At 36.1% G+C, this 102,868-nt stretch overlaps 6 protein-coding genes, 2 long non-coding RNA genes and 1 other non-coding gene across 10 annotated transcripts; 6 read left to right on the top strand and 3 right to left on the bottom strand.

Moving 5' to 3' along the window:
* Positions 1-6,052: 6,052 nt before the first annotated feature.
* On the top strand, positions 6,053-16,365 carry LOC132552276 (forkhead box protein N4-like). Of its 2 annotated transcripts, none has more exons than XM_060216438.1 (7): positions 6,053-6,141; positions 7,103-7,918; positions 8,552-8,594; positions 9,377-9,569; positions 14,023-14,252; positions 14,440-14,563; positions 15,671-16,365. In XM_060216438.1, the coding sequence occupies exons 2-7, from the start codon at positions 7,125-7,127 to the stop codon at positions 15,796-15,798; spliced, it is 1,512 nt and encodes a 503-aa protein (XP_060072421.1). In that variant the 5' UTR covers positions 6,053-6,141; positions 7,103-7,124; the 3' UTR covers positions 15,799-16,365. The 2 variants fall into 2 exon arrangements, with proteins under 2 accessions (XP_060072421.1, XP_060072422.1); XM_060216439.1 differs by having other exon boundaries at positions 14,440-14,610; positions 15,671-15,734.
* Positions 16,366-24,448: 8,083 nt separating this feature from the next.
* LOC132552326 (uncharacterized) lies at positions 24,449-25,528 on the top strand. Its single transcript, XR_009554326.1, has 2 exons — positions 24,449-24,701; positions 25,223-25,528. It is a non-coding gene; the product is annotated as an uncharacterized LOC132552326 (long non-coding RNA).
* A 4,575-nt stretch (positions 25,529-30,103) lies between these two features.
* On the bottom strand, positions 30,104-30,176 carry Trnar-ucu (transfer RNA arginine (anticodon UCU)). Its single transcript has one exon. It is a non-coding gene; the product is annotated as a tRNA-Arg (tRNA).
* Positions 30,177-43,814: 13,638 nt separating this feature from the next.
* Positions 43,815-50,479, bottom strand: LOC132552328 (prenylcysteine oxidase-like). The gene is made up of 5 exons (XM_060216488.1): positions 50,380-50,479; positions 47,068-47,274; positions 46,508-46,688; positions 45,073-45,281; positions 43,815-44,635 (listed from the first exon to the last, which is right to left on the bottom strand). Exons 1-5 carry the CDS (start codon positions 50,477-50,479, stop codon positions 43,815-43,817), a joined length of 1,518 nt encoding a protein of 505 aa, XP_060072471.1.
* A 236-nt stretch (positions 50,480-50,715) lies between these two features.
* Positions 50,716-58,729, top strand: LOC132552261 (uncharacterized). Its single transcript, XM_060216416.1, has 5 exons — positions 50,716-50,901; positions 53,397-53,528; positions 53,907-54,038; positions 55,093-55,162; positions 56,193-58,729. Exons 1-5 carry the CDS (start codon positions 50,716-50,718, stop codon positions 56,744-56,746), a joined length of 1,074 nt encoding a protein of 357 aa, XP_060072399.1. The 3' UTR covers positions 56,747-58,729.
* A 1,629-nt stretch (positions 58,730-60,358) lies between these two features.
* Positions 60,359-63,916, top strand: LOC132552222 (uncharacterized). Its single transcript, XR_009554322.1, has 3 exons — positions 60,359-60,400; positions 63,012-63,138; positions 63,811-63,916. It is a non-coding gene; the product is annotated as an uncharacterized LOC132552222 (long non-coding RNA).
* A 3,743-nt stretch (positions 63,917-67,659) lies between these two features.
* On the bottom strand, positions 67,660-68,544 carry LOC132552281 (uncharacterized). Its single transcript, XM_060216444.1, has one exon. It carries the CDS (start codon positions 68,542-68,544, stop codon positions 67,660-67,662), a length of 885 nt encoding a protein of 294 aa, XP_060072427.1.
* A 7,771-nt stretch (positions 68,545-76,315) lies between these two features.
* On the top strand, positions 76,316-76,855 carry LOC132552280 (uncharacterized). The gene has a single exon (XM_060216443.1). It carries the CDS (start codon positions 76,316-76,318, stop codon positions 76,853-76,855), a length of 540 nt encoding a protein of 179 aa, XP_060072426.1.
* Positions 76,856-94,172: 17,317 nt separating this feature from the next.
* LOC132552321 (zinc finger protein 227-like) lies at positions 94,173-96,687 on the top strand. The gene has a single exon (XM_060216482.1). It carries the CDS (start codon positions 94,479-94,481, stop codon positions 95,709-95,711), a length of 1,233 nt encoding a protein of 410 aa, XP_060072465.1. The 5' UTR covers positions 94,173-94,478; the 3' UTR covers positions 95,712-96,687.
* The last annotated feature ends 6,181 nt before the right edge of the window (positions 96,688-102,868 follow it).

Raw genomic sequence — 102,868 nt, 5'->3', positions numbered from 1 at the left:
GGTGTTTCTCCTGTTTTGGACAATCTCTTCTTGACAACATATCTTCTGTGAGGACATTTGGTGTTTCTCCTGTTTTGGACAATCTCTTCTTGACAACATATCTTCTGTGAGGACATTTGGTGTTTCTCCTGTTTTGGACAATCTCTTCTTGACAACATATCTTCTGTGAGGACATTTGGTGTTTCTCCTGTTGTGGACCTCTTCTTGACAACATATCTTCTGTGAGGACATTTGGTGTTTCTCCTGTTTGGACCTCTTCTTGACAACATATCTTCTGTGAGGACATTTGGTGTTTCTCCTGTTGTGGACCTCTTCTTGACAACATATCTTCTGTGAGGACATTTGGTGTTTCTCCTGTTTTGGACCTCTTGAGGACATTTGGTGTTTCTCCTTTGTGGACCTCTTCTTGACAACATATCTTCTGTGAGGACATTTGGTTGTCTTCTTGACAACATATCTTCTGTGAGGACATTTGGACCTCTTCTTGACAACATATCTTCTGTGAGGACATTTGGTGTTTCTCCTGTTTGGACCTCTTCTTGACAACATATCTTCTGTGAGGACATTTGGTGTTTCTCCTGTTTTGGACCTCTTCTTGACAACATATCTTCTGTGAGGACATTTGGTGTTTCTCCTGTTTTGGACAACCTCTTCTTGACAACATATCTTCTGTGAGGACATTTGGTGTTTCTCCTGTTGTGGACCTCTTCTTGACAACATATCTTCTGTGAGGACATTTGGTGTTTCTCCTGTTGTGGACCTCTTCTTGACAACATATCTTCTGTGAGGACATTTGGTGTTTCTCCTGTTGTGGACCTCTTCTTGACAACATATCTTCTGTGAGGACATTTGGTGTTTCTCCTGTTGTGGAACTCTTCTTGACAACATATCTTCTGTGAGGACATTTGGTGTTTCTCCTGTTGTGGACCTCTTCTTGACAACATATCTTCTGTGAGGACATTTGGTGTGTCTCCTGTTGTGGACCTCTTCTTGACAACATATCTTCTGTGAGGACATTTGGTGTGTCTCCTGTTGTGGACCTCTTCTTGACAACATATCTTCTGTGAGGACATTTGGTGTTTCTCCTGTTTTGGACAACATATCTTCTGTGAGGACATTTGGTGTTTCTCCTGACAAACATATCTTCTGTGAGGACATTTGGTGTTTCTCCTGTTTTGGACCTCTTCTTGACAACATATCTTCTGTGAGGACATTTGGTGTTTCTCCTGTTGTGGACCTCTTCTTGACAACATATCTTCTGTGAGGACATTTGGTTTTCTCCTGTTGTGGACCTCTTCTTGACAACATATCTTCTGTGAGGACATTTGGTGTTTCTCCTGTTGTGGACAATCTCTTCTTGACAACATATCTTCTGTGAGGACATTTGGTGTTTCTCCTGTTGTGGACCTCTTCTTGACAACATAACATCTTCTGTGAGGACATTTGGTGTTTCTCCTGTTTTGGACCTCTTCTTGACAACATATCTTCTGTGAGGACATTTGGTGTTTCTCCTGTTTTGGACCTCTTCTTGACAACATATCTTCTGTGAGGACATTTGGTGTTTCTCCTGTTGTGGACCTCTTCTTGACAACATATCTTCTGTGAGGACATTTGGTGTTTCTCCTGTTGTGGACCTCTTCTCTTCTTGACAACATATCTTCTGTGAGGACATTTGGTGTTTCTCCTGTTGTGGACCTCTTCTTGACAACATATCTTCTGTGAGGACATTTGGTGTTTCTCCTGTTGTGGACCTCTTCTTGACAACATATCTTCTGTGAGGACATTTGGTGTTTCTCCTGTTGTGGACCTCTTCTTGACAACATATCTTCTGTGAGGACATTTGGTGTTTCTCTTCCTCTTCTTGACAACATATCTTCTGTGAGGACATTTGGTGTTTCTCCTGTTGTGGACCTCTTCTTGACAACATATCTTCTGTGAGGACATTTGGTGTTTCTCCTGTTGTGGACCTCTTCTTGACAACATATCTTCTGTGAGGACATTTGGTGTTTCTCCTGTTGTGGACCTCTTCTTGACAACATATCTTCTGTGAGGACATTTGGTGTTTCTCCTGTTTTGGACATATCTTCTGTGAGGACATTTGGTGTTTCTCCTGTTTTGGACCTCTTCTTGACAACATATCTTCTGTGAGGACATTTGGTGTTTCTCCTGTTTTGGAACATATCTTCTGTGAGGACATTTGACAACATATCTTCTGTGAGGACATTTGGTGTTTCTCCTGTTGTGGACCTCTTCTTGACAACATATCTTCTGTGAGGACATTTGGTGTTTCTCCTGTTGTGGACCTCTTCTTGACAACATATCTTCTGTGAGGACATTTGGTGTTTCTCCTGTTGTGGACCTCTTCTTGACAACATATCTTCTGTGAGGACATTTGGTGTTTCTCCTGTTCTCTTCTTGACAACATATCTTCTGTGAGGACATTTGGTGTTTCTCCTGTTGTGGACCTCTTCTTGACAACATATCTTCTGTGAGGACATTTGGTGTTTCTCCTGTTGTGGACCTCTTCTTGACAACATATCTTCTGTGAGGACATTTGGTGTTTCTCCTGTTGTGGACCTCTTCTTGACAACATATCTTCTGTGAGGACATTTGGTGTTTCTCCTGTTGTGGACCTCTTCTTGACAACATATCTTCTGTGAGGACATTTGGTGTTTCTCCTGTTGTGGATTGAGAGAATGCCTGATCTTATTCTTATTCATGTTTTCAGCAGTTTTCATTCTGTTCTTATTGTGTCAAAGTTTCATTGAATTTATGTTTGAATTGGGGTTCTTATGACATGGTGGTGTGCTATTCTAATGGTGACCTATCAAAAATTGCCCTGCATCCATTGTTCATCTGACAACATGTTTTGTTGTCGCTATTTCCTGACAAGTACTGCAAAAATGTTTCTTTAAACTTCATATTTAGGTTTCCCTTGGTCCCAAGTTGTGCCCTTTGAATTTTTATATTGATTTGGAAAAGCGTTTTACAGGAGGCTATATTGGATATTGACAGTTGATTGTTATTACTACTACTTGAAAAGAATTGGAAGGATATATTTCAGACTAAATATGTATATTACCAAAGGTCTCTAGTTGTGCCAGGTAGATTTTGAGTTTAATCAGGAAGACGCCAAGAGGCAGCCATCGTGGATATTAAGTGAAAGTTTGCTATCCCTATTCTCTTAAGAAGTACTGGATGGATTTGTCTCAAATTTTGTATATGGTTTCCCTTTGGTCCCAAGTTGTGCCTGTTTGATTTTGGTTTAGAGATTTCCGCCCACAGTTTTCAACTGATCTTTTTCAAATTTGTTTAATCACAATGACACGAAGCTATGTTTTCCTGAATGGCAGTTGAATTTGACTGTTTTTGGAAGAGTTACTGCCCCTTGTTTTCATAATCTTACTCTTGCCTGAAGATCATCCCCAGTTTTCAACCAAGTTCTTTCAAACTTGGTAGGTTTAAATCATCATGACATAAAGTGATGATTTCCTACACAGCAGTTTCATACAACATTTTTTAAGGTGTTATTGCCCTTTATTTCTTTGGCATATAAATTTTGTATGGAAATCTCCTTCCTCTGATTTTCACTAATATCTCTGAAATTAGATGACATAATGAAATTGTGTTCATATGAACAACATTTTCATTCAACAATATTTGAAAAAGTCATTGTCCTTTGTTCTTTTAAACATTATAATCTTGTCCAGATTTCTTTCATTTTCCAACCATCTCTTTAAAACTTGGTATGATCTGATTTATCATTAAAATATATAAACACTGAGTCATCTTTTAACATTTGAATTATTGGTGCCATTTCCATATTTGTATTCATTTTGATTCAACAAATCCTGAATGTTTATGTTTATGTTGATGGAGGTTCATGTTGATCTGCCCCGAAGTACTCTTATTCACAAAGTTTCATGGTAGGTTCCCTTTGATCCTATCTGTTCACTTCTGATATCGAGACTGGTCAGAATAAGAAAATAGATTATGGTTATTTCTTCAAGAGGAATTATATAGAGCATTAACAGTAGAAGAAAATAAGGGATAAAATCCATACACCAAGGGTGTATAATTAACTGGGTTGATTTGAAATAAAAGATCATCGCTTAAGCTTTAGATGTTGCCAAGATACAATCAACAATGTGCTTTCCAAAACGGATATGAAGATTTTCGCAGCTGAAAAATCAACCACTTCAAATTCTGAACTGTATCACAAGCTGTTTTCTGTCAAAATCTAATGACAGGGGTATTTTGTTGTTTGTAAGAAGTTAAAGGATTCCTTTCATTAGTAAAACTGATGATTATCATTATTATGTTTAATCATCATGTGACCAGTTTCTAAGGAAGTCAAGAATATGTTTTATACCCCTCTTACTACCCAGCCCATATATCCCCTGGATCCTGATCACCGTACACATGCATCATGTACTCAGTGCACTCAATTGTTTGGGGTCCCTCTTTTTTGGGGGAATAAGATAATTGAAATTTTGTAAGTGTACTACAGATGCTAGACACACTTATCAGGATGTCTGACCCCAGATTCACACCTACTTTTGATAAAGAAAATCACTAATATTGTGCGTTTGTGTACAATGCTAACATTCCGACATCACAACACTACAGTAAAACTTTACAATCTTTTATTGTTTCTCTTCACCATCTGTAAACTGAACCCGAAATAACCAACTTTTAACCTTGTTCACATATATGAAATGATACTGAACTTTGTCAGTCTAATGCTTATTTTGATCTTTAGATTAATTTTAATAGTTTTAAATGAATTAATTGCACAAAAAATTTTCATGGGTTATGACAAGCACAACCTTTATACCATAAACATCTCTGGTCCCATATATATTCACATTTTTCTTCTCCTTAGTTAGATGAGACATGGATTGAAACATCACACTGAGGATAAATATTTCATAATGTTTCTTCACATCTTTTTGGCCCCTGTAATATATATCAAAAACCAAAATTATAAAGTTACATTTTTTACTTGTATCTTATGGCGATTCATTATAGTAAATAAACAATCAAGCATTAAGTAATGAAATATTTTGTTATATAGAAAGTTCTTTGATAAAGTGAACATCATTTATTATGATCATTTACTGTTATTGTATTTATAAAAACTACATACAAGAGGTTTCCCCCAAATATTTTTATAACCGGTATGTCAACTGGAGGGAACAAAATTGATGGCAGAAGTCTGGCAAAAATGAATAGTTATTCATAAATTAAGCAGATTATATATAATATGCACGAAATAAGTATGAATTGTTTAAATTTCAGCTTTCCCCTTAAGTCAGGGACGTATATGAACGTATACATGTCCATGACAAAAATTAATATGAAACTGACAGCTGTCCATATCACACGATCTTAATTGCAAAATTGTAAACAAGAGTAAGCTAACTGGTTTGTGTGGATTATAGCTCGTCAAACAAGTTTTTATATACTCAAAGTAAACCCAATCATAAATTGGCAGGTTGGTGCCAAAGCCCTGCAGGTCGTCTGTCATCACTTATCAATTAATTGAACAGTCTTCTGTAATGAATGGCGAGGAGACTTAACAACACACGACAGTCCGTGGGAATTCATGTAATTACCCCCGCGGTGAGCCCCTGCCTGAATCACGTCGAGGCAACGATTTACATTTGTGGTTGTACTGCTCCAGACTATTTTGCAACATTCTAAGCACGGACTCCTGAAAATACGTTGCTATCTCCATCAAGAAGAGTTCAAGGTAATACACATTTAATATAACGGTTTCACAATAAACAGAAAATGACGAAATTGCCTTACATGTATCAACACATATTCACTTGCACGGGCACCTGCCAGTAGCTAGTTAATTGACCTTCCATATATGGCACATTGTATTTAGTGTTGTCATAGAAAAGCCAATCAGCGCCGACCGATTCAAAATCCAGGGGTCGCCGCCATCCAATCAGATTTAACTATTTTGAATGTATTACATTTCTTTGTTATTTGGGTTGAGCAACCGAAATTTTACTACGGTATAGTACTACAGGTAAAGGGGCTCGTGTATTCGGAACTTCCTGGATAATTTTGTCGTTGCAATACATTTCGAAAATTGTCGTTTGGATAATTGACAGTATTGGAATCTTGGTAAGTTGTATTTGTTTATTGATTTGTCGAGTATTAATTTGCAATCGATCGACGATAAATGGAGAAAATTCTGTTGATCTCCCTTTTCGGTCGTCCATTGATATCTCGTGTTCTACTTATGTCTGTGCACGATGTTCGTGCAACGATTTGCAAAGTGGGCAGGTCAAAGCTGTTTCGTACTAATGTTACACATAAGTTTTAGTGATTGCTAGGACACCTAAGATATATACATGTACATTGTTCAACATTGTTGTCTTTTTTTATGAAATCGAATTCGAAATCAGCTGAAAGATATGTGTTGGTTTCGATTATTCAAAGCGATTTGCTTCGTCGTACCCCGGAAGGTATCTATGTTTCGATAGTTTTGTATGTAAATATGCAGATATATTAATACGAAGGCGAATATGCGTGGATATTGTTTGTTTACATATGTGCTGTGTTTCGTTTGATTGCAGATCTTTTGAGAACATTTCAGAAATTCGTATAACATTTACAGATATCTAATCACAATATCTATTTAAGCCGTTCTATATGATAATCTAATACTTTCATGTTACTGATTCGAATATTGTCCATACAATACAACGCTGATTTTATTTATGAAATGTTCAGCCCTGTTTACATTAGGCATTTGCATTCTGAATTAAATTGCTTTACATTCTAAACCGGAAATGTACTTTTTTTTATATCTGGCTTGTACTTTGAAAATTGTCTTTGAGAAAACAGGATTTTTTTAATATAGAAATTGCTGGAGTTTGCGTTGTATATTTATCTGTAAGTTATTCACTTTTGTTCATTTCAAAACATTCAGTTAAGGTGAAGAATAAAGTAAAATGGTGATACAAGGAAATAATTCAAATGGAAGTCCTGTTCAGGTATGCTTCCATTTTTTGAAGGTCACATAGTAAAATAAATGTTCCTATAAATAGATGGTTGTTATATTAAATGTTTTATGTTTCAGCTCCAATGAGGAATTCTCCGTAATGTTAAGCATGGCATTTTGTAACACATCCGACATGGATTTTCTAGACACAATTCCCATGTCCATGGATTCCTCATCATATGACCTTCAAAATGAAGTGGACAAAATTTTGCAAGGCTCTGACAAATTCCAGGACTACAGTATACTAAACAACGACAGCAATCATGGAAATATTGATTTCGAAACCAACAACCAATCTGTTGATGATTGGATCCAGAATATACAATGCCAATGGAATGATGTTGATGTTGTCAAACTACAGAACAGTTTATTGGACTCATCATTTGAGGTAGAAAATAACAATCCAAACTTATTAGTTAACCCACAAACTGGACTACCAGTTAACCATTTCTCACCAAGAAAACAAATGTCCAGTTCAACAACAGTGAAATCAGAAAATGGACAGAATTCATTGCTATCTGACAGCAGCCAGTTTACACTACAAACTGATCATAACTTGAACTGTGCAACTCGTGAGTCTACGTCATTGTCTTCAGGTCAGACAAGATTTTCAAATGTAAATAACAATTCACATGTTCAGACAGTGAAAGCTGTGTTGAGTTCTCCGTCCCACAACTCGCCAGTCTTGGTCAACCATCTTCAACAGGGATTAAGTAGTCGACAAGTAACAGTGACACAAAATTCAGTCAAAAAGTCTGTGACCGTCTTAAAATCCGACAATTCGGATCGTGCATTTCCCAAACCTGTTTATTCTTACAGTTGTCTCATTGCAATGGCCCTCAAGAACAGTAAAAATGGAAGTCTTCCTGTTAGTGAAATCTACACCTTCATGACGTAAGTTGCTGCATTGTCTAGAAATTCCAAGTCCTATTTACTGTGGCTCTTTATATACCTATGTAAATCCATTTTAATAACATAATTCTTGTATCTAGATAGAGTGCACTGTTTCTTTATTTCCTTCTGAGATTTTGCAAAGTTTAGTGAAATATTATTACAAAAATTCTTGTGAAATACTTGGACGGAAAGTCTTGTAAAATATTGGGATGGAAAGTTTTGTAAATATTGTGACAGAAAATTTAATCATATATTCAGTTGAAATATATTTTTCAAGTTGATATTATAAAGATAACTACAAAATTCAAATGTATGAAGTTACAACAACAATGATTGGAATGAAATCCTTTATAAAATTAGGTTTATTTATGAAATAAAGTATAAAAGATAAAGTATTGATTTCTGATTTCCAATTACCTGCCAGAATGTCGATTTTCAGTCCCATTAGTTTTTACTGTAAAATGATTATATGGGGAAAAAAACAAATCATCATTACATTGACATAATTGGTCTCCTTGTTGAAATAATGAACCTTTCTTTGTCAGTGAAACAATTACGACTATCAGAATAATTTATGATCTAGAATCACTGAACATTGATGCTATCTTTACCTGTAATTTTGTTAATTTACAGAGAACATTTTCCCTACTTCAAGACAGCACCAGACGGTTGGAAGGTAAGATATATTTATTTACCAGTATTTTAGAGAGCAGTAAATCACCCTGATTAATTTATGATTAAGTATAAGATAAAGATATCTTAATGTGCATGAAGGCTGTTTGAAATATAGGTCCAGATTGACATTGGGTGACAGGTGGCAGAGACCTGTCATTTAGGCCTTCAAAGAATCTCATTGGTTAAGAGTGTGTCACATGATGATACCGGTATGCCAATTTGATTACAGGTGTTCACCTGACTTTTAAAGTCCATTCCAGAAAAGATGGTGCGATCTTTTCTAAGATAAATCTCTATATATTCTGTTTCCATGTAATGTTATTGTTGTGCACTGGAGCATTGAATGAACATATTGCTTTGACTTAATAGAATGTCGAGAAGTTATTGAATCTCCAGCAGGTAATAACAAGCTAAGGGAAGGTTATGTACTCCGGCTATGTACACAAGATCTTATGATTCATTTATCTGCAAAAAGACTAATAATAGAATTGGGAAATTTCACACGCTCTTATAGGGAAAAATACTGGTATACACAGTTAAAATTGAGATGTTTGATCATTGGTCAAAGGAAATAGATATATACAAATGAAATATATATTGAATTATTCTGATATTGTAGATGTTTCTCTTCCTGTCATTGTTCAATAAAACATTGTTGTTTTATGTTAAATTTATATTTGATTTCTTGATTAGTTGATTACAAATTTAAAATTCTATCCATTGTGATTAAATGGCGTTGGACAAAATAAGAAAAGACTACAAGTTTGTTTTTTATACTTCCAGAATTCTGTCAGACACAATTTGTCCCTTAATAAGTGCTTTGCTAAAGTGGAAACACCCAAAGTGACTGGAAACAACAGTAAAAAGGGCTGTTTATGGGCCCTTAACCCAGATAAGGTTGAAAAAATGGAAGATGAAATTGCAAAACACAGAAAGAAAGATTTGGATGCTATAAGAAGCAGTATGGCCATGCCAGGTAAATGGTTTCCTTTTCATAATATGATCACCAAATATAAAATTGATTTTAGAAAATATTTCAAGTTTGGTGTATGTGTTTTGATACCTAACACCAGGTTTATGTTGTTTGTATATACAAGACTTCTTGAAATAACATTGTCTTCTCTTCAAATACAAAGAAAATAATCTAAAATATATTCAAAGTTTTCTCATTTTTAACAGTAAATTCTACTGAAATTTTGACCAATCAGGAGCATCTGCAGATGTAATATTCTATAAGACCTAAGTGAGGTCACAGCTATATTTAGAATATGAGCTCATTTTTGTTCCTTTACAAGATCTGAACTCAAAAGCAGGAAGTCTTTAAAGAATATTGAATCAATATGCAAGTTTAAACAAATTGTGTTAAATTTGTGTATTTGAACTTTGCACTTACCATGGAATGCCCACTTAAAATTTTTCTTTAATCTTCTAAGTATGTCTTCACAGTTTGAGTGTATATCTTATGTCAAAAGGTTTTTGCTTTATTAGAACCAGTCTTGTACATATTATCTGAAGCAAGATCTGACTATACATGGTGTCCTTCAAATGACATTGAATAAGGCTTATAACGTCATTCTCATTCAACTTATGCACAGATATAAAGTTCAACAATTTGAAAGTAGATTTACATAGGGCATGCTCCTGCATATAAGTCCTCATTACTGCGACCCCTTCTCCCTAGTCAGAAGATGTCAGTGATATGTATGTTTCGTAGGGCTGGGTATTAATTCATTATTATAAGAATAACTTACAAGTGTCCTTGCATCGTAATAAGTATTCATCAAATCGCTCCATGTTCCAGTGAAAATTTTCTATGTTGCTAAAATTGCCAATTATATTTGGACAAATTACAGTGTAGCAGTATTAGCTGTATAGAAAAGTCAAGTGTGGAAAAAAATAAACATGACATACTTCAATGGACACAGATAAAATGTGTAGGGTAATTAAGGTAATATTAAGAAAACCAGCTCAGGAGAGCTCAGAGCATGAAATTTTCCCAACACATCATGTTAAATCATGTCTCTCCTTCAGATATCATTGTATTTCAAAGTGGTTATTTTCAAAGTTACTAGATATAAATTAAATTTAGTCCAAGCTCGAAAAATAAATATCTTACTATCCGTACAAGTATCTGTGTGCTCCTACCAATGGTTATTGACAGATCAGACTTAAAAAGAAAGTATTTCTTTATCATAGTGATTCTTATTCATGAAAATAACAAATACTGGAACAAAAACATCAATTTACTAAAAAAAATCATGAATGAAATACCCAAACTCCTTGTATAGCTGAGGGCTATTTTTTTTTTTAACAAAGGTAGGAATGTATTTCTACCCCTGTGGCACAGTGTAGTGGTCATCTGTTCCATATCAGTATAATCTACACATGTCCAGTAGGCTGATATTATATAATGGTCATTAGTAGCCAGATAAAGACATCAAAGGGCTGGGGCTCACTGGGAACTAACACTTCATGAATTATCTGCCCTTTGAAGAGTTCTTTTCTTGACAATATAATGCTAATCAAACTAGCAAGACCACAACAAAGGGAGAAAGGAATATATAGAGGTAAAAACCAATACCATTGTCTGACCAGGCATGGATAGTGTGCTACCTTAGTTCAGGTGGAGAGAACAAAGAGATACCTCATAAATTATTGATGGAAGTGAACCCATAGCAATATTCTGTACTACAGGTCTGGAAGTACACAATTATAATAGATTTACATATCTATCTGTATTAGGGGGAATAAGATATCTAATTTGACTTATAATTAAAAGTAATGAAATAATACCTGTCAGACTAACATGAGCATTTATTTTATTCCCAAGTAATGCTAATTTGTTTTTTTTTTGCTTGAAGTAATTAGAGTGGCACTGTAAGATGAGTGTTAATATGATTTTTCTTCTTCAGACATAATGTGCATTTTTGTTTGTACACTTAAAAACTTGCCTTGGTTCATACTGATAAGGACAGGGTTATTAGTCAGATTAGGGAGCCCTCTTTGTCTACATATATAATTATATCTCGAGAAATCATGCCGGGAAGTTCTTTGTTTGCAGTGGAGAAATTGGGGTAGTTCCCTCACTGGGATTCCTTTGTTTACACGAGAAGTGGGCGGAGCCTGTTGTAGATCAGTAGACTTGAGGGTGGAGCTTTGACTCTTTTGTTTATAATGATCACAATATTACAATGGGCCTCACTGAATGTATGGGAACACCTGACCCCCTTTGTTTACAATCAAAGACATGGGGTGTTACCTGTGTTAATTTAGGTTAGGATGTCTAGCTTGGGACTATATCAACACCTTTTGATTAGCTTAAAAAGTGTTTGTTTAACAAGCCAAGCCTAGATAAGCCTAAAGCCTATTATATAAAATTTTACTATAAAGACAGATCTGGACCAATGACTTTGACCGTTCATGTTGTCCTAGTTTCTTAAAGCTGCATTGCTTTCTTTCTCATTACTGTTAAACATAGGAAATTGCTAAATGCTATATTACTGAACTTTTATATTAAAATGTTTTTTAGATATCTTCATACATAAGATAAACAATGATAATGTTGATAATAGAAGTGAATCATATAACATTAATGTTTCAATAACATAGGGTTAACTTCTGTATCTTTACTTATTGAACTATAATAGGAAGTCCATTTCAAACTTTAAAAAAAAGATATTGCTTTCATTTAACTACATCTAATCTAATTATATATTTTCAGTAAAATCAGTGTTTCACTTATCAAAATAGATAGATAGATAATATTATATTTGTGTTAAACAAATGCAAAAAAAAAAAAAAAATATGCTGAAAACTTTCAGTCCACAAATAAATATTCTACCAGATTATTTGTGATAAACATTAATTTACAAGCTCATGGAAATAAAAAAAAATTTAAATACCCATAACATGTTGGTGCTCATCATAAAAAATTAAAATCTGAAAGAATACTTATTAATATTCATTATATTAATACATGTTAAAATTCAAAATGCTTAGTTTTCTTACTTTTTTATATTAAGATGTGTTATCTAAGGTAGTTATTATAAATATATATTTATATTTTGGAAAAAAACAATTAGATGTTTTATATATAGGTATTAATTTATGGGTACAGTAATTGTAATTTGAAGAGATGCAATTGCTATCCCCTAATGGGCCTCCTCCATGTTTTTCCTGGTATTACACCACCCGATTATAATTACCAGTATTTGTGTTGACCACACCCCCATGGCTGTGACAGGTGTGTCACAGGTAGATTTACATGTATTTACACCTGACAGGTGACCACTGTCACTCACCTGTATGTCCAGTCTGACATGATCCTACTGGTTAGCTTCAGGTGATGAAGTGTCACATTTACTGACATCCATCACACATAAATATTCAAAATATTTACAGGTATCATTGTATACATGTATACAAATTCAGGTGTATTGTCTCAACTGCTGAACAAATATTATTTGTACAATATATAGGATTATTCTATACAAAAACCATCAACATAATTTTGAATGTTAAAGATATTGAAATATCATTTCATGGTAATTATATAAACCTGTCACAGGAATTATGTCTATTTTGTAATTCTCTTTAAATACTTAATATCAGGACATTCATAAGTTCCTAACTGTTTGCTTTAGCTATTTCCAAAATGTTGAAGAATCATGTTTGGTTGTCATAAAAAGATCTAGTTGCACATCAGAAATAGAAGTAGAATCATATCAACAGACACATACAGTTGTCACATTTTGTTTAAGAATATTAAATTAGACAATAAGATAATTGAAAGGGACATAATGTATAGCATTATACATTGTCATTTGTCAGAGTAATCTCCCCTAGCCAAAAAAAATCAACAAGAAGGTGCTTCAATGCCATAATTTAGATATAAAATAAAGTTTACGCAGCAAAAATACAAAGAGCTGCCAATAATTATTAGAATGATTTGATGTTTAAAAGTTTTGTATTTAATTTTTCCTTATTTTTTTAATACAAATACCCAGCTAAGTAATATTTTCATTAATACGGTCACTTATTTAAGATTTTAGAAATACTTCCACTTTCCGTGACTTACCTGTGTAATTCTTAAAATTAAATTGTTTCCTTATTTAGCTCTTCTCTTTTCCTGTTCCTCAGGAATCAACAGGTATACACACGTTACCTTAATAGGAGATAAAATTGTATGAGAAGTTTGTAAACATGTACTGTACCCCTTATTCTATCCAAGGTGTTAAAATACTAATGCTATTGGGGAAGGGAGGGAGAGTGGGGGGGTGGGGGTGGGGGGGGTGGGGGTGGAGAGTTTTAACGTTTTTTTTCAATCAGGAAAACCAAAATAAACAAAATCCAAATAAATATTTACTTTTGTATTGTGTATTTTCCAGTTCTTTAAGTGTTATAAAGTTTGGTTTATTTTGTGATTGTAGAAAAATTGGAGCTAATTGAGGCCGGAAAAGCAGGACCAGTTGGAAGTCGCTCTGAGGGAGAGAGGGTCTTAACCCTACCTGTCACCACGTCGTCCCCCGCAACAACTGCCCGTGTGGTGAAGATATCTACCCCAGTAGACTCGTCCATTAAACAAGAGGACTACCTCCATAGTATAGTGCTGGATGGGAGTTTGTCATTGGACAACCCTCTCCCAGATCTAACATTACAGGTATATGATTAGTTCTACCCATTTTTACTTGACTATGACAAGAAATGATTTCGCATAATTTTCTCTCTCTCCAAGAGGGATAATTAGCTGTCGTTATTTTACTGGTGAGTTATTGACTATAGATCTAGACCTTGAAAACATTTCTTTACTGAAAATTTTATTTAATGTGTAAACTTTTCCTTTACAGAATGGTATATGGGACGATCTGTCAACAGATATGGAATTACCACTGACCACGTCCTCAACCCTCAATGCCTCGCCTCTCACCATACAGGCATCACCACTCACCATCCAGTCTGTGGTTTCTTTAGGTAAGACAGGCCACTGTCACACCTATTACAACTAGTGGTTTCCTTAGGTAAGACAGGCCACAGTCATGTCCATTACAACCCTAAGTTTCCTTAACCAGGCAGGCCACAGTCACACCATTACGACCTGTGGTTTCCATAGACAAGACAGGCCACAGTCACACCCATTACAACCCATAGTTTCCTTAACCAGGCAGGCCACAGTCACACCATTACGACCTGTGGTTTCCATAGACAAGACAGGTTACTGTCGCGCCCATTTCAACCCATAGTTTCCTTAGATAAGACCGGCCACTGTCGCGCCCATTACAACCCATAGTTTCCTTAACCAGGCAGGCCACAGTCACACCATTACGACCTGTGGTTTCCATAGACAAGACAGGCTACTGTCGCGCCCATTACAACCCATAGTTTCCTTAACCAGGCAGGCCACAGTCACACCATTACGACCTGTGGTTTCCATAGACAAGACAGGCCACAGTTACACCCATTACAACCCATAGTTTCCTTAGATAAGACAGGCCACAGTCACACCATTACGACCTGTGGTTTCCATAGACAAGACAGGCTACTGTCGCGCCCATTACAACCCATAGTTTCCTTAGATAAGACAGGCCACTGTGTTTTCCTTTGGTAAGATGAGCAACAATCATGTGACTCTATCATGACCTGTGTTTTCCCTTAGTAAGCCAGGTTGCTGGTTCGTTGAAAGGCCAAAAGGCCATAATAATTGATATGAAACCTGTTAAATGAAGGTAAGTTAGACAAAAGTCACCCCTATTAAAATCTGTGGTTTTCCTGAGATAAGACAGGCCACAGTCATGTGACTCCATGATGGCCTATGGTTTCCTGAATCTGGCCTTTACAGCATATGGTTTCTCATGAAATAAGACTTAAATGTGTATTCACAATTAAGAATTGTTTCTTTTTTAACTTAAGATTTCAATCTGTCAGTCTTGGTATTTGTAGTTTCCTATTAAAATAAGACTGGATGTGTTCTGGTGCAATCTTAAATTTGATAAGTTTTCTGATTAAATTGATCTGACTTTAAAGTCATGTCATCATAGTTTTGCAGATGAAGATTCTAATTGTTTATACTTTTTTTTTCAGCTGGAGTTTCTGGAGCCTTCCAAGGTCAATTTACATGCTCATCCAGTCCCATGTTAACCCTTACCCAGAATGCAACAGTATCTCCTGCATGTCGCACACCGTCCAAGATCGTCGAAGCTCAGATCTAGTCAGGGAAAGAAATGACCTTAGTTGTCTGAAACACTGCCAAGGTCATCTGATGTTGGTCAATTCCATGGAGAGAGGAGTAATTTTTCTTAAATCATGTGTGGGATTGACCAAGGTCACATGGGGAGGGATCATTGACCAAGGTCACATGGGGAGGGATCATTGTTGAAATAACATTCCATTTTATATCATTATGGGGTTCTATTTTGTCTGAGATCCACAAACTACGGATTATAAATAACATCCATTCATAAAGATTTTCCTTCAATTTTGTCGAGTACACTTTATTAAGCAATATTTATACCTATTTTATCAATGTAAGTTTATCTTCTAAGCAGAGAATCTATGTAAACCAAATATTTACCACTACAGTACAATAGAAACATATTCTTATTCATTTTTGGCTGGAAAAGGGGAGTGGTAATTTCATTGAGTAAAGAGGGAAAAAAATGAAAATTGAGATAATTTTTAGAGTTTGATAAACAATATTCCTGCTGGAGAATTTTTCTCAGATTTATTGAAAATATAAATGGCATATTTAATGATTTGTTGCTCATTCCAAATAGTAAGACAGAATTATTTTAATCAATCTTAAATGTGATTATTTTGGTGTATTTTAACCTTATTGTGCAAATTTGAACAAAAATTGTACAAAGGTTATTATTTCATTTTCCACTGAAAGAGCATGTTTCCTATTGATGCTATTAAACAGTAAATATGTTGATCTCATTGATATTCATTCAGACTTCTTCTGGACTGTCAGTCATACATGATTACTGACTGATTTTATAATTGATGTTAATGTTCCTGTTGACATATATAAAATTTATTTATGATACTAAGACTTGTAAATAGCTAGAAGTTTGATCTCGTAGTCACCATGGTTATTAGAATCAGGTGAAAATAACACAAAAAAAAGAATGGTTATGCAAAAATTGTTTTGAAATTTTTCCCACTATAGAAGATATTTTCCCCCTCTGTATGATTGTCTATATCCTTGATACAAAATGTACCTTGCTAAAGGTTCCCAAAAACTTGTACTGCTATTTTTTTTTAAACTTTAAATAAAATTGATACATCATTAGATAAACTGTCAAAGTATTTCCTGCATATGAAAGAAATTTAATTGTCTTTGCAAACTAATTTGACGTTATATACTTTTTATGACGACATAATTTTTAGTAATTTGTTTTCTGGTAAGCTGTTCTCGCTTTTTTCCTTCTATCTTACGTCATCCATATTGGTGCATTTTGTTCTGTGTTTGACATCGCTGTTGTTTGTTTATTGTATAATTGTATTTGGGTTGAAATGTGTAAAAAGACAAGAAAATTCTCCTGATCTTAGAAAACATAAAGTCCTGTCTGAGGATGTCCAGAATGTTTAGAATAATTCCTTGGCTAGGGGATCAGATTTTTCTATTTGATTATAAAGTTTCTGAAGATATTTTAGAAGTATTCTAAAGAAGAAATAGACTAGTACTGTAGAATGTTGTGTGGATTTTTTAAGAGGAGCTTTTACTACTATATTATGTACCAAAGTTTGATACAGTCAATTTATGCTAATACCATGCTGTGTTCACAACTCAGAATTTTTATACTTATTAGTGTGCATGTACTTTAAAATCATATGTGTGAATGTGCTCACAGGACAGATTTTGAAGACAAATGTTCTAAACACCCTTTTGCATAATATTAAGTATTGAAACATTTTTGGGGGGAATATCGAAAAATGCCTTTTAATGTTTAAAGTTTAAAAGTCAATCATCCGTGCTACCAATCCGGAATGATGTTTGCATTTGAGACAGAGCTTTGATAATTTATTGACTTAATTTCCAAATTTTGTACACAAGTACCATTCAGGATGACAGAATGAACGATGTCCTGGAATGACAAAGTTTCGTGCGGTTTTCATCAAGGAATTTCTAGAGAGTGGGGCCTGTTTCTATCATTGGTTGGACCTGATCATGAGTGGTTCTTGTGAAATAAGAATGGCTTGCTTCTTACTTCTTTTTTTTTTCTTTAAATAAAAACTTGTGCCATGTTTGATTATGCTACAAGGTCAGGCAGGTATCTGAATCATTTATTAGAATAAAAAATGTATAGTTTAAAACTTAATTAAACTGGTGGGGAAAACTTGGTCAGTGGATCTAAATGGATATTTATACAGAGTATTTTCAAAGAATCTTTAGCGACCATCATATAGACTACATATATAGTTGTTTAATGGTGAACGTAATACAGTAAATAATGGTGAACTGTTATATATTAACAAGTCATTTAAATGCAGAGATGATATAAAAGATTAATATAATACTGTAATTACTGATCAGTGTTCAAGACATGAAATGTGCATTGAAATCTGTACATTTAGAGTTCTGTTGATGGATGTTTTCTGTGCATGCTAAGTGACTGTGAACTATGATTTTAAGTGATCCCATATTGTGATGCCTTACATGAAATAATTCCAGATGAATTATTATCCCTTTAAATGTACAAATTAAGATGTTGGTATCTGTATATGTATATATGTCTGTGTTAATTTTTACATTTATATATATAAATGTATATATGTACAGTTGATTAAGGCAGCAATATACTGTAATTTATTAAATTTAAAAGAATTGTGCTATATATAGAATTACAAAGAGTTTATTCTCGCCATACATATAATTCCGTTATAAGGAGTTAACTCCCTTTTCATGGTTGTCATTCTAAATGGGGCACTCGGGTGTTTATGGCAGTCAAAGGTTATTCATGAACTTTAATAGCATAGATGAACGTCTGATGAGGTCAAAGCAAATCTGTTGTGTTTTAATATTTTGATTCATTTATTCAAATAAGGAAAATCCAAAGCATTGCTTTTGGATCAGAAATGGAGAAGTAAAAAGAAAAAAAAATGGGAAAAAAAGTTGTTTTACCACCAGAATTGTGTCAAAGATAGCACAGAGGTGAACTTATAACTAGGCAATACATGCAGGGAACCAACATATGTTCCAATGCATAAATTTGGGGAGTTGGCTTTAAATGGACCCAAAGATGTCAACATATTACCTGTGACTAAGTCAGCAGGCAGCTTCTCACAAGACAATAAGCCCAGGAGGGGGCATTGCATTATTTCCGACTCGTATGTCAGCAGGCAGGTTTATTACAGGGCAATAATATAGCATTTGCTTGTAATTTTAACAAACAGCAAGAGATATAGATGGACTTTTTACTAGACATGTGTTTTTTTCCAAATGAGATCTTGTCAGGGATTTCACTCGTACTAAAAATCTTCATTAATTTGTTAATTCATAGCACAGATTATTTTTACTGATTATGCATGATAGTGTTTAGAACAGACCTTGACTGGCTATGCAACTTGATGGTGATAAATCTCAGGAACTATTACTATTTATTTAGAAAGTGCCTGAAGGGAGTTACATTTTATCATACAGTATATTTATTATGTGGCAACTTCCTGTTTACTTCAAATCATTTCATCTTCAACATATGTTTAAGAAATTGTTACTACACATTGTATTTCATATACGATACTATTTTGGATTAAAAATAATTAATTTCTACTTTATCAAGAAATTTCTAGGCATAAATGCTAGCATTGGTATATCTCTGTATAACGTATAATGTTTAGTGCCAAATTGATATGCTCAATTTTTGCATAATGATGATTGTGACAAGAGCAGAAAATTGAGGATTTTTACTTTGTATATAAAAAAAAAGATGTATGGTAATGAATGGAAACGATGTAAATAATTTAAAGAGAGTGGTGATTTCTGAGTTTTAGCCTGTGTGTGGAAGGATGTTGTAATGGAGACAATTATACATACCACCAAGTGGTTCTATGTTGACTACAAGATAAAACGGATTGTTTTATTAGCTTTGCCAACCCCAAAACTCACTGTAGTGTTTATAAACTTATTTATCTTCACACAAATCCAATTTTTAATGTGTGCATACATAATAGTAGTAAGCTAAATCAAGTATTAAAATGACATCTCTGAGATATCGTTTTTAAGTAATTATACTGTGGGAGAGAGTACTATTAGATTCTTGATTTTGACCCTTTTCAAATCAAACATTGAGCTGTAGGGATTGTGGGATTTTTCTGCATATCTTTTGGATTACAGATAAAAAAAAAATTATGGTGCTGGAAAGTTGTATTGAATGAATTTGGGGTGTAATTTTTTTTTTAATTTAACTATCTAAGGACACTGGCTGATTATGTATGTTGTGACCTATCACAGAAGGTTAGACTGTCCCTCCAAATTTACACTGGAATAATCCATGCAATTGTAAAGACCAGTCCAATGTAATGTTGTGAGGGTTGACGGGTTGTGCTATGTATATTATTGTGCTTGTAGATCTATTTCATTACAAATCAGCAAATTACAGATACTTTCATGTTGTGCTAGACAAATACTACACACGGTTACAGATTCCAGTAGTCAGACTGTAATGGAAAGGTGGGTTTTTTAATGTTCTGGACAAACATTAGTTAATGCGAACTAGAGTCTTATCATGGACAAGTTATCACAAACAAATGTACAAGTGATACTATGTACAACACAAATATATACACTTCATAACATAGAATTTGTAAAATATTTTCACTCACCAAGGGGAGTAACTGGGAATAACTACATTAGAACTCTTTAACAGGAAATAATTATTTGTTTACATAAAGGTCCCATGATCATGTCAACTGCATTTCATATCTTAAAAGATTAATTTCACTTCACTTCGTATTATTTGTTTGTTTCCAATTTTTTTATTGATAGATATTGTTGACTTTTAACACTGCCCAGTGGAAAGCGCCTATGAGCGACCACAAGCTCATTTTTTTGTCCATAGAACCACTAAATCTATGTGTTCAGTTTTATTCAATATTTTTATTTGTTAAACTTGCTGATTTGTAAATCTGATCAATAGAATTTATATCTGGCAAAGTGAGTTTTGCCTCTAACAAAAATAATAAAAAAAATTTTGATATATGTTTGTATTTTGTGTTTTTCTTCAATTTCTGCCAATAAGAGGTTATTGGTATGGCGATCCATTATTGTCGTTCAACTATGGCAGTTCGTATTTCTCAGGAAGCTGAAAAACATACTGGTCTTTAATTAGGAACATTTTCTTCGGGTTGGTAATGTTTATAGCAAAGAGGTTCTTATAACACAACCAGTAGATGATTAGAGTGTAACGTTTCTATGACTACACGGTCATCTTCATCTTATAACACAACCAGTAGAAGATAAGAGGGTGACGTTTCTATGACTACATGGTCATCTTCATCTTATAACACAACCAGTAGATGATAAGAGTGTAACGTTTCTATGACTACACGGTCATCTTCATCTTATAACACAACCAGTAGAAGATAAGAGGGTGACGTTTCTATGACTACATGGTCATCTTCATCTTTTAACACAACCAGTAGATGATTAGAGTGTGGGGTTTCTATGACTACACGGTCACCTTATTCTTATAACAATCAGCAGAAGATTAGAGTGTGATTTTTCTATGACTACACGGTCACCTTCGTCTTTTAACACAACCAGTAGATGATTAGAGTGTGATGTTTCCATGACTACACGGTCACGTTCATCTTATAACACAACCAGAAGAAGATAAGATTTTGACGTTTCTATGACTACACGGTCATCTTCATCTTATAACACAACCAGTAGAAGATAAGAGGGTGACGTTTCTATGACTACATGGTCACCTTCATCTTTTAACACAACCAGTAGATGATTAGAGTGTGACGTTTCTATGACTACACGGTCACGTTCGTCTTATAACACAACCAGTAGAAGGTTACAATGTGACGTTTCTATGACTACACGGTCACCTTATTGTTCTTATAACAATCAGCAGAAGATTAGTGTGTGGTGTTTCTATGACTACACGGTCACCTTCATCTTTTAACACAACCAGTAGATGATAAGAGTGTGACGTTTCTATGACAACGCGGTCATCTTCATCTTATAACACAACCAGTAGAAGGTTACAGTATGACGTTTCTATGACTATACGGTCACCTTGATCTTTTAACACAACCAGTAGAAATTTTAAGTGTTACGTTTCGGTGACTACACGGTTACCTTCATCTTATAACACAACCAGTAGAAGGTTAGTGTTACGTTTTGATGAGAGCCGAAAAAGTTTACCGATTCTTTGCCATCTCGTACACTATGTAGTCTCTGCTAGTACACTAGATAGTCACTGGTGATCGTGTAGTCATCGAAAGTAAAAAAAACATTCAAGTTTGTCTAAACTTGTTGATAAAACAGTGAAAGGGGACATTGAGTGAGTTGTTCATTAGGTTGACGTTCTTCAAATACAGTATTGGTCTGGTCACAGCTGTCACCCACATGCGATGTGCAGTGGCATCACATAAGGTCACTTTGACCTTCATTTCAAAGTGAACAGTCAGATAAGTACAGCATCATCAAATTAGCAACAGAGACTTATGAACATATAAATACATCATAATCCTGTCTTTTTAACGGAGTTATTTTCTCGTAAGTACGATTTATCATTTAGTGAGACTGAGTAACTATAATGGGAGTACGAGCAATTATTTTGTGCGGACGAGTTATATAATTTTGCACGGGAAATTCATAGGGCGGACAGGTGTATATTGTTCTACCGTCAGGTTGTCTTGTTGGAGGAGTTATCGTCCTTTGGTGTGTTAAGCTTTCTCATCTTTTCCGGATATCTCTTCCGACAGTTTTAATTAATTTCTTTGAAACTTACTATGTTTCATTACGATGACATGTAACTCGTGTTTTTCCAGAATGGCGGTTTAAGTCTGTGCGTCCGCAGCAGAAACTTGTGTAAAGTATGTCATTAACTCCAAGGCAGATTTAGTTCATATTTACCAAGACGTACGTGTGTCCGTCCGTCCGCATCAGAAACATGTGTAAAATATGTCATTAAATCCACGGCAGATTTAAGATTTAGTTAGTATGCATACGCTTTAACATTTTCACAAAAGGATGACTTGAAAGGTCCTGCTGACATCGAGTGATTACACTTATAGAGCATTTTTGTGGTGTTGACTTTGTAATAGAACTTAAAACATTTACCACACACTAGCTGAACATTGGTTGGCCCAAGCTGACGCCCATAGCTACGGTAGATTTCGCGAACACTTACTGTAGCGAACTTATATCTTAAGACATATTCACGTATACATGATTTCGCGAACGCTGATATAGAAATTACATAAAACACGCGCATGGTGAGAGTGCGATATCAACATGGATGCCATGTCGTGGGGGGGGGGGGGGGGCTTGAATTCAAATTGTGCTCTCCTCGAAAAATTAACGCAAAAATAAATCCCACGCGTATATAACTGATACACAGTATTCAACAGCTGAGAGCATACATAAACTGAGAATCTCTAGGGGTTATAAATACAGAAACTAATCAAAGGACATGACGTTGTCATTTAAGAATGCATTCAACATAAGTAATATGTCTACAAGTGGATATATAGGCAAGCGTTTTCACAAACAAATACCAGTGTGTCAATCATTTCTGTTGTGAAAATTATGATAAAGGCAAATATGTTTGTAGCGACTTGCTGTAATCTTATTTATGTATAAGTTGAACTTATAACAAAATGCATAGTTAAATGCTGAAAGAAAATATGACATCTACCTCCACAGTGTACAAATGGTCGAACCATGTACGGTTAAGAATCCTACATGATATTCTGTCTGATGGGTCACACGAAAGAAATGGAATAAAGTTAGAGCTGTGCCAGCAGAATCCATGACAAAGAATTATTGTTAAGTGGAGAATTATTTCAAAAATGGAAAGGGACGTTCTCAAGTGGTAATAGAAATGCTCAAGTAGTCATGAAACTTTCCGCATATAAGTGGAACTATATCTATCTCGAAAAGGAAATTCTATCTAATTTTATCCACGAAGTGATAAGTAATACAAAAATAAGACTGGAACTGTATATTGAAAAGCTGCAAGAGATTAATTGATTTCACTAGCCATATTTCTATAGAATATTGATGAATTCTTTCACCGTTATCTTTTCATGTCATATAAGACCTATATAGCTTTCAATAAGGCCACGTGCACTCATCAAAACCCAAGGTCTCTTCCTCAATTTAAAGACTTAAAACACTCACATTATCATAATACTCTGTTAACAGACAGTTACGTCCACGTGAACAACTGAATAAAACCTATCATGAGAGTGTAATACCTTATTTGCTTTGTGTGTTTGTTCAGCTGGGTTCACCGGCCTCAAAACAGCCGGGTCATATTTAGTTGGAGTCACCTCAAATTAAGTAGCTACCTAATTGAGAAATATGTCTGGGGCTCATGCATTTAGACCAAAATTAAATAATGTATACGATAAACTAAAACTTTGATTGTCACAGAAAATTCATATCATTCTATAATACCACGGTGTCTCAGGACAACGTTGAACTAAAAGGAAGGAACATGCATCCTTAATGAAATTTTGACCTGTCGTGGCCCTTACCCTCGGCACGCTGTTTACAAGTTTTATGTGAGGCAGCACGTGTTTTGTGACCTCGGTTTAAACTCTCACCATATGTGTACATTTAGCCAATGACAGGTAGCGTTACATGCTTGTTACGGAGTGTAAACCTTGCCACGTATTATTTTGTGTATAACGACAGATTAACTCTCAGGATGAGCGAGGAAGACGAGAAATACTTTAAAGACGAATACGACAAATACGACGTTGACCAGGATAAGGTCGTGCATTCCAGTCACAGCGGTAAGGGTCGGACAAAGAAGGAGGTTGACCAGCATCATCACACCGACCCCAGTGGACACACGCGGAAAAATGTCCAGAAGCTCGTTAATAATGCACACAACCAACGAGATCCTCCGAAACAGTAATACTTAGGGTGAGTAGTCAGGGGTTAACATACCTGTAAAACAGGTTAAACAAACGTGATTCAGCGGTATGGAGACATTTCTACAGTAACAGGTGTAATGACATATTGATCTCATGTATGTAATGTACACATGTCATTGTTTTAATCATGTTTTATATGTATAGGTAAGTTATGTAAGGAAGAAGGTTATGATATAATGTAATAATATAAAGAATATGTTGTTTACAACCCCAGTTATGTTAGCTTTTCCATGTACCCAATCCTTTGGTTTGTTATTTAGTATTGTGTTTTAAGTCCAGGGCACAACATTTGGCAAATTCTCCCAGAATAAACTGTGCATAATACCGTAACGCATTTAGGGAAGGACATTTTTGACATCGACGCTTCAGCATTAAATAATTGTTGCATGTTACCATGTTGTTGTGAGTGCGCGGATGTGTACGGTTGAAAAAGCAAAAACACCACCTCCAATAGAAAACCCCGCAAAAAATAGGTAATAGATGTTAAGAACCAATCATTGTATGTTTCAGATGCGTCCAGGTGAACTGACATACCGGAACAAACAGAGGATTAATGGACAAGGATGTCGGATTTCGTGCAAAAGCTGATTGACAGTCTCTTTAAGGTGATTGGTATGTCACGTGAAACATTAATTTACCAATAAAAGTTTGCTGATATTCTTCATCAAGGTGGAAGACTGTTAATCACGTGAACTAAATTGTTAATGTGAGGCTGTCCATGCCGGACGAGAAGCTGGAGAGATCTCTGGGATCGTCACAAAATGAAAAAAAAATATTGTACTTACATTGTTGTTAAAAAGTTTTCTTTGTTGATAAGTGTGTTTTGTTTTTACTCGAGTCATCAGATAGAAATTTCATGAGAAGCCAAAATGCGAAATGGAATCATTTTTCCGTTGTCCATTTTAATGAATTGATCCAAGGAAAGATTTGCTGAGACTTGTCAGATAAAGGTGTAGGTCGAGTAACTTAATTTGCTCATAAGTGATCACATTTTACTATCGTCTGGAGAGTTCTTAATCCCTCTCCGCCATTTTGTCTTTGTCCGAGTCATGTAGATACTTGACTCTCCACGATTTCACGATTGTCTTGATCTCAGTGTTACTTGACTGTCCACGACTTAAAAATTTGTCGTGACCATGACCAAAAAATAATAACAAAGATAAAATGTAAGGTCTGATCCCTAGGGCTAATTTGACCCGTACACACGTGGTACAGAAGGAACAGTCGTGATGGTGCCGTTTAACCTTTTACTCCACGCAAGTGATATTACTAAAACGATATAGTGGCAGCAATGGAAAAGGTGATCCCACAAAATTATTTGGACATACCACTAATTCATTACAATGACATTTCTTTCTTTCTTTGGTTCGGCGATATCGCCATAATAGTCACCGAAACGCTTGTATAGATTACTTGATAAAGGCAGTTTTATTGTGGTAATATCTCCAATTCATCATTGAGTTGAAAGTTTCATGACTGTTTTTTTGGACGTACTGTGTAGGGCTTGAGATAGAAGTAACAGTTAAACATACTGCTGTGTTAGATGTTGTCACTGAAAATAACGTCATTTGACGTTTTAACTCGGACTACGCGATTCTGGTGTCGGATAACTGTATTGTGATGATAAAGATAAACTGGAAATCAAACACCTTTAACACTATCTTTTATAACCTTTCGAAGAAAAATGATTTATTCACAACTTCCAAGTATATTCCAAGATGGCCGATATCACCACTGTCACATTTCCGCGCCCCTTATTGTGAGCTAACTACAGCTCTGGGAAGATATCACACTGACTTCCAATTGGTCGAAAACTAAGTACATTTACTTTAGAAAAGTCGAAAATCCTCCTATACATTTTTGGAGCAGAAATGAGACTTGAGGTGGTATTCGGCATCAATGATAGTGTAAATACTGTAGCCATTTTTTAAAATTAGGACATAGTGTGATTGAGTAGGAACCTATCTGCTCGGATAATTTAACAATTTCTAGCACCCCCCAGTAATAAATGTTAATAACTATATGAAACCGAGTGAACCTATCTGCTCGGATAATTTAACAATTTCTAGCACCCCCAGTAATAAATGTTAATAACTATATGAAACCGAGTGAACCTATCTGCTCGGATAATTTAACAATTTCTAGCACCCCCAGTAATAAATGTTAATAACTGTATGAAACCGAGTGAACCTATCTGCTCGGATAATTTAACAATTTCTAGCACCCCCAGTAATAAATGTTAATAACTATATGAAACCGAGTGTTCAACGATTTGATTGGTTGATTTTCTCGTTCCTTTTTCTTGATTCAAAAGAGCTTCATTCAGTAAGTCAGTATAGGAATGACGGGACGTAATTCCTCAGACTTCTCATTATTATAAACTTTGATTTACATAATCGTTAGCGTAAAAGGAAACCCACTTTGACGGGTAGGTGTTTCCGTTACTTCCGTTGGATCCGGGAATCGCACCGCGATCGTCGAGGTGAAAGACCAGTAAGTAGTACTGCACATCTCCAACACTTCCGGATTCTAGATCATGTACAAAAAGTTCTGACAGCAATGAATACGTTCATCCTGCCAATCTCTCAAAATACTAGTCGCTTCCTACAAACTCCAGCCCTGATCAGTTCACTTCAAATGGAACACAGTTTTTATTACGTGTGAAGTCTAAAGAACCTCTATGGCGGTCCGAAAGCTTACTTCTAACTAACGTGTAGCCATTGGAATAAAATCGAGAATACACAGTATATATTTTGTATCATGCCAACTGTACAGCGTGTTCAGTGAAACCTTTAACAACAGCTATTGTTTTCTCCACGTTTCACTTCATATACCACATAGAATGTACGTTAACTATTTTTCAAAACTGCGTCTTTTCTTGTAACCCAACACACATCGGATAACGGTTTTCACATTGTACTTTCAGTTCACATTCACAATATGTAAATGTTCTGACCTATGACACGTTGGCGTCTGTGATATCATTTAACTTATATTTTTATTCAGTGTTTTTCAAAACGCAAACATGACAAAATTATAACATATTCCACAGCACACTCCTCCACAGATCTAAATAAAGACATCTGTAATTTATTTACCAGACATCTGTATAAAACCGCTCGTATTAAAAATTTTACACATATCATACATTCCTAATTCACGTGTTCAAATACCTTAGTATGATACCTAAGATTCCAATCGATCCAAGATGTCCGTTTAGAACACTGGAATAAAACTAGTCATAAAAGTCATTTGTTGTGCGTGTTTTTAAGAAAGGAAATGGAGATGGACAGACTATTACAAAGACAGACAAACACAAACAAAAACAAATAGCAGACACGTGCACAGGGGTAAGAAATGTCAGAGTAAGACGTACAGACAGAAAAACAATTGACACAGGAACAAGTGTCGACGGATTAAAGAGAGGTAGGCCTTCCAAAACTCCAAAAGTATCAAATTAGACAATTGCTTTATTAAAAAACATTTGCTCTGAATCAACTAACAGAGTTCCGAAGATATCAATAGATAAAAACGGCATGGCGTCTCGATATTAAGACAACGCTGTTGAGATCATTGTTATAGCATGGGCACGGTATCAGTGTCATCACAGTGTATCGTCACTGGACACGTGTAACAGTGTATCGTCACTGGACACGTGTGACAGTGTATCGTCACTGGACACATTTTTATATATTGTATCGTCACTGGACCCAGTGTATCATCGCTTGACGCATTGTTATCACAGCGTATTGACGCTGGGCGCAGTGTTACCACAGTGTATTGACGCTGGGCGCAGTGTTATCACAGTGTACCGTTTCTGGAGGCAGTGATATCACAATGTATCGACGCTGGGCGCAGTGTTATCACATTGTACTGTCGCTGGGCGCAGTGTTATCACATTGTACCATCGCCGGACGCAGTGTTATCACAATGTATCAACACTGGGCGCAGTATCACAATATTTCGTGCTGGCGACCATAAAAAAGCAACCCCACGATCTTTATCGAAACTCGCGACATTGAGAAAACATGTAAACACCTTAGGGTGCTGACACAAGGTGTATACTATCAAGAAGTGGAAAATTCACAACACAGACAGTAGCCAGAGATTACTGACATGTCAGCCTGTCATTATTGATAAGAAAAACATCGAGATATTCAAGTTAATCCGTGATATAGTTATCTAGCTAGATTTCTAGCTTTTGTAAATTGAATCAATCTCTCGCTTTGATGACACTTTGTTTTTCAACTGAATTGAATGAGCTACACTTCTTATGAATAGATGATATAAATTTGGCACTGTCCGAAAGGAATCGGTGATTTTCCGTTCCGCTCTCAACTTTGTCGCCCGGAATAGGTTTACAAAGAATGGAAATACATATGATTGATTCCATTTGGATACATTCCATTACTTCTAATTAGATTCAAAGTGTTGACAACTTCAGACGTATATTAAATCTTCGGAAGTTACAGTAACATGGAAACATCAAATGAATCGCGGAAAAACAGGTGTTCACGCTGGCATATCTTAGGCTTGGTTATCTCCCTTTATATTCCCGTATAGAATGGCACATTATGGTATTTTGAAACCAATCCCGATAAATCTAAAGTTCAAATCATGATTATTATTTCTTTATTTCCTCCAAAATGAAGATTCATAAAGGTCGTATGTACAATTTATTAACGCAAATTAAGTTGATTAAAATAACATCGTAAATTCATAAATACATGCATATGTAATCGTTACGTACAAGTATCAATTGACAAGGTTAGTATACTTGCACTTTGTATAGCATGACATTATAGACGTTCATTATAACATGCATTTTATCCAAGTAACGTATTGTCTGTAGTACAATCTGAGCATTTTATTGGTGAAAATTGAACAGTGTAAAACAAACATTTCGTAATCATTTTGGTCCATTCTGAAGACAGGAGTACCTCCAAGCACTATATGAATAAGATCAAAGTCAGATTAAATTCATTATCAAACAATGAGATAAAAAGGCACCAGAGGTCATCCCTAAGACTTTAAGGCTTGGTTATCTCATTTTATAGGCTGATACATAATGCTATTATGAATATAATCCCGATAAATCTAAAGTTCAAATCATGACGTATTCAACGTATGTTAGCGTCTATCAATTTAAAGGTAGTATGTGGACATATCACAACACGTGCTATTATTAATCACTCACACTCTCAGGACAGCTTTTTGATTTACCGTGAGATGCCTCATGTATAATGATGTACATTTTTAAAATGATTATTATTCTTTGCATAAACATAAATTGAAATTTTAATATTGTATCCGTTATGATTACACATAAATGATATTATTGATATTTGCTTCAGCATGTCAATATTTCAGCAGGATCTGTGACAAAATATACATCCCCGGTGGGATTCGAACCCACGACCTCCGGATTAGAAGTCCGGCGCGCTATCCACTGCGCTACGGGGACTATGCATTCCTCTTAGATGGGGTGAGCATCCTTAATGATCTGATTAAGTTTGAAAAATATTTTTTATTTGAATTGTTAATTATTTATATTTAATTCTAATAGAATCTGATTTCAGTATTGATATTATGTAACTGTGTCAAATTATGTCACTTTCGTATAGTTTGTGTTCCATTTGTATAAGTTTTCTTTCCATAAAAAAAATTATTGATAGATCATTAAACATCGGTGAAATTTTGTTCTAGTATCATTTGTTTTATTTAAGTTTTGGAAGTTTTTATGAATTCTCCCTCCATTTGTCTTGTAAGTTTTTATAACATTAACACAGTATTACGATAGTCTTTACATTTTCTTCAACTTTTCATTTTACATATTTACTTCTTTACTTATCGTTAGATTGCTGGAATTTAAATTTAAATGCAAACTTGCTTTGTTTGGAATTATACAACCTTGCTTCTTCCTTTGTTTGAATTGATACAACCTTGCTTTGCTTGGAATTATACAACCTTGCTTTGCTTGGAATTATACAACCTTGCTTTGTATGGAATGGTACAATCTTGCTTTGTTTGGAATGGTATAAGCTTGTTTTGTTTGGAATGGCATAAGCTTGTTTTGTTTTGAATTGTACAACCTTGTTTTGTTTGAATTGGTACAACCTTGCTTTGCTTTGAATTATACAACTTGCTTTGTTTGGAATGGTACAACCTTGGTTTTTTGGAATGGTACAACCTTGCTTTGTTTGGAATGGTACAATCTTACATTATTTGGAATGGTATAACATTGCATCATTTGGTGTGGTACAGCCGTGCATCATTTGGTGTGGTACAGCCGTGCATCATTTGGTGCGGTACAGCCGAGCATCATTTGGTGTGGTACAACCGTGCATCATTTGGTGAGGTACAGCCGTGCATCATTTGGTGTGGTACAACCGTGCATCATTTGGTGTGGTACAGCCGTGCATCATTTGGTGTGGTACAGCCGTGCATCATTTGGTGTGGTACAGCCGAGCATCATTTGGTGTGGTACAACCGTGCATCATTTGGTGAGGTACAGCCGTGCATCATTTGGTGTGGTACAACCGTGCATCATTTGGTGTGGTACAGCCGTGCATCATTTAGTGTGGCACAGCCGTGCATCATTTGGTGTGGTACAGCCGAGCATCATTTGGTGTGGCACAGCAGTGCATCATTTGGTGTGGTACAGCCGTGCATCATTTGGTGTGGCACAGACGAGCATCATTTGGTGTGGTACAACTGTGCATCATTTGGTGTGGTACAGCCGTGCATCATTTGGTGTTGTACAGCCGAGCATCATTTGGTGTTAAAGTTATTTGTGATGTTGGTGTGGTACAATCTGAGTTTGGTGTGGTACAATCTTAGTTTGGTGTGGTACAATCTTAGTTTGGTGAGGTACAATCTTAGTTTGGTGTTGTACAATCTGAGTTTAGTGTGGTACAATCTTAGTTTGGTGTTGTACACTCAGAGTTTGGTGTGGTACAATCTTAGTTTGGCGTTGTACACTCTGAGTTTGGTGTGGTACAATCTTAGTTTGGTGTGGTGCAATCTTAGTTTGGTGTTGTACACTCTGAGTTTGGTGTGGTACAATCTTAGTTTGGCGTTGTACACTCTGAGTTTGGTGTGGTACAATCTTAGTTTGGTGTGGTACAAGCTTAGTTTGGTGTGGTACAATCTTAGTTTGGTGTGGTACAATCTTAGGTTGGTGTGGTACAATCTTAGTTTGGTGTGGTACAATTTGAATTTGGTGTGGGACAATCTTAGTTTTGCGTAGTACAATCTGAGTTTGGTGTGGTACAATCTTAGTTTGGTGTGGTACAATTTGAATTTGGTGTGGGACAATCTTAGTTTTGCGTAGTACAATCTTAGTTTGGTGTGGTACAATCTTAGTTTTGTGTGGTACAATCTTAGGTTGGTGTGGTACAATCTTAGTTTTGCGTGGTACAATCTTAGTTTGGTGTGGTACAATCTTAGTTTGGTGTGGTACAATCTTAGTTTTGCGTGGTACAATCTTAGTTTTGCGTGGTACAATCTTAGTTTGGTGTGGAATACTCTTAGTTTTGCGTGGTACAATCTTAGTTTTGCGTGGTACAATCTTAGTTTGGTGTGGTACAATCTGAGTTTGGTGTGGTACAATCTTAGTTTGGTGTGGTACAATCTGAGTTTGGTGTGGTACAATCTGAGTTTGGTGTGGTACAATCTTAGTTTGATGTAGTACAGACACGGTTTGTTTTTGTAAGACAATTTTTGCTTGTTAGGTTAGCGTCGTACAAACTTGACTTGTTTGGTGTGGTACATTATCGGTTTGTTTGTTATCGTAAAGTCCCGATTTCCTTGTTTGGTAAAATGGTTACGTACATTCTTTTTTTTCGTTCGATACAACACTTAATGTCTTTGTTTGGTAAAATGGTTCGGTACATTCTTTTTTTTCCGTTCGATACAACATTTAGTGTCTTTGTTTGGTAAAAGCCGTATTTGTTTTGTGTTGTATATAGCCTTGGTTCATTGGTAAACTGTTCAAAGGGAACAATTTGGCTAAGTCAATTTATTGATATTTATTGTCATACTGCTACTGTATTGTGTGAGACAGCTATGCAACCTGTGGAGGTGCTCAGTTTCAATAGTTATACAACTCTCCTGTTTCAGCCGACAAATAGGTCTTAAGAACATTTCATCATCACCGAAATTCAATCAATGATAAATAAACACATGCTATCTAGGTCATCGTTTCAGCTGGTTGCGTCAGCTTGAAGTCTATGTAGATTGGATGTAGGGCCATATGGCACGAAAAATCAGTATGAACCATCGTGTTATTCTGTCACATTGCACTAAGTATGAAATAGAAGTGAAAAATATAATCAAATAGAATTATTTTGAAATGAATCTCGTCTACTTTATAATTAAATCATTTTGTTTGTGTCTCAGCAGTAGCCTTTCTGTTTCATGACGTCGTTTCAGGGGGCGGAGTTCCAGAAAGTTAACTACTTGTAATTCTAACTATTTGTTAGCTTTATTTAATTAAACAGAAAGTAAGTTTATGATATTTTGAAAAGAAATCGGAATCAGTTTTCACATTAAACAGAGAAGATATTCCCACAATGATAAAATATTTTTTTAAAACGAGCCATATCTGAAGGCGTTAGATATCGAACGGACAAGAACTTATCTCACATGAAAGCTGTCAGGTCACACGCCACATTTTCGATACCACGCTGGCGTGGCAATCTATTTTTAAAGTTTACATCATCAGAATACTGTTTACAAATCTATGATAGGTCACATGACTCACTAGGAAGCTTAAAACCTTATATATAAACAAGGATCGAGGGACCGACGCTATAGACCCACCTGAACACACCAGAGGTACACAACACGTGTTTAATTACGGGGATCTCCGACTAGGGTACTAGAACAGTACAGTTCACTGATATTTAATATAAAACTGTGGAAATGTCGGACTTTTTTGTAGCTAATTATCTTGACGACATCGACATGTACAGTATAGAGCAACACAAGTACATCCGCAGTGGTCATAGTGGTAAGGGCCGGAGTAAGAGAGAGGCCAGTCTCCACACAAACGTCCATGATCCCACCGGACACACTCGTAAGGCTGTCCAGAAACTGATCAACAACAAGCAAAAGCAGAGGTCAGAAAGCTGAGACGTCGGAGTAAAAACGTGAGTGCATCTTGATTAATATCAGTTCATTCAAGTTTTCAACGTAAAATACTTATTTGTTTCTGATATTATGTGTAATGTAATGTTTTCTCAGAAGTAAGGTAGTATGTGGTTTTAAATCTTTTGATTTTTAGACCGTGCATTGGCACGGCATCGTGGAAGAAACAAAATTTACATCTTTTATCTGAGCCGTCAGGTAGAATGTAAAACCTGACCTTGGCTATGTCACGTGACTTACCAAAACACTCCGATCAGTGAACTTAACATGTTTACTGACCATGTGTGTACTAAGACCATTGTTTAGTATCTATAGGGGGAGCCGTCATCGATTAGTTCTAACGTAACCTTAGTTAATGATCTGGAACGTGCTTTTGCTATTAAAGAGAATTTCTGATATTAAAGAGAACTGGCCCGTATTCCGTTTACAAAAATGTATATCTGACAAATTGTTAATACTTGAGGCCATTCAACTGTTAAGTGTTACATGTTTGCGGACTGTGTGCTCCCTTGTAAAATGGTTATATAAGATTTATGATAAGCTGTGCTAATCCCTTGTCACACCTTTCTTTAATGATATCGAACGCACTGCGAAACAACATCTTTAGAGTACTTTCTTGTAGGCGTGATAAAGACTATATCTAAATGTAAGGACACCATCAGTTTGGACTCGATTTATACTTTTTGATCGTTTCTATCATTCTTCTTGACTTAATAAACCCAAACTACATCGTCTTAACGGGAACCATCACCACCACGTGGTTCAAATTCCCCGATAAAATTGGGCTCTTACAGGGGTCAATGTCATGCCGTCGTTTCAAGGCGGTATCCATACGTGTTTACTTTAGACTGTTTATCAAGTAGTTCTAATGCAAAGTCTAAAAATGCACACAAACGTGGTCAATCGCTACCAGGATAATAATTGATTTTAACGAAATATTAATTTTATGGGAAATATTCTTAGTTTTGAATAACGCCAAATTTGTCACTGATGTATGAAGTAAAATCAGATGATCTTGACAACTCTCACCCTCCTTCTACGCGTGACTCCATAACAGCAAATGTTTTATCTCTACAGACGGATTAATTCTTTGGATGCTGACCGACAAAATGATGAAAGGATTAGGACTACTGACCAATGGAGTTACAGTGACTGAAGAACTGACCAATCGACAACGGCGATGTCTTTGTTCACCAATCAAATCGTTTGATGCAGAAGAGGACAAAATGGAAAGGGAATATTGAGAAAGCAAAATGGATAGTCATTTAGACAATTGGAAGCAAGCTTATGTTTGCGTGGTAGAATACGGCATACATACATGGTCGTAAGGGCTTTTGGAGCTAGATCATATGCTGTGTAAAAAGAGTTTTGTATTTTTTGTTACTTTACACAAAACAGTTTGTAATAAACATGTCATTTGGAGTCCGTGTCTTTTCTTTTTATTTGTCATTTCCAGGATCTAGACTAGTCATTGATGCAAGTTGATAAAATTATATCATTTTCTCTAAAAAATATGATTAAAGGAAAGGTTACGCCGCATGTTTGGTAGGTCAGCAAATTCTTGTTCTGAAACGGGCGGTACTGCAGTTTTGTGATATAAAGTGTCTGTCGTCTGCTACATACAACCGTAGGATGGTAACGGTGCTCTCTTTTTCCAAATACATGTAAAATATTTACAGTTTATTTCATTTGGAAATGACTCATGGTGCTTGAATGTCAACAATACCACTGACCTACCTATCAATCAATGGCCAGCTGCAGTGCTGTCTGGCTGACTCACCATCATCCACAAAAACACAATGATGCACTTAATCCAAAATAAATTTATTTCGCTTTGCCAAACATGCACCATATGGACGACCTACTACATAAATAACAAGCACCAAACAAAATCAATTAAAATAATGTGACAAACAGAATTTATACAACAGAAAAATGTCATGCTGATAAAGATAACAAATAACAAGTGGTCATCACTTAATAAAGTTCTAAATTCCACAAATAATCATTACACCAGTTTTTACATTACAGTATATCTTGTTTCATGTGTTTATCATCACATAAACAGCCAGGATTATTTTGAGGCTTGTCTCCTCACTGAACAACATAACAGAGGCCCATCCAATGTTATCCCGAGCTTTAATACACAATTTGGCTACAGAGAACTTCTTTTAAGCTGGATCGGTTGAGCGTCGGACTAGTAAGCCAGGGGTTCCAGGTTCAAATCTTAGCAGAGGCATTGATAAAAATAAGAACCTCTGTTACAATGCTGCCCATGTATGATCATAGGAATACTATTTGGCGTTACTTTCACAAATATTACTGTAATCCCTTGAAACTCTAGAGTGATTTCCTGGAGGGGGAGTGTGTAACCCTGGTAAATACTAGCTGCAATACACTGTTCCACTACAGAGAACTTCTCTTTGACTTGATTGGTTGAGTGTCCGACCAGTAAGTCAGGGATCCTGGGTTCAAATCTTAGTGGAGGACTGATATAAACCATGACCTCTGTTACATGATGGTGTTATGACTTTATAACTGATCATGTATTTAAATGTCTAATTTTTCTGTTTACAAAGAATAGAATCTCTTGTCATACAGTACACTGTTAAACAATTCTTGGTCTGTATTATGTAACAAAGAATCTTGTTAGTTTATCGGTTTTTAAATCACTGCAGCTGTACAACCAATGCTTCAAACAGAATTGAATGTGATGAAAAAAATATGAATAATAAAAATAAAGAAAACATTCTATTTACAATCTTTTTAGTCCTGGACACTGTAACCAACAACATTCTATTTACAATATATTTGTGTCCTGGAAAGTGTAACCAACAGAATAATTATAGCCCCTATACATCTAATCATTGCAGCTGAATAGTTAAACAAAAAGTTACGCAATCACACCAAAAATATAAAAGTGGTATTTAAAGATTTACCAAAATAATCACTCTAAAATAATATCTAGACAGGTAATTCTGGACCTAAAGGACAATAGAAAACACCAATCTGATAGATCATCATAGAAAACATCAGGATGATTGGACATTATAGAACACACCAATCTGATTGGTCATTATAGAACACACCAATCTGATTGGTCATTATAGAACACACCAATCTGATTGGTCATTATAGAACACACAAATCTGATTGGTCATTATAGAACACACCAATCTGATTGTCATTAAAGAACACACAAATCTGATTGGTCATTATAGAACACACCAATCTGATTGTCATTAAAGAACACACAAATCTGATTGGTCATTATAGAACACACCAATCTGATTGGTCATTATAGAACACACCAATCTGATTGGTCATTATAGAACACACAAATCTGATTGGTCATTATAGAACACACCAATCTGATTGTCATTAAAGAACACACAAATCTGATTGGTCATTATAGAACACACCAATCTGATTGTCATTATAGAACACACAGATATGATTGGTCATTATAGAACACACAGATCTCATTGGTCATTATAGAACACACCAATCTAATTGGTCATTATAGAACAGGCCAATCTGATTGGTCATTATAGAACACACCAATCTAATTGGTCATTATAGAACAGGCCAATCTGATTGGTCATTATAGAACACGCCGATCTGATTGGTCATTATAGAACACACAGATCTCATTGGCCATTATAGAACATACCAATCTAATTGGTCATTATAGAATATACCAACCTGTTTGGTCATTATTGAACACATCAATCTGATTGGTGATTATAGAACACACTAATTTTCATTGGTCATTATAGAACACACCAATCTCATTGGTCATTATAGAACACACCAATCTCATTGGTCATTATTGAACACACCAATTTGATTGGTCCTTATAGAACACATCAATCTCACTGGTCATTATAGAACAAACCAATCTCATTGGTCATTATAGAACAAACCAATCTGATTGGTCATTATAGAACACACCAATCTCATTAGGCATTATAGAACACACCAATCTGATTGGTAGTTATAGAAAACACTAATTTGATTGGTAGTTAAAGAATACACCACTCTAAATGGTTATTATATAAAAAAAACCTCACTCTGATTAATAATGACAGAAAACTAACTTGTCAGAATAGTTTACTCTGGTCAATACTAAATACTTATCTACCAAGAGGTAAAAGTATCCTTACCACAGTCATAACCCTGGTCAATACTAAATACTTATCTACCAAGAGGTAAAAGTATCCTTACCACAGTCATAACCCTGGTCAATACTAAATACTTATCTACCAAGAGGTAAAAGTATCCTTACCACAGTCATAACCCTGGTCAATACTAAATACTTATCTACCAAGAGGTAAAAGTATCCTCACCACAGTCATAACCCTGGTCAATACTAAATACTTATCTACCAAGAGGTAAAAGTATCCTCACCACAGTCATAACCCTGGTCAATACTAAATACTTATCTACCAAGAGGTAAAAGTATCCTTACCACAGTCATAACCCTGGTCAATACTAAATACTTATCTACCAAGAGGTAAAAGTATCCTTACCACAGTCATAACCCTGGTCAATACTAAATACTTATCTACCAAGAGGTAAAAGTATCCTTACCACAGTCATAACCCTGGTCAATACTAAATACTTATCTACCAAGAGGTAAAAGTATCCTTACCACAGTCATAACCCTGGTCAATACTAAATACTTATCTACCAAGAGGTAAAAGTATCCTTACCACAGTCATAACCCTGGTCAATACTAAATACTTATCTACCAAGAGGTAAAAGTATCCTCACCACAGTCATAACCCTGGTCAATACTAAATACTTATTTACCAAGAGGTAAAAGTATCCTTACCACAGTCATAACCCTGGTCAATACTAAATACTTATCTACCAAGAGGTAAAAGTATCCTTACCACAGTCATAACCCTGGTCAATACTAAATACTTATCTACCAAGAGGTAAAAGTATCCTTACCACAGTCATAACCCTGGTCAATACTAAATACTTATCTACCAAGAGGTAAAAGTATCCTTACCACAGTCATAACCCTGGTCAATACTAAATACTTATCCTTGAATGCAATACCACATGCCCTTGAAAGTGATGTCATACCCCCTTGAAAGTGATAACCAAGCCCCCTTGAAAGTGATACCAAACCCCCTTGAAAGTGATAACCAGGCCCCCCTTTAAAGTGATACCACACCCCCTGAAAGTGATACCAAACCCCCTTGAAAGTGATAACCAAGCCCCCTTGAAAGTGATAACCATGCCCCCTTGAAAGTGATAACCAGGCCCCCCTTTAAAGTGATACCACACCCCCTTTAAAGTGATACCACACCCCCTGAAAGTGATAACCATGCCCCCTTGAAAGTGATAACCAAGCCCCTTGAAAGTGATAACCATGCCCCCTTGAAAGTGATAACTAGGCACCCTTGAAAGTGATACTGCACTCCTTGAAAGTGATGTCACACCCCTTGAAAGTGATATCACATCCCCTTAGAATGGGATACCACACCCCCGAAAGTGATATCACACCCCCTTGAAAGTGATGTCACATCTCCTTGAATGAGATACCACACCCCCTGAAAGTGTTGTCACACCCCCTTGTAATGGGATACCACACCCCCTGAAAGTGATATCACATCCCCTTGGAATGGGATACCACACCCCCTGAAAGTGATATCACACCCCCTTGAAAGTGATGTCACATCCCCTTAGAATGGAATACCACACCCCCTGAAAGTGTTGCCACACCCCCTTGGAATGGGATACCACATCCCCTGAAAGTGTTGTCACACCCCCTTGGAATGGGATACCACACCCCCTGAAAGTGTTGTCACACCCCCTTGGATTGGGATACCACACCCCCTGAAAGTGTTGTCACACCCCCTTGGAATGGGATACCACACCCATTCTCAATTTTTTCCATTTTGCTGCTTCCACTTAATGCTGCCTGTTTTGAATATAAATTATGTTGGCATTCAAGAAATTTGTGTTTTTTTTAATTGAAAACTAAAATTTCCAGATGGTGCTGTTTCCTGATTGGTTTCCCTTATTAGTGATACACCTGCAGCTGTTGTTTCTGCGGCCATAAACAGCTAAACATGGATATCTATGAATGTTAGTAAATAGCGTATCGTTGTAGTTATAATGTTAATTAAATAATTTATTCAAACAATCAAGTATCAATGACAGCGATGAATGCCCCCGAAAACAACTTTATTGGACATAAACTTTAAACAAAGGGTCATAATTCTGAATTTGGTACACTACATATTCTCTTTAACATGTAACATGTATACACCAAGTTTCATGATCCCAATTTTAACACAGGCAAAGCCATGCTCATGACACAAAATTTCAACAAATAGCAATAATTGTACTGAAGGGTCATGGGGCCCGTACTTTGCTCCACAGCACTTTGCTTTTGTGTGTCTGATGTATACACCATGTTTAAACAATCAGGCAAAGTAATGGTGTGGACACAAAAGTTTAATAAAGGGCAATAACTCTGTAATGGGGGTTGGGGATGGGTTGCCCTGAATTTGTAACACAACACATTGTCTTAGTATGATCAACGATCATCGTTCATGATCCTTGATTAACTATTGGCAAAGTTATGCTTTGGACTAGAATTTTTCAACAAAGGTCATTAACTCTGTAATTAAAGGGCTGAGAGCCCTAACGTTGGTACACTTCACACTGTCTTTGTATGATAAATGTATACACCAAGTTTCATTATCCTACCTTAAATGCCAGCAAAGTTATGCTCTGAACAATATATCTTTTAACAAAGGGCAATAACTCTGTAATTGAGGGATCAAGGGTCCTGAACTCGATACACTGCACATTGTCTTAGCATGATTAATGTTTCGCGATCCTTGCTTTAACTGTGGACAAAGGTAGGCTCCAGAAATGAAAGGACACAAAGGAAGACAGATGGAGAGACGAACAGATGGATAGACATGGCAGCAACTATATGCTCCCTGAAATATTTTTGGGGAGTATAAAATCATTGTTTTTGTGTGTTTTGTTTATTTTAAATACAAATCATATGATAAAAAGACAATCATATGACCATTTTGATATAACAACTCTTATCATAACCAGACTCAAGATTAGGGGTGTGATATTGTCCTATTTAGGGGTGTAATATAATTCCAAGACTACAGATTAGGGGTATGATATCGTCCTGAGAGTCCTGATTAGGGGTATGATATCGTCCTGAGAGTCCTGATTAGGGGTATGATATCGTCCTGAGAGTCCTGATTAGGGGTGTGATATCATCCTGAGAGTCCTGAAATAAACCAGAGGGCTGAAGATCATAGGGCTGATGTCAGGAGTCAAGGGCTGATTAGGGGTGTGATATCAAAATAGTTCTATAATAATCTCTCAGCATTTTACTTCCAAACCCGTACTTTGATCCGCAGGTTTTGGACATTGTATTGTATTTCATGTTACACATAAGATGTAGAGATAGTGAGTATTTTGACTGATGACACATCACATTTGATCCCAAGATCCCAAGACAAAACCCAGAGTCCTTGGGTGGGATAGCGGTTTACTGGAATAGCCCGAGACAAACTTGTTAGACAAAACCCAGAGTCCTTGGGTGGGATAGTGGTTTACTGGAATAGCCAGAGACAAACTTATTAGACAAAACCCAGAGTCCTTGGGTGGGATAGCGGTTTACTGGAATAGCCAGAGACAAACTTGGTAGACAAAACCCAGAGTCCTTGGGTGGGATAGCGGTTTACTGGAATAGCCAGAGACAAACCTGTTAGACAAAACCCAGAGTCCTTGGGTGGGAGAGCGGTTTACTGGAATAGCCAGAGACAAACTTGTTAGACAAAACCCAGAGTCATTGGGTGGGATAGCGGTTTACTGGAATAGCCAGAGACAAACTTGGTAGACAAAACCCAGAGTCATTGGGTGGGATAGCGGTTTACTGGAATAGCCCGAGACAAACCTGTTAGACAAAACCCAGAGTCATTGGGTGGGATAGCGGTTTACTGGAATAGCCAGAGACAAACTTGGTAGACAAAACCTAGAGTCCTTGGGTGGGATAGCGGTTTACAGGAATAGCCAGAGACAAACTTGGTAGACAAAACCTAGAGTCCTTGGGTGGGATAGCGGTTTACTGGAATAGCCAGAGACAAACTTGGTAGACAAAACCCAGAGTCCTTGGGTGGGATAGTGGTTTACTGGAACAGCAAGAGACAAACTTGGTAGACAAAACCCAGAGTCCTTGGGTGGGATAGCGGTTTACTGGAATAGCCAGAGACAAACTTGTTAGACAAAACCCAGAGTCCTTGTGTGGGATAGGGGTTTTACTGGAATAGCCAAAGACAAACCTGATATGCAAAACCCAGAGTCCTTGAGTGGAAGAGAAGTTTTACTGAAATAGCTTGAAATAAAACTCAAAAACAACACCCCAGAGTCCTAGTGTGAGGGAGAGGTTTTACTGGAACAGCTCAAGACAAACCTGGTAGACAAAACCTGGAGTCCTCGTGTGGAAGAGAAGTATTACTGGAATAGACATTATTTGACTGAAAATCAATATTAAGATAAAATTTAGTGATTCCTGGATCTAAGTTTCAATTAGACACATGTGATGAATAAAAAGTTATCTAGAGTTTGGCAATAACTATAACACTAGCATGGTCTGTTAATGTCAAAACTCAATAAAATGGTAAAGTCAGCTTTTTATAACATATCAATCAAATGGTTAATTGTCAGTCTATGATTTTACCTCGACATATGTTAAGAGTCTCTTGACTTCATAGATGTACTGCAATTATTATGCCTTACATAATACTGACCATTGTACAAAATAATAAATCCTTTCTCATCAGTTACGTAGAACATTAACTTTCTTTATCAGTTGTATTTTACCTGGAAAATCAATCATTTACTTCTCATTAATTAGCACATATATCTAGTAAGGTTAATTAGTTACTAAACTTAACAAATTAACATTGTCATGTCACATGATGAATAAATCACCACATCTAACATCATAAATAAATTACTGTATACCAGGACATGTTCACCCTTTGTTAATTTCAGTTTTCATATATCACAAGTATATGTGCAGTGTTGCCATTGAATCACAAGTATATTTCCTCCATGTTGATTTCTCCAATCGGATCATGAGTGTATTTGCATGTAAGCTGTTGGATCATTGGTGTATTTGCATGTAAGCTGTCGGATTATTGGTGTATTTGCTTGTAAGCTGTTTGATCATTGGTGTATTTGCTTGTAAGCTGTTTGATCATTGGTGTATTTGCTTGTAAACTGTTGGATCATTGGTGTATTTGCTTGTAAGCTGTTTGATCATTGGTGTATTTGCTTGTAAGCTGTCGGATCACTGGTGTATTTGCTTGTAAGCTGTCTGATAATTGGTGTATTTGCTTGTAAGTTGGATCATTGGTGTATTTGATTGTAAGCTGTTGGATCATTGGTGTATTAGCTTGTAAGCTGTCGGATTATTGGTGTATTTGCTTGTAAGTTGGATCATTGGTGTATTTGCTTGTAAACTGTTGGATCATTGGTGTATTTGATTGTAAACTGTTGGATCATTGGTGTATTTGCTTGTAAGCTGTCGGATCACTGGTGTATTTGCTTGTAAACTGTCTGATAATTGGTGTATTTGCTTGTAAACTGTTGGATCATTGGTGTATTTGCTTGTAAGCTGTCGGATCACTGGTGTATTTGCTTGTAAACTGTCTGATAATTGGTGTATTTGCTTGTAAACTGTCAGATTGTGGGTGTATTTGTGTGTTGGATCAAGAGTGTATTTGCTCCATGTTAACTTTGTCTAATGGTTATAAGGAATGTAATGCTAGGGACGCTATATAAGAATCTTCCATCCAGAGATGAAAAGTGCAAAATTTAAATGGTGGGGAAAATATTCTGGTTTACAGTAACGTACAGAGTACATTAGTTACAATGCTTTCTTCCTAAATTATAAGTCACCAGATTCCGACCTTGATACATGAGATGGATCAAGATACTTTTCATCAATCTTATCCAATTTATCATACCAATGATTATACGCTAACAAGGCGACGTTTCGCCCAGATATAGCTTCCATTTCCATGGCTGAAGCTGCTAATTCTACAGCATTTACATAATACAATCGCTCATTCAGTAAAAACGGAGCTAGATCATCAGTCTTTTTAAAATTGTATTCTGGATAAGCCATCCAAGAAACTGTATGAACCTCTTCTATGGATTTGAAGTATAGATGAATCTCTTCCTGTGTGAGTTCCCTGTTAGAGAAAATTTTACCGACAATGTTTCCATCAATGGGTGGAACAGTGTCCGAGGCACTACTATAATCCACAGGAAGATGCTGACCAAATGAATTCATCAATAAATTCATATTGCATGTTAACACTGCATTTGGCATATCCATAGCATTGTCAAAGCCAAAATAGGAACTGTTCACTTGTCCATGCACAAATGTAGCTATTGTTTTGTGATATTGTTGTGGAAAGTTGTGAATATCTTGCTGAAATCCCTCAAATTTAATGTCTGTGATTCCATCAGAAAGTGGCGTGGCTATCACCACCATGTCATATCGTTTACTAGTAGCTTCCTTGTTATCGTTTTGTTTATAGTAAACTTCATACAGAAATGGTTCATCTTCCAGAAATTCTACCATTTTAACTTCTGCAGGAATTACATTAACTTTAGAATGTTTAACAATATTTTCTGGGACCTTCTTATTACCTCCCTTGACAGACCACAGACCAGACTGCACTCCCGCCATAGATATTGCTCCTGTCAAACAAATATGGACATGTGAACACTGTTAATAATTCTGTTTCCACAGAGAATTAATTAACTGAGATGGTCACAATTATATTACCTGAACTTCAGACATTAATCTCTCTGAAGATTTCTTATATTAGTTGGATATTTAGAATTAAGAACCTTGTGTCCTGACATTTCAAAAACGAGTATAAGATGGATCAGTGTTCGTCCAAGTTTTTAAGCACTGTTATATGAAACTGTGAGAAAGTGAAATCAAAGCAAAACTGTGTGTAGGATATTGCTAAGGGATTTCAGCATATTGTTGAACAGGATCTTAGACACAAGACTTTACTTTTCTCTGGTATCCTCTGAAAATTCTCAGTAACAAACTTTAACTTTTATGATCAAACATTATTTTGGCTTCTTAAGATACTTAAGATAGAAGCATCAACAACATAACATACCCACAAAACCAGGAATATCCAAGCCCTGGCCGTAATTGGTACGCATGGCTCCCATCACAAGTTCCTGGATCATGGCTTCATGAAATCCTTCCTCCCGCATGACCATTAAAACATTTTTTTTCATGTAATTAGCTAAGGATGGATCCATGGAAGTGAGTAGTTCAGGGACATTGGTATAAGCATAGCCAGCCTCCTGGGTATCATAGATCCTACAATATGAAAGGAGGTAATTATGCCATACATTAAAGACATTGCCAATTCAGTGATATCATGTGTTAATTAGGCAAGACATTATCCTACTGAATAGAGTTTTCCATGCTCTGCAATATTACCTTATAGGACTATCATATAACAAATTCATATGGTTTTCCTTAATTAAATCATAAAACAAGCACTGAAACAGGCAACAAGTACTACCCTAGATAACTAGTTATATGTGTACAGTTACTACCCTAGATAACTAGTTATATGTGTACAGTTACTACCCTAGATAACTAGTTATATATGTACAGTTACTACCCTAGATAACTAGCTCATGTGTACAGTTACTACCCTAGATAACTAGCTTGATGTGTACAGTTACTACCCTAGATAACTAGCTTGATGTGTACAGTTACTACCCTAGATAACTAGCTATATGTGTACAGTTACTACCCTAGATAACTAGCTTGATGTGTACAGTTACTAGCCTAGATAACTATCATGATGTGTACAGTTACTACCCTGGATAACTAGTTATATGTGTACAGTTACTACCCTAGATAACTAGTTATATGTGTACAGTTACTACCCTAGATAACTAGTTATATATCTACAGTTACTACCCTAGATAACTAACTTGACATGTACAGTTACTACCCTAGATAACTAGCTTCATGTGTACAGTTACTAACCTAGATAACTAGATTGATATGTACAGTTACTACCCTAGATAACTATCATGATGTGTACAGTTACTACCCTGGATAACTAGCTTGATGTGTACAGTTACTACCCCAGATAACTAGATTGATGTGTACAGTTATGGTCTTTACAACACCGGGTAAAATTTTGAACAGCACGTATAAAGTGTCAAAAACAGTAAACCTGTGTTGGAAAGATTCTGTATTGTATTCATCAAGTTTGTTAATATGTCATTATACCATAATTTAATGTGGAAATACAAACTTAATCTAGGGTACATATGGAGACAGCAACATATACACCGAATCCCTCACTGGTGTCTATTTCATGTAAGGAATTTTTTTCGTTTTCTAGCAGCATTGAATGGCAGAAGCCATCTTCAAATCCTGTGTAGTCCTGTAGCACCCCTTGAAAGATATGTCTGTATATCGCTGGTCTTGAGTATTTCCGACAGACACATTTCAAAACAAAAACCTTAAAAAATGACTTATCAACGTTTTGACTAAATCTTTGGAGTTCTAGTAATATATACCTTTTGAACTTAGCCATGAGGTCATTATTGACCCACTTCTGAAGGTTGTAGATGTCCATACCATAACGCCAGAACATTTTCCACAGGGTGACTAGAGTGTAAGGACTAGTGGTCAGTCTCATTTCCTCACCATCAAATATTCCCAAGGTTTCACCAGATGGTTCATCTCTCTTTTCCAAACCTTAAAAAAACCCAGCGGATTCATATAGGATTCACCTACAACCATTATTTCAGCTTCTATTAATATTTGTTATTGTGGAAATACAAAATTTCATAACCAACTTTTCCATTTCTTTTTTTTGCCATTTTAGATATTCATACCTTGTACCACCAAGATCACTTAACTGTATTTTTTCATCATCTTAATCATATTTAAAGTGCCAAAGTAATACAGCATCTTGTCTATTGTTATAGTACACAATGCATAAAAAAAATATGATACTGGTACAAGACAAACAAAAAAGTACCGTCACATATGACCGATCACAATGTCTATAAAGACAACAAAAAATTACTCCAATCAATCTTACACCACAAAATCATAAAAAGTCTTGTGTTACCTAGTATTTTTGTGAAATTGACCATGTACAGATTCTCTGGGTGAATGATGGATCCTCCGGCTTCATATTCTCTTCCATTGATGTTTACAGTTGCCAGGCGACCACCAATGGCATTTTTTTCATACAAGTCAATGACAGCCTCATTCCCAAAGAGTTCTCTCATGAAGTAAGCTGTGGATGTCCCTCCTATACCACCACCAACAATTGCTGTAAGTAGGATGGAATAATTACCTTGTTTGTAAGGTTTTACAGGTTATACAAGGTATAGAGGGCAAAATATCCCCACGTAAATGTGTATTACATAACTTAACACAATGCTGAATGAAGACCTGTTGTCACATATTTTGATCTCAATTTAACTATTACCAAGATATTCAAATAAAAAAATATTAAAAAATCCCAAAATCAAAGCCTCCCTCTTTATCAAAATCCATTAAAATCGCATTTTTTCACTCCAAATTTGCACTGAAGCATTTCTAGCCTTCATTTTTGTCTGTTCTGATTTATTCATACCATCATCAAAATACTTAGTGATCACTAAACTAGGTTTCTCTAGTATCTAAACATTCAGAATTAGGTGAAAACATGTTTGACAATCACATGTTTCCTGGTTAGTTCTGTTCTCTTGTGTTCCTGACGAAAATTGAACATTTGTGCGCTTTTTCTTGAGTAGGTGTGTTCAACTTTTCTATTTCCATTTTTTGCTTTGTGTGCTAGTAGTATTACAGGATTCTTATGAGGTTAACTTTCAGCTAAGCATTTCCAATTTAACTTTGTCTATTTAGGTTTGGAGAGTAAATATTTTTTATAAAATTTTTATTTCAGGTGATTATAAATACACAAGACAGGGTTGTAGTTTTAATATCTGTTAGTTGTCCATCAACATTTCTTCACTACCAGTATATTTTGGAGCTAGAACTAAATATTTTGATATCTAAACTTTTGTATCTAAAGTGGTAATTGTGTTAGTGTAGCCTAATCTTGGATGTTAATGTATGATCAAGCTTTGACATACTGTGCTAAAGTTCAGCCTAGGGCACAAGCTGATATCCACTATCTATCAGTCATAGGAAGCTCGTACATAATCACCTGCTGGAATTTTGATAACCAAAGGCCACTTAGCTGTAAACAAGCTGTGTTATCAAACACCACTTAGTGCAGTTACCTCTAAAACAAATCATTTCTAAATCTTGTGTTTTTTAACTTTAACTCTACTAACTTGTTTTTTAACTTGTCAAAAAACATATTATGATTCAAGAAATTTGTATTTCAATTAGAAAAAAAAACAAAACAGTTTTTTGTTTAATGCCTGAGGTAGGACAAGCTGTTGATCTGTCACTGACTACTTCACTTCCTTGAAAAACAAACTTCTGGATAACATATGTATACTGGCACCCATTAAAGTGATGAATGCAGCTGACAAACAATGATTTTCTAATCAATTCAAACCAATAGCTATTTCCCCAATAGCAATGTCCTAGCTTGTTGCGTGCTACATATGAGAAGTGAGTACCCAGGATCTTAAGATTCAAGTAAGCATCTCATTATCATATTGCTTCTACCGTTTGAGTGGTCAATAGCACGAAATATGTAATAGGAAGGAGCAAACATGTTCAGCCCTACTGGGATTCAAACTAGCAACTCTATAAACCCTTTAGTCTCTCACAAGACATTATACTATTTGAGTAAATCAAAATTCCCTCACACCAAGGCTAGTAAGATCACCTGAGTGCTTTCCATCTACATGAACCTATATAGGACTCACAACGATATCCACGATTTTGTGGTCATAAAATGGAAAAACTTCTGATGTATGATAATTGCACTTTGATTCTGATGAAACTATTTACCTTTATCACTACCAGGTATTTAAAGGTGCATTGTAAGCAAAAGTAATACAAACAAATACAAATACCGTAAATGACATCCTTTCATCTTTTTTCGCTACATTTAATATTTACATATATAACACTTCTGTTGACACAAACAAAATCTGTCAAATTGTTTAGGTTGTTATAAAAAAAATTAACAAAGAAGGTTTTTATGACTGTTGATAGATCTAAATTCTCATATACTAGGTATAGAGGAGGACAATCCCTGACTACATAAGATTTTGTCCTTCAAAATATACTATCAGTGTGGCAAGTGTAAAAAGTGGTAGATCTAGGTGATAAAGACGGATAATCTCAGTCAACACAGTGACAAATCTCTACTAAAACCCATAACTCCAATCAAAACATTTAACAAAATACATTCATGATACCCTAGACCAACTTTCATTTGAAATGGACACAGCTTACTAATGCATGTATATTGTAAATATAAGTATAATCTTTTTTACAGCAATGACTTTAACTAAACTCTAATGCAATCAGTCTTGTTCACTGGTATAAAGTGTACAAGGAAGGAAACAGGGTTACAGAAGGAAAACAAACAAAGTTAGGAAGTTGACACCAAGCTTTTCACATCCGGTCGCCAAATTGAAAGCGTATTACCACTGCATCACCCAATCGTTGTGTATGTTTAAGGTATGCAAAGTGAAAGTGGTCCTAGCCTTGGAGTATCGACAATGTGTATACATTTAGTATCTCAGCAGGAAGAAGATCTAAGTATACATTTGGTGAAGTTAATCTTTCCAACATACATTAAAAATTTCTGGACTTGACAAAACACTCTTCATGCTACATTAGATACCACTTCTTATGATAATCTGTATAACTTGGAAGCCAGTGGACGTTTAAACGGATTTATCAATCACAATAATAACAGAGAATGAGACCCAATAGGGATTTCGTTGTATACGTTTGTTTGATATTTTTATGTTCTTCAAAAAAATAAATAGTTTACCGTCTTTTCTTTCCACTGTTTTTGCTCTAAACCGAATAAAATCTTTGGAAAATCCAAGATGGTCACCTGTTGGCCATTTCGATTATATATTTTCAGTCCCTAAATCAAAAGGGTACAAGTAGGGATCAAAGGGAATCTTACATATGGAATCTAAAAATTATCCATCCAGTTCTTCTCAAGAAATAGTGACAACAATCTTTTTATCATTGTCAAAATCAAAGATGGTCACCTGTCAGTCATTTTATTTATAACCAATCCTAAAATCAAACGGGCACAACCACGGACGAAAGTAATAGTACAATTGGATCAAGTATTTACTGACGAATACGTGTACATAATGATTTACACTGTTGAGAGGAGGCGTAAACACCAGTCACCACTCGTGATTAGCCATATGTCGGAAGTTAAGAAATATATAAAATGCATCGGAAATATCTATCGGCATTTGAGAAGCAAAAGTATTACCGATATGTGGTGGCCTCGTTTCTTCTTCCGCTTCCACATTTGCTCCAATGACCAAGCACAAAAAGAAGCCGACTGCCGTTAACGTCGTGGGGGCCGCCATTTTGCCTATTTTAGTCTGCGTTAGTTTCGTTCCTAAAACCGTTCTGTTATGTCTCCGATTAATATTGGTACTCAATGCAAGAATCGATTCGTTTCCATTCAAATCAATTTTCTCTTTGTTTTTTTTTTGTTTTGTTTTGTTGTACAATGACGATGATTTCATTCACTCGTTGAATAAAAATTAAGATTAAAGCTATATTCTGATAGCTTTACTTCTATGCCGATGTAAACAAAAATATGGCGTCCACGTGCTTTCGTTTAGCCTGGTGTCAGGTGAGAGAATGGGTCCCAAGGAGGATTTTCACGGGTGCATACACAACAGGAAGAAGGCCAGCACCGAGAATAGTTTTCTTGTCGACATTTGTAGCATTCTGCGGGGATAAGGAAAACCAGAAAACGTCACATATAGAAAGAAAACTTAAGGTCCTGTCAAAAATCTGATGAAACATTTACATGTACCTAATCTACTGTATACGGACATATTACACTGTACACTCGTACGTGTCATTATGTATACCAGTCTAACACAATATCATTGTAGTACATTAAAAGTTAATGCTTTGTATTTTACTTTTGTATAAAAGGCTTATCTAGATGGGTTAATTACTATACATAACAGCTGATCGACTCAGATTTGGGTGTCAATTCACATGGATAATTGCTGTATTGACATTATAAAGGTCAAGTTAACCCATTGAAGCGTGGGCCCGTTTGCAATTTTTTTATATGGTCGCATAAGCTTGGTAAATAGTAGCTGCTTGCTACAGACATGGCTTTGGGGAATTTCCCTTCAACCTAATCAAGAGAGAGTGCAGTGAAAACGGAGGGAAATTATCTCCCCTGACTGAAATTATCTACAAGAGCACTGGTAGCCAGGGCAGATTTTATTCTGCAGCAATTTAAATGTAGATTGTAGGTTAAATCAGGAAAGGTCAAGATATCTTAATACTGGCCATGAAAGGCTTATTTCAGGCTCAATTTATTTGAAAGTCAGTAGGTCTGTCTTGTATATCATAAAGATGTACATGGTAAATCCACTGGCCAAATTGATTAACAAAATTGGCCCAGAGGTCCATGGCTCTGTCCTCGTCAGAAACACTGGAAAAATAATGACCTTTATTATACTCCAAATTGGCCTCATATTGGGCATCGATGTAACAGAGGTAATTTTTTATTTCAATGCTTTGGCTAGGATTCGAACCCGGGACCCCTTGATTACAAGTCTGATAGGTTAGTGCTATAGTAGTACACAGTTGTGTACTGTATATAGCCATTTTTAATCCCATGCACCTGGAGCCATTAATATATTTATATGATCCTGACCCTAGTACACTAACAACAGAATACCTACTGAGGAATGCTAGCCTGACATCACTTGATGTCCATTAATATATTTATAGGATCCTGACCCTAGTACACTAACAACAGAATACCTACTGAGGAATGCTAGCCTGACATCACTTGATGTCCATTAATATATTTATAGGATCCTGACCCTAGTACACAAACAACAAAATACCTACTGAGGAATGCTAGCCTGACATCACTTGATGTCCATTAATATATTTATATGATCCTGACCCTAGTACACTAACAACAGAATACCTACTGAGGAATGCTAGCCTGACATCACTTGATGTCCATTGATATATGTATATGATCCTGACCCTAGTACACTAACAACATGTAATTACCTTAAAACAATCGCTAGACTGCAGAATCCATCGACGTCATCAGCCAGGACCACCTCTCACTGGACGTTTCGACTCCTATCCTGGAACGTCCTCAAGGTGGTGAGTCGACAGTGATTGGCCAAATCACTGCCCGTCGATGGATGGCTTCCAGCTCAAATCTTCTCTTCTCCACCAAAGCCAGCTGGACGACTTCTCTGCTGTTGTTGATAGTCGTTGAACAGCTGCCCTTCGGTCTCTTCCCTGGATGCCTAGTGTAGAAAACATCCTCCACATGGACTGTGCAGGGAACCCTCTGCACCCCATCTCTACTGGCAAGACCCACACACTCCATCCTTTTGCTCTCACGTCGTCTGCAAGATCGGCGTACTTCCCTTTCTTCTGCTCATGAGCCTCTTGGCATCGATCCTCCCTGGGGACAGTTAGCTCAATCATTACCATTTTCTTCCCTTGCTGTGACCATAGCAGGATATCTGGACGAAGGTTGGTTTGGACGACATCTGGGAAAACTAGTCTTTGTCCTAAGTCAACCCGCATCTCCCAACTGTTTGCTCCATCTAGTATCCCTCCTTGGTTCACTGCTTTCTTATTGGTTGTCTCTCCAGATCTTACAAAGTTGATGTACGGTTGATGTTTGGTACATTTCCTCTTTTTCTGCCTTTCCTTCTCAAGGGTGTCTGCTAGCTCTCGCAGTACCTTGTTGTGTCTCCATGTATATCTCCCCTGGGTCAGAGCGGTGTTGCACGATGACAATACATGGGCCAGGTTACCCGGTTGGTCACACAGTGGGCAGTTGGGGTTTTCCGTCATCCCCCATCGGTGGAGATTGGTAGGTGTTGGTAGGACATCATACACTGATCACAGAATACCTACTGAGGAATGCTAGCCTGATATCACTTGATGTCCATTAATATATTTATAGGATCCTGACCCTAGTACACTAACAACAGAATACCTACTGAGGAATGCTAGCCTGATATCACTTGATGTCCATTGATATATGTATATGATCCTGACCCTAGTACACTAACAACAGAATACCTACTGAGGAATGCTAGCCTGATATCACTTGATGTCATCACTTGAATACCTACTTAGGAATGCTAGCCTGATATCACTTGATATATTAATATATTTATAGGATCCTGACCCTAGTACACTAACAACAGAATACCTACTGAGGAATGCTAGCCTGATATCACTTGATGTCCATTAATATATTTATAGGATCCTGACCCTAGTACACTAACAACAGAATACCTACTGAGGAATGCGAGCCTGACATCACTTGACTCAACAATCAAACTTCTGTCTGTAACTACAGTGGCTTTATCAGATGTTGAAAAAGAATATGCAAGGGTAAGTGGGAAACGTGTTCAGAATTTTCTCACCCAACCAGATTATAAAGTAGAGCAGTTCTTTTGGTCTTCTTAAACTCAACAACTGGTTTGATTTTGAAAAATGAGCACTGTGAAGTTGTGTAAAACAGGAAGATTTTGTAAAACATCTGATGTGTGTGGTTCAACATAGAACCTTATGATCTGATTGTATCACACTATTTCTCTTCAGCGCCTTGTTGGAGAGTGGTAATTACTAACCAGACCTTATTTATGTAGAGTAAAGCAAACATGACAAATGAAGGTTAGAATTGCAAGCATTTCAGGCCATATTTCCATCTGTAGGCATTTACACAAAGTCATGAGAAAATTGAATTATATATAAACATGTCTTTTTCAGTGGACATTTGTTTTGGTAAAATTTATGAAGTTCAGGTTGACTGTCCTTGGCAAACCTGAAGAGGAAGAACGAGTCTTTGACATGATATTGCAGACTAGAAGCAAACTTACCGAACTGAAAGAGAGGCGACGAGTAAGTGGAATATGTGATAGTAGTTCTATTTCATCCATCCACATGAAAAAAGAATATTTGTGACTTTTGTTTATGATATTTTACATTTTTGATAATGACTCTATAGGAATTCACTTTTCAGAAAATGTTGCTGTTTTGCTACAAGCATAAAAACAGATTTGTCAAGCAATGTTTTCTGAGAATTTTGGACAATCATCATTATTATGACATTCTTAACGGCCGGTCAACACGTAAAAGGTCATTAGGGCCATCAACCGATAAAACACACAGTGATCCAAAAAGGAAATAACATTAAACAAACTAAAAGGTAAAAGACAAATGCTAAAAATCTTCATTGGGTATATTATGATTAAAATGATATGTCATAGTCTATTATATAGACCAACATCTTTCAGGTAACCTAGAAATTTACAAATCTCAACAGTTTCAAAAGGGGTTTTTAGACTTGTAACATTATGATAAGAAAATTCTCAAGTAGACAGAAGGTCAATGCAGTCAGTAAAAATGTTTAACAGTGAATTACTCATCACATCCTATGCATCAAGGGTTATCTTTGCCTTTCAACGTATGTGAATGTGTAAGGTACGTATGGCCGATCTGAAGACGGACAAGGACACCTTAGTCTCAGTGGTTGTCTCTATAGCACGGAGACCATTCACCAGTGACAGGTTTTACAGAGTGCAATTTAATGTTGGTATATTGATTCCATTCCTCCTGCCACAAAAATAATAGAATTTTATTTTAATGTATTCATGCATAGCGAAGTTAATTGAAGATTTCAAGTAGTGAAGATGCATGGATATCTTAATAAAATTTTTGTTGATATTTCATTGTGTACTGAGGTTGGAAATACTGAAAATTCAGGAAACAAGAATGATCTTTAGAAGGTACTTTCCTGGAAAAAAAAACAACCAAAACAAAACCAAAAATAAGGGGGAGGTCGAGTAGGGGGGTTTATTTGTTTAAAAATGTGTCAAAAAATAGATTTAGTATCTAAATCTGTTAATTAGTCTGATCCTTAAAGGTTCACTCAATAATTGATATTTTTTTTCAGGATTTGACTCTTTTGTACCAGACAGTGACTACCATGGTCTCTGCTGCAGCTGAAGCGGCACTAATATCAGGTATACATGGAGTATTACTTTTCTGTAGATGTATGATTTTTATAACAAGTATGTACAGGTCCAACAATACTGGCAGGAGAAATACAGCACATTTCTTGTTTCCTCATTGATCTATCCAAAAGTCTCATGACTGTAGTGAAAACACACGGTTTGATACTAAATATCACCTTGATTTTAGTGATAATAGAAGCATTCAATGCTAACAGGTGACCTTGACTTGTCAGGCAACTTGTATACATTATGGTTGTCATCTATGGACCTCATATTTATTGTTCTGATTTCATAAAACACTGCTTTCAGAGGATATAGATTTTGACTGCCCCCAGAGGGTTTAGATTTTGACTGCCCACGGAGGGTTTAGATTTGTAAAACACTGCCCCCAGAGGGTTTAGTTTTGTAAAACACTGCTCCCAGAGGGTTAAGTTTTGTAAAACACTGCCCCCAGAGGGTTTAGATTTTGTAAAACACTGCTCCCAGAGGGTTAAGATTTTATAAAACACTGCCCCAAAGGGTTTAGTTTGGTAAAACACTGCCCCCAGAGGGTTTAGATTTTATAAAACACTGCCCCAGTGGGTTTAGTTTGGTAAAACACTGCCCCATAGGGTTTAGTCTGGTAAAACACTGCCCCATAAGGTTTAGTTTGGTAACTCACTGCCCCCAGAGAGTTTAGTTGGGTAAAACACTGCTCCCACCGGATTTAAATCTATAGTTAGTGACAGATTTTTCATCTGAAAATGTCTTCTGGTTGTTGATTTCTGAGGATGATGACAGTCTGAGATGCCATATAACCTACAGAATTATGTTATTTGTTGCCTTTAACAGATATGTTTCTGTGAATCTAAACAGTTGTCACTTGTCTTGATAATATTAATACAGTATTTAATACTTCAGTTCTAAGTAATGACACATTCATAATTGTCCTCCAAAAACAATTATTTTTGTTGATATATATATATTAATTAAAGGTTCTTATTGAATTTTCACTTGTTTGTTTTTACTGTTTTAAATGCTCCACTTAATTGATTTTCAGGTGTGGGGTATCAGGTATCATCTGCTAACGAGGCCATGCAAAGTTCACAAGTGTATCTGCGAGGTGTTCAAGAAACAAGTCTGGAGGCAGAAAAGGAAATGACTGACATCCAGGTGGAAACCATAGAAAAAGAAAGCAAGCATGCCGAGGAAAAGGAAAAACAAAATAAACAGAAGGATCAACAAGAAGGGGAGAAGTCAGTAACACCAAAAAGCTGTGATGGGGAGAAGACGACTGGTAGAGATGAAAATCAAGGGAGACAACTACCTAAGAGCTCAGATGGGGAGAAGACGACTGGTAGAGATGAAAATCATGGGAGACAAGATGTTGTTTTTGCAGATATCAAAATGGATGATCTAGATAGACTGAACAGGGAACATTATGTTTCCTTTGTAGATGTAGAAGAGAACAATTGTAACGATAGCAATGAGAGCGATAATATATTCAAAGAAAATGTGAAAGTTGATGCAGATGATAAAATGACAGAAAAAGAAATATTTGAAGAGGAAATTAAAAAAGATAAATATGATCCAGATCAATGGAAGGAATGCTGACATGTAAGATTGTAGGTCAGTTGTAGATGTGTATACAGATGTTTTTTTGGTTGCTTTGGTAACCATGTCACTACACTTACGTATTTGTGTAATGGGTAAGCTTTAATAATATATATTAAGGAGAAAAGGAAGTAACAAGGGAATGGTACATTTTAAGGCAAGGGCAAGGTCATACTCATGATGCTGATATCAATATATAGGACTGAAACTGATGATTTAAGACAGATATTTTGTACAATTTGCAATTGTGGAGGAGCGCGTTGTGTGTTGTAGTTTCTACTTAGCAAGTGTCGTCATAGTGATGAATAATAACTCCTAATTACAACAAATTTAGTCATAGTGATGACATAGGCTAATTAGAAAGAATATAAAGGTTTCCTATGTGATAAAAATGTTCTGTAGTGAAGACTTGATATTCAACAAATTCATTGAGGTTTGGTTTCAAGTCTGTAAAACAATTGCTGGGATAATGAATTGTACTTCTCATGTATAGCCTAGATAGGGCTAAGTTTATCCACACAGAAGGACTGCTAAGCTTATCTACACAGAAGGACTGCTAAGCTTATCTGGACAGAAGGACTGCTAAGCTTATCTGGATAGGGGACTGCTAAGCTTATCTGAATAAGGGACTGATAAGCTTATCTGAATGGGGGACTGCTAAGCTTATCTGAATAGGGGACTGATAAGCTTATCTATACAGAAGGACTGCTAATCTTATCTGAATAGGGGACTGATAAGCTTATCTGAATGGGGAACTGCTAAGCTTATCTGAATAGGGGACTGATAAGCTTATCTGAATGGGGAACTGCTAAGCTTATCTGAATAGGGGACTGCTAAGCTTATCTATACAGAAGGATTGCTAAACTAATCTGGACAGAAGGACTGCTAAGATTATCTGAATAGGGGACTGCTATGATTATCTGAATAGGGGACTGCTAAGCTTATCTGAATAGGGGACTGCTAAGCTTTTCTGAATAGGGGACTGCTAAGTTAATTACGATTGGGGAAATGTTGAGGTTCTTGTATCTGTAAAATCCTTGGGTTTTAGCCCTTAATAACTATCTCTCCCCACATAAGTCTGGGAAAGTATTGTTTATGTGCTGCTCATCTGTTTGTCCATACATTATTCTGTCAATATTGGTTTCCATGCCAAAAAAAGGCTTCTGTTCTTAATACTACATGACCATATTTGGTATACAGGTTGCTTGTATAGAGAGTTTGCTTTGAATTTTGCTTCTGGTCAAAGGTCACAAAGTATGTTATTTAATTAGAGCAAAGGTAGCATTTGACTTGTTCCAATAGGTTATGTTCTGATGGACGGACTATGATCACAGGTACACACGTTGTTTGGATTGAGTGATCACATTGATAATCTGCAACTGAAATATTGTATCAAGTATGTTTCTTTCTGTGCAACAAGTTCTGTCCGAATAAGCCATTGCTGTCTGTATTCAGTATGCAGGTTGCCTGTGTGATTCTGCTGCATTGGAAATACTACCCAGTTCCACAAGGTAAAACGGCATGTAATCTGTTTCTACAAATATAATCTTCTCCTATTTTTAAATGCTGGATTTCGGTGTCTTATAGGCATGGCTCATGCAAGTTGAAACAACGATCTGATTTTTCCAGACAAAAAACCAAACAACGCACATTTCGCTTATGTAAATAAGTGTGCTTTACCATTATATCATGTGTTTTATGCTGTCATTTATTTAATGACGTCATGAATTGATAAATAAATAAAAAGAACAGAGTAAAATTAGACATAAGAATGTGTTCTATCTACGAGTATTTCATACTTTTTCCAGTACATATTTACTGTTCTTCTTTACCTACATCCATGGCGTTAAAAAAAGGGTGTCTGCATAGTGATGGACAAGGGGAGGCTATTCGAAAAAAAAACCTGCAATGTTCATCTGCTTCTTGACAATTTATGCTAAAATATCTTCATACTTTAAGTAAAATAAACACCAGTTTCTGAAAGATTTGCATGCTTCAATGTTTTCTCATTCTGAAAAAATCAAGCAAAATATCTTACATCAAAGAAAAGTATTACATCAAAAGTGGATTGGACATATTTTATCAAATAAAGTACAAACCAAAATGTTGGCCCACATTTTTTCCCCATATAAAGGCAAGTTGTCTGTGATTTCAGGAACTGGTGTATTTCAACTGTGATATTGACCTAGAAATTTTGTGAATTCTGTGTAGATGAGGTTCAAATATTATTACATGGAACGAAATCACAACATTGTAAATACAATGTACAGTTGAAACTCGTCTCGAAATCGCTTGAGTCGAAATTCCGGTTGTGTCAAAGTAATTTTCAAGTTGCAATGTTTTTCCTTCTTTATCTCTGTAATTGGTTCCGACATAGATTTAAAAGATGTCGGTCATTACACCGGTGACGTTTAACCAACTGCGAACAACGTAGCAACGACTGAGTTTGATTTATATATATAGATGAACATTTTCATGACATGTCTCTCCTAAGATAAAATTTTAAGACTTGTCGTAAGTTACCTTCTGATATGATATATGATGTTAACATTTAGATAGAAGTTTGAAATGTTTTCGAAACATTTCTTGTGGAAAGTCTTAACAGTGAATAAAAGATATATATATATTGAAATTCATGATAGGTGTTTATGTAAGCTGCCCTAATGTAGAACCTGCAGTTGCTGCCCTCAGTGACTGTTAATTACATGTACAAATATCAAAATGTTAAATGTTGACTTGTTTCTGTAAGCTGCCCTGATATAGAACCTCCAGTTGCTGCCCTCAGTAACTGTTAATTACATGTACAAATATCAAAATGTTAAATGTTCGATTATTTGTGAATGTGCTGGCAGAGACGTATATAGTAAAAGGATGATGTAATAATGAACTTGGAAATCAACAACAGGCCGACTTCCATCTTGGATTTAACATTTTAAACTTCATGTAACTTGTTAAGTTCTGAATTGACCTATTTTCTTACATTGCAGATGGTTGTCCCTGGTTTTTTATTTTGTAACTGATTGAAACATCATTTAAATCAACCAATGGCTCATCATTCAATTCTATATGTATGTTAATTTAGACCTATCCTACAAGCAAATGCGTCATAGATTAATGTTCAAGGTCACTTTTTGGAATTTAAGTTTCATCCCAATTTTTCATAACTGCAAGTTTACAGTGCCATCAGTCATGATGATACTTGTTAAATATTGTTAAATATAGAAAATACTTCTTCCTGATAATTTCCAGTTGGAGGATGGACTATTTTTACGTTTCATATGTTATACTGTAATAACGTTTATTCCTTTATATCGATACATTATGCACACACAGCATCTTTAAATGTCCTCGGTAGTTTAATTTCCTCAGATATTGACTCATCCAATTCTGTTAAAACTTTGACTTTGTGTTAGATTTTCTGCAGCATTTCAGAATCTAAATGACATCCTTCGTATCCACCATGACATTGATAGCAACCAATCTGAGGACTGGTTGAAATTTGAAATTAACATAAAATATTTTGTTGCATTGTACAACCGCATTGTAACAGGGATATCGGAATACTAGAAGATCGGCGGTTCCACCGAGGACAAGAAACTTCGGTCATTGCAGACATGGCGGAAAACCAACCAAACACATATACAAGGCTACATTGTAAGTTCATAGCACTGGCCGCCTGACTAAATGGCGGACAACACCATGGTATCGTCGTGACTCTATTAACGCAGTTTATCGATCGCTACAACAACTCACTCGTGCATGTGAGTTTACCTTAGGAATTGTTTTATTTGTGTGGTTGGTAAACGTGATTCCGGAGAGAAATATCGATGTGTTGTTACGTGGTCGACAGGCAGCCTCTTGGATTTTGGCTAGAAATATTTTTATTGCTATTTCTTAAGAAGTACTGCATAGACATCTCAAAATTCATATGTATGCTCCCTCTGGTCTCTCCTTTTCCTTGTTTGATTTTGGGACTGATCAGAAGAAACAAAATGGCTTCTAGACAGACAGTTTGGATTAGGCAGGCATACATTATCGTTCCTGGAAGGTTCAAATATCTTATCATTAAGAGCAAAAGCAGATAAGAGAAGAGAAAAGAAGGGAAGAGATCCAACATTCAAAGAGCATATAAAGATCAAACAATGGTGGACACCAAGATCTCGCTGGGATTTCTTGTTTTTAATGTTTCGTTTGATCCTAAACATAAGACAAATTATCGCAGCAATTCTTTCAAATCATCATTTTGATAAATGATTCTTCTATATACGCAAAGTACAATTAATCTGGCCCGAAAGGTCAAGATGACCTATAGCCATCGTGCTTCGGCCGTCGTTATGCGCCGACCATGCGCAGTCCGTCGTGCGTAAACTTTTTCTTTAAAACCCGACTCCTCTTTCATAGCTGGGTGGATTTCAACAGATATGGTCTGATGCATCATTTGGTGAGGGAAACCATTTCTTAAATTCAGAATTTTGATTCGACCCCAAAGGGGGAGGTACTGAAATTAGATTAAAAACGCTACTTCTCCTTTCTGCATGGTTGGATTTTATGGATCTGGGGTCGGGGCCCCAAAAGAGGAACTTAGACAATAGTTTGTTTTAAAACGCTACTCCTGTTTAATGCTTGAATGCATTTCAAACAAATTTGGTGTAAAATATCATTGAAGATGGGGAATCATTTCTTAAATTCGGAAAATTTATTTGACCCCTAGTTAATAGGAAAGACCTTGATCCGCTTGAAAGGTCACATGGATCAAATCTGTTAAAATCTGTTGATTTCTTCTCAATAACCAAAAGGCCAAAGATGATGATATTAGCTTTGTATCATGCGAGGATGTAGGGCTTAAAACTTCATTAATATGATGAATGACATTGGTACGTTTTCAAGATAAAATATATCAAATGTATTAAAATGTGTAGATAATTTCTTCTCACTAACCAAAAGGCCTAGGGTGCTAATGTTGGACCAACTTCCAAGCTCAAACGTGTTAAAAAGGCCAATGGTCTTAATACTGGGCCTCTAGCTTGCTTTTTCAACAAGTAATACGTCCGAAATAATGGCAATAGTGCAGGTATAAAGAGAACGATTTCAAGTGTGCAAAATTCATTTCATTTAGACCTATTTTACCTTTTTCTTATATAGGTCTTTATAGTGACGTGACCGTTAAGGCCACTAAGCCTTTAGTTAGTATTAATTGTCTCGGAGAACATCGTTGATATTTCATTGACCTTTGCAAGAAATACTTGATTTCACTTCGTGTCAGTGAGTGGATTCTCAAATACCCGTTAATTTCCTGGGTCAAAGTAATGCTGACAAACCCACAATCGTGATTTACCAAGGTAACATTGTAAAGCTGTCGATATCACAGCTGTGATTTACCATGGTAACAGTATTGTAAAGCTGACGATATCACAGCTGTGATTTACCATGGTAACAGTATTGTAAAGCTGACGATATCACAGCTGTGATTTACCATACTAACAGTATTGTAAAGCTGGCGATATCACAGCTGTGATTTACCATAGTAACAGTATTGTAAAGCTGGCGATATCACAGCTGTGATTTACCACGGTAACAGTATTGTACAGCTGGCGATATCACAGTCGTGATTTGTCAAGGTAACAGTATCGTACAGCTGACGATATCACAGCTGTGATTTACCAAGGTAACAGTATTGTACACCTGACGATATCACAGCTGTGATTTACCATGGTAACAGTATTGTACAGCTGACGATATCACAGCTGTGATTTACCAAGGTAACAGTATTGTACAGCTGACGAAACCAAAGTCGTGATTTACCATGGTAACAGTATTGTACACCTGACGATATTACAGCTGTGATTTACCATGGTAACAGTATTGTACAGTTGACGATATCACAGTCGTGATGTACCATGGTAACAGTATTGTACAGCTAACGATATCACAGTCGTGATTTACCAAGGTAGCAACAATATTGTACAGCTGACGAAACCAAGGCGTAAACATTGGCAACCTTTCAAACATGTAACATGATGTTCGTGTGGTTCTTTGTTAATAACTACATGCACTCTTTATTGTAATTTGAACGTAAATAATTTCTGTACTTTTATTGCGAAACCGTTGATATTGTGTTTTAATATGATGCATATGTACATCGATGCGATTAAGACAGATAACGAAAACATGCTTATATATTTATCATTTATTTATTTATTTATTTTATACACAACACGTCAAGTAAGTTTTGATAATTTCTTTTTTCCTAATGATGATTTTCCAGCAAGCTATATACCTCCGGACGAGGATGGAAATGTGGAGATTATAATAACAGTGGAAATGACTGACGGTAACTCATTTCGGATAAACGATGAAGCTGAATGTCGCGTAGACGTTACAGCAAAGGAGGGGTACGTAGAATATTTTGTTACTACCTGTCACATTTACCTTGGAACTTGACTTACTAAAAACGGTGTTTTAATAGTACATATTTATTATGACACGACTCAGATGACTTAAAATTACGTTACACTGTCAAAATTATATTGCAGAATTATGTGTTAAGGATCAGTCTGTATCCATTCGGAATTCAGTTGATCAATATCGAAAATAGCGTCATGCATTTGTTGCAATGACCTCACGATTAGTTCGCATTTCTTGGAGAAATTAATTTGCTGGAATAAAAACAGAAAAATATTGCCTCTTTTAGCAGACACTGGTCAATCCAGTGTGGTTATTATTATTATTATTATTATTGATATAACAAATGTAAATGTGAACTAGTTCATATATGAAAAACATGACTCAATATTATCATTATCAGTTTATGCTTCCGGAATGCAAACGAAATATATATATATAAAAAACAAACAAACAATCGTCGGACCAATGTTAAACACACATCGTAGTGCTTACAAGGGAAGATCCAACAGCATTGCTTTTCAAACAACTCTATGGAGCCTTAGATATAGATACAAAGTCCACGATGAAACGTTTAATTTGTGTTTTAGAAAAAAATAAAATCAACATGTCCTATGTCAATTACATTAAGAGGTTCGTTGTTGTTATACTTACCATTTCAGATATGTTACAGAAGTCCTGATACATAAATTAGATAAGAAAGGGACAATTGTCCACAGCTATCAGTGCAAAGAAATTTACTCACCTTACGATACTCAGGAGATCAAGATAGAGGTAAGAGGCTTGGAATGACTGAAATAATTCCTGTAAGGTTATATCAAAATAGTGGTAAGAGGCTTGGAATGACTGAAATAATTCCTGTAAGGTTATATCAAGATAGTGGTAAGAGACTTGGAATGACTGAAATAATTCCTGTAAGGTTACATCAAGATAGTGGTAAGAGGCTTGGAATGACTGAAATAATTCCTGTAAGGTTATATCAAGATAGTGGTAAGAGGCTTGGAATGACTGAAATAATTCCTGTAAGGTTATATCAAGATAGTGGTAAGAGGCTTGGAATGACTGAAATAATTCCTGTAAGGTTATATCAAGATAGTGGTAAGAGACTTGGAATGACTTAAATAATTCCTGTAAGGTTACATCAAGATAGTGGTAAGAGGCTTGGAATGACTGAAATAATTCCTGTAAGGTTATATCAAGATAGTGGTAAGAGACTTGGAATGACTGAAATAATTCCTGTAAGGTTACATCAAGATAGTGGTAAGAGGCTTGGAATGACTGAAATAATTCCTGTAAGGTTACATCTCCACATCCCATTATAGTTCCATTTTAGTCATTTCAATTTCAATCTTCCTTAATTCAAACGACAGAAAACAGGTTTTTTGTAATATTTTTTCTTTGTCTATTTATTTATTTATTTATTTATTTACTTTTTCCAGACGAGAGAAAAAGCTGTGGTTCTAAAGCTGAAGAAGACAACTTCAGATCCATGGTCGGTTTCTGAATTTCGCTAATAGATCTCACGAGGAATCAAGTCTTCATTTCTGAAGAAAATTAAGCCAAACATAAGGCTTGGCGATGACTGGAGAAAAAATCTTTTTTAAACGAGGATATCATTATATTTATAAGGTATTGCAAAATTATCAAAGTATGGTAAAACAAATCTGAAACTGCCTTCCCTAACGAGACTTCTCTCAATTCTAAAAATGAAAATAAAATTGGAACCATCACAGATAAAGTGTACTTTGTTGAATATTCTTGTAAAAAATTGACGATGACAACGGAAGACAACTGTAACTTTTTATAAAAAAAAACTGAACTCTGCCTGTGACACCTTAACACCTAAAAATAAGGTATTCTTGAAAACAGGGACGTATGTTACAGAGAGATAATAACTTAATATTTCTTGAGTAACGCTGTAGGGGAGAGAATCGAGCTAACTAGTCTTGTAATATTATTAACCAATTTGCTCCAATGTACATTGCTCTGACTTTTCTGAACAAAATAATTTCTGATAACTTTTGTTGTTTATAAAATTAAAATGCAATTACAGCCGAAATACCACCTTATATTGTACACCACCTTCAGCCCGAAACACCACCCTAAATTGTACACCACCTTCAGTCCGAAATACCACCCTATATTGTACACCCCATTCAGCCCTATATACCATCCTATATTGTACACCACCTTCAGTCCGAAATACCACCCTATATTGTACACCCCATTCAGCCCGAAATACCACTCTATATTGTACACACTTTCAGTCCGAAATACCATCCTATATTGTACATACACCACTTTCAGTCCGAAATACCACCCTATATTGTACATACACCACTTTCAGCCCGAAATACCACCCTATATTGTACACCACTTTCAGCCCGAAATACCACCCTATATTGCACACCACTTTCAGTCCGAAATACCACCCTATATTGTACATACACCACTTTCAGCCCTACATACCATCCTATATTGTACACCACTTTCAGCCCGAAATACTACCCTATATTGTACACCACTTTCAGTCCGAAATAACACGCTATATTGTACATACACCACTTTCAGCCCGTGATACCATCCTATATTGTACACCATTTTCAGCCCTACATACCACCCTATATTGTACATACACCACTATCAGTCCGAAATACCACCCAATATTTTACATGCACCACTTTCAATCCGAAACAACACGCTATATTGTACATACACCACTTTCAGCCCTACATACCATCCTATATTGTACACCACTTTCAGCCCGTAATACCTCCCAATATTTTACATACACCACTTCAGTCCGAAACAACACGCTATATTGTACATACACCACTTTCAGCCCTACATACCATCCTATATTGTACACCACTTTCAGCCCGTAATACCACACTATATTGTACATACACCACTTTCAGTCCGAAATCCCACCCTATATTGTACACCACGTTCAGCCCAACCATCTTAACCAACAGTAGATAAAGGACTAGAGGGAGATACCATCTTAACTAACAGTAGATAAGTTCTAACGGGAGATACCATCTTAACCAACAGTAGATAAATTTCTAGCGGGAGATACCATCTTAACTAACTGTAGATAAATTTCAAGTGGGATATACCATCTTAACAAACAGTAGATAAAGTTCTAACGGGAGATATCATCTTAACCAACAGTAGATAAAGGTCTAGCGGGAGATACCATCTTAACCAACAGTAGATAAAGTTTTAGCGGGATATATCATCTTAACCAACAGTAGATAAAGTTCTAGCGGGAGATACCATCCTAACCAACAGTAGATAAAGTTCTAGCGGGAGATACCATCTTAACCAACAGTAGATAAAGTTCTAGCGGGAGATACCATCGTAACCAACAGTAGATAACGTTCTAGCGGGAGATACCATCTTAACTAACAGTAGATATAGTTCTAGCGGGAGATACCATTTTAACTAACAGCAGATATAGTTCTAGCGAGAGAAACCATCTTAACCAACAGTAGATAAAGTTCTAGCGGGAGATACCATCTTAACCAACAGTAGATAAAGTTCTAGCGGGAGATACCATCTTAACCAACAGTAGATAAAGTTCTAGCGGGAGATACCATCTTAACCAACAGTAGATAAAGTTCTAGCGGGAGATACCATCTTAACCAACAGTAGATAAAGTTCTAGAGGGAGAAACCATCTTAACCAACAGTAGATAAAGGTCTAGCGGGAGAAACCATCTTAACTAACAGTATTTAACGTTCAAGTGGAATATACCATCCTAACCAAAAGTAGATAAAGTTCTAGCGGGAGATACCATCTTAACTAACAATATTTAACGTTCAAGTGGAATATACCATCCTAACCAACAGTAGATAAAGGTCTAGCGGGAGAAACCATCTTAACTAACAGTATTTAACGTTCAAGTGGAATATACCATCCTAACCAACAGTAGATAAAGTTCTAGCGGGAGATAACGACATCAGATAGATTTCCTGCATAAAATGCATATCGTGGAATCAAAACAATGTCAATGTTGTACATAGGAAAGTATCACGTGAGAATAAAAGAACTAGAATAAACAGGGGGAAATTTAAAATGAAGAATATACCAGCAGTGAGACTTTAGGACATTAGTTACATCAGCGGTGGGTCGCCATAATCCATTACAGTGCAGAAGGAATGGATCTCGCACTTTTTTCTTTTATTTGCCGATGGTTGAAGAAAAGCAAAAAAATCCCCATTATCTTTTACCATTAGTATCTTGATCAAATAGGAGAACAGGAACGCCCTTCTTCTAGTAACATAGGATTTTGTTTTCTTGGGGGTTCGGGAGGGGAGTTGGGGGACCATTTATTCCTATCCATGAGTGTAGAATTACATTACAGTTTGATTTGATATATGTTATTTGTACACGGTGTGTATAGTCCACATAACAAAGTGCTCTTGATGTTTTGTTATAGTCTACAAAGCTGCAATAAAAATACAAAATACTTGAACACTCCGCGTCTTATATTTCATCATGAAACGTTATTGTTGTGACGTTGAATTTTCACCTTTTTTTTCACTTTTCTTGTTAATATCATCGCACTTTTCCTTGCCAATAGCAGAACAGCTTGTGTTGATTATTTGTTTTGCGCCGTAGCGGTAGTCGCACTTGCCCTTGACAGTCCAGACCGACTGCCCGTTTATGAACTTTAAGTCACCAGGCTTTCGTTTGTTTGACAAATTGATTATCTCGACTAAATCTCCTCTAGCAATGTAGGCTTTTTCCCAACTATCCGGATCTATGATTTCAACCTCCATCAAACCACTTACATGAACTTTTGCCTCGAAATTGCCCTTATATTCTTCTTCAAGAATTTCCATTACAGCAGTGACTTGATTTTGCGCAGGCACGGGGATTTGACTGTCTGTAGACCAGGTCAAAGTTCGCGCCTTACTTGTTTTAGTAGAGTTTACAGAAGATTTGTCTTTAGCCAATTGTCCGCCAATTTTTGTATTCAAAATTTTTGGAATTCCTACTTGAAATGATGCTGTCGTACCTCCTTTCTTGAAACCGGTTGTAATGGTGATATCCTCAGTGATTAAAGTGGAGCGTTCGCACTTAAAAGCATGCTTCTGACTTTCACCTGTGTAGTTGTTGAATGTCGATTCAAACACACATTGACTCATTTTATTTGGTATAGATTTTCCTGCTTCCTCAGGCTGATTGGTGATTTGTGTGAATATAGTTTCTCCCTGTTTTTCGATAATGGTTTTATCAAAATGAGGCACTATTATCATATCTTTTCCCTTATACCGCTCTAGTCTATCGCTGATCTTTAAAGCATTTTCCCACTTTTCCTTTGCCCAACTCTTCACTATGGCATCCAAATCAGTGATGGTGTCTTCAGAGTTCCTGTCTCCTTCCATTCCTGTGTAAAAGTACAGAATGATTATATGGTCATTGAATTACGATTTCGAGATAAACGTCAAAACATAAAAACGATTTAAAATAAAACGATCATTCGTACGTAAAATAAAGCAACATGTGTTACACACATATTTCATATTCAATAACTGAGAAGGTATGCAAATTATTGCTCGTAATTACAAAATCACCTGACTGTATATAGTGTCGTTACATTTTTATGCAATCATACAAACTATCCAAACTCATGTATTTACTGATAGTTTGCAGGCTATTAATCAATATCCCAAAATCTTCTAGCGTCTTACTGTGCATTTGACGTAATGTTTTTTGGAAGTTTGCGTAAGATATTTGTTAAATGTCCGATGATACACTGTACTTGCGGATATCATATCCGCTCTATCGTTGTCCGTTTACAATCGACCAATCCAAGGTTATCTCCCTTGCGTACATCTGGCGTGCGGTAAGCATTGCATACTGGTTTTTTTAACAGATTAATCAATTTTCCAAACACGTAATTACAGTTGTTCTTTGAAAAAAAAAGTTGCATGAGTTCATTTACTTTTCTTTCTTTTCATTACATCACATTTTACATTTGGAATTATCTGCCATGTTGGGTTCTGTTGTTGTCATCTTGTTAACATTAAAAAAAATAAATGGACAGTGTATATCTGATATAACCGGATAAAACTGCATTCAAACCAACATAGAATACCATACATGTACATATTTGGAGAAGCAACTGATTTATCTTTACAAGTTTCCGATTTTAGCCATGGTCACTGAGTAGGCAAGACACATTTATGCTGCTCTGATATACTTTCATGCTGGTTTTTGGAGGATTTCAGTAATTTTCTTTGTACCAAGCATGTATAAGTAGTTTTACTATTAGATGATGGATTTGGATTCTTGGTATTATTATGTATCACTGTGCTAGTAGAAAAGGACCTGCCTCTGCAACCAGGCACAGCCTGGCTGTGGATGATGACTTTAAGGAAGATATTGCCAAGATAAAAGCACAGCTGGATAATGTAGCAACAAAGGGAGACATAGAGACATTGTCATCTGGGTTAGTGAAAACAGCAGACATAGAGAAGATAGTGAGTAAGATTGTAGAAGAGATGAGGAAAACCCTGGAAAAGGATATAGACAGAAAGATCTCGGAACAGATGGGGAAGGTCAAGCAGGAGATGGATAGCCTGAATATTCATAACCACCGACTACAGGAATCCCTACAGGCCAAACAGAAGGAAATAGACGAAATGAGGGGACTTCTGAAAGAACGACAGAAAGAAATGGAGAGAGTAAGGAATGAGTTAAGTAAAGAAATGGTAGAGGTGAAAAGGATGGCGATGGATAGGATACGGAAAGGAAATTATAATGAACAGTACAGCAGGCGAAACAATATCAAGGTAATGGATTTCCCTGAGCTAGAAAGTGTGAAGGAGGAGAACAAGAGGGACATAGTGGGTGACTTCTGTAGGGAGGTGAACAAGAAGATTCCAGTATCAATTAGCCCTAACGACCTTTTGGCAGTACACCGGGCTCCTGGGAGAGACATTCATAGGGCGCGGCCATTAGTTGTGAAGTTCATGAGGAAAGAGGTGAGGAACAATGTGATAAGACACAAGAAGGAGCTACGAGAGACAATGAAACTGGTGGATGATGTCACAAAAGATAACGCTGGACTAATAAATAGACTAAAGAGGGACAGTCGAGTCGAGAATGCATGGTATTTTAATGGACCCGTTTTTGCATCATTTGATGGTGTGAGAAAGCCAGTGGACCTGTTTGACACTATCGATGATGTGTTCAAAAGAAGGTAGACGTGCAGACTAATGTATTGTGGTGTGTATATTATTATTTATGTGTTGGGATTTCTTAGTGAATTCTAAAGGAAGTGTTTCCAAAATATTCTGATAAAATGGAGTACAATGTGTAAGAGATGAAATTTTTTTTCCACGAAGAGGTAAGAAATATATATATATATATACATGTATATCCCTATTCACAATGTCAAATATGCCACCAGCTACGTATAGGTTTCGTTTGATGAAGCTTTAGGCGCATGTCTTAAAATACAAGTATCTTTTGTAAATCAGAGCATGCAGTGTAGCCAGTAACCATGCTGAACCAACTATGTTTTTTACTGTGTTGTATGGAAATGAAAGAAGTGTGAATGTGGTCAAACAGATGTTAAATTTACAATTAACCAATACTTAAAGTTGTTTCAACATTTTTACAGTAATTGTGACGGATAGTGGGAGGGGAGTGGGTGGGTACCTCTGGGATGGGCTAGCTGTACACTGGGTGCTCTACTTCTGTAGCTATGGGTAGTATAAAGATAATGTCTATGAATGTAAGGGGACTGAACTCTGACAGGAATAAGAGGAGGGATGTGTTTCACTGGACAAAAAAGAAACAATTTGATATTTTATGTTTACAAGAAACACACTGTGTTGACAATGTAGAAAAAATATGGGAAAGGGAATGGGGTTACAAATGTGTCTTTAGTAATTACACTTCAAGGTCAGCAGGGGTAGCTATATGTTTGAGAAATACATTTGAGTATGTGATACATGGTAGCAGAATAGATGCTGGGGGAATTTTTATTATACTTGATATTTCTATTAATCAAAACAGATTGTCCCTAGCTTGTATATATGGGTCAAATCAAGATTCTCCTGTGTTCTTTGAGAACTTTCTGTCCACCTTACAAGTCTTTAATAATACTTCTATAATATTATGTGGGGATTGGAACACGGTACAGAATAGAGAAATAGAAACACACAACATTTTACACAATAATAACCCTAAATGTCAAGAGGCAATAAAAAATATTATTTCTACATATGACCTTATAGACCCATGGAGGTGTTTTTATCCAGACTTAAGAAACTTAACCTGGAGGCAGAAAAACCCTATTCGCCAAAGTAGGCTAGATTATTTTTTAGTGTCAGAAGATATATTTTCAAAAACAAAAGATTCAAAAATTATACCTGGTTATAGAACAGATCACTCATTTATAGTATTAGATGTAAATTTTAGTACATGTAATGTAGAACGTGGTTGGGGATATTGGAAACATAATGCTTCTCTATTAGAAGATTTAACTTATGTACAACAAGTCAAGGATTGTATTACGCAGACTATAGATGAATATATTGTGGAAGGTGATAGAAATAACATTGAAAATATTGTATTGCGGGTAAATGACCAAATTTTTTTGAAATTTTAAAAGTAAAAATTCGCTCTCTTTCTATTTCCTATTCAATTGCAAAAGCAAAACGTAAACGAAAACTTGAGAAAGATTTAGAATAAGAGATTGAAGAACTTGAAAAACAAATGAATCTTAACCCTACTGATAACTTATGGGAAGAATTCAGTAACAAAAAACAGGAACTTGAATCAATGAGGAAAACTAAAGTAGATGGTCTTCTTTTAAGGTCAAAAGCAAACTGGTATGAAAATGGGGAAAAGGGAACAAAATACTTCTGTGATTTAGAAAAGCATCATTTTGTAAATAAAAGTATAACTGAACTTATAACAGAGAATGGGGATATACTGGATGATCAAGGGGAGATAATTGAAGTAGAAGCAATTTTTTTATAAGATTTTATACACATCTAAACATGATGAATTGACAGAATTAGAAAATTCACATTTTTTCCAACATCATATTAAGTTAAATAATACGGATAAGAATAGTTGTGAAGGGGTCTTAAAACTCTCTGAAATAGCAAAAGCTTTGAAAAATATTGATAATAGGAAAAGTCCGGGGTCTGATGGTTTTTGTGCAGAATTTTATAAATTTTTTTGGAAGGACTTAGGGGTTTTCTTACTTAGATCGTTTAATTTTGCTTATAGTACGGGACAATCGTCAGATTTTCAAAAACAAGGAATTATTTCTTGCATCCCTAAGGAAGATAAAGATAGACGATACCTAAAAAAACTGGCGACCTATTTCTTTATTAAATGTAGATTACAGGATTGCTACTGCAGCTATAGCCAATAGAATTAAAAATGTTCTTCCAAATATAATTAGTGAGACGCAAACAGGTTTTATTAAGGATAGGTTCATAGGGGATAATACAAGGCTTCTGTATGATATCATGACATTATTAGAAAAAAAAAATCAGTGTGGGCTGTTGTTTGTATTAGATTTCGAAAAGGCATTTGACTCAATTGAGTGGAGTTTTATTACCAAGGCTTTGAAATCTTTAAGTCTTCATGCACATGGTATGAGTTTTTTTTACAGAAATTCCAAAAGCTGTATACTGAATAATGGTCATTTATCACCTTTTTTGAGTTAAGTAGAGGTTGTCGTCAGGGCGACCCATTGTCACCATATATGTTTATAATTGGAGTAGAACTTCTAGCCTTATCATTGAAATCAAATAATAACATAAAAGGCGTAGTTATAACAGAAAACCAGTTCTTATTAGGCCAATATACTGACGATGCCTACCTTCTACTTGACGGTAAGAGTCAGTCTTTATATGCTGCAGTTGGGTTGAGTAATTTTGCTATAGTATCAGGACTAAAGATAAATTTACATAAGTCTACACTGTACTGGATAGGAAATAAAAAATTCTCAAATGAAAGAATATGCCCTGACTTGAATATATCCTGGTCAAATGCAAACTTTAAACTGTTGGGTATTATGTTTTCATTAAATCTAGAAAACATGGAACGTATCAACTATGAAAGGAAACTAAAACAGACTAATAAACTTTTACGATTCTGGTCATGTCGAGATCTTACCTTAATTGGACGCGTTACAATTATAAAAACTCTTATCTTGCCCAAGTTTGTTCATCTGTTTTCCTCCCTTCCAAATCCCTCCAGAACTTATGTTAATAAGTTAAATAAAATTTTAAAACTTAAAAAGTTAAACGTAATACTCTATTTGCATGTAGAGAAATTGGTGGGCTTGACATGACTCATGTCTCTTCTTTCATTAAATGTCTAAAAGTAAAATGGATTGGAAGAGTATTTAAGAACTTGAAGGTTACATGGATAACTTTGTTAAAAGAAATATTACCGTTTGAAATTGAACTACTGTATGACCTCGATAGGAAAAAACTTGGGGAATTTGGGAAATGTATTAAAAATCCATTTTGGAGAGATGTAATTCTTACTTTATCAGAAATCCAAAGTGAGCCTGACACGTTGTCACAATATTTATGCAAAAGTTTAATAAATTTTGTACCAGTTAAAAATATAAAGCTCTGTAAACAGTGGAAAATGCTAAATGGTCCAGGAACAGTTTGGGATTTATTTCATAATGGGGTAATTAGAGAATTCAATGAGTTAGAAGCAGTGCACTCTTTTATTCAGTATTACTCTATAGTAAACAAGATAGACAAAAACTGGAAGCCAGCATACAGAAATGAGATAGAACAGAATAGAGTTATAATACCAACTAGACAGGAAAATATTGTATCAGTTATGTTAAGCAGAACTGACTGGAAGTTTATTTACTGGAAACTGGTTCAACAAGTTGCAATAAAACCTGTAAGAAGTCAAGAGAAATGGAAATCGGTAATAGAAATAGATGATGATTTTAACTGGCATGATGTATACATTAATACATTTAAATATACAATGGAAACAAAATTACAATCATTCCAATATAAAATTAATCATAGGATTCTGCCTACAAATGATTTGTTAGTAAAAATGAAACTAATTTCAAATAGGTTTTGTACATTCTGTAATCGGGAAACAGAAACTTTAGAACATATCTTTGTCCATTGCTTATGTACGGAGATTACAAGAAGAGTTTAATTTATGGTATACTGAATGTGATGGCAGACATCCATATTACAACTTTACAGTTGCAGATATTCTTCTGGGTGGTCCAAAGTATGGGCAATTATTTAACCATTTTTTAATTTTAATGAAATATCACATATATTGCTCACGCTTAAAAGATTCCATTCCAAATTTTAGAACATGTAGAATGATTTTTGCAAAAACCATGAAATTAGAAAAGTACATTTGGGAGAAAAATAGATCATAACTACTCTTCCAGAATAAATGGGGTGATTTTGAACAATATTTGAATAACATAGACCCTTAGGAAAATAAAGGAATACTAATTCCTGGCAAAAAAGTTCTTTCCCCTTTTGAAGTAATTTATGTATAATGTCTGTGACTGCATGGGTGGGTATCCGGTGTCCGATTGGCCTGTTTGGGAGGTGCTCTCCTTTAAGGGATGATGTTTTTTTACAAATGTAGAATTTGTTGTAAACAAAACTCTTTGTAAATAATTGAATGATGAACCACATATTGATTGAGTGACAGAATGAATGAGTTAATTACAAATTGAATGAATGAATACCAGAATAAAGAATGAATTACTAAATGAATGGATTACAGAATGAACGAATGAATTATAGAATGAATGAACTACAGAACAATTGAATGAATGAACTACAGCATGAATGAATTACAGAAGGAATGAAAAAAAACGTACAGCAGACATATCAAATGAGCGTATTCTTTGAGTGGATGGATGAATAAATGGTGGATGAATGGATAAACAAATATAAGGATGTTGAATGAGAGCCCTCTTATACGAGGACATATTTGTACAGATGCTGAATCTGGGGCCCCAACCCCGGCAGTATTTATATGTTTATATATGTCCTGGGCAATAAAAAAAAAGTATTTTCCTTGAGCAGCATTAGTTTAAAATCTACCATTTAAAATAAACAAATTATGATTTCTACAGAAATCAAGAAACGTTCACCATTACTTTTTAAATGAAGGCTTGAGTACGTCTCATCAGAAAAATATTGACATTGGACAAAAAAAAACAACAACTGGCTCTTCAATATGCGAGACAGTTTTACTATAAATTCAAAGATTGTGCAAAAGTGAATAACACCTTTTGACACAATTTAGCGTCAAACAATGAATTAAACTTCATGATACAGCTGTTTCGTTCTTCGAGGACTCGTCTGCCATGCTAAGGCCGTGAAAGGAGGAGTGCCAATTTGGGCCTTCTGGTGGCCATGACGAATACTTTTTATTTTTTGTCTATTAAAAACTTGAGGTCAGGCGGTAATGACATGACATGTATAATTATACTAAGTTGATTTGGTGGTCATGGTGACAGATTTGGTGGTGGCCATAGTAAAAGATTTGGTGGTGGTCATAGTGATGGTTTGGTGGTGGTCATAGTGATAGGTTTAGTGGTGGTCATAGTGATAGATTTGGTGGTGGTCACAGTGATAGGTTTGGTGGTGGTCATAGTGATAGGTTTGGTGGTCAGTGATAGTTTTGGTGGTGGTCATAGTGATGGGTTTGGTGGTAGTCATAGTGATATATTTGGTGGTGGTCATAGTGATTGGTTTGGTGGTAGTCATAGTGATAGATTTGGTAGTAGTCATAGTGATAGGTTTGGTGGTGGTCATAGTGATAGGTTTGGTGGTCATAGTGATAGGTTTGGTGGTGTGTCATAGTGATAAGTTTGGTGGTCATAGTGATAGGTTTGGTGGTGGTCATAGTGATAGATTTGGTAGTAGTCATAGTGATAGGTTTGGTGGTGGTCATAGTGATAGGTTTGGTGGTCATAGTGATAGGTTTGGTGGTCATGGTGACAGATTTGGTGGTGTGTCATAGTAAAAGATTTGGTGGTGGTCATAGTGATAGGTTTAGTGGTGGTCATATTGATATATTTGGTGGTGGTCATAGTGATAAGTTTGGTGTTGGTCATAGTGATAGGTTTGGTGGTCAGTGATAGGTTTGGTGGTGGTCATAGTGATGGGTTTGGTGGTAGTCATAGTGATAGGTTTGGTGGTCATAGTGATAGGTTTGGTGGTGGTCATAGTGATAGATTTGGTAGTAGTCATAGTGATAGGTTTGGTGGTGGTCATAGTGATAGGTTTGGTGGTCATAGTGATAGGTTTGGTGGTGTGTCATAGTGATAGATTTGGTAGTAGTCATAGTGATAGGTTTGGTGGTGGTCATAGTGATAGGTTTGGTGGTCATATTGATAGCTTTGGTGGTGGTCAAAGTGATAGGTTTGGTGGTGGACAAAGTGAAAGGTTTGGTGGTAGTCACAGTGATAGATTTGGTAGTAGTCATAGTGATAGGTTTAGTGGTGGTGGTAGTGATAGGTTTGGTGGTGGTCATAGTGATAGATTTGGTGGTGGACATAGTGATAGGTTTGGTGGTAGTCATAGTGATAGATTTGGTAGTAGTGATAGTGATAGGTTTTGTGTTGGTCATAGTGATAGGTTTGGTGGTCATAGTGATAGGTTTGGTGGTGGTCATAGTGATGGGTTTGGTGGTGTGTCATAGTGATATATTTGGTGGTGGTCATAGTAATTGGTTTGGTGGTAGTCATAGTGATAGATTTGGTAGCAGTCATAGTGATAGGTTTGGTGGTGGTCATAGTGATAGGTTTGGTGGCCATAGTGATAGGTTTGGTGGTGTGTCATAGTGATAGGTTTGGTGGTCATAGTGATAGGTTTGGTGGTGATCATAGTGATAGATTTGGTAGTAGTCATAGTGATAGGTTTGGTGGTGGTCATAGTGATGAATTTGGTGGTGATCATAGTGATAGGTTTGGTGGTCATATTGATAGATTTGGTGGTCATAATGATAGATTTGGTGGTGGTCATAGTGATACAGTTGGTGGTAGTCATAGTGATATATTTGGTGGTGGTCATAGTGATAGATTTGTTAGTAGTCGTAGTGATAGGTTTGGTGGTGGTCATAGTGATAGGTTTGGTGGTCATAGTGATAGGTTTGGTGGTGTGTCATAGTGATAGGTTTGGTGGCCATAGTGATAGGTTTGGTGGTAGTCATAGTGATACATTTGGTGGTGGTCGTAGTGATGGGTTTGGTGGTAGTCATAGTGATATATTTGGTGGTGGTCATAGTGATAGATTTGGTGGTGGTTTTGGACGGTTGGGTGTAATTTGTATGGAGGTTATCAGCCTATGACACATACGGAACATTACACTAGTGGGTGTTACATAGATGAACAAGCTAGCAATATTGATGTCAAATTAAACACATAAATTAATGATCGAACAAGAAAATTACCAAGCTGTTTCCAAAAATGTATTCAACTGTAAAACCATGTGATCCAGGGCTTTTGTTATTTTTCGTGTATGCTAATGTTTTACTTTCTTCCTCCATTGATATTTATCCCTGATTTGTTAGAATCAGCATCACTAAGTTTAGGAATGTTAGGAACGTGTCAAGGGTGACATTTTCAAGATTTCTGTTAGAGTCATATAGCTTTTCATAAAAACATTTAACTTCTTCTAAAATATGTTCTTGATTTGTAATAAAAATCCCATTATCAAGCTGTAGTTTTGGAATAAATTTATATTTTCAAGACTAAAAAAGTAACTAGTTGGTTTGCTCCTTCCTCTTCCCATCGAGTCCTAGATCTTCTATGGATTACTTAAGTTTATTTTCCTGTTTGCTTTGTATCTTCTTCTTATAATCAGCAAACGAAATTGTTTCCCCTCTTATATTCACTAATAGAGTTTCAAAAATAACTGATCGCTAATAATGTACTGTAAAAGTGAGTCTTGTATGTCATTAATATTAGCCAAATTGTAAACTGGAAGACAACATTGTATTTCAGTTTCTTTAATTACATTTTAACAATACCTGTATATTCCACATCATATAATAGAGAGTTATTGAAATTCCAAAGTCCTTAACCTTTTTCATATTCATGAAGTTTTATCCATTTTTCATCTCTTTTGTATTTTGAACCTTTTAAAACAAAATAATGATTTTGAGTGGTTTGGACTTTCAGCTAATTTGTTTTATATATTAAGGTATACAACATATGTTTGGTGTTGGTTAGTTGGCCGATTGGGTCCGTTGTGTGATATGAAGCTGGACGTGTTTGATATTCGTTAGTTTGCCTGTTGGGTCCGTTGTGTGAAATGAAGCTGGACGTGTTTGATGTTCGTTAGTTGGCCGGTTGGGTCCGTTGTGTGATAAGAAGCTGGACGTGTTTAATATTCGTTAGTCTGGCGGTTGGGTCCATTGTGTGATAGGAAGCTGGACGTATTTGATGTTCGTTAGTTTGCCTGTTGCGTCCGTTGTGTGATAGGAAGCTGGAGGTGTTTGATGTTGGTTAGTTTCCCTGTTGGTTCCATTGGATGATAGGAAGCTGGACGTTTTTGATGTTCGTGAGGTTGTCTGTTGGGTCCGTTTAGTGATAGGGAGCTGGACGTGCTTGATGTTCGTTAGCATGCCTGTTGGGTCCGTTGTGTAATATGAAGCTGGGCGTGTTTGATGTTGGTTAGTTTGCCTGTTGGTTCCGTTGTGTGATAGGAAGCTGGACGTGTTTGATGTTGGTTAGTTGCCTGTTGGTTCCATTCTGTGATTGGAAGCTGAACGTGTTTGATGTTCGTTAGCATGCCTGTTGGGTCTGTTGTGTGATATGAAGCTGGGCGTGTTTGATGTTGGTTAGTTTGTCTGTTGGTTCCGTTGTGTGATATGAAGCTGGGTGTGTTTGATAACAGCTTGTTAGCCTGTTTATTCCCATTGTGTGATAGGAAGCTGGACGTATTTGATGTTCGTTAGTTTGCCTGTTGCGTCCGTTGTATGATATGAAGGTGGACGTGTTTGATGTTCGTTAGCATGCCGATTGGTTCCGTTGTGTGATAGGAAACTGGACGTGTTTAATAACAGCTAGTTTGCCTGTTTGTTCCATTGTGTGATATGAAGCTCGGCGTGTTTGATAACAGCTTGTTTGCCTGTTTGTTCCGTTGTGTGATAGGAAGCTGGACGTGTTTCATGTTCGTTAGCATGCCTGTTGGGTCCGTTGTGTGATATGAAGCTGGGCGTGTTTGATGTTGGTTAGTTTGCCTGTTGGTTCCGTTGTGTGATATGAAGCTGAACGTGTTTGATGTTGGTTAGTTTGCCTGTTGCATCCGTTGTGTGATATGAAGCTGGACGTGTTTGATGTTCATGAGGTTGTCTGTTGGGTCCGTTTAGTGATAGGAAGCTGGACGTGTTTGATGTTGGTTAGTTTGCCTGTTGGGTCCGTTTAGTGATAGGAAGCTGGACGTGTTTGATGTTGGTTAGTTTGCCTGTTGGTTCCGTTGTGTGATATGAAGCTGGACGTGTTTGATGTTGGTAAGTTTGCCGGTTGGTTCCGTTGTGTGATATGAAGCAGGACGTGTTTGATGTTGGTTAGTTTGCCGGTTGGTTCCGTTTAGTGATATGAAGCTGGACGTGTTTGATGTTGGTTAGTTTGCCTGTTGGGTCCGTTTAGTGATAGGAAGCTGGACGTGTTTGATGTTGGTTAGTTTGCCTGTTGGGTCCGTTTAGTAATAGGAAGCTGGACGTGTTTGATGTTGGTAAGTTTGCCGGTTGGTTCCGTTGTGTGATATGAAGCAGGACGTGTTTGATGTTGGTTAGTTTCCCGGTTGGTTTGTACAAATTGAGAACGTGACATTGGTTGTTTGGATTGACCAAGATTCACATGCGTGGTGTCGTCGATGAATCAGAAGGCGCTTAATCAACTGCTCTTTTTCTTCCTATTTGTTTTGCCCTAGCTTTATTGAATTGATTAAACTTAATGATTACGTTGAGATATAGGTATTTTTCTTTTCATTTTAATGAAGTTACCTTTGTTATCCCTCTTTTCCACTAATGTTTATAGAATATCGGTTTGTTTAAATTATATGTTCGTGTTTCCAAATACATTTGGGTGGAGGACTCCTTGTTTAGTGGTATCAAAGTTTTTTTATTTTATTTTTCATCAAGTTATCATTCTTTCATCGTTCTCATCATCATAACAATCATTATTCATTCATCATCCTCATCAAAGTTACACCATTCATCATCGTTATTATCATAACAATCATTCATTCATTCATCATCATCATCATCATCATCATCATCATCATCATCATCATCATCATCATTATTATCATGACAACCATCATTATAGTTCATTCATCACCATCAAGTTACCATCCATTCGTCATCCTTATCATCAAAACAACAATGATTATTTACTGATCATTAACAAAGTTGTCTTTCATTCTTTCTTCATCATCACCATCTTCATCATCATCCACCTCACAGTGATGGTAATCTATTTTTCATCATCATCATCCTCCCCATCCAGCTCATCATCACTGAACATGATAATATTATAACCATTATCATTAAATACCCATCAACATACAATTTTGAGCCTCCTCCTCATCAGAGAGAGAGAGAGAGAGAGAGAGAGAGAGAGAGAGAGAGAGACATGATAATTCAGTTTTGTACAATAACAAATAGCATTAGGTAGACAGAAAGTGTAGGCAAAAGTCAACAACGATATAGTTGAATACAAATGCGCAATCTTACTAACATATCCTAACAGTTTAATATAGCGGTACAAATAAAGATATGTACAATATATAGTGGTATCAAAGTTGATTTGAATAATAAAATTGCTAATGTATAATGTTTGTAAATATCTGATAACATTTCCCTACATAAGGCTGTGTTGAATGCCATATTGTAAGTTTGAAGTTCACATTTATGTCAGATTTCTTGCAATTTTTTGTAAAGAATCGGACATTACGTTTGACTGACCTAGATAGACTAAAGTAATATTGATCGACGCCCATTACTATTTCAGGCTGACCTCCAAGCCTCCATTTCACTGTGTATTTTTTTTTTATGTAATCAGATTAGTTGTATAATGTCTGCGGTTATTAACATAAAATTTAACATAATCAGTATATGTATAAATACTTCTTTTATTAGCATTTCGTAGATTTTTTAAATTACATTTCCAGTACAATAATTTATAAATAAATGTACTAATAATCTGTTTACTTTTAGATGTAATTCACCAAGGTACTTAGCTTTTGATCAAAGGTTGTATTTGTGGGGATATTTCTAGATAACAGTCTTGTAAATGTAAATTCCATATACAAAACATGATTTTGATTATTTTCTTGTTTAAAGTTTTCTTCAGCTTTTAACTGCGACTTGGCCATTGTGTCTTTCATTCGTTTGTATTCTTTGGAATAAACAGAATTAGATCTATCATCGGTCTAGACCTTCATAAAGAATCATACATATGAAGACCAAATTGATACATTACAAAACGTTAAATGACATCATTTTTAAAATGTGGTAACCTTCTAGTTATATTTCTGCTCGTAATAATAGCTGTAGGTAGATACAGTGTTTGTCTTGGTATCATGACTCGAGTATATTGTAAACATTCGGTTTTAAACCGCAGTTGTTGTATAGTATTACCCTATATCACCATTTTTTAAATACCCGACAAGGTATGCTACCACAAATATATGTATGATTCTTTGATCTCAAATGTTGATTTCTAGTAGTCACTAATATAACCGTAGATAATTTACTGTTAGTATACCACAACAATATAACAATATAAAAAACTTGATTTGACGAGATGCGAGTAAATTATAAATAAACATGATTTATATATATATATATATCCGATCACTCTGTGAAACCGGTGTGTGGAAGTATTGTTACCTCGTTACGTCATTTACAGTAACTAGCATTAAAGTGGTCGATAACAGGGATGTCGTAGTAACCAGGTATTTTCTTTTGATTAATGTTTATCAGATATAATTATTTAATGACAGCTGAACATTTGATGATGCACTAATGTATTTACAATATCATCTTTGTGGCGCCTTTATTTAAAGTTCTTCTTAAACCATCAACTAAGTAGAGTATTTGAAAACCATAAATCTACCCATCCATATCCAATTAAAACTTCTGAGTAAATTTCCATTGACAGATGGTATTTGTCTTTGTCATCGATTCAAAATACCATCGAAACAGCAAAACACATTGTACTGTATCAGTAGTTAATTACTGGTAAGAAAAAGCAAAATGGTGATTTTACACTGTCATGGAGGGAATTCTTACGTAAATTTTGGGTGATTATTAAAACATTGAAAAGCATTTAAATATTTTCATCAGTCACTGAGAAGAAAAATGGCGGTATCAAATCCAAAATGGCGAACCAGAACAGACAGTGCCCTGTCTGCATATCTAATCCTAATTATGCTGCATATCAGACCAGAAAGAAAGGCGGCATCTTACAATACGATTATAAGTACTTGTGCTTATTGTTTAATATATCTATATTCTATAAGTATGCCTGATATGACAACATACATTTTCTCTTAACTGTCATCAGCACGATGCTTTTCTGCATTTATCATATGATTAACTGGAAACGTGAAGAACAAATGAATTTTAACCGTTTAGCGTTCGCGTCGTACAATTCACAATCAGGCAGTTTACAAACAAATTAATCTAAAATCCGTGTACTGATTGAAAAAATTAAAACAAACACAAGAAGAAATAAAGCCACATTACCTTTGATCCGATTTCTCAGTGGAATGGTACAAAACTCCTTCTCGCAACCTTTCTCAGTGGAATATATACTTTTTTGTATATACTTTTCTCTGTAGAATGGTAGAACACTCTTTAAAGCAACCCTTCTAAATGGAATGGCATAAAACTCTATACAGTATCTTTTTCGGTATAACACTTCTTGTAACAACCTTATATCTCTATAACCATTGATAAACTGATCCTCTTTTCATTGTTTCTTTAAAAATATCACCAGCCGACGCTGTGAATGACGCTGTGATTGGTCAAACAAGACACGTGATTCCAAACAAGTCACAAATAATTATGATAATAACAGAGCACGCCCAAACCATGCGACGGAGAAAATGTAATGTTTCATAGTGCGCATGTTTGCTTATTGAGGATTGGGATAAATGAGGTTTACACGTGACTTGGGTTATGTTAATGTGCATCTGTTCATCGATAATGTGTTCAAAATCAATAATAATATCAGTCTTTCTTCTCTTGATATGCACAATCCATTTTTTGTGGATGTTTCATACTTCTACACCTTGTGGCTGGATATCTAGTTATCACTTTTCCATGTTTCTGACGGTTTAAAGTCTACACTTCAGCTATATGCTATATGCAGAATATGCTAAAATTGTCACTAGCTCTACTTAGTGCAAAGTTTATGGTATGGTACATTATTGTTTATATTTGTATGTTTACTGTTCCAGGTGAGCGAACACTATTGTAAGACAAGGAAATAAAATGAGCACCCAAACCAAATCATCGGCAGCATGGAAAAATCAGAAAATGGACATGCTCGGCTCTTCTTCATTTCTTGGATAGTTGTGAATGGAACTTAACCGTTCGTGAACATAGCTTAACTCGTTGTTGCAGAATTACAGTAATGATGAACTTCTCTGAATATGCCAAAACGTTACAAAAAGGATATGATTAGGTGTTCCGAAACGGTTATTGTCTTCAGCTTCAGCGAAGACACCCGCCATGCAAATCTGTCTGGGCTGCACAAGTTAGATGACCTGTTGGCATATTTAACCAATCATATCATCCATTTACTTTTGCTTTTCCAGGTCGGCAGAGATTTTGTGAAACGACCTATGTAATAATGTTTCGTTGCTTGGGTGGTTGGAAAACGTTTTCCTGCAATTGTCAGAACATATTGAGAATAAAACTATTCAAATTTCAATAATATATATACAGTGCAAATGATTAGAAATGGGAGATTTAATTATCAAGATAAAAATGAAATAAGAGGATTGCCATTTCGGAAGAATAAAACCGAATTAAGAGAAATTACAATAGCTCCTGTAATAAACATGGCTGATGTATACCACGTCAAATGTTTACCATTGCTAAACTGAATTCCAATAATCTAAAAATGTCAGCTTTTACTTACAACGATATTTAGCTAAATATCTAACATGTTTAAAAAAGAATGGCTATTTTATTAATTTTTATATTTCATAAAACTATCAGTACATTGAGATAAACACGTTTATATTCTACATTATAATGCCGTCATCCTTCCCTATAAACAAACACGGTTCCCTAATAGGACACGCTTTCAAATATTGCAGTATAATATGTATTTAGCACATTTTATTTTCAGCATATATTGCACACTTCCAGTATATTCAGTATACGATTTCATGATTTTTTTTATTTCTAAATAAATTTCTGATTAAACTTCTAATGGTGTGTTACACCAGGTATGCACTCTAAATAAATTTCTGATTAAACTTCTAATGGTGTGTTACACCAGGTATGCACTCTAAATAAATTTCTGATTAAACTTCTAATGGTGTGTTACACCAGGTATGCACTCTAAATAAATTTCTGATTAAACTTCTAATGGTGTGTTACACCAGGTATGCATTCTAAATAAATTTCTGATTAAACTTCTAATGGTGTGTTACACCAGGTATGCACTCTAAATAAATCTAAATGGATTTTAAATAGAAATCTATTGCCTTGTAGTGACAAGTGGCATATTCACTTATAGGTAATGTGGTCATATTATAAATTGCATTTCACATTCAATGTAATTTTCTATCAAAGGACTTAAAACTAAATTGAATAAAAAATTGTTATAGAATATCATAATCGTGAACCTATTTCATATCACTCCGCATATTTTGCATGTGAAATAAAAGCGGACAACGTAGACGGCTCAAACACTTCAAGCCCTACCTGCTCCCACAGACAGCTCACGTGTGACAAAATTGCTCCCATAGTAGTCGAAAACTGCTCTGCAGTAGTCCTCGCGTTAAATGAAGTCAACCCAGAATCCACATAACGTTATTGACACCACATTGAAAAAATATATCTAGACACAAGATATCCCCCGCAAAGTTGTCCATCAAGAATTCCAGTAAACGACAAGCAGCACGTACCATGCGAAGGGTTGTTGTGTACACATTGGCAGATATACTGGTAACCGAGGTTAGAGTCCAAGCACAATGTTAATCCCCTGTTTAAGGCGTCAGGACAGCGTAACCGCTTGACTGGACGCCATGTCAGCATAAAGAAGACGGCGGTGGTGTCCTTAGCAAAACACTGCGACGAACTCGAGGGAGACCTCCAGGTACAACATCGGTTCAGGGACCAACGCCGATTTCACCGAGTTCTAGCTTTGCTATGAACTTCAATATAGTCAATAATGAGGAGGATGGGAGGACATGTAAAGAATATATGCAGATATTCTCCGACTCGTGTGAGAAGATGCTGGAATGTGAACGATGAAGATCACATCACTGCATTAAGTATCAAAGGAAAACAGGAAATTATGATCCTACAAACAACGACCTATATATGATTATAAAATATGATGAAAAGTAGAAGAAAGATGTCAAGTTTTCGAACAGAAAAAAGGATATCAACTCTAGAAGAAAAAAGTGGCAGTAAAGCACGACGAAGACACGATCCGCAGAATCATTAAAGAGCAGCGAAAATCAGAACAGCAAAAATAAATCGAATAAAGCACAGGAAGCAGACAAGAGCAGTGCACCTGCACGAAATCTCACAAACAAGATGTGAGAGATAAATGACAGAAAGTCGAGGGAATGCAATATTATAATATACGGTGCAGTAGACAGAAAGGAAAAATGTAATGTCTGTCCCCAGGAGAAGGATACACATGGAAGCAAGTCTATCAGACTTGAAAGATTCCATAAAGATTTCATAACAGAACAGGGGAAGGACAGGTCATTACTAGTTACACTGCGCGATCTTAATGCTGAGAAAACATTTTAAAAATATGAAGAATCTTGGCGAAGAAGATAAATTTAAAAGTATAAAAGATAAGCAACCATTTAACAAACGCCGAGAGAGGGAACAAGAAAAGCAACTTTGGCAGCAAGCCAAAAAGAAAAGAGAATCGAAATCAGCGGGTAATTCACCTACAAAGAGCGCGGACCACCACGGGCCAGGAAAGAAACCAAAATGCGGGCCACAGATGCCCAAGTAGAACAAACAGTATTCGCGAAATCATAGCAATAATAGTGAAACCCGTAGTAAGCTTAAATAAATAAATTATTTTAAATGTATGTACACAAATGCCGATCAGTTGAAAAAATAATTGGCAGAACTAAACATAGGAGTAAATGAAATCCGGATGCAATTGTAATTACCGAAGTTAAAACAATGAACAGAGCATAGAATGTTAAAGCAATAGAACACAATCACAAAGCAAGTTATACATCAATGAATGTGGGACTAAGTCAAATAATATAATGGGATGAAGTTATTGATAACTCTATCAGCAACAATCAAAACTGGATACATTTCAGCCGTTTATTAAAACAGTTTGAAGTCAAGTAGTTGCCAATACAATAGAACAACTAACACAGTTTTCCTGTGGATGAAGCGACAAAGGAGATCATAAAAAGCACTCTTTATCTAAGAAATAGTTAACAGTTAATATGTAACTACAGAAAATGATGAATAATTCAGAAACGAACTACTAATCTCAGGAGATTGTACGAACACATTATAGCTATAAAAGTACAGAGAAAAACTAATCACAGGAGATAGTATGAACACATTATAGCTATAAAAGTACAGAGAAAAGCTAATCAAAGGAGATAGTATGAACACATTAAAGCTTTAAAAGTACAGAGAAAAACTAATCACAGGAGATCGTATGAACACATTATAGCTATAAAAGTACAGAGAAAAAACTCCTAAGCTTAGGAGATCGTATGAACACATTATAGCTATAAAAGTACAGAGGAAAAACTCCTCAGCTTAGGAGATAGTATGAACACATTATAGCTATAAAAGTACAGAGAAAAACTAATCACAGGAGATCGTATGAACACATTATAGCTATAAAAGTACAGAGAAAAAACTCCTAAGCTTAGGAGATAGTATGAACACATTATAGCTATAAAAGTACAGAGAAAAAAATTCCTAAGCTTAGTAGATAGTATGAACACATTATAGCTGTAAAAGTACAGAGAAAAAACTCCTTAGCTTAGGAGATAGTATGTACACATTATAGCTATAAAAGTACAGAGAAAAAAACTCCTAAGCTTAGGAGATAGTATGAACACATTATAGCTATAAAAGTACAGAGAAAAAAAACTCCTAAGCTTAGGAGATAGTATGAACACATTATAGCTATAAAAGTACAGAGAAAAAAACCCTAAGCTTAGGAGATAGTATGAACACATTATAGCTATAAAAGTACAGAGAAAAAAATCTCCTAAGCTTAGTAGATAGTATGAACACATTATAGCTATAAAAGTACAGAGACAAAAACTCCTTAGCTTAGGAGATAGTATGAACACATTATAGCTATAAAAGTACAGAGAAAAAAAACCCTAAGCTTAGTAGATAGTATGAACACATTATAGCTATAAAAGTACAGAGACAAAAACTCCTAAGCTTAGGAGATAGTATGAACACAAACCTCTACTCGAACTGAGATGATGGAAATTCAGCAAAAAAAACACACAACAATTAACTGTTTTCTACTATCTCTGAAATGTACCTTTTTGCTGATAACACTACGTTTTTTAATCATAAAAACCAGGGAAGACAGTCTAAGCCTACAGACAGATCTAGATGCTATGGGCCATTGGAGCAACACGTGCACTCTGACAAGTGCAAACACAAGAGATTGCGTTATGAGACAGTCCGAGGCCAGAGAACACCCGAACCAATCTACCAACTCCAGGGAAGTAACTTGCAGACGCCGGAAAAGGATATCGGGGTCATCAATGACTCTGAAATGTCATTGGAAAGTCAATAAAATGTCGAAGTACAAGCTTACAAGAGCTTATGTTTACTGTTTGTAATATTCGACGTGAAATAAAGTTTCTTGTGTCTTGAAAAAGTAAGATAAAGAAAGCGAACTCTGTGTTTGCACTTCTCAGAAGAACTTTCCAGTTCATGGACCAAAAATCTTTTATTCCGTTATATATATATGTCTCGTACGCTCGCACTCGGATTACGCTAGTTCTGTGTACCATGTCAGAAAAAGCATATCGACAAAATAGAGGGACAAATACGGGCAACTGCTTGACTCACTGGTATACGAGACCTTTACTACAGCCAGAGTTTGGATAAACTTTGCCTACCAACCTTAGCCTTCAGGAGAGATCAAGGAAAGATGATAGAACTTTATAAGATTATTTATGGTGTACATGACCAGGAATGCTGTGCTTCAGGCGTATAATGGATGGACGTCACTCAACGACACAGCCGTCGAGAAACTCAAAAACAATTTATCCAAACCGTGCTTCAACTCTACTATGGAAAAACTGTTTTCTTCAATTAGATCGGTATCAATTTGGAACAAATTACCAGAACAAGTTATGTCTGCTAAAAAAATATTATCAAGTTTAAAAATAACCGATAATGGAAAAACTAAGAAACATTTCAGAGCTGAAATCACTTGATTATTGAAATAATGCATACTAATGATTTTGAATCTTATTTTATCTCAAATTGTAGTAACCAATATAACTTTGGTGAATTAAGTCTTTTTCTTATGTTATATGCAGATGATTTAGTTCTGTTCTATGAAACTGTTGAGGGTTTACAGGAACTACTAGACAATCTTGCTAGCTATACTGAGCAATGGAAGCTATCTGTTAATATAGATAAGACAAAAAATGTGGGAAAATTCGCAACACTGAAGTTTGGTCATATAAAGGTAATCCAGTTAATTGTGTCGAGCAGTTCTCGTACCTGGGTGGTGTTATTCAAATACAATAATAAGTTTAATATTATTCAGAAACATTTATCTGAACAAGGTCTTAAAGCAATGTTTGCTTTGTTGTCGAAATGTTCTACTCTAAATCTTAACTGTACAACTTTGTTAAGGTTGTTTGACACATATATAAGTAGCATATTGTTCTATGCATGTGAAGTATGGGGATCCATAAAGGCACTACATAAAGAGAAAATTCACTTAAATTTTTGTAAGAAAGTTCTTAAAGTAAAAAAAACAACATGCAATGTTATGGTTTATTGTGAACTTGGGCGTCTGCCCTTAGAGTACATGAGAAAATATTGAATTATCAAGTATTGGTTTAAGTTGCTTGATACCAAAAATTGTATTTTGAATTGTGCATATGAATTTTTACGAGACAGATCCACAGGTACCTGTTTTAATTGGTTACATTATGTAACAGATGAATTGGTTTCCTTAGGTTTTGGTGGTGTTTGGTTAGCCCAATCTCCATTCAATATTAATTTCATTTTACCTCTTATTCGTCAAAGAATTATTGATCAAGGCCAACAACACTTAAGAGGCTTGCTAGAAGCTTCATCCAAATGTTTCCTTTATAAACACCTGGTAGACAATTTATCCATACAGTTTTACTTAACAAGATATATTCCTAAGAAATTAAGAATAAATTTACCAAAATAACGTTTGTCTGCACATTCCTGAGCGATCGAGACAGGCAGATACCGAAATATTGCTATATTGTAGATTATGTAATTCAAGTAATGAAGTTGAAGATGAGTATCATTTTGTTTTAATATGTCAGTCATATCAAAATTTAAGAACACTATATATAAAGAAATATTATTGGAAGAGACCATCAATGTTTAAGTTTTTACAATTATTAAGTACTAGGAATACAAAAGAACTATGTCAGTTTGGTAAATACATTGTTGAAGCTAACAAGTTGAGAAATTAATGTCTTCTTCTTTCATACTAATGATATACTACTCTCTCCACTGTAGCACTGTGTGTCGTGCCAATATTCATGATTTGTATGTATATGCATTGTACTGATGGGCCGGAAGGCCAAAAGTCAATAAAATGAATGAATGAATGAATTAATTAATTAATAAATGTCGAAATCCTCCATCTTTATGTTACATGGCCAATTCAAGCCATTGAAAACATAGATATCAAGTCACAAAATTAATAAATAAAGAACGTTGAACGTCGGTCCTGTCTGTTTCCGTCCGGTTCTTCCCGATACTGCCTGATCCTGTCAATCGCCGTACCCTTTCTCGCTTTATTTACATCCGTTTAGCCTGGAACGAAGACTGGGTATGGTTCTGTAAACGCGATCTGTGGTTGAATTAATATTCAACATTTTAAAATACTTCACTAATAGCAGGTGACATTTGATTCATTTCAGAGACATGATTGACTGATCAAACTGAGGTTTGTAATATTGTAAACTACTTTTGTGCAAATGCTTCAAGCGGTATATTGGTAAAGGTGTTGTTGGTAGTGTACACTTCTCTAGATACCATAACCTAGACTCTATTAAACAGAACCATGTTCCTGTGAATCCTTTTAGTTTTAATCATAATGCATCATCCACTTTTGCCAAGGTTATTAATTGGTTTGACAGTAAAAATTCCACTGGTGTGCACAGCATATCAGCCAAAATTCTTACACTGGGCTCGGATTCTTTAGTGTTGCCTCTCAAAGACGTTATTTTTGTCTTTTCGAAGAAGACTTATCCTAATAGATTTAAGCAAGTCCATGTAGTTCCTATTTTAAAAAAATCTTTTAGATAAGGAGAATTATAGACTTGTCAGTGTTTTGTTTGCTTTATCCAAAGTTTTTGAGAGAGTTATTCATGACCAACTCTCCTCATTCTTTGACCCGTTTTTAATCTTTTTCTATTGCTTTCAGGAAGGGCTTTGGGTGTAATACCACTCTTCTACGACTACTGGAGGACTGGTGTCATGCCTTGGATGACAACAAACATCTTGTCCAAGGCTTTTGACTGCTTACCCTATGGACTGTTGCTGGAGAAGCTGAGGGTCTATGGGCTGAACAGCACATGCGTTGATCTGGTCTGCAGCTATTTCAGCAACCTGCTCCAGTGGACTGGTCTTGGGCCCTCTGTCAGTTGCTGGAAGCATTTGATCAACAGGGGTAACTTTGGAGTGAATTGTTGGCCTTCATTTGTTCAACATTTTTATTAATGACATCTTTTATAATGTTGTGTGCTGTACTCTGTATAATTACACTGATGACAACTTTTTGTTCTCCTATCAATGATGATCCTGTTAGCCTCTCTAATGTACTAGAAAGTGAAAGGCAAAATATATTTGAATGGTTAAATGATAATGGTATGCAAACTAATCCTACTAAATTCCAATCTTTATTTTACCTCTTCTTTTAATATTGGTTGCCATGAAGTTAAATGTGAATATTTTGTACATGTGAAAGCATCCAAACAATTGTGAATATGTTAGAGAATCGATGGTAACCTTACTAAGTCACACAAGATAACTATTTTTGAGTCTGTTCAAATTTTAATTGTTGTCCACTTACATGGCATTTTTGTAACCAGAAAAATACTAGAAAGCTTGAGAAGATACAAGAACGGGCAGTCAGGTTTATTGTAAATGATTTCAGTAGTCCTTTGAAAGTTCTTCTAAGAAAAAACAACAAATGTACATATCTCCATGGAAGACATATCAAAACTTTAGCTAAGGAAGTTTTTAAGATTTCAAGTAGTCTCTCTCTACAACACATTTCAGATCTTGTGAATTTCAAATCTTCCAAATATTATTTCAGGAGAGAAAACACAGTTCAGTCCCACATGTCAGGATCACCAGGTATGGAAAGAAGTCTTTCTGTTTTGAGGCATCACAGGTGTGGAATAGCCTTTTCTGTAAAATAGATAATATTATAAGTTGGTGTTGAAATGAAAAATATTAATTTCTGTTTTCTAACTTTGTGCTAAATCAACAATTTATATCACTGTCTTCTTCATTGACCTTGGATGTATAGCTGTTAATTGGGAGCATTTAAGGCAAATATAAAGTTAAATTTTTGTAATATTGTCAATGGAGGCGGTAAATTTTGTGGCTCATACGAAAGGCATGGGAACTGATTATTCACTTTTTGTGTAAAATTGTACAATTTTGCATTGGTTATTATGCCATGTCAAACAAGAGTGTAGCATTTGCACACAAACGTATGTGTAATTACTGAATGAATTGAAACAAGGCCTAAACATAAAACAAAGAAAAGTTAAGCACATTCCCAATTGGTGTAAATTAAAAGATAGAAATATGTGAGTTTGACAGTGTTTTGTTGACAATTATGCACTCATTACCTACATACTGTTTTCTGTTAGAGTTACCTCCCTTATATTAACATTCCTGAAACCTTGACATGATGTGATATATCTCACTTTCATGTGATCACATCAAGATATGACTGCAATCTGTGATAAAAAAATGTGATTATTTTCGATGGATTGGCAAAGTCTACTTGCTTAACTTGCTATCATGCAAGGTTAAAGGGCTTATGGACACGATATGTGGAAAATGCCGTTAGGAATCTGTCTAGGTTTAAAAAATTGGAAAAAAATGAAAAGGTAGTTGCATCCATTATAGTACTTTTTAGGTCACCTGAGACAAAGTTTTTACTTCTTCTAGAAAACCCCTGAACGCTTCCATGGCCGAAGGTTAATCAAACTGTAAATTATATGGTTGGTTTCCACCCCACAGGGGCCTGAGTGCCAGGGCCAAAAATAGTCAAATTGACTGAAATTTCAAAAATCTTCTTTTCAATAATACTCTTCGTGGATGAAAGGGTCTTAAGTTGCTTTACAAAAACTGTAAATTTCATGACCCCAGGGTCTCACATTGCCCCCTGGAGAGGGGTAAAGTTTACTATATTCAATATAGAAAAAGGCATTTTTGAATATAATTTGAATATTTTCTATTCAAAAGAGATAAAATTTGGTTAGTATTGTTAGGATTGGATGACAATTTGATGTCATGCACACATTGACCTTGGCAGATCCTGAGGGGCTGATGGGTATAGGCAAAATGGGTCATATTTACTGAACATTAAAAAATCTTCTCCTCAGTACCATAACATGATAGAAAGAAATACTCTTTACGTGATGGAAGGGTCTTAAGGTGCTTTTCTCTGACTGACCCACAGGGGTTGACGGGCATGGTAACAAAAGAACAGACTGATGGAAATTTCAAAACTTGTCTCAATACCCAGGTATTGTAAAGTCAAAAACTCTTGATGGAGAGATAGGTAGGAAAATAAAACACTTCTATCCCTGTACAAATAGCATTTCTCATTTTCTCTTCTCTATACTGTGTATTCATTCCAATTGTTTCAGTCTGTGAGTTTACTCGGGTGACCTGACCCTGGGCCTCTTGTAGTTATGTGTATATAAAACATAAGAGATGGTTGAATTACAAAACAGTTCAACCATTACAATAGAATCAGATGGTCTGGGGGTTACCTCCCTTCAGCTCATCGTTCAACAAATTGAAAGTTGATATTTGTCAAATTTTCATTCTTGTACCTTTTCTGATTATAAATTTATGTCTGTACCTTGTGGAATTTTATCTAATTCCAATGCTTTATTTCTTTTTCAGAAAATATGAAAAGACAATTGCTACCTTAAAACATTTTCATGGGAATTCAGAATCACAGAGCTTTGGAACCACATTGTCATGAGGCTACTATCAAAGAAATATTATCAATATGATTCTGATGAGAGTCCGGCACATTTAGTGAGTGTAATAGATCTGATTCTGATGAGAGTCAGGCACATTTAGTGAGTGTAATAGATCTGATTCTGATGAGAGTCAGGCACATTTAGTGAGTGTAATAGATCTGATTCTGATGAGAGTCCAGCACATTTAGTGAGTGTAATAGATCTGATTCTGATGAGAGTGAGGCACATTTAGTGAGTGTAATAGATCTGATTCTGATGTTTAGTAATAGATCTGATTCTGATGAGAGATCAGCACATTTAGTGAGTGTAATAGATTTAGTGATTCTGATTCTGATGAGAGTCAGGCACATTTAGTGAGTGTAATAGATCTGATTCTGATGGGAGACAGGCACATTTAGTGAGTGTAATAGATCTGATTCTGATGAGAGTCAGGCACATTTAGTGAGTGTAATAGATCTGATTCTGATGAGAGTCAGGCACATTTAGTGAGTGTAATAGATCTGATTCTGATGAGAGTCCAGCACATTTAGTGAGTGTAATAGATCTAATTCTGATGAGAGTCAGGCACATTTAGTGAGTGTAATAGATCTGATTCTGATGAGAGTCCGGCACATTTAGTGAGTGTAAAGATAGAAATGGATAACACAGTGGTGAAAATTAATTCTGATTTGATTTCTGAAAACGAAAAAAAATCTGCGATTGACCTACTGATAGAGAAGATAAAGCTTGCAGGAGACAAATTTTATCAATGTGATGTGTGTGGTAGGGAGTTTCGACGGAAAGATGGTCTAATTCGACACTACAAGATACACACAGGCATTACATATACCTGTGAAATCTGTAATAAAAATTTTAGGAATGAAGAAAAGTTTCAACTTCACATGTTTAATAACATTCATAAGAAATCCTTTAAATGTGATATATGTGGTAAAGTATTCAAAAAGACTGCAGCTGTCAACACTCACCGTATGATACATACCGGAGAGAAACCCTATGAGTGTGACATCTGTGGTAGACAGACACGAACTACAGAAGATCTAAAGAGACATCTTAGGTCACATACAGGGGAGAAACCGTACAAATGTAATGTCTGTGGTAAGGGATTCACTCAGGCCTCCAATCTTCGTACCCATTCCCTGATACACACTGGAGAAAAACCCTTCAAGTGTGACATATGTGGTAAAGACTTTAGTCAGCTGGCTAACCTCAAGACTCACCAAAAGGTACATACTGGTGAGAGGCCGTACAACTGTCCTGTTTGTGGTAAAGGATTTGGTATGGTGTCTACTCTTAAAGCACACCAACTCAAGCACACTGGAGAAAAGCCACATGAGTGTGATATCTGTGGAAAGAGGTTTACTACAACACAGAATCTAGGGAGACATTTTAAGGTTCATACTGGAGAATATTCACATGAGTGTGATGTTTGTGGTAAGGTATTTATTCAAGCAAATGGCTTGCGTACACATAAAATGATACACACTGGAGAAAAACCATACTCGTGTGATGTCTGTGGCGAGGGGTTTCGACAGCCGTACGGACTAAAGAGACACTTTAAGATACACATAGAAGCCATACAACATAAATGTGATATTTGTGGTGACATTTTTAAAGAGGCAAGTGCTCTAGCAACACACCAAAGGGAACATCTAGGAGGTAAACCACTGATGTGTGATATCTGTGGGAAGAGCTTTACTAAGCTATCTAATCTTCAGAAACATCAATCGATCCATGCAGGGATGATGCCATACAGGTGTGATGTTTGTGGTAAAAGTTTTAATCAGTCAATAGTCCTTAAGATTCATTACAACACACATTCTGAAGGTCAGATGCAGAGAGAACAGAGTAAAGGATTGACTCGGGAGTAAATCGCTATCAGGGTGAGATACACAGTAAAGGATTGACTCAGGAGTAAATCACTATCAGGGTGAGATACACAGTAGAGGATTGACTCAGGAGTAAATCACTATCAGGGTGAGATACACAGTAGAGGATTGACTCAGGAGTAAATCACTTTCAGAGTGAGATACACAGTAGAGGATTGACTCAGGAGTAAATCACTATCAGGGTGAGATACACAGTAGAGGATTGACTCAGGAGTAATTAACTATCAGGGTGAGATACACAGTAGAGGATTGACTCAGGAGTAAATCACTTTCAGGGTGAGATACACAGTAGAGGATTGACTCAGGAGTAAATCACTATCAGGGTGAGATACACAGTAGAGGATTGACTCAGGAGTAATTAACTATCAGGGTGAGATACACAGTAAAGGATTGACTCAGGAGTAAATCACTATCAGGGTGAGATACACAGTAGAGGATTGACTCAGGAGTAATTAACTATCAGGGTGAGATACACAGTAAAGGATTGACTCAGGAATAAATCACTATCAGGGCGAGATACACAGAGGAGGATTGACTCAGGAGTAATTCACTATCAGCGTGAGATACACAGTAAAGGATTGACTCAGGAGTCAGTTATTATAAGAAGTAAATCGCTATCAGAATGAGCTGCACAGTAAAGGAGTGACTCAGAATTAAGTTATGATCAGAAGTAAAGCACTCTATAGAATAAATCACTCTCATGGGGAAGTGCACAGTAAAGTTTACTAGAAGTAAAAATCATTTTCAAGGTAAGGTGCACAATTTCAGAGTGACTGATCGGAATGAACATGTCACGATCGTATACATAAGAGAATATTGAGACATTGCATGTCAATGTGTTGTTATAGTGAAATGATGGAAGTAAGACTGATATAGTATTGAGGTTTTAGTTCTATAGCTGAATATTTTACATGTAGTCTATACATGTTAAAAAATCTTATGTCACTATTAAAATGTTAATTCAATTACATTTTGCTGCTATTATGACTCATTCAATAAATTAAAGCTCCCTGTTCACAATACTACATAAATACATCAGAGTACCTTGTACACAGTACTACATAAATACATCAGAGTACCTCGTACACAAATCTACATAAATACAGAGTACCTTGTACACAGTACTACATAAATACATCAGAGTACCTTGTACACAGTACTACATAAATACATCAAAGTACCTTGTACACAATACTACATAAATACATCAAAGTACCTTGTACACAATTCTACATAAATACATCAAAGTACCTTGTATACAATATTATATAAATACATCAAAGTGCCTTGTACACAGTACTACATTAATACATCAAAGTACATTGTACACAGTACTACATAAATACATCAAAGTACATTGTATACAGTACTACATAAATACATCAAAACAGTACTGCATAAATACATCAAATACCTTGTATACAGTACTACATAAATATAGAGTACCTTGTACACAAATCTACATAATACAGAGTAGCTTGTACACAATAATACATCAAAGTACCTTGTACACAATACTACAAAAATACATCAAAGTACATTGTACACAAATCTACATAATACAGAGTAGCTTGTACACAGTACTACATAAATACACCAAAGTACATTGTACACAGTACTACATAAATACATCAGATATCTTGTACACAGTACTACATAATCTCTCAACATTAGCCTAGGATGATCAGTCTCGCACCAGTAGCCTAGGATGATCAGTCTCACACCAGTAACTAGTATGACCAATCTCACACCAGTAGTATAGGATGACCAATCTCTCACCAGTAGCCTAGGATGATCAGTCTCACACCAGTAGCCAAGGATGATCAGTCTCATGATCAGTCTCACACCAGTAGCCTAGGATGATCAGTCTCACACCAGTAGCCTAGGATGATCAGTCTCACACCAGTAGCCAAGGATGACCAATCTCACACCAGTAGTATAGGGTGATCAGTCTCACACCAGTAGCCTAGGATGATCAGTCTCACACCAGTAGCCTAGGATGATCAGTCTCACACCAGTAGCCTAGGATGATCAGTCTCACACCAGTAGCCAAGGATGATCAGTCTCACACCAGTAGTCTAGGATGATCAGTCTCACACCAGTAGCCTAGGATGATCAGTCTCACACCAGTAGTCTAGGGTGATCAGTCTCACACCAGTAGCCAAGGATGATCAGTCTCACACCAGTAGCCTAGGATGACCAATCTCACACCAGTAGTCTAGGGTGACCAATCTCACACCAGTAGCCTAGGATGATCAGTCTCACACCAGTAGCCTAGGATGATCAGTCTCACACCAGTAGCCTAGGATGATCAGTCTCACACCAGTAGCCTAGGATGATCAGTCTCACACCAGTAGCCTAGGGTGATCAGTCTCACATCAATAACTAGTATGGCCAATCTCACACCAGTAGCCTAGGGTGATCTGTCTCACACCAGTAGCCTAGGGTGATCAGTCTCGCACCAGTAGCCTAGGATGACCAATCTCACACCAGTAGTCTAGGGTGACCAATCTCACACCAGTAACTAGTATGACCAATCTCACACCAGTAGCCTAGGATGACCAATCTCGCAACAGTAACTAGTATGACCAATCTCTCACCAGTAGCCTAGGATGATCAGTCTCACACCAGTAGCCTAGGATGATCAGTCTCACACCAGTAGCCTAGGATGATCGGTCTCACATCAGTAACTAGGATGACCAATCTCTCATCAGTAACTAGTATGACCAATCTCACACCAGTAGCCTAGGGTGATCAGTCTCACACCAGTAGCCTAGGATGATCAGTCTCTCACCAGTAGCCTAGGATGATCAGTCTCACGCCAGTAGCCTAGGGTGATCAGTCTCACACCAGTAGTCTAGGGTGATCAATCTCACACCAGTAACTAGTATGACCAATCTCACACCATTACCCTAGGATGACCAATCTCGCAACAGTAACTAGTATGACCAATCTCACACCAGTAGTCGAGGATGACCAATCTCTCACCAGTAGCCTAGGATGATCAGTCTCACACCAGTAGCCTAGGATGATCAGTCTCACACCAGTAGCCTAGGGTGATCAGTCTCACACCAGTAGCCAAGGATGACCAATCTCTCATCAGTAACTAGTATGACCAATCTCACACCAGTAACTAGTATGACCAATTTACAACAGTAGCCTAGGATGATCAGTCTCACATCAGTAGTCTAGGGTGATCAGTCTCACACCAGTAGTCTAGTATGACCAATCTCACACCAGTAGTCTAGGGTGATCAGTCTCACATCAGTAACTAGTATGACCAATCTCACACCAGTAGTCTAGGATGACCAATCTCACACCAGTAGCCTAGGATGATCAGTCTCACACCAGTAACCTAGGATGATCAGTCTCACACCAGTAGCCTAGGATGATCAGTCTCACACCAGTAGCCTAGGATGATCAGTCTCACACCAGTAGCCTAGGATGATCAGTCTCACACCAGTAACTAGTATGACCAATCTCACACCAGTAGCCTAGGGTGATCAGTCTCACACCAGTAGCCTAGGGTGATCAGTCTCACACCAGTAGCCTAGGATGATCAGTCTCACACCAGTAGCCTAGGATGATCAGTCTCACACCAGTAGCCTAGGATGATCAGTCTCACACCAGTAGCCTAGGATGATCAGTCTCACAAAAGTAACATTTAACGGTGCCGGCTTCTTGTTTTTTCTGTCTCCTCTCCCCACAGTCTACGATCTATCATTCGCTGTCTATCAAAATTCCATAATTCTGTTTCATGGTATGAAATAGTGTGTTAGTTGGTCGATGAAGCAGATAACGCTTACTCTTCCGGAACACCTGGTATAATTCTCGTGTAAATCTTTTCATAGTTTGCCCTTGTTTTATGGAATTTCACTTCTTATTATGATTATGTTGCCATATTGGTATTTTCATGGTGTGTTTATCTGATGTCTACCGTCACTTAATCTTGGTTGCAACAGATAATCAAATGTACACCACCGGGTAGTGAATACGGTTTAATTTTTGACAGACTGTCGAACTGTACGTGAGATGACATTTTCGATCAGTCTGAATGCATCTCGGCAGAATGTATATTAGTAGCTTAATATACGCTGGTAATGGTAATAGATAGCAATAACAAAGTCTCGGTCAGTTTTAATAGGTAAAATGAATTGCGTATCTCTCAGAGAGGCAGTTCAGACTGCTGGATAAGCGTGAAGATAATAATGCAGTTTGCACTTCACCATCCATGTTATCGGTAACTCTGGTACTTTACGAATGACGTTATCGGTTATCGTTTATGTTTCTCATTGTATAAAGCGGACAGTAATTTCGCTTGGTGTTTTTTTTCAGTTGTTACAAAATTCCCTAAAAGTCATAGGTCCCTTGCAAGGTAAAACATCCCAATAACATTTTTGCTTTATTGTATCTGTTCCGTTCGATAGATATATCTACTATGTACATGGACAAAAGATGGTTTGGAATAAGAAATCTGTCACCTCTGAAATCGGGAGATGTTAGACCAATAACATTCCGTTCTTTAGCATCTGTGTACTTCCGCCATGGCTGTAAACAAATATGTTATGATATACAATGTACCAGCTAAATACATATGGTTTATGACTGATACATGTTGGTATCACAATATATGGTGTCCTACTTTTTGATCTAAAGAACAAAGCAGAACTGGCAAGGTTAGCATCTAAATGTAAAAAAGTGGGGCTAATTTGCACATGTAATCTGTATCTCAAAATAAAAGAGAGGCTGCGGTGTAGGGCGGGGCTTGCGGGGCGGCAGGCTGTTGTGCCTTTAGTTTACTGCTACTTGTGTCCATTTCCAAAGTTGAAATCAAATTTCTGATTAATTAATTACCAATGGTGTCATAGTGCCCTATTCAAATGTATGTATATAGTCGTATGGAACACTATGTCTGATACAAAAGACGGGAAATAATTTCTCTCTTTTTTTTTAATTTTGAAAATAATATATAAAAAAATGGGTATACCTATGTTCTTATACTTTGCTATTAAATGTTTGCTTTAAGTTTGTTTCAGCTCAACCTTTATTCAGCTAAAGATATTGGTAGGAGACCGCTCAGGATACCGTTTGTGACGTCCCCTTAGCGCTATGGAGTCGTAGGCACGAGAGCCCACATGTGAAATGGGTCTAGTCATGGATGAGTGATTTTTACACTCTGTACTAATACTGACTTACCGTTTTACTCGGAGACATGTACAGCCATGGTTTTATAGGTATCTGTTGTAGCCTACATATAAGTGCGTATATAAGCATAAATATCCATGCTCAAAATGACAGAAAATAATCACCTTCAATAATTATTATAGACATCAACGTGTTACAATTCAGTTCAACAATATCTATTGATTAAAACATCGCATTTTATTATGTGAGTGCGTATGGTCAGTTGTTTTGAAGCCAGTAAAAGCCAACTGAGAAAACCTGTGGTTTACCAGGACAGGTGTGAACTTTAGCCATCTCTTTCACGAGCTTATTTCTCATCGTCTGACTCTATGTCCTAAATGATTTCACACATTACTACAGTCAGTATACGAAGATATCTGGTATGATCAGGGACGTATCATACAGAAACATCCGGATTTGGTTAAACAAATAAAACTGCGAGAAGATCTAAAATTTGAAAATACATTTGAACAGTTCAATCTATTATTACTGTAGCAATTAAAATTTCTACAACATCTACCGATAACTATATCTTAAGGTAATCCATTACACGAAGGAAAAGGACAATGATTCGAAATTAATTAACCACAGCATTTTAAAGATATATTTTTCTCTAATTTGGCCATGCTTCTATCCATTTCAAATACATAGTACAGAGCAAATCTCGAATTCATTGAACTCCTATAGTTTATTTCTCGTTAACATTTATGACTTACATCTATAAATAGCAGTAAATAAATCAATTCTATTACGTAACCCGGTTGCTTGACTGTTACAATATCAAACATGTTCTTAATTTTCAAGCAACAAGTCCGTAATTTTTTTGCGAGTCGAATGTAATGATATAGAATGTACTAAAAGCGACACTAGCACAGCAACATAATTAAATCTTCTTTTAGCCAAGTCTTGGATGTCAAGTATGTCAGGTAAATTAAGAAACGTATAATAGAGGGATTTGATACTGTTTCTACCTTTCCTAGTTGTTTCATATGCTAGAAAATGTTGTAACAAGAATAGATGCAAGTGCTGGCAGTTATCTGTTACATAGGAATCTACATTTTACACATTCGACTTCTTCTCAAGAACCACTGAATGGATTTTGACCAAACTTGGCCCAAAGCATCAAAATGGGAAGCCGCTTCAAGTTTGCGAAGAAAAAGGGCGTGACCCCAGGAGGGGGAAAAAGGGGGTAAAATTAGGTAAATCTTTAAAAATCTTCTTCTCATGAACCAACGGTCAGATTAAATTCATATTTGATATTTAGGATCCTTATGGCAAGGTCTACAAAGTTTGCGAATGAAAAAAAATTGGGTCAAAAACGGCTCCACTAGGTGGCGCTCAAAAGGGTCAAAATTCAACTTTGACCGATTTCAACCAAATTTGGTAGAAAGCATCCCTTAGTGAAGGATATATGAAATTATGTTGAAAAAGTGATTATGTCCCCTTTTGGGCCCATAAGGGATGTAAAAGGATTTTGACCAAACTTGGCACAAAGCATCCCCTTGGGAAGCCACTTCAAGTTTGCGAAGAAAAAGGGTGTGGCCCCAATAGGAGCCCCAGGAGGGGGAAAAGGGGGTAAAATTAGGTAAATCTTTAAAAATCTTCTTCTCATGAACCAAAAGTCAGATTAAAATCAGATTTGATATTTAAGGTCCCTATGGCAAGGTCTACAAAGTTTGCGAATGAAAAAAAATCGGGTCAAAAACGGCACCACAAGGGGGCGCTCAAAAGGGTCGAAAATTCAACTTTGACTGATTTCAACCAAATTTGGTAGACAGCATCCCTTAGTGAAGGACATATGAATGTATGTTTAAAAAAATTATAATGTCCCCTTTGGGGCCCATAAGGGGTGTAAAATGGGCAATATGTAAAAACCTTCATTAAATGACTACTTCTCAATAACCAGTGGATGGATTTTGACCAAACTTGGCACAAAGCATCCCCATTAGAAGGCG

This window comes from Ylistrum balloti, unplaced genomic scaffold, assembly GCF_031769215.1.
Source record: "Ylistrum balloti isolate Yb309-2 unplaced genomic scaffold, AGI_CSIRO_Ybal_v1 Utg370242, whole genome shotgun sequence".
In the NCBI taxonomy this organism is placed as follows: domain Eukaryota; kingdom Metazoa; phylum Mollusca; class Bivalvia; order Pectinida; family Pectinidae; genus Ylistrum; species Ylistrum balloti.
The sequence above is the reverse complement of the archived record's forward strand: the minus strand, read 5'-3'. Positions and strand labels throughout refer to the sequence as shown.

Bases quoted from the DNA above. Each gene is read 5' to 3' on its own strand.
- LOC132552321 (XM_060216482.1), top strand. From the start codon at position 94,479: ATGGATAACACAGTGGTGAAAATTAATTCTGATTTGATTTCTGAAAAC.
- LOC132552280 (XM_060216443.1), top strand. From the start codon at position 76,316: ATGGGTTTGGTGGTAGTCATAGTGATAGGTTTGGTGGTCATAGTGATA.
- LOC132552261 (XM_060216416.1), top strand. From the start codon at position 50,716: ATGGCGTCCACGTGCTTTCGTTTAGCCTGGTGTCAGGTGAGAGAATGG. The intron at 50,902-53,396 runs GTCCTGTCAAAA...ATATATTTATAG, and splicing joins ATATAGAAAGAAAACTTAAG to GATCCTGACCCTAGTACACT. The intron at 53,529-53,906 runs GTAAGTGGGAAA...TGTCTTTTTCAG, and splicing joins TTGAAAAAGAATATGCAAGG to TGGACATTTGTTTTGGTAAA.
- LOC132552281 (XM_060216444.1), bottom strand. From the start codon at position 68,544: ATGGAAGGAGACAGGAACTCTGAAGACACCATCACTGATTTGGATGCC.
- LOC132552328 (XM_060216488.1), bottom strand. From the start codon at position 50,479: ATGGCGGCCCCCACGACGTTAACGGCAGTCGGCTTCTTTTTGTGCTTG. The intron at 47,275-50,379 runs GTAATACTTTTG...TCCTACTTACAG, and splicing joins AACGAGGCCACCACATATCG to CAATTGTTGGTGGTGGTATA. The intron at 44,636-45,072 runs GTATGTTATGTT...TTTGTTTGACAG, and splicing joins GGATATTCCTGGTTTTGTGG to GAGCAATATCTATGGCGGGA.
- LOC132552276 (XM_060216438.1), top strand. From the start codon at position 7,125: ATGTTAAGCATGGCATTTTGTAACACATCCGACATGGATTTTCTAGAC. The intron at 8,595-9,376 runs GTAAGATATATT...TTATACTTCCAG, and splicing joins CAGCACCAGACGGTTGGAAG to AATTCTGTCAGACACAATTT. The intron at 14,564-15,670 runs GTAAGACAGGCC...TTTTTTTTTCAG, and splicing joins CCAGTCTGTGGTTTCTTTAG to CTGGAGTTTCTGGAGCCTTC.